The sequence below is a fragment of the Gadus chalcogrammus genome, chromosome 4 (assembly GCF_026213295.1).
Source record: "Gadus chalcogrammus isolate NIFS_2021 chromosome 4, NIFS_Gcha_1.0, whole genome shotgun sequence".
NCBI lineage: Eukaryota > Metazoa > Chordata > Actinopteri > Gadiformes > Gadidae > Gadus > Gadus chalcogrammus.
The window spans coordinates 22,782,339-22,926,517 of record NC_079415.1 but is presented as its reverse complement, the minus strand read 5'-3'; the positions used below and the strand labels follow the sequence as shown (position 1 = coordinate 22,926,517).

General features: G+C 44.9%; 2 protein-coding genes across 5 annotated transcripts; one reads left to right on the top strand and one right to left on the bottom strand.

The window, feature by feature from the left end:
• Positions 1–30,590: 30,590 nt before the first annotated feature.
• LOC130380937 (uncharacterized) lies at positions 30,591–32,442 on the top strand. Its single transcript, XM_056588366.1, has 2 exons — positions 30,591–31,220; positions 31,608–32,442. The coding sequence occupies exons 1-2, from the start codon at positions 31,093–31,095 to the stop codon at positions 32,440–32,442; spliced, it is 963 nt and encodes a 320-aa protein (XP_056444341.1). The 5' UTR covers positions 30,591–31,092.
• A 10,250-nt stretch (positions 32,443–42,692) lies between these two features.
• Positions 42,693–121,143, bottom strand: LOC130381333 (metalloreductase STEAP3-like). Of its 4 annotated transcripts, XM_056588859.1 has the most exons (7): positions 119,973–120,059; positions 116,985–117,161; positions 116,675–116,865; positions 106,527–106,793; positions 105,653–106,186; positions 74,742–74,906; positions 42,693–43,654 (listed from the first exon to the last, which is right to left on the bottom strand). In XM_056588859.1, the coding sequence occupies exons 3-7, from the start codon at positions 116,693–116,695 to the stop codon at positions 43,352–43,354; spliced, it is 1,290 nt and encodes a 429-aa protein (XP_056444834.1). In that variant the 5' UTR covers positions 116,696–116,865; positions 116,985–117,161; positions 119,973–120,059; the 3' UTR covers positions 42,693–43,351. The 4 variants fall into 4 exon arrangements, with proteins under 4 accessions (XP_056444834.1, XP_056444831.1, XP_056444830.1 ...); XM_056588856.1 differs by lacking the exons at positions 116,675–116,865; positions 116,985–117,161 and adding an exon at positions 121,034–121,143 and having other exon boundaries at positions 119,973–120,207; XM_056588855.1 differs by lacking the exons at positions 116,675–116,865; positions 116,985–117,161 and adding an exon at positions 120,810–121,026 and having other exon boundaries at positions 119,973–120,207.
• Between the last annotated feature and the right edge of the window lie 23,036 nt (positions 121,144–144,179).

Genomic DNA, 144,179 nt, shown 5'->3' with positions numbered 1-144,179 from the left:
TACACCAGGGCAAAATTCTACGCGCGCTATTCCTGCGGTCTCATAAAAGGCCTCTCCATCCCAAAGTCCCGGGCCAAATTTTTGGGCCAGTCCATCCCTGCTGGAAGCCCATAGACACATGGAAGGGAGACATACCTGTGGCGGAGCAGACCAGAGAGTTCCTGGCGTATTCGATCCACGGCAGGTGAGTGGACCAGGAGACAGGGTGTTCGGCGGCGACGCAACGTAATGCCGACCCGAGGTCCTGGTTAGCTCGCTCTGTCTGGCCGTTAGTCTGTGGGTGGTAGCCGGAGGAGAGACTGGCAGACGCCCCTAACGCCTGACAAAACGCCTTCCAAACCCGGGAGGAGAACTGCGGTCCCCGGTCCGACACAATGTCCTGGGGGATAACGTGGAGCCGGAACACGTGCAGGACCAGCAGGTTCGCCGTCTCCAGAGCTGAGGGGAGTTTTGAGAGCGGAACAAAATGCACAGCCTTGGAGAAACGATCGACAATAGTCAGTATGGCCGTATTACCGTCTGAGGGCGGGAGACCAGTCACGAAGTCCACCGCTATGTGCGACCACGGCCGGTGTGGAACAGGTAGAGGACGCAGAAGACCAGCCAGAGCACGGTGTGATAATTTGCCGCGGGCACAGACGGAACAGGCAGCCACGAAATCCTTGGTGTCGGCAGCCATGGAGGACCACCAAAACCGCTGTCGGAGAAGAGAGAGACAGCGGAGAAACCCTGGATGGCAGGCAACTCTGGACTCGTGCCCCCACTGGAGAACGGGCGTGCGGGCCGCCGGCGGAACAAACATCCGACCCGGAGGGCAACCCTCGGGGGTAGGTAGTCCTTGCTGGGCATCCAGCACCACCCGCTCAATCTCCCATCTGGCTGCCCCGATGACACAGGCGGGAGAGAGAATCCTTTCCTCCACCGACTGCAACACCGGGGAGTCGTACTGGCGAGAGAGAGCGTCGGCCTTGCCGTTCTTGGAACCAGGACGGTAGGTGAGGGTAAAATGAAACCGACCCAGGAAGAGAGCCCAAAGTGCCTGGCGGGAGTTCAGCCTACGGGCGGTCTGGATGTAGGCCAGGTTCCGATGGTCCGTCCACACGATAAATGGATGCGCCGCTCCCTCCAACCAGTGCCTCCACTCCTGCAATGCCAGCACCACTGCTAGCAGCTCCCTGTTACCAACGTCATAGTTAGTCTCAGCCGAGCTAAGACGACGGGAGAAAAAGGAACAGGGATGTAATTTGTTGTCCAGCGCCGAGCGCTGGGACAACACTGCTCCCACCCCAGAGTTGGAGGCATCCACCTCCACCACGAACTGGACAGCTGGATCGGGATGACACAGTACTGGAGCCGAGGAGAACAATTTCTTAAGCCGCAGAAACGCGGACTGAGCCGTCTGCGGCCAACCGAAAGGAACCTTAGTGGAGGTTAATTGGGTTAGGGGAGCAGCCACCCGACTATAATCCCTTATGAACCTCCTATAAAAGTTGGCAAATCCCAGGAACCTCTGTAGCTGTTTCCGAGTGGTAGGAACCGGCCACTCAGAAACCGCCCTCACCTTCTCAGGATCCGCCTGCAGTTGACCCCTCTGTACCACGAAGCCCAGGAAACTGACCGAGTCGGTGTGGAAGGAACATTTCTTCGCCTTGACGAACAGCTTGTTCTCCCATAACCGCCGTAACACCAACCGAACCTGCTGCTTGTGTTCAGCGAGGTCCCTAGAAAAAATCAAAATGTCATCGAGATAGACTACTACAAATCGGTGTAACATATCCCGGAGAACGTCATTGATTAGAGCCTGGAAAACGGCTGGTGCATTTGTGAGCCCGAAAGGCATAACGAGATATTCGAAGTGACCCAGTGGAGTGTTGAATGCCGTCTTCCATTCGTCCCCCTCCCGGACGCGAACCAGATGGTACGGGTTCCGGAGATCCAGCTTAGTGAAGATGTTGGCCTGGTGAAGAGGAGCAAAGGCAGAGTCAAGAAGCGGAAGAGGGTACTTGTTCTTGACCGTGATGTCGTTTATTCCCCTGTAGTCCACACAGGGGCGCAGGGATTTGTCCTTTTTCTCCACAAAGAAGAACCCTGCTCCCACGGGAGAGGAAGAAGGACGAATGAGACCGTTCGCCAGTGACTCGGATATATAGTTCTCCATGGACTCTCTCTCCGGCTTAGACAAGTTGAACACTTTGCTGGAAGGCAGGGGGGCACCGGGCAACAAGTCAATAGAGCAGTCATAGGGACGGTGAGGGGGCAGGGACAGGGCCCTATCCTTACTAAATACCTCCTTGAGGTCATGGTAAGAGGAGGGAACTCCAGAGAGGTCTATGGGGTCAGGTGAGTGAGGAGGAACGGCACACTTACTAGGGGGCGTGGCCGACCGAAGGCAGTGAGAATGACAAAAAGTGCTCCAGCTGACTAAGGATGAGGTGGACCAGTCAATGTGGGGGTTATGCAATCTCAGCCAGGGATGACCGAGCACAACGGGGGAAATGGGGGAGGGAATAACAAAAAAACTAATTAATTCCTGATGGTTGCCCGAGAGCAGGAGTGAAACAGGAGTGGTCCGGTGAGTGACCCGAGCCAAGAGGCGGCCATCCAAGGCAAAGACCTCCTTGGGCTCAGGGAGTAGGTCCAGTCTCAGCTGGGCCTGAGAACAAAAGTCAAAGTCAATAAAGTTCTCATCAGAACCCGGGTCAATAAAAACAAAAAAAGACTTGAAATGCTGAAGACCAGGTAACTGACCCGGAACTAGGATCCGCTTGGGGGAACCCGGAGGACCGGTTACTCGGCTCACCAGCGGCCCCCTGGAAGCTGGTGAGCCTGCGGGCATGCGTCAAGAGAATGACCCCCCTCCCCACAGTAAAGACAGAGATTGTTCCTAGTACGACGGCGACGTTCTGCAGAGGGCAACCGCATTCTCCCCACCTGCATGGGCTCGGGCCCGAGTCCTACATCGGTGGAAGAAGCGTTGGGAGCAGAGCGAGACATGGGGTTAGGCCGAGCGACCGACCAACCGGTAGATCCAGAACCAAGAGCGGCGGACGGAGTGTCGGGATGATTGCGTCTCTCCCTCTGTCTCTCTCTTCGTCGATTGTCCAAGCAGGAGGCTAAGGCAATGAGTTCGTCTAAAGAGTTGGTCTCGTCCCTAACCGCGAGCTCGTCTCTAACACGGTCGGTTAGTCCCCTCAAAAAAACGCTCTGTAAAGCCGTCTCATCCCACCCACTCTCCGCCGCGGGAATACGGAAACTTAATGCAAACTGAGCGACAGAGTCCGAGCCCTGACGCAGGGAGAGAAGTCGGCTGCTGGCCTCCTTTCCCCGAACCGGGTGGTCAAATACCCTCCGCATTTCGTTAACAAAATCGGCATAGGAAAGCGCGAGAGAGGGTCTATTAATAGAGTTCGCTACCGCCCAATCGGCGGCCTGGTCTGATAACAGACTTATCATAAAAGCAGTCTTAGTCCTGTCGCTGGCGTAAGACAACGGCTGCTGTTCGAAGACTAGGGTGCACTGGTGTAGAAATTGCCTACAACGGCCTAACTCCCCCGCATACCTGACCGGAGTAGGAATAAACGGTTCGCGGAGCTGGCTGGGTGAGGAAACGTGCGTCGCAGCATGGAAGTCCGACGCGGAGGAGACTGCCGGTCCATGGATCGAGCCGGGAGCGGCTAAGGAGGAGACCTGGGAGCCAATCTGCTCCATACGGGCTCCCAGCTCCGTCATGCCGACGGAGAAACCTCGAAGAACCTCAGAAAACTCCTGTAATGCGGCGTCGTGTTGACCGATCCTCGTGCCCTGCGAGGATAGCGCCTGCCGAACCTTGTCTGACTCCGCGGGGTCCATGTTGGCCGGATTATTCTGTTACGGTTGGCGAAAAGGTTGGTTAGGACCCAGGATGCAGAGACAGAGTCAGTACGGACAATCCACGGTTTATTGTCAGTAAAGAATAACTCAAGAGATAACCAGCGTGCAGGGCGAAGACAGGAGCGGGTGGGCGTAGCTGGCGGAGGCACCGGAGAGTGTTGCAGTCCGGGGATCATCCACTGGCGAGGAACTGGCGAAAGGATAACACGACGTTAGGAATCAAAGTATTAGGTTAGGGAATCAATGTATACACGTCAGCCAAAATACCGAATGAGACGGAATAATCTGGCGCCGACGAGAAGTCCCCGCCAGGCTTAAGAAGGCGTGTGATTAGTTGATGAGGTCCAGGTGTCCCACGTTGCGGTGCCCCACTCCGCTCGCCACGCCCCTCACCTGTCTAAGAACCAATGTCTGGGGAGCAAATCATAGAGCAATCGCGACAAGAAGATCAGAGAGATATGGGGGGGCCATATGGTGGAGAGCTTTGTAGGTGAGGACCAGGAGTTTGTAGTGGATCCGATGTGAGATGGGGAGCCAGTGGAGATTCTTGAGGACTGGGGTGATGTGGTGCCACGCTTTAGTATGAGTGAGGAGACGGGCTGCTGCATTCTGGACCAGTTGTAGTCTGTTGATGGAGGTGGTGGAGATGCCGGCGAGGAGTGAATTGCAATAATCAAGGCGGGAGGAGATGAAGGCATGGGTGAGTCTTTCTGCAGCGTGAGGTGTGAGGGAGGATCTGATCTTTGCAATATTACGGAGGTGATAGAAGGAGGTTCTGACAGTGTGGCGGATGTGGGGTTCAAGGGAGAGGGTGGAATCAAAGATTACGCCAAGGTTGCGGGCCTGGGGGGAGGGGGAGACCGTGGTGCCGTCGATAGTGAGTGTGGGGGGGTTTGCGAGTTTACTGAGGGTGGATTTGGAGCCAATGAGGAGGAGTTCAGTTTTGTTGCTGTTAAGTTTCAGGAAGTTATTTTGCATCCAGAGAGTGAGTGAAGACAGGCAGGATTCAATGTGGGAGAAGGGGTTTCTGTGCTGTGGAGGGGGCGGAAGCCAGATTGGAGGGATTCAAAAAGGTTATTGGCGTGGAGATGGGATTGGAGTTGTGTGGTGACGATGCGTTCAAGGGTTTTGGAGAGGAAGGAGAGGTTGGAGATTGGGCGGAGGGGTCGAGACCAGGTTTCTTGAGGGTGGGGGTGACAGCAGCAGATTTGAAGGCAGAGAGGACCGTTCCATGGGACAGTGAGGAGTTGAAGAGCTTAGTGAGGTAAGGGCAGAGAACGGGGAGGCAGGACTTGAGCAGGGGAGTGGGGAGGGGATCGAGGGAGCAGGTAGTAGGTTTGGAGGAGCCTATAAGTTTGGAGAGTGCAGGAGGGGTAATCAGGTCAAAGTGGGTGAGACGGCAATGGGGAGGAGGTGTTGGGAGGTCCAGAGAGATGGGTAGGGGAGAGGCCATTGAGTGTGCAGGGGGGTTATGTACAGGGAATAGTGAATGGTTGATTGCAGTGATTTTGTCGGCGAAGAACTGGAGGAATGAGTTGCAGAGATCTGGGGTGGAGGTGGAGAGGGTGCTGGTCCGTGGTTTGAGGAGGTTGCTCACTGTGGAGAAGAGGGTTCTGGGGTTTTGACAGGGGTCAGAAAAGATGGCGGAGAGGTATGCAGACTTGGCGGCGGCGTCTTTGTAGGCAGTGAGGTGGAGTTTGTAGGCTTGATGGTGGACTGTGAGTGAGGTTTTTTTGGAGAGTCGTTCGAGTTGGCGGCCGGTTTGTTTCAATTTGCGGAGTGCAGGTGTGAACCAGGGTGAGGAGGTATTAAAGGAGACAGTTTTGGTTTTGAGGGGGGCCAGGGTGTTGAGGGAGGAAGACAGGGTAGCATTAAGGTGGTTTGTGAGCTCATCAGGTGAGATGAGGGTTGAGTCCAGGGGGAGGGTGGAGGAGAGCAGGTCAGAGAAATGGTGGGGGTCAATGGATTTTAGGTTACGGAAGGTGATTTCTCTAAGGGGGCGGGGGCGGGAGATGGGGGAGAGGATGGAGAACCGTAAAAGGTTGTGATCAGAGAGGGGAAAGGGGCATGGCCGGAGGTCAAGTACAGGGAGATTAATGGAGCAGACAAGGTCAAGGATGTGTCCTTTGTCATGGGTGGGGAAGGTGACATGTTGGGCGAGAGAGAAATTTTCCAATAAAGTGGTGAATTCAAATGAGAGCTTGCAAGTGGGGGAGTCCATGTGGATATTAAAATCACCAAGTAACAGCAGACGTGGAGAGAGAGTTGATGCTAGTGTGAGGAGTTCAGTGAGGTCAGAGAGGAATGAGGGATTGGATTTGGGTGGCCGGTAGATGAGGATAACTGTTGTGGCGGAGGGGGCTTTAAAAGCAATGAATTCAAAGGATGATATTACTAAAGGGAGGGTGAGTTCTTTAATCAAATAGGTCTCTTTATGTATGATGGCGAGACCACCTCCACGGCGAGAGGGGCGAGGTTTGGCGATGTAGCTGAAACCAGGGGGAGATGCTTGGTTGAGGGAGAAAAATTCATTGGGTTGTTGCCAGGTTTCAGTAAGTAGAAGGAGGTCGAGGTTATTATCAAGGATGAGTTCATGTATGATGGGGGCTTTATTGATGAGTGAACGAGTGTTGAGGAGGGCAAAGTTGACACAGCCAGAGGGGGGTGGGATCGGGGCAGGTTGGAGAGGTCTGAGGTTAGTCAGGATAGCTGTGCGGGAGGACAGAGGGGAGCTCACCTGCCTGGTGAGCTGCTGCCTAACGGCAGCGTTGAAAGGTCCGGAAGCAGCTGAGTCCTGATGACGTGGTAGGGGCGTGACGGAGCGTGCAGTTGACCGGGTGAATGGGACGCAGAGACCGTGCTGGGACAAAACAAATCTACGGCGGGAGCTCCTGTGGATGTAACGGCGACGACGTAGGAGTCCAAGTTGTTTGATGACTGAGATGGATGATGGGAGGGAGTAGTGGAACATACCAAACAGCTGTGCAGGCGAATAGGTGAGCATGATGCTGCCGGGCGAAGGGAGCAACAGCTCAGCGATAGCGGCTAGCCGCGGGCCCGGTGCACAGAGATGGATGACAGCAGTGTAGACCAGGATTACCCACGGCAAGACAGGAGGAGATGGACCAGGGAAAAGACTGACTGTGGGGAGACCATACAAAGTGAGGAGGATCGATGTGATCAGGTCTGACCGACGGAGCAGCCTAGCGTCAGCCGCCACTCGATAGATTAGAGAGGGGGGACCCACTAGCAGGGATCGGGAGGCGAGTGGCTGAAAGTTGTCCGGCAAGGCGATGTAGCGATTCATTCATGTGTGGCCCATGAACCCCCAGTGGTTTTCCTTTTCGGCCCACTTGTTAAGGAGGTTGAATAGCCCTGCCTTAGTTAATCGCTATCGTGTCTATGTGTGTGTGTGCGTGTGTGCGTGTGTGCGTGTATGCGTGTGTGTGTGTGTGTGTGTGTCTTGTTTATTATGGAAAATATCCGCTCAACGGGAGCATTTGTGCCAGGCAGACCCACGGAAAACTGACAAATCAGAAATATTTTTTTGTGTGGTATTGTGGTAGAAATTAACCTTACATTCTATGTTAAACTATGATTAATATTAGGCCTACATATCATATATATACTTTAATAGTGGAAAAGAGCTGATCACCTTTAACCTAGATGTTATGTGCCGTGTGACACCAGTGAGTGGGTCCAGGGCATTCTCACCTGATGGGCCATGTGGCACATCAGTCAGAGAGTCCAGTCTACTCCCATTTTGATGTACTCTCTGAAGACAATGCTTACATTCACACGTGTGCATCATCTCTGTTTGTATAAAGATAATATATGTTCCAAGGTCACATTGGTAGCCAGAAAACATGAGAATATACTGACATCCACACAGTGTGACCCAGAAAAACATTCTATGCACATCAATATTTGATGAAAGTCCAACTTTGTATTGTGTAAAGGATTGGGGATATAAGGAGCTGTCCGGGATTCATTCGGTAGTGTGTATTCGCGAATACCATTCGGCTTTGTTGACTCTCGTTTGCGGGTGGCAATAAACTCTCCATCTATACTTGACCTGGACTCTCCGATTCCTCTTTGCTTATAGCTAGTTTAAGTGAATTAGAGAAGTTGTTATTATTAATGCCACCACAGTATCTCCCTGCTTCTGAATTGCGCGCACATCTCCACCCACCACTCTTCCACTGGTTTCCATCAGCATTCCACTGTGCGACCATCCCTTTTGCGTAATGCGGATTGCGTATGCCCTCATACATTGTTGAAATCATATGCTGGATGCTTTATTCATTCTATGTGTTTTTTAGTTAATGATCGGGCTATAATAAGACCACGTTGGGTATGTAATCGCGGACATAAACGATGCCCTGCAATAGCTGCAATTATTCTCTCGCACCATGATCAAGGAACAAATGCGTGGTAGGAACTAGGAACTAACGTTCTCGCATATGTTTACTGGGACCCAATGCGGCGAGAGACATCTACATTCCGATTGGCTGGCGGTCATTTACAGCCGAACCGCTACTAGCTCATTTGCATAGAGTGGAGCTGTTTTCAACTCTCATTTACAGCTTTACAGCTTTAAAGCTATCGCTCAAGCGTTTTATTGCTCCTATCGCTTTATCGCTCATGTCTAATAGAAAGTGAATGGGCGTTTATCGCTCAAAACGCTTTACAGCTTTTGGTGTGTGAACGCACAGTTATTCCTTTGTTCCCACTTGTTTTTGGTTCCACGACAAACCTCAGCCTGATATATGTTGGGAGGATTTTTTTCTAAACAGTCAGCATCTCAAACACTGGGTCCAGCTTTACATGGTGCATCCCGCATCCTCCTTTGCATCGTGCAGATGTTAGGCAGTGGAATCTGCATTTGCTGGAGGGTTTTATAACCAGCGGTCCATTTTACTTTTTTTTCTCCTTTCCTCACCGTATTCCTCTCTTGTTAACACTTATATCTACTTATATATTGTTGTCTCATCCATTGTTTAATAAAAAAAAATACTATTTAATTCATCTAACATTCATTTGTTATTCTTTAATAGATGTGATACTTTGTGTATGACTTAGTCTTAAAAGTATCATGGTTGTGTGGTCAGCTCCTGCCTCATCAGAAGAAGTTGCCTGGAAACTAAAATGCTAAATGGACTGTTGCTACTCTGCTTTCCCATTGAAGTACACGGCAGCGCGGCGTGTTCTGGAACTATACGATGGTCTTTGAGTGTGGGTGATCATAAGCCGTAGGTTAACGAGGCTACGACATGACTAGAAAAAATAAAATAAAAATTGTAATTCATGCAAAATGCATGCACACTTAATAAACTCAATTTACTTCGCAATACTGTCACTCTTTTACATGCCATAAGTCTATATGCAGTTGTTAGATTGCATATAACATGTTTGCATTTTTGGCAACCTCTGCGCAACATAACCCAACCACCCCCCCCACCTTTTTAAGAGGGCAGGGAAAATAATGTGGGCCCAGCCCCCCATCCTCCTTAAAGGAGCTCTAGCTCTGCTCTCACTCAGGTCCTCATGCTCTCCTCGGTTCCACAACGCCCCCCGGTGGACCCTGACGTGAAGCGACCGGGCTCATGTCAAGCTCAACTCTATTACCCTTTACAATCTTTGACTGCAGAATCCCCAAATATGGCTACTTTTGTTATCGTTATGATTATTATTTACAGAGGTGGTCTTCTTAAAAAAAGTGTGAAGCGTCAAAAAACGTTGACGGTGTACGTTTCCATGAACACTGGATACGTAGCATTTCAACGTAAAATAGCGTGTTATAACTACAGTATCCACGCGTGCCGCTGTGGAGGCGGGTTTAGGGGTTTGGGTTTCACGGGTTTCGCGGCAAATTGTGGACACGATTGTTGAGGGGGGGGGGGACACGTTAGTTGAGGGGTGGGGGGGGGGGGCGGAGACACGTTTGTTGAGGGGGGGGGGGGACACATTTGCAGGGGGGGGGGACACGTTTGTCGAGGGGGGGGGACACGTTTGTTGAGGGGGGAGACACGCTCGACAACGAGAGTTGTTTTTTATTGTACGCTCGACAACGAGAGTTGGTTTTTATTGAACGATACTTCAACACGGAACACCTGCACGAAACGATGGTCACGTCACTCTCGGTGACGGTGTCGACAACAATGAACACACGAACAATGAACATGTTAATAGTGTGGCAACCCGTCTCTGGCACAGCGCCCCTGGAGGCCAAGGGGGCAGGTTGTGGAGGCGGTGTACCACCGATTCTCCACAGATGGCGCCAGTAAGAACATTGGGGCCAATTAATGAAATGCGGAACACCTGAGGAGCAGGTGTGGAAGCATGCTTTAAAAAGCATGCTTCCACACTCATTCAGGGCACTCCTGGTTTGCGTGTGCGGAGAGACCAGTCTCATGGGTGATGGGATTCCACCCGGAGGAAAAAGACTGTTGATTCCTCCAAAGCTGAGTTTTATGTTTGGTTTGATAGATTTATAATTTACTATTGAATAAAAGTGCCATTTTGGCTCCAAGTTATCTCCAGTTCGTGTGCTTATTGGAAGGAGGCGGCTCACTCACCAAGCCGGGTTGCCACATATGGTGGAGAATGCGGGCAGCTCGACCAATCTACGGACCATCTTTAAAGTAAACGCCGACTTCCAATGGAGGCAATCCGACCACGCAACTGTTTTTCCTTTTCAATGGATGAACGAACCCCAACGCAGAGCCTCGAACGAGCCACAGGTTTTTCAGTGGACGCCAGAACCCCGATGCAGAGCCCCAACAGAGCTGCAGCTGCCACCCAGAGAGAAAATGAACTCCAACTCCTCCGAGATGCAGTCCAACGGCTCGAGCAGGGGCCCACGTTCAACAAGCAGATCCAGGAAAGGCCCGAGGAGAAGTGCACCCTGAACAGGGAGATCCAGGAGCTCAAGGACATGCTGGAGGTTAAGGAGCGGAGGGTCAATGACCTACAGAACGGGATTGAGAACCTGCAGTTACAGCTGAGGGACAAGGAGAAGCAGATGGGCAGCCTGAAAGGGAGGATCAAGTCGCTGCAGGCGGACACCTCCAACAAAGACAGCGCCCTCACCAGGTTGGTGGAATCCGTCGCTGAGAAGGAGCATATCATCCGGCGGCTGAATGAACAAAGGTTCCAGGATGACCAGGAGAAAGGTGAGGAGCTGGTGGCCAGCAAGACTATGCAGGAGAAGATGAAGGTGGGGCCCAAGATGGCCCTGGAGGAGACTGCCGCCGGACACGAGGCCCAAAGCATGGACTGGTTCCGGGAGAGGGAGGCACTGAAGGCCCAGCTGTTTGATGAAGGAGCTGGAAGAGAATCGGCAGGTCGCCCAACAGCTGAGCTTCAATGTCAGTCCCCAGCCCCAGCCAATTGAGACTCGTCCGGACAGACGGGGAACAGCGCCACCTGGACGGGCAGCCCAGCCGAGGCGACGCGTCCGAGAGGTGGAGAGGCGGGATCGCATCCGTCAGTTCCAAGAGAGGGAGGACCGGGAGCACCTGATCCGCAAGAGGAACTGGCTGGAGGTGGAGAAGCGGCGTCTGGACGCCGAATGCATGGAGATGCAGTTCCTGGAGCGTGAGCGGCAGCGCATCCGGTTTGAGCGCCGGCGTGAGCGGTACGGGATCCAGCGGGAGCGGGTCAAGCTGCGCCGGCAGCAGGAGCAGCTACGCTTCGGGCAGGACTACCGCTCCGGCAAGCGGTCCTACAGGGGGGACACTGGCCAACACCCTATCCAGCCTCGACGCGGGTTGCTGGTCAGTCAGAGGTGCCCCGGGCCTTCATCAAAGGGTGGAGGAGTGTGGCACAGCGCCCCTGGAGGCCAAGGGGGCAGGTTGTGGAGGCGGTGTACCACCGATTCTCCACAGATGGCGCCAGTAAGAACATTGGGTAACCCTTCCTTTTAGTTAGTTAGTTAGTTAGGCCTTTAAGTTCCCAAAGGAACATAGGCCATCGACAAAACCCCTCCATCCTCTCCTGTCTTGGGCCCTCCGCTCCAGTTGAGGCCAGGACAGCCCTTCTTTCTTCATTTCCTGTTCTGTGGTTCTTCTCCAGGTGGTTCTCGGTCTGCCTCTCCTCCTCTTGCCCTGTGGGTTCCAGGTTAGGGCTTGCTTAGTGATTGACTTCTGTCTTCTGAGTGTATGGCCTATCCACTTCCATTTCCTCCTCCGGATTTGGTTTTCTATTGTTTCTTGTTTGGTGAGTTCCCACAGGTTGGCGTTTGAGATGGTGTTGGGCCAGTAGATTCCCAGGAGGCGTCTGAGGCACCGGTTGGTGAAAGTCTGCAGCTTATTGAGTATGTTAGTGGTGGTCTTCCAGGTTTCAGAGCCATATAGAAGGGTGGACTTGACGTTTGAGTTGAAGATTTGTAGTTTGGTCTTGAGTGACAGGTTTTTCATCTTCCAGATATTGTTGAGCATGTTGAATGTTGCCCTTGCCTTTCCAATTCTGGCTCGGACGTCCTCCTCTGTACCACCATCCACAGAAATGATAGTCCCCAGGTATGTGAAGCTGGCTACTTCCTCTAGCTGGTTTTGGTTCATGGTTATGGGAGTGTTGTTGTTGCTGTTAATTCTCATTACTTTGGTTTTTGATGAGTTAGTTTTGAGCCCGAGCAGAGCAGCGGTATCCTCTAGCTTGCCTGATTTTTCCTGCATCTGTTGATGTGTGTGAGCCAGTAGTGCCAGGTCATCAGCAAAATCCAGATCTTCTAGCTGCTCTGTCAGGCTCCACTGTATGCCAGTTCGGCTATTGCAGGTTACTTGTATCATGATCCAGTCTACGCAGAGGAGGAACAGAAGGGGAGAGAGCAAGCACCCTTGCCGTACACCAGTCAGGACCTCAAAAGGCTCAGATATGCATCCTTCATGGAGGACTTGGCATCGCATCCCTTGGTAGGTGCTCCTAATGATGTTGGTTATTTTTACTGGGATCCCGTAGTGGGCCATCAGTTTCCACAGCATCTCCCTATCCACACTGTCGAAGGCTTTTTCAAAATCTATGAAATTTACATAGACAGAAGTGTTCCATTCGATGGACTGCTCAATGATAATCCTGAGGGTGGCGGTTTGGTCTCCACAGGATCTGTTTTCCCTGAAGCCGGCCTGGTTTTCCCTCAGTTTCTCATCCAACCCCTTCTGAAGCCTCTCCAGCAGGATCCGGTTGAGCACCTTCCCTGGAGTTGATAGGAGCATAATTCCGCGGTAGTTCTTGCAGTCCCTGAGGTCTCCTTTCTTTGGGATTTTCACAATGTGTCCATCTTTCCAGTCTGATGGGACACATTCTTCCTCCCAGATGGTTTTCAGTAGGTGGTGGAGCATGTTGGTAGAGGTTTCGATGTCGGCTTTCAAGGCTTCTGCTGGAATACCGTCGGGTCCCTCTGCTTTCCCTCCTCTCAATGTCTTAATGGCTTTTTTGATTTCTGGCTTGGTGGGGGGATTGCAGTTTATCTTCACCAAGTTTGGTGATGGTGGGATTTCTGCTGTCAGATGTGGGGCCTGCCTATTGAGCAGTGCTCTAAAGTGTTCTGTCCATCTCTTCACTTGGTCTTCCTTGGTTGTGAGGAGTACACCCTGTGCATTTTTAATGTGTGCCTGTGTGTGTCTGAATCTGCCTGTGAGCTTTTTAGTGGTTAGGTATAGGTCCTTCAGGTTGTTCTTTCCTGCTGCTTCTTCTGCCTGTTGTGCTAGATCCTCAATGTATTTCTTCTTGTCTCTCCTTACACTTTTCTTCACTTCCTTGTTTGCTGCTGCATAGTCTCTCTGTGCTGCCATCTTGGTTGCTCTGGTTTTGCTTCTGTTTAATGCCTCCTTTTTCCCCCTCCTCTCGCTCACTTTTCTGGTGGTGTCCGTGGAAAGCCAGGGTTTGTTGTCTGTCTTTCGTCTCCCTACTACTTCCTCACATGTGTCTTTCCACATGTTTTTCAGACCTTTCCATATCTCATCCACTTCCCTGGGGGTTTCTATTTCTATTTCCAGTGCTTGATACCGGTTGTGCAGTGCGATTTTGTAGAGTTCTGTTGTACCTATATCCTGAAATTGTTGTATGTTAAATTTGACCCTTCCTTCTCCGTGTTTCATGGCTTTTAATTTCAGCTGAATCTTTGCTGTGAGGAGGTGATGGTCAGACCCTGCGTCTGCTGCTCTTCTGGCTCTAACGTCCAGCAGTGAGTGCCTAAACTTCTGGCTGATGCAGATGTGGTCAATTTGATTTTCTGTGATGTGGTCAGCAGACACCCATGTTATTTTATGGATGTTCTTGTGTTGGAACACTGACCCACCGATGACCAAGTTGTTGTCTGCACAGGCTTCTGCAAATCTCTCTCCATTCTCATTCATGGTGCCTAGTCCTTCTTTTCCCATTATTAGCTCGTAGCCGTTGTTGTTTCCACCTATCTTTGCATTCATGTCTCCCATCAAGATCATGATGTCCTTTTCTTTCCTGGACTGTAGAATGTGATGTAGTTGGTTGTAAAATTGGTCCTTGGTTTCATCATCAGTGTCGTTGGTGGGGGCATAACATTGTACCACTTGGAGGTTTATTTTCTTGTGTGTGGTTTGGAATTTGGCTGTAATGATCCTTGAATTGATGGGTTCCCAGCTGATCAGGGCCCTCTGTGCTTCTTTGGACAACATGAATGCTACTCCCTGAGTGTGTGGTGCAGAGTCATCTGGATGTCCAGAGTAGAGGATGGTCTCTCCACTCGCCAGCTTGACCTGCCCTGACTGGAGCCACCTGGTTTCTCCCAGACCAAGGAGAGATATTTTATATCTCCTCATTTCCTCCGCTATCATTGCTGCCTTTCCCCCAGCGTACATGGTCCTCACGTTCCATGTTGCTATGTTTGTGGGTCGCCTTGAGGTCAGAAGCAGTTTCGGACGTGCTGTCTCCTTTCGGTTTTCCAGGCACGTCGTCATCATCTCTTTAGCTTGAGGTGCTGTAGAGGCTTCTTTCCCAAGGGGTAAGGATTTCTTGGGTTTCGTCGATGTTTTGGTAGCTATTCTGTTTTTACGGGGTGGGATCGCTGGCCCCACGCCCAACCCCCATCTAAGGGGGAGTGTTTTGGAGTTGACTTGTTAGTCTTCTTCCCTCGCCTATTGTCTTCCAGGTAATAGATTAAAGTCTCATACCACGTGAGGCCAGACAGGCTTTAGGTCGTGTACAAGCTGTCTCGGCACGTCAAGCCCAACCAACTCCTGCTACTGTGTAATGAAAGCTGCCCACGGGCAGCAAACCCTACCAGCAGCGCCCTAGTTACTAGGTATTTACCCGGTACATACATGGTAAATCATAGTGTATTACTGGGTAATTACCACTGGTAATAAGAAGGTAAATGCAGAGGTAGTTACCCGGCAAATACATGGTAAATCATAGTGTATTACTGGGTAATTACCACTGGTAATAAGAAGGTAAATACAGAGGAATTATCCAGTAAATTATAGTGTATTACTGCGTAATTACCACTGGTAATAAGAAGGTAAATACAGAGGAATTACAGCTGAAGTACTAAGTAAAACCTCCACTATTACCCATCAACTCAACTAAGTAGCGTGTAGTTGTAACTGTTTTAGGTTGGTAATAACTCGATATTGTGTACTTCCTAGGAAATTAGGCAACCAATTCTTAGAAACACTTATTATCCAAGGTTTATGTACTTAAGAGCCGAAGTTTAATGATGTACAATCTAGAAATTAGCATAGTACTTTCCAATAAAATACTTTTCCTTAGTTATTATTCGTAGCTACACCCATTTAGAAAGGGTTTATTCGATTTACCACTATGGAATTACTTACCTGGTAACAACCTCTGCAGGAAGTTTTCCTCTAGTGTTATGGTACATCTTCTTAAATACTGGGTACAAAGCCGTTTGTTTCCATAGTATTACCAGGTTCTTACCATATAATTTATAATAGATACATTCCATTATCCATGCAGTCAACACAAACTTGTACCATGTACGTTCTGCGACGTTACCAAGTAAAACACGACAATTTACCCAGTAATTAAGCTGAAACTGTACTGTAAAAGGAAGCCTCGTTTGTTTCCATGGTATTACCAGGTTCTTACCATATAATTTGTAATACATTATTCCCTTTTCCATGCAGTCAACACAAACTTGTACCATGTACGTTCTGCGACGTTACCAAGTAAAACAAGACAATATACCCAGTAATTAAGCTGAAACTGTACTGTAAAAGGAAGCCTTGTTTGTTTCCATGGTATTACCAGGTTCTTACCATATAATTTGTAATACATTATTCCCTTTTCCATGCAGTCAACACAAACTTGTACCACGTACGTTCTGCGACGTTACCAAGTAAAACACGACAATTTACCCAGTAATTAAGCTGAAACTGTACTGTAAAAGGAAGCCTTGTTTGTTTCCTTGGTATTACCAGGTTCTTACCATATAATTTGTAATACATTATTCCCTTTTCCATGCAGTCAACACAAACTTGTACCATGTACGTTCTGCGACGTTACCAAGTAAAACACGACAATTTACCCAGTAATTAAGCTGAAACTGTACTGTAAAAGGAAGCCTTGTTTGTTTCCATGGTATTACCAGGTTCTTACCATATAATTTGTAATACATTATTCCCTTTTCCATGCAGTCAACACAAACTTGTACCATGTACGTTCTGCGACGTTACCAAGTAAAACACGACAATTTACCCAGTAATTAAGCTGAAACTGTACTGTAAAAGGAAGCCTCGTTTGTTTCCATGGTATTACCAGGTTCTTACCATATAATTTATAATAGATACATTCCATTATCCATGCAGTCAACACAAACTTGTACCATGTACGTTCTGCGACGTTACCAAGTAAAACACGACAATTTACCCAGTAAGTAAGCTGAAACTGTACTGTAAAAGGAAGCCTTGTTTGTTTCCATGGTATTACCAGGCTCTTACCATATAAGTTGTAACTGGTTATTCCCTTTTCCATGCAATCAACACAAACCATATATGTTCTGCAACATCGTTCACCAGTAGTTAAGCACTTTAATTGTTGTTATAAAACCCCAAACCACTGTTGATGAAAGACATATTAAAATTAAACAAAATCAAAGGCTTATCTTTCAAACAATGCATCTCTCACAAAAAGGCACTGAACACTGAAGAAATCTGACAAAAAAAAGAGCCGTCCACATCAACTCAATTTAAATGTTACTGATGGTGTTTTCATAAAACACATGACAGTGTTATGGCAAGTGACCACAAGGAAGACTGCTTCAACCTCTACAATTTGAATAAGTGGTGAATGCCATGCAGCAATCTGCCTATGGGAGCATCTTTGTGGTCATTCGCAAACCAATGAGTCCACTCGATGAATGAGAGAAGACTCTTTAGTGTCTTCTCTGTGAGGTATCCCTGCAGTCTCCACATCTGGGATTTGAAGGCTGACCAAGACCTGACCAGGTACCTCCAAATCTCCCCTTCCAAGAATCAGAAGACAAGAAAATAAACATTAGGACTGTCAATTAATGAACATTTCTAGAACATGTAGAACTCAAAGATTATTTTGTTTATCAGTTAAGAAAGGATGCTGGTCCTCTGGCCATTGTGTTTGGTCATATTGAAAAGAGAAAAAGGCATAGCCATAAATACAGTTAATAGGACGGGAGGGGACAGGCTGTTAGCTCCGGTTAGCCCTTTAGCATCGAGCTAGCGGAGCTTCTGTCATTGAAATAACTCGGACATGTTGTTCAAAACCTATAACACCCAATTTATTAAAATATCCGGATTTAATTGGGCTCTCTCCCATAAGTACAGTTAATAGGACGGGAAGAGACAGGCTCTCTTAGCCCCGGTTAGCGCGATGCTAAAGAGCAGCTCTACTGGAGCATGACACCTCAACAGGTGCAAGTTAGCCTCCGGTTTGATATCTGCCGGATATTCGGTTTACCACCCAATCGGATTCATCAACATAAGTGCAATACATTACGGGCTTAGTATGTTGAGGACGGTTTAGGACACCGTATCGCGTAAAAATCACAAACACATGTTGTCGCCATCAATGTCTGTGCAACAACGTCATTTACGTTCTGGCTGCTACCTATTTTAGGGACCGTCAACAAATTACACGCACCGACTGTTGGCAGAGACGTTACCATGGAATAGGGGATTATCACGCTGATACGTAGTACTTCCGCATTCGGTGTTCATTGTGCACTGTGACATCCGGTGAATCACTCATCACTCTGGCGAACTGATGATGGAGGACCGGCAGTTCACTTTCACGACATCCCAGGTAAATGTACCCAAAGTCACGTTTTCTGAAGTTCACAGACTTACCGAACAACACTCCATAACAGCCCGCTCCAAACTGGACCAGGGATTGTTTATTTTTCGAGAAATATATCGACTACGAATGCGAGTGTCTGCTAGCTAGCTTACGCTAGGTAGGTTGGCTTATGCTAACGTCGGTTTGGCGTCAGCTCTGTCTGGAGGGATGAAATGATAAGAGATGAAAAATAAGGTAGACTTGTACTTCTTTGGTACATATATGAATGTGTATCTTCAGCAGAAAGTGAAATTAATGTGAAATGAACTGAATGAATAAAGGAACTGAAAGAATAAAAGGATTTAATTCATTCCCTTTTTCTGAGGACATCATTTACTACATTATATATTAACATTATTTTGAATACTTTCAGGATGGACTGACTGGACTTTAAAATTGATTATAGATTAAAGACTTCTTCATACATGTCATTCAATATATACAATGTTTTCAGTGTACAAAATTACAGCTCCGGAAAAAATGAAGGGACCACTCCAAATGTTCAGTGCCTCTCGTTTTAATATTTATATATTATATTTAATATTTATAGGTACATGTTTGAGTAGAAACACAGTGATGTAGCCTTTTAAATCAAGTGGTCCCTGGAAGTTGGTCATCACACAGCAGACGGTCCACAGCTGATTGACTGTCGCAGACAAGGTGAAAGGACAGCGTGTTCCCAGATGCGGTATTCCTTGACTCTGCCTATTGCTCTTTCTACGAGGATTCGAAGTCGAGCGATTGCTTGTGTTTTCAGAGCATCCTCTTCAGTGAACTGCGCAGTGGTTAGAGATAAATTAATTAGTAATATTATTGTGAGTGCTTCTGTCCATCTTAAACATTTGTCTGCATATCTTAATGGTCACATTTGGGTCAAAGTTTTAATTTGAAATGTTCATTCCTTTCATGCTTACCTGTCATCTTGAAGGGTGGTATAATCAGCGTTGCCCCACGATCAGCTAGTGGCTTCTCGATGGTGAAACCCTTGTCTGCCATGCAGCCATCTCCTGGCTCCAGTAAATCCAGCAGTCCACCTTGTTCAGTCAGCTCTGGGTCGGAGATGGAGCCGGTGAAGAGACTTGACACAAAAGTCACAGCACTACAAGGGGCAATCCCAATCAAGGCCTTAAAGGTTGTTGTGTTCTTGTAAGATGATGTTCGGGTAATCATCGACTGCACCTCGGTGCAGTCGATGATTACCCGAACATCTGGACTGTACTGCACAAATTAGCTTGGCATGGTGTTCTTGACTTGCTGTTTACTCATCCAGATGGGGAGGGAGCCAAGGAGCAGGTAACGGTAGTTGGCCCACGGTATAACAACATGGGAGACAGTGGACACACTGACCTGAAACATGTCAGCCAGCACCTTCTCTTGCAGGCCTGCAGCAACCCGGCAGCAGAAGAGAAAAAACTCAACCAGTTGCAGTCTACACGTTGGACTGGGAGAAATGGGTTCAAATGTTTGTTTCTTTTTCTGAGCTTTCGACCAATAAACCAACATGGAGGCAGATGGTTGAATAACCTCCCAGAAGTCACAAAAAACATCTCTTGACGTGAATCTGGTGTAAAAAAGGATGTCCGCGTCTGAGACACAGAATCTGTGAAAAGGCACTTGAACCACTTTCAGCTGTGACAGCTCTCATCAGCTCCTTGACTGTTTCTTCCAATTGCTGTATGTGTACAGCAGCAGCATCCAGTGCACCTGTATGAGATGAGGAAAAAAAATTAAAACATCTAACCCAGATTTTGGCTGTGACTTGCATATTGGAAGCAGTTTGGACCTCTAAAGAAATTGCTTTTTGTAGCTCAATATTGCTTTTAAATTTAGCTTTTTATAGCTCAATATTCACCTTTACAATTAAGTAAGATATAAAATGCAACATTTGTACTTGTGATGAAGCTTTTCACATTGTGGTTTGGTCAAATGCTGGGACATTAATAAGACTAAACATTTTGTGCCCGAGTTCTGAAAAGTTGACCTACCTCCTCGGTATAACCTACTAAGAGCCCATTCTGTGATTAAACCATAGGTAGTACATCCTGTCAGGTAGGTGGTTTAAGAACAGTATGGGGTAATAGTAAGCCAATATTTCAGAACACTAACAAACACTGACAAACCTGGTTTAGGAGCAGAACCGAAATCATGTTCTGAACCGCTTGAATCCACTTCTTCCTTAGACTCATTTCAGTCGGGAATCCATGAAAACTTAAGTAGGGTTGGTGTTGTTTGTTAGATGTACAAAGTGGAACAGAGCAGTGACATCTAGCCTTTGTTTCAGCCATGGTGGAAGTGCGCCGGAAGTTTTCATGCACAACGAAGACAAATCCCGCCACCGGAACCAGGAAGCGTGATAATCCCCTATTGTTTCAGGAAATTAATCACACAAATATATTGCAATCTAGTTAATCATAATGCAGTTAATAGTTTAATATTCGACAAAAATCTACCAAACTATATTTGAAATTATTAATTGCATCCCGTTTAACAATAATGCAATATATTAGCAAAGTTACTTGCAGTAAGTAACAGCCCACCATTGGCAACTACTACTACAATCAGGTGACAAAATGTATTTTTTAGTGATTTTTATGTTATTTTATATGATTTATTTCCAGAAACAATTCCATGGTAACGTCTCTGCCACCAGTCGGTGAGTGTAACTTGTTGACGGTCCCTAAAACAGGTAGCAGCCATGGCAGAGAACGTAAATGACGTTGTTGCAGACATCGATGGCGACAACATGTGTTTGTGATTTTTTGCGATACGGTGTCCTAAACCGTCCTCAACATACTTAGCCCGTGATGTATTGCACTTATGTTGATGAATCCGATTGGGTGGTAAACCGAATATCCAGCGAATATCAAACCGGAGGCTAACTTGCACCTGTTGAGGTGGCATTCTCCGGTAGAGCTGCTCTTCAGCATCGCGCTAACCGGGGCTAACAGAGCCTGTCTCTTCCCGTCCTATTAACTGTACTTATGGGAGAGAGCCCGATTAAATCTGGATATTTTAATAAATTGGGTGTTATAGGTTTTGAACAACATGTCCGAGTTATTTGAATGACAGAAGCTCCGCTAGCTTGATGCTAAAGGGCTAACCGGAGCTAACTGCCTGTCCCCTCCCGTCCTATTAACTGTATTTATGGCTATGCCTTTTTCTCTTTTCAATATGACCAAACACAATGGCCAGAGTTCCAGCATCCTTTCTTAACTTATGAACAAAATAATCCTTGAGTTCTACATGTTCTAGAAATGTTCATTAATTGACAGTCCTAATGTTTATTTTCTTGTCTTCTGATTCTTGAAGGGGAGATTTGGAGGTACCTGGTCAGGTCTTGGCCAGCCTTCAAATCCCAGATGTGGAGACTGCAGGGATACCTCACAGAGAAGACACTAAAGAGTCATCTCTCATCCATCGAGTGGACTCATTGGTTTGCGAATGACCACAAAGATGCTCCCATAGGCAGATTGCTGCATGGCATTCACCACTTATTCAAATTGTAGCGGTTGAAGCAGTCTTCCTTGTGGTCACTTGCCATAACACTGTCATGTGTTTTATGAAAACACCATCAGTAACATTTAAATTGAGTTGATGTGGACGGCTCTTTTTTTTGTCAGATTTCTTCAGTGTTCAGTGCCTGTTTGTGAGATATGCATTGTTTGAAAGATAAGCCTTTGATTTTGTTTAATTTTAATATGTCTTTCATCAACAGTGGTTTGGGGTTTTATAACAACAATTAAAGTGCTTAACTACTGGTGAACGATGTTGCAGAACATATATGGTTTGTGTTGATTGCATGGAAAAGGGAATAACCAGTTACAACTTATATGGTAAGAGCCTGGTAATACCATGGAAACAAACAAGGCTTCCTTTTACAGTACAGTTTCAGCTTACTTACTGGGTAAATTGTCGTGTTTTACTTGGTAACGTCGCAGAACGTACATGGTACAAGTTTGTGTTGACTGCATGGATAATGGAATGTATCTATTATAAATTATATGGTAAGAACCTGGTAATACCATGGAAACAAACGAGGCTTCCTTTTACAGTACAGTTTCAGCTTAATTACTGGGTAAATTGTCGTGTTTTACTTGGTAACGTTGCAGAACGTACATGGTACAAGTTTGTGTTGACTGCATGGAAAAGGGAATAATAATAATCTCTGTCTGTCTGCCTGCCTGTCTAAAGGTAGACCCTTCCTCACCCCCTCATGAAGACACCTTCCCATCTGCGTTACCCCCCCTAACTAACCCCCACAGAATAGCTTTGTCTTTAATGCCCTACTTTGGCGTCGTTTTGAGTACTCGTCGTTAACGATTGTTCATGGTTATGGGTGAGAGGTAAGGTCCTCCACTATCGGTCTCTGTGAAGATCGAGCCACAATAGAACATTAACGAGAGTTCCAATCATTATTATCTTTCACTTCTCCCATTCTTCTGAACTTTCCCGAGGCCGGCACGGTCTGTGTTCCTAAGCAGTAGCTCCATAGCGGACATTCAGAGTAAATACCATCCTATCTGATGATCCGCTAATGCCATCCAAGACTGCATGCTTACATTTTACATTCAAGTCTGTTGGTATTTTGTTATTAAAGATGATGAATTATTAATCTACGAGTCCCTCCTAACCCTTTACACTCGTAAAAGTCCCCACCACCCCCCTCCAGGCCCAGTCTAACACCCCGTCCCCTCACTGGCCTTCCATCTCTCTCTCTCTCCAACCCCGTCTCTCTCCGCTTCTCCTCCTCCACTGTCATAATGAACCCCCCACCACCAATCTTCCTCCAGCAAAACCTCCTCGTAAAGACCAACCCCCAGCCTCTCCCACGACACATCTCTCTCTCTCTGACGCTATTTTTAACAACGATAACTTCTATTTGTAGTTCCCCTTATCATCCAAGGATCTCATAGGGCTATCTGTGTACATATAAATGTACACACAGCGCAGAGACATAGTGTATTGAGAACACAAATTGCGGTTAAGTGGTAGCCTTATGCTATAAGGTACCACCGTTTTCAGCCGGACAGATAGAACTCAGAGAAGTTTCTGTAGTCGGCTGATACGTATGTAGTTTGCCCCGCCGCCATATTTGTAGTTCTTGGTAGTGAATCCAACCCCCCCTCTCCCCTCCCTCCGATCCCCCTTCGTGGATCTCCTCCTCGTCTCTTCCTCCCGCCTGAACCTCCTCGTAAAGACCAACCCCCACCCATCCCACGACACCTCTCTCTCTCTCTCTCTCTCTCTCTCTCTCTCTCTGTGGCTGTTTAAAACTAACGATAACTTCTGTTTGTAGTTCCCCTTTTCATCCGAGGATCTCATAGGACTATCTGTGTACATATAAATGTACACACAGTGCGGAGAAAGAGTGTACTGAGAGCGCAAAATGCGGTTAAGTGGTAGCCTTATGCCATAAGGTACCCCAGATATCAGCCGGACAGATAGAACTCAGAAAGTTTCTTATATCGGCTGATACGTATTAGGGCCCTGCCGATTTAATCGGCCGATTATAGCCTTTTTGAAAATAATCGGCATCGGCCAAAAAGACGCCGATTACAACCGTTTTTTTTTTTTTTTTTTTTTTAATAAATGTTATTGCGCTTAGTATCCTGCAGATTGCGCTCCTACTCACCTTGCTAACTAACAACTTTAGCTGGAGTAAAAAAGAGGAGATTGAATTTTACCGTACAACATGAAAGCACGCTCGCTCAGGCAGCTGCGCGCTCACCTCACCAATGTACACAAGACGCGTTGTTTGAGCATGTTGTGCCTGTTTTTCTTTAGGTCCCAGGCCATGTTAATTTGTTATACTGTAGACCAGGGGTGTCAAACTCATTTTAGCCTAGGGGCCACATGGAGGAAAATCTATTCCCAAGTGGGCCGGACCGGTAAAAATATGGCATAATTTTGTAAAATTAAACATGCTGTGAGCACACCAAACACAGGTTTCCCATTTACTTCCGTGAATAAAAAGTACGATGACCATTTTTCTTGTAAAACTCTGCACTGTGTCCACTTTTCGTCTTTTTGACAGAGACATTTTGGGGCAATGAGAGTGCCAAAGCGCATAATGTTGGAAGTATAAAGGTACGGCCACACCAACCGCGTTGCTCGCGGTAGGGGCGTTGAAAATCGGCATTTTTGCATAGGGAACCATTGGTCTAGGCACGGTACACGCGTTGAAGCGTTGCGTTGGGGGCTTTAGGCGCGGAAGTTGCACGTAATTACGCACGTAAACGCAGCCTGGCGGACTATTTCTCTGCTGATCAACACTACGAATGCTGGAAACACACCAGACACACCATGTGAAGTTATTTAACCCGATTAGTGTTATTTATATCAGAGATTATTTAATCTAACCCGATCTAAACTCTATCATGCACCCAAACGCGGCGTTTGGGTTTCCTACCTCGGACTCCAGCGCAGCCACGGCCGACATCTTTCTTTATTCTGGGTGGAAATAGTTATAGTTACGCCATTAAATGCGTTTATGGAAACATTTTTAGCGAGAAATGTGCATTTTAATTTCATAATTTTTGCTCAGTGAATGTGAAGGATGTTTGGTTTGATAGTTATGACGAAGAGGGAACGCTCCGTTCACTTGCATGGACATGGACTCATCTAGCTGCGGTGGCGCGGTGACGCGGTGGAAGCGTTGAACCACCACACACCGATCAAGCGTCAGGTTAGGCGCGGTACTCGCGGTATCCACTGCGAGCAACGCGGTTGGTGTGGCCGTAGCATAAGGCAGAGCGACAAGGTAGCTCCGGGCTAGCTGCACTACCTGTTTATACTTGCTCCCTGCTCAGCCCCGGTATAAAGTTTGCTTGCTTAACATAATTGCTATTGCGATTTCTAGTGGACACATTAAGAACAGCAGTTTCTTTCATTGAAAAATAGCAGATCATTTTACGTTACATTCCAAAGCGACTTCCAGTTACACACAATTGTCCAGTAGTTCAATGTACAACAAATTAGTCAGTGCCAGTCAATGCAATTCATGTAATGCTAGGAAGGATTTTTATAAAAAAAAAAATTTTTTTTTTTTTTTTACAATACTGTACTTCACAAAATCATCTCGCGGGCCGGATTAAACCCGTTCGCGGGCCTGATCCGGCCCGCGGGCCGTACGTTTGACACCCCTGCTGTAGACTCTAACGGTGAGACCATACTGCTCAGCACGCACGTGTTAGTCACTGCTCACGAGCGCAGCACATTGGGAGTTAGTTATTTATTTTACATTTTACATTACACTCATTTTTTACTGTAAATGTATTCTAAAACACTCAAAGGTTCTGCATTCAATTCACATATTCGTCAAAAGTGTTTAAAGTATATTTAAGGTATCAAAAACTACGTTTTATATGCTTTTTTTTTTTTTTTTTTTTTTTAATCGGCCGATTAAATCGTAATCGAAATTTTTCTCTGAAAATAATCAGCATCGGCATCGGCACTCAAAAATCAATATCGGTCGGGCCCTAATACGTATGTAGTTTGCCCCTCCGCCATATATTTGAAGTTCTTGGTAGTGCCCCCGACTCGTTAACACGAGATTATTCGCAATTACATCTCAACATCTCCAACTGTACCACAATAATATAACTATTATAAGTCCCAACTGGACAACCCCCTGCTTTCCAAGAAGCCGATCTACTGTTTTCCCCTCATCCAGCTCAAAAATCCCCTTAATTGTCTGCCCCCAACAGACGAGACCAAATTTGCCTTGCAACAATAGGGTAACGCATTAAACAGCCGTTCAAAACCCCTCTTGACTTTAACATTCATACTGAATCAGAGGGCTCTAATACATTTCTATACACCCCCTATGCCACATCAACTTGATAGACAAAGACCTATTGATTTCCCTGCAGATCACACAGCCCTGCAACTTAAAGATGAACACACCTAGGCTGTATCTTCAAAAGCTCTCTACCACACACTCCCTTATTCATATTGCTGAAAGAAGGAGGCTAAACCCCTTCCTATTGTCAGTTAAATTAAAGTCTTATCTTATTGTTCTTTCTCCCTCTTGCCCCCTCCCACCCCTAACACCTAGAAATGTGTTGGAACCAGAATGTAAATTTAGTATATTTGTGGGTCTGTGTGTCTGGGTGCTGAAATATGGAAAGCCAGTCCCTTGTTAATATCGCACACACAAGTATTTGTGTAGGTTGTAATCAATGTTTTTTGATTCACCAACATTAATAGTTTAAACGATCTATAAATGTTTTGCATTTGTACTAAATTTGTTCTCTTTTCTCGTCAGGCCTTTGCAACCCGAGCAGTAATGGATGCCCGACATTCATCATTTTAATTGTTTACATTACTTAAAATATTCTCTTTTCTAATCAGGAAGTGGCAACACAACGATCAGTTGCCCACGATCATCATTTTACTTCTGTGCATTGATCTTAATTCTCTTTTCTCTTCAGGAGGTGGCAACACAAGCATTACAAGTTGCCCAACACTCATCGTTTAACTTCTGTGCATTGATCTTAATTCTTTCTCTCTCCAGGAAATGGCAGTATAAGCAGGAACGAATGCCAAACACTGACAGTAATTTTTTTTTTTTTCCAGGTTGCTGAGCCCTTCTGTCTATTCCACATGCGTTTTGTGTAGCAAGACAGGTAGAGAACCAGGCTGGTTCAAATAGACACGGGGTTCAACTGCTAGAATAATATGTCTAATTAATAAATGGTGCACATGGTTTTAAACGGTGCCCAAGGAGGGGGTTAGCTCAACTGCTGTAGCCACAATTACAATACATTTTTTGCGAATATTAAATCTACATGGGTTAAATTCTGCTATAATCAGCTACTACATACGAATAAACTGAATAACACTGCGTGAGATGTTCAAAGGTCAACTATTGCTTCCATCGGAGCGATTGCAGTAGATATAATATCGTACCACCAATATGCATGCATTATCTTGTATTCAACAATTAGGAAAGCCGGATTCCAGAACCGAAAGAAGTCCTACAAAAGGACACCAACCCAGGGGTCTTACATCAACCAGATCCCTGTACGACAGTTACACGGTGATCTTAAAATAGGAATAATTATCTAGACTCCACATCATGAACGGTTAGCCTTTAAAGTTGTCCATAGCATGCATACCGCTCGTCCACAGAAGTCCGGGGATTATCCAGGCCTGGGGATTCTTATTAGGAGAGTTCTGGGATAACCTGCCTCGTAGGAGAGCAGAAGAGTCCCCCCCAAATAGAGGATTCTGAGGACAAGCGGTAGAAATGCATAGTTCAACAGACCAGACGAGGTCCAGAGTACCAAAATAAGAAAGAATAAAATATATTTCCTTACAAATTATGAAAATAACATTTAAATAAAAGTCTTCACGTAATCTAAGGTTAATAATTGGCAATATTTACAATTAAATTACATAAGTAGAATAAAAAGTAATCCATAATAATTTTGATTAACAATATACGTGTTACGTTTTTCATTACACGACGGGCTATGTGGACAGTGGATACTCGATTATTACAATATATCACAACCAATTTAATGGTCAACCGAATTGCACAGCCATAACATAACCCTGATTGTCCCCGACTGAACCCCGACTGACAACGTTCCGGTAACCACAGAAGTATGATGCCTAATATTGAAATGCAGATTTTTAATATTAAGATATTTTGTTAATGTTCAAATTTAAGTTTTGTATGTTTGTGTTTTCCCATGTGGTCTTGTCACCCTGTTATTCTGCAGGGTCGTTTAAAATGTAATCCTTTAAGGTTAGTGGAAATCAGTTCTCACTCTGTTCCTTTGTTATCCTGTGTGGGTTTGGGCCTGTTATCCTTGATCCCCAGGGAAGTGCAGAGACGCGAGTGATAAGGAACGGCCAACCCCATATTTATGACATCTTAAGGAATGATGACTTAGATGACCATATGGTTAACAAAGGCTTTTGGTTTGTTGTGAGGCAGCTGCCCTCAGCAACACTTCTGAATGTGTAAGAACTCCTGGCCACTCAGTGGACCTATCTGCGGACCCTTTAGAGAATGAAGGGCTCCGCAGGGAGAAATCCCATCTGAGGACTCAGATTGTTGAATAATATGCTTATTTTTAGGTCTGTTGATGCATGTTATGATGCATCTTCGTTCGTGCTTTTCTTACGAATGTGTATATAGAGATAAAAATAAAATGAAAATAAAAATAAGTAAAAATATAAAATGAAAACAAATGGTGGATTCATATACCATGCGTGAATGACCTCTCGTGTGTGTCAGAGCCACCAAGATAATGGAGATTACTCGACTGTTACATACACGAGGGGATATTGAAAGCATACCACATATAAAACTATAAGATAATTAGAAAATGATTCATTATAATTAACTTGCAATAACATTTGGTTCAACCAATAACTTCTGAATTTTTCTTTTAGGTTCAGTTTTTGTTTTGTTTTAGAATATCACCCTATATTTAATACCCAGATGTGCATAATTGTTGTGAGTTCGGATGACTCTTATTCTACCTAGTTTAGACAGTTTTAATTGCCCTGGCTCAAAAATTCCCCCCATAGACTTGGTGTCAGACGTTGGATTGTGGCACTCCTTGGGAGCCTCCAAGCCCACGACGACTGACTGATCGTTCCTGCGGGTTCTGGTGAGGTGACGGTGGAGCTCATGGGGAGGCTCCGGGAGAGTTCACAATCACGGGCTCCTTCGGGGAGAATTCAAGTGGGTCAGGATTAAAAGGTTGAATTAATGTATCGATTTGATGTTGACCAACAAAAAACTAGATAATTATAATAATAAATACTGTTCATGTAATGGTATAGTTTGGTCTGGGACTTGCGTAGCTAAAAAAAACTGTTTTGGAAATAGTAATGGACGTGTCCGGGACATGTATAGCTATAAATAAGTAAAGATAAACTGGGTTTTACTTTACTTCACTTTGCTAAGGCATATGCACATTTGATGTGGTATGCAAAAGGCAGAGAATAAGGCGTATACACGTTTGATGTGGTATGCAATGTACATAAAAGTGAATCAAAGTGTGGACAACATCAAATGCGAACAATACGTAGAATAAATGAAGATTAGGTCATCCAATATACATAGTTAGTGTAGGACAATCGGGTAATATAATGAAGGTAACTGTTAGAACCAGATACGGTTACAAAGAAGTGATATTGAACATACACATTTTAACATTATCGCTATTTCCCTTTTTTCCTCTTTTTGGGTTTGTAGATAAGAAATGGATTAGCGATACATCTGCTCGCCAGGGACAATATAGGCTCAATTTAGATTCAGAAGTAGTGGGTTCACCTTTCAAATGCCACTGCTACTGCTGTAACACTTTGATACAACGTCAGCGTTTCATAGTCTGATATTTGTTACTCTGATAAGTTACGACACACGGGTATACTGAATCATAAAACATTTACGGTTTACTGCATTTAAGAACAGCGTGGTCTCAAGACGGCTGCATAGACCCACCACTATCGACCTTTGGTTTTGTATGTACTGGTCTTCATTTCTCTTCACAATAGATTGGTTTATGTACAGATGATTAAGGAAAGGAGCTTCAACTTGGGTTGCACTACACCGTTGTTAGGATTGGTTAATTTAATGCGCATGGCTGAAGCAATGCGCAAGGAGGGATGTAGTGTGAATATTAAATCAAGGTTGAAGGTTGAAATCAGCTCAGAATAAGGAATCAAAACAAAAATTTAAAACCTGTACAAGCACCAAATAGAATTGGTTAGAGGAAAACTGTTCCTGCAGAGGTTGTTACCAGGTAAGTAATTCCATAGTGGTAAATCGAATAAACGCTTTCTAAATGGGTGTAGCTACGAATAATAACTAAGAAAAAGTATTTTATTGGAAAGTACTATGCTAATTTCTAGATAGTACATCATTAAATTTGGGCTGTTACCAACATAAACCTTGGATAATAGGTGTTTCTAAGAATTGGTTGCCTAATTTCCTAGGAAGTACACAATATCGGAGTTATTACCAACCTAAAACAACTACACACTACTTAGTTGAGTTGATGGTAATAGTGGAGGTTTTACTTGGTACATCAGCTGTAATTCCTCTGTATTTACCTTCTTATTACCAGTGGTAATTACACAGTAATACATTATAATTTACCGGATAATTCCATTGTATTTACCTTCTTATTACCAGTGGTAATTACCCAGTAATACACCATGATTTACCATGTATTTACCGGGTAACTAAGGTAACTGGTAATAAGAAGGTAAATACAGAGTATTTACCTTCTTATTACCAGTGGTAATTACCCAGTAATACACTATAATTTACCATGTATGTACCGGGTAAATACCTACTAATTAGGGGACTGTAAAAGGAAGGGTTACCAATACGTGAAAAGTGGTTCTTCTGAATGAAGGTTAATATCTGTGAGGAACGGTAAGTTAATATTCATGCATCATTTGCACTCATTCATAATGAAAGTTTATGGCACCTAAACTAATGGCACCTTCTGTGTTTCATAGTGTGTTTCATAATAGGCCTATGTCACGGAACAATTGAAGACCGGAAGAAGCTTGCGGAGTAGGGTAACTGCTCTTCCGCTTAGCTTAGCTAAGCTGTTTACCATGGCGGAGGCAGATCGATACAACCTACCTAAATTGTCCTACGACAACGTCCTAAGGATCGTAAATCAGCACTCACGTGTCGAAACATCTAAACTACGCAAAGGATATAAGTTCTTCTGGGAGAAGTACATTTTTAATTACAGAAGTAAGTGTTTCAAATCTGTTGACACTGTGTAGCTTGAATGTGACAGATAGCACTAATGCTGCTATCCATTTTGATGGTACGCTGGTACGAACGACCAGCTTCAGCGAGAACGTGACGTATTTCCCTTGCTCCAGCCTTCCAGATGCCAATTGTGTCTGACGAGTTTGAAAAGAATGGACGCCAAAAGGAGAGCAGTTTTGTCAATCACACTGGACACTTTCCTAGAACAGGAAATCATGGCTGTGATTTTCCTGAAACAGTTCCAGAATCTCGTGGAAGAAGATAGAAGTAAACACAAACGGTATGTCCTCATTTCAGTATGTTTGGCCGTGTATAGACGTTTTTGCAGCGTTATAAAACGCTCGAAGGCTAGCAAACTAGCTGCCGGTGTGCTAAAAACAATAGCGATGTTGACTGTTGTGATACCGAAATGTTGCTCTGTATTTCTATTATCTTCTATCAACTTCAGAATAAATGCATTTTAGAAGCTTAAGATAACGTTTGGCGAACGTGAATGTAACCTGGCATCTACATGACAATACAATGAACACCCATATCTTGACTTTTTCTTTAGTTTATGTGGATTTGCAGTTAATGATGTAATGCAATAGAAACACAAAACTGAACATGATTGTGAATGAATTATTGTTATCTATATTGATAACAGTTGTCTCTCTTCCTCACACAGGGCTGTGGTTGAGGCTCTGTATGTGCTGCGGCCCAGAGTGAACATTATCCTGAAGTCTGGCACAGAGTGGCAGATAATGCTAGACATGGATGATCACAAATTTGCCCGGCATTTCAGAGTATCCAAAACCCGGTTTGACGTCCTTAAAGAGTACCTACAGGAGGGTGGCCTGCAATGTGACCACAGCCATGGGCTGCCCCCCCTGCCTATTCCCAAGAAGGTACTCATGTTCCTGTGGTACATGGGTAACCAGAACTGCTTCCGGGAGATATCAGACAAGTTTAACGTCTCATCTTCATCAGCACACCGCACCATACTCCAAGTGCTAACCATCATGTCCACCCTTGGCTGGGGTTTTGTCTCTTGGCCTAAAGGCTGTGAGAAGAGGGTGTCTGCCACCAGCTTCCAACGCACATGTGGCCATGAGAGGGTCATTGGAGCGATTGATGGCTGCCACATTAGATTACAGTGTCCACGGGTCAGAGGAGTGGACCACATGAACAGGAAGTCCTTCTACTCTGTCCTCCTCCAGGGGATTGTGGATGCTGAAGGCCGATTCATCAATGTCTTCACTGGAATGCCTGGCAAAGTGCATGATGCCCGGCTGCTGCGGTCCTCCTGGTTTTTCCAAGAATGGCAGGAGAGGATGGGGGAGTACCGTCTGCTGGGGGATAGTGCATACATCGGTCAGGATTTTCCCTTCATCATCTCCCCCCGGCGTGACAACGGGGCTCTTACTGATGCAGACCTTCGTCGCAACACCGACATCAGCCGGGGAAGAGTCATCATTGAGCAGGCATTTGGGAGGGATGAAATGCAAGTGGAGGCGCATTAGAGACTTGCAGAACACATGCACTGTCACTATTGCGAAGATCATCTTGGCTGCATGTTATCTTCACAACTTTGCCCAAGGTGCCTCGATAGGATGTGATGAACACCCAGATGGATGTCCAAGAGAGGATGATGCCAACCAGTAGGAAGAGGTGTTCCGGCAATTCTTGGCAAAACAAAAGACTATTTCTGACTTCTATTATGTTCATTATTCATTCCGTTCATTCATCTATTATGTTCACTACTTCCTGTGTTTTGGAAATAAAAGTGTTGAACATAAAAGTTACGCTTCTTCATTTGTAAACCAATTGATATAATGGGGAAATGGAAAGGCTTGGGTAGAATAGTAATCACATTGTAGAACCAGATAAAAACATTTAAGTCAATGTGTGAAATGTCTCGGGTGAATTCAAACACACACAGGCATGGTCGAGTTTAAATTATATTTTGTTTTACTATAGGGTATAAAAAGGCAAGTTGGACAAAACAAAGTTATTACAATAATACAACTCTTGTAATAATCCAAATCTTGGTAATAAAGTGCAAATTGTTTGTATAAAATAAATGCAAATAAATAATAAAGTGAAAAATAGTGCAAAACAAAGGTTAATTTAACTTGAATGAACTTATGAACCTGTTGAACCTGTCCATTAAGTTCAATGCTTGAAGCATTGAACTTAAATGGACAGGATTATCGCCTCACATCTTGTCCACCATCCTTGTAAACTGCGTGAGGAGCTCCCCGCCGATCTTCCCTCATCTCCCGCAGGGTGTCCTTCATGAAGTCCTCCTGCCGCTTCAGAGCATCAGCCCTCTCCTCATCAGACGACTTAGGTAGGCACCAGCTCATCCTGCTTCGTTGGACGCTTCCTTGGCCTCGATGGAGGCCAAGGGGAGATGGAGCTCGTGGACCACACTGGTGAGGGAGCTCTTGTGGGTGGGGTTGAAGATGCTGTGCTGGTGGAAGGCACAGCTGGGGGAGCCCTGTCCTCTGACACTGGTGTGGGGGCACTGTTCGACCGACGCAGTGCGTCCGGTCGACGTACCACCACACCATGTCCATCGCCCCGCAAGGACAGGTGGATCCACATCATGATGCAGCAGCTCTTCCATCTCCTTTAAAAACTGGAAGCGGCCAGGGTCCCCTTCCAGTGGAAGCATTGTGGTCTTTGACCTTTTTGTAGCCCCGCACCAATGTCAACCACTTCCGCGCCACCTTGTCGGGGTGGAAGTCTCCCCAAACTGTTTGGAAAGCTTTGCAGCCATCTCTTCCCACAGCAGTTTTTTTTGTTTCTTCCCCAACCTCATCCTCCGGTTGAGGTCATCAATGGTCTTTGCTGGTCCCTCGCCCTCTACCGCAAGATGAATGCCATCAGGTGGATGAGGAAGAGGGTTTGAGCTCTATCAAACACCCTCGTTCAACCGCCTTGGTGGATTGGATGGATATTGCAGGTATCTGAATCATAAAAAAAAAAAATGAAACATTACAGTACAGTACAGGGAAAAATGACTGTTGAAGTACACTTATGTCTACAGTGTCATGTCTTAATAATTCACCCGTGCAAGTGCAATCCACATCGTGTGTATGGTTGGCAGCCACCATGAGGCCCTCGTCCACATAGTACTGTCCTGGTCTGTGGTCCAGCTGGTACAGATTACCAATAATGGCATGGTCCTGTCTTGTCCAGAAATGCATGCATGCTCTGGTTGAGGAAAACTATTTTGGAAAAAATAAATAATCCAGTGTATAATGGTTGTCAGCTTTTACAGAAACATTAACATTGCAAGCCTTTTACAACCATTACAACCTTCAAGTCACAACTCAAAACTCACCTGTTCAAACTCGCACACAACGCCTAACTGATCACTGTTTTGATTGTTGTTTGTTTTGTTTTGTCTTGTTTTTGTTTTATTAATTTTTTATGTTTTATTAAAAAAATGTCCACAATGTCTTGTTTTTTAAACGATATATGATGACTATATGCTCTGTAAGGTGACCTTGGGTGTCTTGAAAGGCGCCTCTAAATTAATGTATTTATATTATTATTATTATTATTTTACATTGCAATAATATTTTGCCATTTTCGCCAATTTTAATTTCAACAAGTGCTGTCGTGTTTCTCTGTCGAGCCACGAGGGGTAGTAGCGGGCTGTCATCATTGGCAACATAGCCTATTTAGCAAACCAGCTTGAAAACACAACTTTACATTGAATTGCACGCAAAGCAAGACCGTGCAATGCATAAATTGGTCACCGGATTAAAGCCAGCAATTGAAATTAAGTATTTAAGAGGATTTAAAAACGACATTAAAACCACCAACGTGGTACAAATACAAAGAAAATACATCGTAACTTACCATTGACTATGGGCGCAGCCATCTTCTGACGAGTTGTACAGCTCTGCTCGCTCTACTTTGAAAGCGACGAGATGCTACGACCAAAAGGGGGCGTGCCTCAGTGAAATGCCGCAAGAAAGCTGGAAGATTTGCGACTTTACACTTCGTACATCCAAATGGATAGCAGCATTATGTAATACATGACAGTTAAAACGTATCCTTTTTAATTAATCGCAAAATATTATTTACACTGGTAGGAATACATATTTAGTGTCGCTGAAACTTTGCCTGTCGCACCCCAAGATGTTAGGTATAGGTAGGTAGGCACTGCCAGTGCCTACCGTACATGTAAGTGTCGATAGTATGTCAGATTAGCTCCAGGCTACTGTCAGAACATAGTGGCTGGGTGGCTGTCATAGGCTACCAATGCCCATACATTTTGCTGTATGGTGTGTTAATCTTTCCCTCTCTTACTGCAGTGTCAGATTTAGTTAATTTGGAAGTAGCAGTTCGGGCGAACTGCTACTGTTCCCAGAAGAAAAACGATGAGCCTCACACCCTGCAGGTTACAGTGCTAGGAAGTCAGGCCTGAGTCTGAAATCAAACTCTATCTCGCTTTTCATAGTCTTTTGTGAATCAATGGGACTGTTACTTAGGCCTACCTTTCTGACCACTTTAATTAGATTTACATTTTGTGATTCAAACAACAGGCCCACCTCGTAATATGTAGCATAATGGAGCATGGTTTCAGACCTTCACAGATTCAGTTGCATGTTCAGTCTGTGTGTGTTTTTATTATTATTGTTTCTTGTTGCTGTTCAAAAATGCTCTCTCTTTCTCCAGATCTGCTGTTGCAGATGATAATGTTTTGTTTCATGTCTGCTGTTGCAGATTGTCATGTTTTGTTTATATCTGCTCTTCCAGACACATGACTACCACTTCACAGGGGAGAAAAGCGTGCCAACACCTCTGTCGTGCACCAGTGTTCTGCATTCGTGGACCAAGGACACAGGTTTATGTGTATACCTCAGGCCTAGCCAAACCTCCTGTATAGTCTACTCAATAATAGTATTCTTGTATATAGACAGACGCGACTAACACTGACTTAAGTGTTGCTACACTGACAATATGATTTATGTGCTGACATATTTTTTCTTTTTGCTCCAGGGGATTCGCTCCAGGGGATTCGCCCGGAACCCACTGACCAACTTGTGGTCAGGAAACCCAAGGTTTGGGTTAGGTGTTTTATTTTAACACATACATGGACACATACCTCCTGAATGCCAAGTAAATATGGCCGAGGGATACACGCACCCCATTTCATTTATTTATTTCTGTTAAATGTATATATGTAAATATTTTAATCAAAGAATTGGAAACGAACATTCCTGAACATTTGTTTAAGGTAACACACTCTGAGCACCTTTTAAAACAAGCCTGAAGATATTTATGTTTGCATTAGCTTTCGGCTACATCTTAAATACATTGCACTTTCTAAAAAGCTTTTTTAACTTTGCCTTTATTTTCTATTTTAATACTAAAATGCCTTTAACTTTCTATTTTACTCATTTCTCTGCATGTTTTCTTTTACTTATCTATTTTATTGTATGACAATGTTTATATGTGAAGCACTTTGAGTCTGCCTTGTGTATGAAAAGTGCTATATAAATAAAGTTGCCTTGCCTAACACACACAGAACATTTCATTTCTTTCTGTTAAATGTAAATATGTATATATGTAAATTTATATTTTAAAAAAAGAACTGGAAACAAACATTAAATAAACATTTGAATAGGACGGACGGACACAAACACACCATTTTAATTTCTATCTGCTAAATGTAAACAAAGAACATTAATAAACGTTTGAAAATAGTCATGTGACGGCATGTGTGTTTTAATGTGTAACACTGGGACATCACCCTTCACATCTAAAGGACCTTGATAATTAGACATCAAGCAACAATTTACCCACAGCTGATTGACAGAGCCTGAAAGAGTCAGAGGAATGGTCGTGTCCCAGATATGATATTCTTTGACCCTTCTGATGGCCCTCTCCACCAAAGTCGGGCGATACTCTGGGGTTTTTCGGTGTCCTCACTGGTGAACCTGGCGCCTCTTTTAAATGGCGGCATTATGAGGGTGGCCCCAACTTCAGAAAGCATCTTGTCGATGACAAAGCTTTTGTCAGCCATGCATGCATCTGGCTGAAGTAGACTAAGGATTCCTGACTGCTGTGTGATTTCTCTGTCTGTATGGAACCAGTGTACAGCTTAGAAATGAAGGTGATAACTCCACATGGAGCAATGCCAATCAGACCTTTGAAGGTGTTGGTATTCTTGTAGTGGGAGAATGTTTCAGACTGGAGGGTGAGTGATGAGGGTGCCTCACACCTGATTTCTGTGCAGTCTAGAATCACTCGCACGTTAGGACAGTAATGGGCAAAAAATAATCTCAACCAAGATTTATTTTGTCCTTCGGGAAAGCGTGGAAGCTGAGGTATGGCTGTATACGTCCTGATGTAGAGCAACACGGTACACTACAAGAACAACTGCGAACGGGAGCTGCCATTGTTGTTGCTGCTAGACGCGACTGGAAGTTGGATTACCCTACTACGCGTTCCGGAAGAAGGAAGTGTGACATAGGCCTATTACCAATGCTTTGGGTTTAACTAATTAAAGTATAATGCTACACAGATCACTTTTGTATCATGTCTTCTGATTAAACTCTTTAATAATAACAATAAGTAATTAAAATGTTAGTCTGCAAGGTTACAAAAACGTATTTTATTTTTTTCAACAGAAACTTCCACCTATTGACGAGCTGCTGCTCTTCCTGATGCATCTGTCAGCGGGTTTACTTCTCAGGAGTCAGGGACCTTGCAGAGAGGTTCAGTATCCACCGCAGCACTGCCAGTCGGATTGTGTCCACTTGGACACACTTCCTGTACTTTCTGCTGGGAAGCCAGCGTCTGTGGATCCCACCTGAAGTTGTCAGGGCTCACCTACCACCTGAGTTTCTGCATTTTGCTGACACACGGGTGGTGCTTGATTGCACGGAGATCTCCTGCCAAACGCCCTCTTCTCTTCTCCTGCAGAGTGAAGTGTTTTCAAGCTACAAGTCACATTCAATTCAAGGCAATGATTGGCATGGCTCCCCATGGTGCCATTACGTTTGTGTCAGGGCTGTATGCGGGATCCATGAGTGATCGGGAATTCTTCAAACGTTCTGGAATTGCGAAGCTGCTGCAGCCAGACATGGCAATCATGGTGGACAAAGGCTTCTTGGTTGACAACCTTGCTGGGTGTAAGGTGTACCGACCTGCCTTTCTCTCTCACAAAAGCAAATGAGTAGAGAGGATGTCAGGCAGACGCAGTCAATTGCACGTCTAAGAGTGCATGTGGAGAGGTGCATAAGGAGGATTAAATAAAACAACTCTTGATAAGGAAATACCTCTCTCTGTATGTGGGAACATTGAGGAGTTGTTCAGTGTGGCCTGCTTCCTGGTCAATTACCAGAATGGACCGCTAGTAAAGGCGTGGGCAAGTCAACAGTAAATTAAAGATGTGTCTTGACCCTTAAAAAAATTTCATTGTGGTCTTTACACTACATTTTGTGTTTTACTGACTTAAAACATAAATTAAAACACACTGGAAATGACATAAGACAATTTATAATTTAATAAGGAAATAATGCAGGTGAGAAATAAACAAACACACACAATCATTGACATCTCGTATCACCCACGAGCACATAAAGATTAGATTAGAACAGTAATGGATGAGAAAGATTTGGTCGATTATATGGAGGATAAAAAATTCCAAGCAACAAAGATATACATGGAGAAGGCAAAATTTAATCAAGCAAATATAACATTGAAATATTGACAACATTCTGGGGAAACAAGATGTTGCCCAGGATATACTAGACAAACAACAAAAACCAAGAGTATGAACAACTAATATATGAGAGAACTGACATTTTATACATAAATCGAAAAGCAAAGTGGATGGAAAAAAGGGGAAAGAGTGTTTTTACCAAGATAAAAGTGAAAAAAGAAATAATCCCCCTTCTCCCTTATAACCCCTGCCACCGCAGCATCCCTGTAGATACGCTGCACAAGAATGTCCTCCTCAGCCAGAACAATAAAAGCACACCATTGCATCCGAGTGAGTAATAACTGCCCCTGGACTTGCCAGTAGTAGCTGTGGCTGGGCTTTAATTTTAATGTGCCTACTCTACATCTTCAGGTACTTGCAGTCCACATAGCTTTTGGAATTAGGGCATTTGATTTCTATCAGTCCAAATGGTGGGCTCTCAGTTGGATCAAATACAAGACCATCTGGAGAGGATCCTAGCCAAGGAGCATCTGGGTGTATTACAAAGCCACATGGCCAGTAGTTGACTTTTTTTTTCTGCTGTATTCTTGGATGGCCACAGGCTCCAATGCCAGCACCCTTTTCATTAGCGCTGTCTGAACCCCACCTTTCCATATTCTCTCTGCTAGGTTCTGAGAAGAATTGTCCCCTCTCACATGGCACACCTCCCTAAATCGAGAAGAAGTGAGCCTTGGCTTCCTGACTTGGTGCCACTCCACAATGTTGCTCTGGTCCCTTGTAGCCATCTCTATCTTCCTTGCCATATCCAAGGTAATGGCAAGTGACATTAACTGGAGATGCTGTTCATAAGTGCACACAAAATACAGGTGGAGGGATCCAGCCTATAGCCTTCTAATGGCAGAGGTGGGCTGTCTGGGTGGCAGACTATTACCCGACTAATTGGTACTGGATGCTGATAAGAGATGGGGCTACCTTCCTGGACAGGTCGAAATGCTGACTCAACAAGGGGAACATCCTCGGTTATTGCCAGGTGGTTATCAGTGGAGCAATGTCTGCTGTGAAGTCTTGGTAAGCCTCAGCAACTTTCAGGACATCTGGGTCCGGCAAGTCCACCCGCACTGCTTTGTAGCGCTTAATCCTTAGAAAGAAAAAGAAAGGGTAACATCATAATTAGGAGTTGGGAAAAAGGTGAAGGAAGAATAATACACTCAAGCAAAACTAAAAGAAGAAAGATAGGTAGATATTACCTTACACCATCAGCAACTGTGTACTGCTAGGTTTTAAGCTTTGTAGAAATGACGACCACTCTACCTGGTTTCACACCCTATAAAAGTACACAAAGAACCATAACAACAATAGGATTAATATAAATAATATTATCACCTGGTATTAAGTGTTTACCATAGTCCGTGGCTTATGCCATCTCTGCTCTGTTTCTGTGCAGCTAAGGACGGGGGGAACTGCCTTCAGTATCAGGGTTGAGTAATGTGCCGTTTGAAAAAGAAGTCCAACATTGTGATTGCACAGGACTTTTCCAGCAACACATGTGCATTCAGCAGCAGCAATTGTAACAGGCGAGCTGTTTTCAAAAGTTATCTATAAAAGAAAACACAATTACTTACATGTCACGTTGAAGTCATTATGTCACTACTATAAAAGAACACCAGATATGAGAAAGGTCACAGCAGGCTTATGGTTCAAGCAATAGTGGACATGGAAAAAGTGCAACAATTCTGGTTTATTAAACTAACTGAACTGAGAGAGAGGGAATAAACATCTAGTTCTGCTCCGTTTCAACTACTTGACATCCACACAAATAAGCCGGTGTCACTTATCTCTTAATTGGTTTTCAGGTACATAGAAGTGTAACAATGTAAGAACAACATTGAACAAGAACAAGCCTAGATTCAGGGCACTATCACTATCAGCTCTTACATCACACTGACTCATGTACCTGACCATGGATAGGCTTAAACAGGGATGGCCAAACTGTTTGTGCTTGCAGGTCCCATACAGAAAAATACACACTGTCCAGGACCATTACAAGACCAGTTAAAAGTGTAACAGTAGTTGTGAAAAAACCCTGTTCTCTATGGTACTCAAGAGTTATCTAATGAATGTGCATGGATTAATATAAGAGCAAGTTTGGCCACCCCTGGGCTTAAACGTATAACACCTACACGTATGCTACACCTACCTCTTAAATGAAGTTCAGGAATCATAATAGAGTAAGAGCAGTGTAAGTTGAACGTTGAACAGGTAAGACTATCCAAGATTCCGGGCATACATTCAGCACTTACCTAACACTGACTTATGTACCCGACCATGATATTGGATATGCTTAAACGTATATACTTATACTCTAATGCCGCTTTTCCACTGCATGGTACCAGCTCGACACGACTCGACTCAGCTCGCATTTTTTGCGTTTCCACCGCGAAAACATGGTATCTGGTACCTGAAGTGGCTGCTTTTTCTAGTACCCGCCTCGCTCTAGGTTCCAAGCGGCTGAGCCGATGCTAAAAGGTGACGTCGGCAGACATGGCAACCATGCTGTTAACAGCCATAGCAGCGCCGCAGCCAACATATTCCACTTCTTCAACTTCTTCAACATGCCAGCTAATAATAGTAATGTTATCGATGTCCTCCATTGTTGTTATGTGGGTTCTGTCCATGTGTGGGTTGCGTAGGTGTTGTTTTCGTCGCGTACAAAAATACGTCACGGCCCTTTCGCGCAGCCGACGCGCCCACGTCCAGGAGGTACTATTTGCGGTGGAAAACGACCCGTGCTGCTACCGTGTCGAGTCGTGTCGAGTCGAGTCGAGTCGAGTCGAGTCGAGTCGAGTCGAGCTACACGTGCGGTGGAAAAGCGGCATAAGGAACAGGAACAGTTTCTGGGGTGTCAATGAAAGCTATGTTAGGTTTATGTCAGCAAACTAGACTTATTTTCTATTCTGCATCCACATCACCAGCTCGAGACACATTAACAACCCAAAACTTGAACCATTATGTTATACATGTTTTGTTTCTCCCTACTCTGAGGTTGTGTGGCTTTTCACTCATCCTGTAGGACCTATGACAGATTGCCCTCACACTGACTCTCCCTGCTGGATCTCTGTTTGAAACTGTAGGAATTCGACATAATTCATGTTATTAGACATAATTTATGTTACTAAACAGTAATCGTACACATTTCAAACACTGTACAGACGAATGAGGACCCTGCTAAATGGTAAATAACTACAGCTAGCTAGTCGATATAGCTTGGCTACCGTAGTGTTGTTGTTTAAACTTACCTTCATAATTGTCTATGTAACTTGAAAGATATATCTTAAATCCCTTCTGCCTCTTGCTTCTGGGGGCAGAGCTCCCCGTCTGGACCAGTCGATGAACGTCACTTATCGATATTGAAGGCAAATCCTGCAAGCATCTTGAATAAAATAAAGCCATAGTGTAGCTGCTTTCTCAGGGCTAGGGCTCGGTGGGCTCGCTGGATCTGGAGGTTGGTCCCCTCCGGGAGCTCGAGTTCGGCTTTTAGAAGCTGCTCCAGGTATATGGCTGCCGAGCTCCCCTCCGTGTCTTCTGGTAGCCCAAGATTCTGATGTTGTTTCTTCTTGATCTTCCCTCGAGATCAGTTATTTTCTCTTGCATTCGGCGCGTCTGCCCCATCATCTCCGACAGCGCGGTACTGGCCTCCATTTTCCACTCTTCGACTTCTGCTATGCGCCCCTGAGCCTCGCTGATGCTCACCTGTTGTGCCTTTAGGTCGTTGTTGTTCTCCTTTAGCTGACGGCCTATTTCTTGCCGGAGTTTGGTGATTTCCTCCTTCATCTCTCTCTTCAGCTCGTCTTTAAATGTGATCAGCTCATGGCGTAGTTCTTGTTTAAGTTCGTTGATGTCCTTGCTGATAGTAGCAAGCCCGACTCTTAGCGTCTCCGCGCTGTCCATGTTCTCTTGTCTCTTCTTCGTGTTCGCTAACCTCGTGTTCGCTAGCCTCGTATTCTGAGATTTCTTCCGTTACGGGTTGCTCTGCTGCTTTGTTTTGCTTTTTGTTGATTTCTGATTTCTTTTCTTTTTGTCCCACTCATACTCTAGTTTTGTTTGTCGAGTTATGTCTGAATAGTGGGAATATTTTACCGACTCTGGAGAGCTAGTTAACTATGCGTTTACTCTCTCCGCCATCTTCCCGGAAGTCCAAACTCTACATTTTAAAGTTTGGTTTCAGCAGAAGAAGAACAGCTGGGATAGATTCACATTGTTGCTCCTCGTTGAACCAAAAACACAGAATTCTTGAATGTACCACAGATTAAAATATTAACACCGGGGTACAATTGATTTTCTTTTACATTTAACAATTGAAATATTTCTCTCTCTCATCGACCAGTGTGATTCTGAACATCCCAAATATGGGCAGATGTCCTGTTTTATGGGAAAAAGGAACGACATTCTCAAACAAATCAGAAATGTTTAATTTTTTCTAAATTATCACAAACTAAATAAATACATACTTATTTGATTGCATAGTACAGGTATTTGGTTTTATCGCCAATTCATTAATAACTAGTTTTTAATAAACTTTTTAAGAATTTAATAATATATTGTTTTTTTTACTAAAACTACACCAGGTTAGTCTCCCTGTATCAGTGTGGGTTTTTGCACAACAGTAAACACAAGCGCACGTACACACACATCAAACACCAAGACACACAAAAACACACACCCATGGTCAACATACATAGCTATACGTCGCTGATGTCCTCCAGTGAGCGTCCATTCCCCACGGCCCCGCCCTCCTCTACGGGCAGGGAGAAGCGGAGGTGCCGGCTCCTCTCCCAGCCGCGGCGGATGCGTGCGAGCGGCGCCGCCAGGCAGGGCAGGCTGAGGGCCAGCCGGCTGCACAGCACGGCCAGGGGCAGGGCCAGCGCCACCATGAAGGTGGGCGGCAGGCAGAGGCGATACTGCCCCGGGTCGAAGGCCCGGTCCCAGCCGAAGAGCAGCGTGTGGAGGGTGGCCATTGTCAGAGCCGCCAGGCCGATCCAAGACTGGGGAGGAGAGGAGAGGAGGTATCAGAATCAGAGTTACTTTCATTACATCTTATTGTACAACTACACAAGAGTTCAATTCTTAGGCTTGGTTCCTCAACAGCCACATAGGAGCAACAATACAAGATAAGTAAATCAGTAAACAAATAAGTAGCAGAAGTGGTAGTGGTACCAGCCAAAGATGATTGTAGTGCAAAAATGTTCTGCAAATTACAGAAATATATTTAAATAATCTGTTTTTGTTGTGTGTGTGGGGTTGGTTTGGGGGTAGGGTGGAGAGAGGCGAGGAGAGAGAGGAGGTAGGGTGGAAAGAGAACAGGAGGGAGAGAGGAGAGGGTAGGGAGAGGAGAGGACGTAGGGTGGAGAGAGGAGAGAGAGGTGCGGGAGGAAGTAGAGGGCAGAGAGGTGAGGGAGACGATCGAGGGGAGAGTGGAGGGCGAGAAGATGAGATGGAGACTGAGAGGAAAAAATTAATGAGGAAGGCAAGGAAATCCGAGAGAGGAAGAGGAGCAGCAGGCGAGAAGGAAATGAGGTGGGAGGAAGAGGAGATGTCAGGACGAGCAGAGAGAAGATGTGTTGGAGGAAGAGTAGTTGGGAGTGGAAAAGGTGACAGAAGAGGGGCAGAGGGGACGGAGAGAGGAGTGTCTGCAAGGAAAATAAATGTATGCAGGTCTCCATCCAATACTGTTATTAGAATTTAGTATTAGCATTAGTATTTGGTTCATCACCATTAAACAACTGTAAATTAAATAGAAGGCTCAACGAGATGACAAATTTAAAAGAGCACCAGTCCAACCTCAAAGAAGGAAGTTATAGATAAATTGCCTCTATATTTTGTATAGCATTCGGTTTAGTTTTCCTTGATTGGAAGACACGTCAGTTTTAAAAGGTGTTCTCCATTAGAAGTGTCTTTACTTTATGCACCCAGCAAAGAGGTATTCATCAATCTATGCACATTTCTCAGAAGAAGGTGAAACAACAAGATATCGCTGTCGCTACAGTAAGGATGTTCATAGAACCAAGTGCCAAGCACTAACAATCGCTAGCTTAACCCATTCCCTGTATATACAACAAAGATAGCTAGGATAAGATGCTACAAAACTAAGTTCTATAGCAAAGTACGACGTACAATAAGTGCGTACATTTAGTGCTAGGACGTACAACATACCGTAAGTGCGTACATTAAGTGCCAACATGTACATCATACAATAAGTAATATGGTGTGGGAGGGGTTGGCTAAGTATGCAGGTGAACTCTGAACAGGTGAGTCTTGAGTCTTTTGAGGAAGCTGGTGAAAGACTCTCTGACGTCGGCCGGGAGTTCATTCCTCCACTGCAAAACAGAGTTGTGACTTTGATGATCAATGCTTGCTTTGCTCAATTTTCGTTGTTTTCTGTCTTTTTGTTCTGGGTCCAAATGCAGCGGTGCTAGGAGTTCATGGGTTTGAATTAACCGGCTATTAACAAAGTTTGTACAGCAGAACAACAAAGTTTGTTCTAGCTGTACAGCAATAAAGCTAGAACCGCTTTCCTCCAGAATTGTACTGAATGTACCCGTTGTTGATAAAGTGACATGACATGACTAAGCTACCAACATAAACAAAGAGGAGCTAGGAAAGGAAATTAACTAAGTGTTCAAGTTCAGAAGGGGCAAACGTGTGGCTACACACAGCACTACAAATCATCAGGATTGAAAAACAAAAAATATTTGTTGCACAGCTGAACGCTGTATCACCTCATGATCTGGCTGTTCTCAATTCACAACACGCATTCCATCCAATCTACATCAGGCATTCTGACCCAAACTCATGCACTCCCCACCATAATTATTACAGAATTCAAGCAAAGCAAGATTGACCAAAAGTCACTTAGTGTCAACAAGAGATTGACTCCACTCTAGTCATCTCCACTATAGTCAACACTGTGCGACGCAAATCGTGCAGAGGGGAACCCTCAGGGCCTTCTACGCCTTCAGAGAAGGCCTTAAAGAGTATTAAATAATATCTGTATTTATTAAAAAAAATCTAACTAATTTAATTTAATAACAATACATCAAATTCCCGCAATGATTTATTTTCTCAGCCATTAGGGCTGAGATGAAGGCCCGGCTGTAGTGCTCCAAGTAGTCACCAAGTAGTCTAAATTAGACTACATGGTGGCTATGGCTAACATCAATTGCAACAGCCGACCACTTGAGTGCAGAAAACACAAAAGACTTTGCCACAGCACCAGCAAATCTGAAGCAATAAAATATCGCGTCTTGCCTTTATTTATGTGCTAGTAAAATAATAATAATTAATTAGATTCATTGAATTTATATAGCACATTATTTTTCTGGAAACTCAAAGCGCTTACAGTGAAGGGGAGGGAACCTCACTAACCACCACCAGTGTGTAGCACCCACTTGGGTGATGCACGGCAGCAAATCAGCGCCAGAACGCTCACCACAAACCAGCTTGAGTTGGATCGTGAGGGAATTAATGAATAAGCCAATTGTACAGGGGGATGATTAGGGGGCCAGATTGAATGAGCCTGGTTGGGCAATTTTAGCCAGGACACCGGGGAATCCCCTACTCTTTGCGATACGTTTTCTTTTATGACCTCAGTGAGGCAGGACCTCAGTTTTATGTCGCCTCCGAAGGACGGCACCTTCCATAGTAATCATTGCATTTCGTTGTACTTTGTACAATGACAATAAAGCTTTCTATTCTATTTTATTCAGTGTCCCCGTCACTGCACTGGGGCATCGGGGATTGATGTTTTTGGCCAGAGGGAAGAGTGCCACCTACTGGCCAACACCTGGCAGTGGTCTGCAGATGCATCCCGATGTAGCCTACCACATCCATTGAGTTCAACAGGTTATCGCTCTGATACTGTCCATGGTATTAGCAACCTGCTCTTGTGCTTTTTACCTATGTATTCAGGCTATAATGACTTGATTGGCTGATGCCTCATCATTGCATCCCAGCCCAAGAGTATTGGTTTTATTAATGCCACATTCATTGTCCAAGCCTTGCTGGCAGCTCATACAAAAATAAGTAAGCAAGTCATTATTGAAAATAAGCCCCTTCAGGGCGAAGCAAGACCCCTCCGCTTCGCGTCAGTGTCCTGTTCGTCCTGTCTTGGCTTATTTTCCCGATAATGACCGGTGTTCTACACATTATCTCGCTTATTACATGGCTAATTACCAAAACTAAAAAATAACCTCCAAGACACACCTAACCGTGTGTCGTTTCACAATTTATTTGTTACCATTCGTGGTGTTGATCAGCAGAGAAATAGTTTGCCAAAGACGTTGACGTCGCTTATGGCGCGTTTCCACTGGAGGGTGCGGGTCGGGTCGGTTAGCAACCAACGACGCTGGGGTTGATAAGTTACCGGACTACTTGCGGAGTGATACGGAAGACATGAATCAGAGGCAAAAAAATCCACTTTCCTTGACAGTGGTCAAATATGCTGAGCAACGGTCAGTAATACAAAAATAATTGACAGCTGAACGTTGGGAAAGCCCATGCAACTGAATGTAGCAGTCTACAACATTGAGAAGACTCGTGTAATTATCCATAATCAAATCAAGGTTTTTTAAGTGATGGGTACAAAATTAATCTTGACGAAAACTGGTAGGTACTCGTCCCCAGGGTCCCCGGCGAAATTGACGCCTATGCTGCGAGGCGTGGTATTCAGGCCAACTGGTAAAAGAGTGTGTAACAGCTTTCAAACATATAAACCATAAAGCCTATGGACGCCTCGGGACCAGGGCTCCAGAGTGCGACCTATTAGGTTGCATATGCAACCTAATTTCTTAAGGTGCGAGTTCAAATTGAATGAGGTCGCTCCGGTGCTACTTGCAGGAGGACGATTGAAAAAAATTAAATCGTTTTTTTTTTTCTTTCTCTCCCCACTCCCGCGGTTGTGGTTGATAATAAAATCTTACTTTCTGGCTCATTCCTGCGAGTCCACTACTCTCTCTCGCTCCCTGTCTCTGCCTGCCTGTCTGTCTGCACCATTTACATTCTATGGTCTGCACACTACACGTGCACAGTCTTGCTGCGCACGCAGCACGCACGAAAAAGTAAACAAAGCAGATACAATATGAAGCGGTCGATAGTCGATTCTTTTAAGAAAAAAAATGTGCCAGAGGAAACGAATGAGGCTGTTGTTTCGTGGTGCAACGGTTCACGGGTTTCCCGTGATCCGTATGCATCAACCCTCACGGTTCGGGATGCAAGTGATCCACGGATCGGCTGATAATAAAAAAAAGGTTGTTTTTTATCCGGGAACCGGAACCGGAACCGGGCATATGTATGTTTGTTTGTAGTATTTTCGCTCTGTTCTCCGAATCAACCGTAGGGCTAGAACCAAGCAAAATTACTCTTGCAATGAGCAATGAGTCTTCCAACCGAAATCAATGGATTTACAAAATGCCAAATAAAACACGACAGAAACTGTATTTCGCTACCATACTTTATGAAAAAAAGAAGATGAGGATGTCAGCATTGTCTTGGGAGAGTATAGTCTCTAAACTCTCCCCAGGCAATGCAGACATCCTGAATTTAAAGTTGTAAATCCAGGGTTAGGGATTAACATTTCAACAAATTTCATCTTGCTCTTTTGTTAGCACTACAGCACCTTGAGGTCTATGTTGGGTCTACCTCTCTGCCTGTTGTAGTGTTCACTGATCATAATCCCCTTGTTTTTTCTGTCCCGCATGTTTAGTCACAACCAGCGACTCATGCGGTGGGCTCTGTTGGTACAAGACTTCAACCTCGATATCCAACATAAAAAGGGGTCTGAAAATGTGGACGCTGATGCTTTGTCTAGGCGCTAGAGCTATGTGTGTTAGCTATGTTTTATGCATGAAACCTTAACGCCAATGTTAACAAATGTTATTTACTATCCATGTTAAAAAGTAAGTAAGTAAGTAAGCTTTATTTGTACAGCGCCTTTCACAGACCAGGGTCACAAAGCGCTTCACAGTTAAAACAAAAACAATAACAATACACAGTTAAGAAGTACATGCAAATTTAAGTTTAAAAGGCCAAGACAGCTAAGCAAAAGCATGAGCAAACAAATAGGTCTTTAGTTGCTTTTTGAAGCAGTCAACAGACTCCATTGAACGCAGAGAGAGCGGAAGATCGTTCCAGAGCCTGGGAGCAACAGCCTGGAAGGATCTGTCTCCTCTGGTCCGGAAACGAGTGCGTGGCAACATCAGCAGATTCTGATCCACAGACCTCAGAGCCCGAGTTGGGGTGTAAGGCTGGATCAGATCACTGATGTAAGGCGGAGCCTAGCCATGCAAAGCTCTGAACGTTAAAACCAAAATTTTAAAATAATCCTGGACGAAACTGGCAGCCATGAAGAGCTTTAAGAATAGGGGTTATACGAGTCCTCCTATTGGTGCGAGTTAGAACTCTCGCTGCAGTTTTGCACTAACTGCAGGCGAGACAGCTCCTTTTTGTTTAGACAAGAAAACAAACTATTACAATAGTCTAAACGCGAAGACACAAATGCATGAGTGATCAGCTCCAAGTCATTTTGTGACACCATTTTCCTGAGTTTCGAAATGTTCCTCAGATGAAAAAAGCAATTTTTGGTCAGCTGTTTACAGTGCTGCACTAATGACATGTCTTTGTCAAACACAACACCCAGGTTTCTTAGGCTCGGTTTGACAGACTGGCCCAAGTCACCCAGGTACTGGTTAATCCCTGGAATGGAATAATCAGGGGCAATAACCAGTGTTTCTAATTTGTCCACATTAAGCTGCAGGGTGTTATCACTCAGCCAATGTTTTATCTCCACCAAGCACTGAACTAAGGAACTTAGCCTCTGGAGCTCAGTTGGCTTGAAGGAACAGTAAAGCTGGATATCATCAGCAAACATGTGGTAAGAAACATCAGGAAATCCCTGGATGATTTTTCCCAAGGGGATCAAATACAGCAAAAATAACACGGGGTCCAAAACGGAGACTTGGGGGACTCCACACAACAGATCTGCTGACTCAGACCTTATTTGGTTAACAGTGACACTAAAGCTACGCCCAGAGAGGTATGACGAGAACCAGTGTAAAACTGACCCTGACAGTCCTACTTCATCCCTCAGTCTTCTCAGCAGGATCTGGTGGTCAACTGTGTCAAGGCTGAGGACAGATCTAAGAGAACTAGAACAGTGCTCTTTCCCGAATCAGCAGACATCATAATGTCACTGGACACTTTCAGTAAGGCCGTCTCTGTAGAGTGAAGTTTGCGGAAACCAGACTGAAAGGTCTCATGGATGTTACCCTGATCCAGAAATAATGACAGCGGTTCACAGACCAACTTCTCTAGGATCTTGGACAAGAGTGGCAGCTTTGAAATAGGCCTGAGGTTACTGAGGACAGTCGGGTCTAAGCCTGTTTTTTTAAGTAAAGGCTCCACTATGGCATGCTTAAATGTACTGGGAAACACACCTGTAGACAGAGAGAGGTCTACCATTTTGGTGACCCCGGGGCCAATTACATCAAACACTTTCACCAAGAGCCTACATGGAAGGACGTCAGATGAGCAAGAGGAGGGTTTCATCTTGGTCACCAGTGCAGAGATATCAGCAAGAGTCGCAGACTTAAATGAAGACCACAAGCTGGAGACAGGCTCAATGACAGCAGGGGTTCCTAACCTTGAGTCTGTGCACCTCAAGGTTAGTGGCTTTCCACAGACGCTCAGTCTTTCGACATAGTCTCTTTAGACTCAAGGTATCTTCATTTGTCCAAGGGCACACTTTTTTCTGTATTGACAAGTTTGATTTAACAGGTGCCACCTGGTCCAGAATTTTAACACACTGCTTGGTAAAACAGTGCATAAAATTGTCCACATCGAGGCAAACCATGAATAAAGAGGGTCAAACATAGCAGAAAAACTGTCTGCAGTATTAGCAGAGATAACACGCCTCTGAGACCTAACTTCTAAGGGCTTAGGCTCAGGGCTGAAGTGCAGATCAAACAAAACAAAACAATGATCACTCAGATGGACGTCCTGTACAGACACATTTGAAATGTCCAGGCCAAGAGTAAAAACTAAATCTAAAATGTGGCCTTTCTGGTGTGTAGGCTCAGAAACATGTTGCTCAAAATTAAAAGCTTCAGTCAATGTTAAGAGTTCCTTTGCGGAGCAAGATGAGCTGTCATCAACATGAAGGTTAAAGTCTCCAAGGATTAGAACAGATTCCAACTTTATTATGGAGGATAAAAAGTCACTAAAATCCTTCAAGAACACAGCAGCAGGGCCAGGAGGACGGTAGATTGACACACAGTAGAATGGATTTGAAGAACCCACCCTGACCATCTGAGACTCAAATGAAGTGAATTCTTGGGTCTGAGTCACTTTGCATGTGCAACTGTCCCTGTATACAACAGCCAGACCCCCCCCACGACGACAGGGGCGGGGCTTCCCGACGGCAGAGCTACCAGCTGGACAGAGTTCATTTAGATGAATAAACTCTTCCTCTCTCTGCCATGTCTCCGAAAGACACATTAAATCCAGTTTTCTCTTGTGAAAAGATCGTTCAGAGAGAAGGATTTATTTGCAATAGACTGGGCATTTAACAGGCCGATATGCAACGTTGATGACGTCACGGAGGCAGTGTCCGCGGAGCGCAGCGGGATTGGTCGCAGGCATCGGTCACGTGGGCTCCAGCTGGACCGTGCCGGAACCGGTGTAAATACGGAAGAGCGTGGAGGCGATGAAAGCCGCTGACCACTACTCCAGCGCTGTTTAGGCTCCAAGACTGTCATAGTGGTCCAAGCAGATGGCAGCGTGGATGTGCTGTCACACATTGAGGAGAGGGATCCGGCACAGACACCTTACGCGTTCTCCGTGGCCGAAGATGGCAGAGCCCAGGCGTGCTGCAGCACGTCTTCGCTTGACCTGGACTCCGGAACGCGAGCCTCTTCTCCTCGATTTCCTGCGGACTTTGCAGGTACTCAGGTGAGTCGGGGTCGATGATGAAAGGAGGAGGGAACGCTTGTTTGTACCTGCCCCGTGTATCAAACAGGCCCTCCATCGACTCTTTGATACGAACCAGAGAGTCCCGATCATAGATCCGTAAAGCTGAGACACATCCATTTGAAATACGGGCTGATATGATCACATATGTTGTACAGATGACCATTAAAAAGCTATACAGCAGGAGACGAGCCGTGGCACTGCCAGTCACAGGCGCCATCTTGTTCGGTCACGATCTCTATAAGGTCCTCAATGAGTCTAGTCCCCAAAAGAAGAAGGAATAATGCCTCAGATTGCAATTTTTTAAAACATTGACTATGCTTAAAGGAAGCATGATTATTACCAAATTTTTCACTATATTTTGTTTTTACACATTTGAAGATTTCATTTAAAGTCAAATTTGTCTCGTTATCTTTTTTGCTGTTGTTGATCCGAAAATGATCCGACCCCTGCTCAAAAACCGTGACACGATCCGAGCCGTGAGTTTTGTGATCCGTAGCCGAGGAAGCGACAAGAATCTCAGATTCTTCTTCTGAAGACGACAGTGACAGGTTGGCAAAAAAGGCGGGGGGCAGTGGGGAGAAAAAGTACAGTTTTCAACAACAATGGCTGGTGCAGTTCCCGTGGTTAAGATATGAGGGACAAGCCATGGTGTGTGTGTACTGCAGGACATGTGGCCTGTCCGTTGCAGGCAGGACACATTTTGTAAATGGATCTACACAATTCAAAGTTCAGTCATTCAAATTACCCAACGAAAGCCAAAAGCACAAGACGTGCAGGGAGCGCTGCATCACACAAAGCTCCCAGCCCCTCCCCTCCTCATTTACTAGGATAGATGAGAGCAATCGCTCGGCGGAGAATGAAGAAATGATCATCAAGTTTAACGCCGCCTACAACATCGCTAAAGAGGAAGTCCCGTTCTCAAAAAAAAAAAATATGGTGCTACCTAATTTGTTTTGGTGCTACTAAATGAAAAGTTAGATGGCACCAGTGTTACCTGTGAAAAAGTTAGTCTGGAGCCCTGCTCGGGACGGACTTGTCAACGCGCTGCGGCATCACTTACTTAATGTTGTTCTGATTGAAAATGGCAGGTTGTATTGGGTGAATGAATGAACGTGTGTGTGTGTGTGTGTGTGTGAGTTGCGAGCGTATGTGATTTCAAAGTAAAAAACAAACAAACTCAACTCCGATGCATGCATCCAAAAATATAGGTACAAAACCAAATAAACAAATCAAAAACAGTCGCTTTTTCGCTTCAAATACTTTATTTTCTTCTCAAAACTTGGGAAGTAATACAGCGCAGTACCGAGCGTTTGAAAACAATGTTGGCGTCTCCTGTGGCTGCCTTGCGCACCTGCGTTATATTAATAAATATGACTTTGGCAGTAATGTTTTAAACCCCACCGTGCACGCAAGTGTAAACGTGAGCAGAATAGTTGGGTGCCTGCCTGCTTTCAGCGTTTAATTATTATTTGTAATTATTATTATAATTACAAATAATTATAATAATAACTTCTGAATCCGAATAACACGCCCTCTATGTTGGAGGCAGAGCTCGAGGTTGATGGTATTTCATCGTCAATTTCCCTGGTGGAGGTCACTGAGGTAGTCAAACATCTCCGCAGTGGCAAAGCCCCAGGGATTGATGAGATCCAGCCAGAAATGCTAAAGGCTCTGGGTGTTGAGGGGCTGTCATGGTTGACACGCCTATTCAACATTGCGTGGGAGTCGGGTACAGTGCCAAAGGAGTGGCAAACCGGGGTGGTGGTTCCCCTGTTCAAAAAGGGGGACCAGAGAGTGTGTGCCAATTACCGGGGTATCACACTTCTTAGCCTCCCTGGTAAAGTCTACTCCAAGGTGCTGGAAAGGAGGGTTCGGCCGATCGTCGAACCTCAGATTGAAGAGGAACAATGCGGTTTTAGCCCCGGATGTGGAACTACGGACCAGCTCTTCACTCTCGCAAGGATCCTGGAGGGGGCCTGGGAGTATGCCCATCCGGTCTACATGTGTTTTGTGGATCTGGAGAAGGCGTATGACCGGGTCCCCCGGGAGACACTGTGGGAGGTGCTGCGGGAGTATGGGGTAAGGGGGTCTCTCCTCAGGGCCATCCAATCTCTGTACTCCCAAAGCGAGAGCTGTGTTCGTGTCCTTGGCAGCCAGTCAGTTTCAGTGGGTGCTGGTCTCCGCCAGGGCTGCGCCTTGTCACCAATCCTGTTTGTGATATACATGGACAGGATATCGAGGCGTAGTCGTGGTGGGGAGGGGTTGCAGTTCGGTGGTCTGAGGATCTCGTCATTGCTTTTTGCAGATGATGTGGTCCTCATTGGATCATCGGCCTGTGACCTTCAGCACTCACTGGATCGGCTGGCGGCCGAATGTGAAGTGGCTGGGTGCTGAGGATCAGCACTGCCAAATCTGAGGCCATGACTCTTAGCAGGAAACCGATGGATTGCTTACTCCGGGTAGGAAATGAGTCCTTAGCCCAAGTGAAGGAGTTCAAGTACCTCGGGGTCTTGTTCGCGAGTGAGGGTACTATGGAGCGTGAGATTGGCCGGAGAATCGGAGCAGCGGGGGCGGTATTGCGTTCGCTTTAACGCACCGTTGTTACGAAAAGAGAGCTGAGCTGCAAGGCAAACCTCTCGATCTACCGGTCGATCTTCGTTCCTATCCTCACCTATGGTCATGAGGGTTGGGTGATGACCGAAAGGACGAGATCGCGGGTACAAGCGGCCGAGATGAGTTTTCTCAGAAGGGTGGCTGGCGTCTCCCTTAGGGATAGGGTGAGAAGCTCAGCCATCCGTGAGGAACTCGGATTAGAGCCGCTGCTCCTTTACTTAGAAAGGAGTCAGCTGAGGTGGTTCGGGCATCTGGCAAGGATGCCCACTGGGCGCCTCCCTTGGGAGGTGTTTCAGGCACATCCAGTGGGGAGTAGACCTCGGGGAAGACCCAGGACTAGGTGGAGAGATTATATCTCAACACTGGCCTGGGAACGCCTCGGGATCCCCCCGTCAGAGCTGGTCAATGTGGCCCGGGAAAGGGAAGTCTGGGGCCCCCTGCTTGAGCTGCTCCCCCCGCGACCCGACCCCGGATAAGCGGATGACGATGAGGAGGATTATTATAAAAAAAAATGTAAACAATAATTTATCAGTCACAGCACTCACAGCAGCCTTTCCTCTTCGGGTAATTCGAGTAATTTAATGGCAACAGCAAATTTTGCATATCAAGTAGGCTAGCAAACACCATTGCCATTCAACAGCGTGTGTGACAACAATGTGTGCTATGTTCTAAACTTCAACTCGTGTCCGCTGACTTTCTGCTTAATGTGCATGTATGCAAGGGTGTGCGGTTTCGTTTTTTTAAGTACTGGTTCGACAACCGTTTTAGCACCGGAACCGTTTAAAAAGTACCAAGTAGGCACTGGTATCGGATAAAACCCAAACGATAACCAACCCTAACTACTACTACTGTTTAGTTCTTTGGAGATGTGTTCATCCAGAGCGTCTTGCAGTCCATTTCCTTTAAAGGTCATTACGGTGTTTAGGGCCATCCTGCTCAAGGATGCCTACAGGTGAGACATCTGGAATCAATCCAAGAACCTCTGAGCTGAGAGTCAAATACCTTAGCCACTACCTTACCCCCTCCCCCACTATACTCTTATACACATACAAAGCGTAGAACAAACAAGAAAAAACTGTTGTTTTTTTTGTTTTTTACAAATTACAAATATGTATAATTAAATCATTTACTATGAAGGTATTAATATAGCATAAGTCTTTAGCATGCGTACACTAAAGTCACAAATGTGTAACAGCAAATTTGAAGTTGTGAATATTTTTCCTTCCATTGTAAACACAAAACAGGGGCCACGAGTTCCCAAGTCCTTTGTTACAGGTGCAAAAATCCTATTCTGTGCATCGCAACTTCAAAGAGTCATGCGCTTGACACTTTTGCTACAATCATTGCAGCGCAGTTGATGCAAAACACATTCACAAACCCGTGTTTCATAATCTGAGAACATGCACAAAATTTGTGCATTCCTAAACCCAAATGTGAACTAATGCATCAGAAGTTCCAAATCTGTGAAATATTTCCTAACAAATGAAATGATATAGACCAGGGGTTTTCAAAGTGTGAGAGAGTGAGCCCCCCCTCAGAGAACAAAATTCAGCTGAGCCCCCCCCCCCCAAATTTTTTTTTTTTCTAAATACCTGTGTTTTGAAAGCTATTTTAATAATTTTACACATTTTAAACATCTCTGATCATCATTTTAAAACATTTGAAACATATTTTTGAAACATTGGAAACATATTTTTTAAACATATTTTTAAAACATTTTAAACATATTTCTGAAATATTATAACATCTTTGTGCGTTTTTAAACACATTTATAAACACAAACACAATTAAACAACTTAACTGTTAAACACAATTTAACAACTTTATATACTTTTAAACTTTAACTTTTAAACATTAAATACATTTGAACATCTTAATCGTAAACTGCCAGTTTAGTCTCCTTTTAAGCTTAGTGGGAGCAATGAGTTTGCGTCTTTGACGCGCACAGGCGGCTGATGCGGGGCTGCACTGTAGAGAGGAATAAACGAAGGTCATCCTCTACCCGCAGCCTTGACCGGGTACTTGTTTTTAATCGTGGTTAACGCGGAAAAACCGCACTCACACAGGTATGTGGATGTGAAGGGGAGGAGAACCTGCATCGCTTTTTTGGAGAGGTGTGGGAACTCAGTCTTCACAGACAGCCAAAAGTGTGCAAGTGACACTTCAGTCATCTTTTGTTTCAAGTCCATATTAGAGTTGAGCTCAACAAGGGCTTCTTCCTCTTGCATGGTCAGTCTATCACAGGGTGACACTGGGAAAGAGAATGGATTTCTCACCCACTGATTTGCTAAGATCTCTTCTCCAAAATACTCTCCAAACTGCTCACGCAGCCCCTCCAAATGCGCAATGACCACCTGTTGTACAGTTCCCAGTTGGAGCTCTGCCTTCTCCACGACATCTTCCAAGGTCGGGAACATTTCCACCGAGCCCCGTTTAACACGAGCGCACCACAGGTCCAACTTTTTCCTGAATCCAGAGACTCGATCGTGTGCCAAAAATACATTGCATTCTTTGCCCTGCAGAGAGGTGTTCAGTGCGTTTATCCGTTCAAAGATATCAGAAAGATATGCTAACTTTGCAACCCAGTTCATGTCCTCCATATGCTGCAGCAGTGGAGAGCTGATTTCTGAAAGAAATAGGCGCACTTCCTCGCGCAAATCACACAAGCGGGTGAGGACCTTTCCCCGAGACAGCCAACGGACCTCGGAGTGGAACAGCAGCTGTTGGAAGTGAGCGCCCATTTCATTGCAGAGGACGGAGAAAAGACGAGAATTCATGGCGCGTGATTTAATTAGGTTGACAATTTTTACTGCCTCATCCAGGACTGCGCGCAGCTCTTTTGGCATCTTCTTGGTCGCCAAGGCCTGGCGATGGATAATACAGTGCTTCCAAACAGCGGCCGGGGCAACCGCTTGCACTTTCTTCCACACAACAGATCTGCTGACTCAGACCTTATTTGGTTAACAGTGACACTAAAGCTACGCCCAGAGAGGTATGACGAGAACCAGTGTAAAACTGACCCTGACAGTCCTACTTCATCCCTCAGTCTTCTCAGCAGGATCTGGTGGTCAACTGTGTCAAAGGCTGAGGACAGATCTAAGAGAACTAGAACAGTGCTCTTTCCCGAATCAGCAGACATCATAATGTCACTGGACACTTTCAGTAAGGCCGTCTCCGTAGAGTGAAGTTTGCGGAAACCAGACTGAAAGGTCTCATGGATGTTACCCTGATCCAGAAATAATGACAGCGGTTCAGAGACCAACTTCTCTAGGATCTTGGACAAGAGTGGCAGCTTTGAAATAGGCCTGAGGTTACTGAGGACAGTCGGGTCTAAGCCTGTTTTTTTAAGTAAAGGCTCCACTATGGCATGCTTAAATGTACTGGGAAACACACCTGTAGACTCAGCAGCTGTTGGAAGTGAGCGCCCATTTCATTGCAGAGGACGGAGAAAAGACGAGAATTCATGGCGCGTGATTTAATTAGGTTGACAATTTTTACTGCCTCATCCAGGACTGCGCGCAGCTCTTTTGGCATCTTCTTGGTCGCCAAGGCCTGGCGATGGATAATACAGTGCTTCCAAACAGCGGCCGGGGCAACCGCTTGCACTTTCTTCACCAGGCCGCTGTGTCGGCCTGTCATTGCCCTTGCCCCATCCGTACATATTCCAGAACAACGGCTCCAATCAATACGACTCTCCTGCATGAATTCATTCAAAGCCTTGAATATTTCTTCTGCTGTAGTGCGAGTTGGCAGAGGATGACAAAACAAAAACTCATCCTGGACACTGAGCTCTTCAACATAGCGCACATACACCATTAATTGCGCACAGTTAGCCACGTCGGTAGATTCATCAAGCTGAATCGAGAAGAACGGGCTCTCACGAACACCGTTCAGCACCTGTTCTTTCACGTCAGATGCCATGTCTGAGATGCGGCGCTGGACGGTGTTGTCAGATAGCGGGATGGCATTTAGCTTGGCGGCAGCAGCCTCTCCCAGCATCATGGAACACATATCTTTGGCAGCAGGTAAGATTAATGTTTCTCCGATGTTGTGGGGTTTACCTGCCTTAGCTATGCGTAACGCCACATGATATGACGCTTCAGTTGCCTTGTCATTTACATTGCTAAATGTCTGGATTACTTTCTTCTGTGACCGCAGTTCATTTAGCTTCCTATCAAAAAACTCTCGGGGCTTGGTCACCAGACTTGGGTGCTTGGTCTCAATATGACGCCGGAGTCGACATGGTCTCATACCGTCATTAGCTAGCACCTCTTTGCAAACCACACACTGTGGCAGTGGAGCATCTTCAGCTCCAGTCCATGAAAATCCCAAGTTTAAATATTCATTGTCATACTTCCTTCTTTTTTTGCTTGACCCACACTCTGTCTCCTTACTCACTGTAGCTTTAGGTACTAAAAACCGATCCATTTAACTAAAGTTAGCCAGCAATATTATTTTCCGACTCTGAACTTTCTGAGTCGAATCAGATCTGCCTTTTCAGTCCAGAGATTCGACTATTCGGCGGGGTTTGTTTACTGGCGCTGCTATGGTGACAACGATGCCGGTTTGAAACTAAAACTGTGATTCTGAAAAAAGTATAAATGCTATCAAAATTTCGTTTAGATAGAATTAAAGATACAAGTGTGTAGATTTGTTTAATAGTTTGAACGATGGTAAACGGTTGAAAAATGAATGAGTAACGATGTCTAGAAGTAGGTGTATCAGAATGGGCAAACGTCTTCAATGAAAACAGCTGAAAACGAAGCGGTATGAAACTAAAACTGTGATTCTGAAGAAATTTTAAATTATATCGAAATTCTGTTTAGGTATTATTGAAGATACAAGTGTGTAGATTTGTTAAATGGTTTGCACGAAGATAAACGGTTGTAAATTGATTTAGTTATGTGTTACTTCTACAGTTGAAGTACGACTTTCGGGTTTTTCTTCGTTTTTTTTTTTCTCACGTCACGCCCCCCCTGAAGAACTCTGGCGCCCCCCAGGGGGGGCGCGCCCCACAGTTTGAAAACCACTGATATAGACCACTATGTTCAATGAGCATTTTAATGAGCAAGCACAAGTCCATCGATACAACTGCTCGAATCTGCTGCTACGAGTCTCATCTGTTGTTTTTCTTGCGGATACTTTTGCAACACGTCTATGTGTTGCAAAAATGATTTGTATCCTATCTTTTGCTACAAGTACAGCAAAAGTTATTTGTATCTGTATGACGCAGAGCGTCCGTAGGCGGGACAAAATTGCTTCTTCTTCTTTCGTGTAACATCAGAGGTCCAACTCAGTGTCTTGTAGCCATGCCCTTGTCTCTGGTCCCACGTCAAAGAGGCCGGCTTCCGAGGGTGGTCTGTATAGGGGGCAGGTGGTCATAATATGCTCGACATTCTGTTCAGGGGCACCACACTCGCATGCAGCGCTGTCTGTCAGGCCCCACTTCTTCATTGAAGATTTGAACCGACCGACCCCAGTACGTAGACGGTTCAGCAGAGTCCATTGCCGGCGTGGAAGATCGTCTCCTGTGGCGCCATCTCCTGGATCCAAGATGTAGTGGTGGATTTGGGTTGGCCCAATTGCATCATTAACCAATGAAAGTCGCTGGCAGGGGTTGCATTTTTCAAACTACACTGGGACCATCCAAGCAAACTCTTACTTTCTGCAGACAAGAGGGAATACTACACAACGGAGTTGGGTAAGATTCAAGATTAAAGATGCTTTATTTATCCCGAGGGAAATTACTGTGCAACAGTTACAATACAAAGGTGGGAAAGTAATAGTGTTGGAGTCAAAATAGATAGAAATAAAATAAAATAAGTACAAACTAAATAAGTGAAAACGAGCGATTGGATAAAAGTTCTGGGCATAGTCAGGACCTTTTGAATGCTTTTAAAAGGAAACAAAAAAAAGTGATTTGATATACTAACAATGTTACCTGGACGGCGCTTGCCCTTCTGACTTAGCTATTTGAGGCTGAATTCAATGAAATATACCTTCAGGCAGGCATATGTAACTTCATAAAAGCGATTAGTGGTAAAAGTGGTAAAGTGATAAATATTATAGCAGCAATTGTTGGCAGCATAAATTGACCAAAGTGATGAAGTGAAAATTTAAAATTTAAGATTGGGTAAAAATAAATAAATATATAAATAAATAAATTGGGTAAAAATAAATAAATAAATAAAGTGACATTGGACTCAGGGCATAGTGTCTCCACGGTCCCTTCTGCAGCCGAAGGTAGATGCGTTAAACAGTCTGATGGCCACAGGAAGAAAAGACTACCTCTGGCGTTCTGTGTTACACCGGGGGAGGATGAGTCTATTGCTGAAGGTGCTTCTGCTCGAGGTCAGCACCTGGTGGAGAGGGTGAGCATTGTTGACCAGGATATTGTGTAGTATACACAGCATCCTCCTCTCAGACACCACCACCAAAGAGTCCAGCTGGACCCCCAGGATGGAGCTAGCCTTCCTGATGATCCTACTGATCTTCCTGGCATCTGCTGCCCTCAGCCTGCTGCCCCAGCACACAACCTCAAAAAAGATGGCACTGGCTATCATCGACTGGTAGAACATCCTCAGCATGATGTTACATACTTTGAATGACCGGAGCTTCCTCAAGAAATAGAGTTGACTCTGGCCCTTCTTGTAAACAGCCTCGGTGTTCTTGGCCCAGTCCAGTTTGTTATCCAGGTATACTCCAAGGTATTTGTAATCCTGGACAACATCCACAGTCACACCGTTGATGGAGATGGGTGTAGGGGCAGATTTCCTCCTGCGGAAATCCACCACCAGCTCCTTAGTCTTGGTGGGGTTGATAAGCAGATGATTAGTTCACACCACTCGATGAAGGAGTCAACAACGCTCCTGTACTCCTCCTCCTTCCCTGTCCGAGGTGTACAGGGAGAACAGAAAGGGGGAAAGAACAGTTCCCTGAGGAGCCCCAGTGCTGCTGACCACAGTATCAGACACACCGTCCTGCAGTCTGACATACTGCGGTCGACCTGTCAAATAGTCTGTAATCCAGGAAATCAGGTGAGGGTCCACCTGCATCGCCGTCAGCTTACTCCCCAGCAGAGCAGGCCGGATGGTGTCGAACGCACTGGAGAAGTCCAAGAACAGGATTCTCACAGGGCTTCCCGGACTGTCCAGGTGGGCGCAGGCACGGTGGAGCAGGAAGATGATGGCGTCCTCCACTCCTAGTCTCGGCTGGTAAGCAAACTGAAGAGGGTCCAATGATGAGCTGGCCAAGGGCAGAAGAAGTGACAGGACCAGCCTCTCCAGGGACTTAATCAGGTGAGACGTCAGTGCCACCGGTATGTAGTCGTTGAGGATGCTGGGACGCGCCTTCTTCGGTACAGGTACCAGGCAGGATGTCTTCCACAGTACAGGGACCCTCTCCAGACTCAGGCTCAGGTTGAAGATGTGCTGCAGAACTCCACTCAGCTGGGTTGCACATGTTTTGAGGACCCTTGGGCTGACACCGTAGGGTCCTGCTGCCTTGCCTGGGCGGAGTCTGCACAGCTCCTTCCTCACCTGCTCTGCAGTGAAGGTCTGTCTGCCGTGTGTGTTGAAGGGGGTGGGGAGAGTTGATGGTGGGGGGGAGAGAACAGCTAGGGTGTAGTCAGGAAGGAATGGAGGTGGGCAGCAGGGCTGGAGGTTTGGAGGTGGATGGTTGTAGAGGAGCTGGGGGAGGGGTATTCCGGAGCCCTCTCATCAAACCTATTGAAAAACAGGTTCAACACGTTGGCTCGTTTAGTACCACCTCCTATTGTTTGGCTGCCCGATGGTTTGTGGCCAGTGATGCTCCTCATGCCGCTCCACACGTCCTTCAGGTTGTTCTGCTGGAGTTTGCGCTCCAACTTCCTCCTGTAGCTGTCCTTACCCTGTTGGATCCTCTCCTTAAGCTTCCTCTGTACCCGCCTCATCTGCTCTCTTCTTCTCATTCAGCAGGACCTTGATGTCTCTGGTGACCCACGGCTTGTTATTGGGGAAACAGCGTACAGTCACTGTAGGAACAACACTGTCCACACAGAAGTTGATGTACCCAGTTATGCAGTCCGTGAGATCATCAAGGTCCTCTCCATGTGAATCACAGAGCAACTCCCAGTCTGTTAGTTCAAAGCAGCCTTTCAAAGCTTCATCGGTCTCCTGTGACCATCTCCTCACAGTCCTGGTGGTCACAGGTAGCCGCTGGACTTGGGGCTTACACAGGGGCTGCCGGTGGATGAGGTAATGGTCCGATTTTCCAAGAGGGGGAAGGGCAGTGGAGCTGTAAGCATCCTTAACATTTGCATACAGAAGGCCCAGTGTTTCTTGTTTTCCCTGGTAGGACAGTCAACAAACTGCTTGAAAGTGGGCAGTGTTGCAGCCAGAGTGATGTGATTGAAGTCCCCAGATATCGCAAAGAATGCGTCAGGGTGCCGTGTCTGGAGTCCCGCGACGACGGTGTGGATGACGTCACTCGCGTGCACCGCGTTTGCAGTCGGAGGAATGTAAACAACCAGGAATATCACGTGTGAGAACTCCCTCGGCAGATAATATGGCCGCAGACTCACGGCAAGCAGTTCAATGTCCGGGCTGCACACCCGCTCCTTCACCATGACGGGACCATGATGACACCACTTGTTGTTAATAAGAATAGCAAGTCCACCACCTTTCCTCTTGCCACTCTCTCTGTGATTCTTGTTCGCCCGAACAGTCTGAAAGCCGTCCACAGTAGGGCTGAACGATTTCAGGAAAAGATTGAATTGCGATTTTTCTGGCAGATATTGCGATTTCGATTTTCTTCACGATTTTCTTCAAATCAAGCTTCAGTGCAATATTCACAATGTACAGTAATATTTACAAACATGACATCATACCATTAAAACATTACATGCTATTACTCTAACTAAAGTTAAAAAATAATTTTAAATGTATTTATTAAAGGTTGCATAGGTGATTTGCTTTTTTGGCCATTTTTGCAAAATTACTTGAAATCCTTATCATAACCCGCTTACAGCCACTGAGTTAGAAGTACTGACATGAAAATTAAACTTGTCAATCATCTGTGGAACGTGCAGGGCTCGAAAAACTCCAGCCAATCATATCCATTGCCACCGAGTTTCATTGGACAGTAAGTACGTCAATCAAACGGTCGTACTGCACTCCCCCTCCCCCCCTCCCCCGCGCCCCGCGCGCGACCCCTTCGTGCAGTACTCGTGACCCAGAGCTCCTGTTTGTTGTTATCCTGCGGTATCTACTGGAACTAGTTAATCCACATTTGGACCTAGCAGTAGAAGACAATTTCCATGGCAGACAAGACGCCACAATCCCCACCACCACCACCACCACCAGCAAAGAGAAGGAAAACTCTTTTTCAGAGAGTAATTGATAATAAAAACGCTGAAAGAGAAAAACTGAAATCAAGAATAATCCTAGGCGCTGCTTTTGAACGTTGGCGGCAACTGAAGGACGAGAAGGGTCTAAAAACCGATGCTTGTGTGGCGGTTGACCTAGTTTCAAAGTTTATACCGTTTATACTCGGTAATACCGGTGTTGAGACGAGTGTAGCCTATTACTCGGTGTGAAAATGTCCACACCGCGGCAACCCTAGTGAAAACCAGGACTTCCAATACAATTATATGAAACAAACATACATTTTCTAAAAATAGTATTGATTTATGTGACCGTTTAATGTTTATAACATCTGGTGCAACCATAGCCGCGAGAACGTATTCTCAGCAGGGGGTGCTGTGAAAAAAAACCCCGGCCTGCACTAGACTCGCAACTCGCCACATTGATAAAAAAGATATATAGCAGCGCAGCTCAATTACACCAGTGCATGCGCGCACAGTTGAAAATCGATCGTTGTGTTCACTTCCTTCACACCATGGTTCACATCCAGCTGCTCACAGAACAAGTTTAGCGCACCACCGCTACCCTCACACTTTTTCATATAACCTTTTTTCAGCACTAGGACATATGAGCATTAAATAAATGCTGCGTCTCAACATGCCTTGGACAGCAGCGAGGATGACTCGCTTTGCCACGGGCCGAAACAGTTCGGAGCGACCACAGCCAGAGCGAACACAGCGGGGCAGAGGAGTGTCAGGAAGTCTTTGGTGTACACATCACTACGGCCTATTTGCACTACTGTTTAGTGGCAATGCAGTGTTTTATTCTATGCCTTTTTATTTTCGTATATTATTTCAATTAATACAATTTATTTATTCATGAAATCAAGATCTGGGCTTCAAATCTTTTTTCCAAATATAGGTCGTATTACAATGGGGTTTGTGTTTATATTCGGACCAATACGGTACAGCGGATGCTCACATGACGTTAAGCATTTCCTGGTGCATAATGTGACGCTTCAGAACCTAAAATCCCGTTTCTCCCCGTTGATACGACAACACATAACCGGCGTTTTCAGAAATCTCCACTTTGGTTTTTAGAAATGATCGTTTTCTGTGATAAGACAGGGCCTCGGACAGGGGGTGTTGCAGCACCCCCAAAACCCCTACTTCCCGCGGTACTGGGTGCAATTTACAGCTGAATGTAGTGCCATGTTGTTAAACGAAAACCTACGCTAGCCTGGCTCGCTCTCGCGCATCTCTGTTCGCGCTCGTGCATGATTGCGCGTCCAAGTACTTCGAATGGGTGGAGTCAGAGTCAGCGTTGAAGGGGAGGGGGTAGGACCATTTGAGTTGTGTATTTTCAAAATCTGCTGGCGTTTCGCAAATCGCGTACCCAACCTTTAAGAAACATGCATGTAAACTAAAGTCCTTGACCAACTGCAGTTGTTACAAATGAACTAAAAGAGCCATCTTTGACTGTCTTAACTTAGAAAAGTACTACTACTTTTTAGCTGTTTTTTTAAGACAGTCAAAGATGGCTCTTTTAGTTAATTCGTGCATCAGAGTATAACAACAAAGGGAGAGACTTCGGAGAACCCAACGCAGTCTATTCATAATATTGTAATGACCACGGAAGAGGCAGTGAATGAAGTATTGAATAGACAGAGATTTATTAGCTCGGCCTACCTAATAAACCATTGGAACACACAAGACCGGAAACATAGCAACGCCGGTAAACAAACCCCGAGAAGCCCAATCCCTATGACAGCTACGGCCATCCGGAGGCGCACAAAGTTTTTGTCCGTGATATTATAGATAGAAATATTATATTACATACTATTATATTATATATAGAGCTCCGGGAGTCGCAAACGGAAACATTCACTTTCTCCTCCATGCTGCAGTTCACCCCGGACTGAACTGCACTGAGTTTGACGGTTGAACGCTGATTGGCTGTTACGTTACACATGTGACTCAGTGGCCACGCTGTTGAACGCATGTTAACGCTGTTAACCATAGCAACGCCGGTAAACAAACGCCGGTAAACAAACCCCTCGAAGAGAGCTCCCAGCCCTACGGCCATCCGGAGGCTCACACAGCTTTTGGCCGTGATATTATATATACAATTAGATTATATTAATTCGCCCGAATCGCGTCTCTACTTGACGCGTGAACGCACAGTAAGACTGAAAAAAACGTGTCTTTGGCAATCCCGAGATCGCGTTGTCTGAAATCGTGATTTCGATCAGAAAACGATAAATCGTTCAGCCCTAGTCCACAGTAACATTAACGTCCGGAATGTCCTCATGGAGCCACGTCTCCGTGAAACACAGCACACTGCTCTCACGATACACCCGCAGAGTCCTCACCAAGCCTGCCAGCTCGTCCGTCTTATTAGCCGCTTCTTTTCTCAGTGTTTACGTCCAGCCTTACATCCCCTGAACTTCCTCCTCAGTTCTCTGGGGATTTCAGGTCTCTCCCGCATCAGTGCCGATGGTTGTAGCGACAACAGCTGATCTCGGGTGTAAACAATAGATACGCCGCATTGTTGCGCCCCAACGGAGACGCGGTCGGGAAAAATTGTCCCAAGAATGAGACACACGGACAAAAAACACGAAAAAAATGTTCCTAAACATAGTTGGCTGAGGTTAGTACAACAACTTACTAAAGAAAAAAAACGGTAATAGAAAACAATAAATATGAAACAAATAGCTAAAAGGGAAGAAAAGAGAGAGAGCAACTGTTGCTGGCTGCCGCTCGATGGTTAGGATACGCCATTATAACTTCGAGGCATTGATAACTTCGTAAGTGCACAGATTGTTTATGGTTAGGATACGCCATTATAACTTCGAGGCATTGATAACTTCGTAAGTGCACAGATTGTTTATTAATAAGGACATTATATACACACAATACCAGCAGTAGTTCACCCGTCTACGCCATCTTGTCTTTAAGATTCGATAAGTAGATTGAAGGACACAGAGACTGTGCCATCCGTCAACAACACGCAAGCGTTGTGTTCACCAATCTACTTATCGAGTCTTAAAAACAAGATGTCCTTTTAATAAACAATCTGTACACTTACAAAGTTATCAATGCCTCGTTTTATATGTTAAGACCCTTATTATACTACCAAAGAAGTGTCAGGCTACTTCTAGCCTGTTCAGTGGTTTAAAATAACGATTTCATTTTACCATAACACATGCCCCCATCGTTCCAAGTTTATAGCGTTTTGGTAGAATTGGCTAAAAACAGCCAACTTAAAAATGCGTCTATACGCGCTTTTTTGCTCCCAAACAAACATTCAAACTCGTTATCATACTAAACATATCCAAGATCCATTTTACACCGGATTTCTACTTTAACATGCCGCAAGTGTCCTTCAATGTATTTTAATGTTCTGCTTGGATGGTCCCAGTGTAGAAAAATGAGCCCCCTGCCGGCTAGCCTGGCTCCGCCCGCCTAAGTACTTCCGCTCAATTTGAATTTCCCTTCAGTACTAGGTCTGGACCTGCTGTATGTAATTTGGTTTTCTGGGGCCGCCACAGCGGCGCCAAATCAGCGAACAGAGGGCGTGTCTGAGAACAATGACGATGGCGTGTTGTCAACGATTAGACCCAGCTTCGATCAATAAATCATATGCATCTTTATTTTTCAATGTAAAAAATTCAAAATCAAATTTTCAACGTTAAAAATTAAACGAAAAAATAATGGAAACTACCCCAAATTCCACATGCCAAATTCAGCTGCAAAATCCAATGTCTAAAAATTCAGTGTTAACATCCGGCGACCCAAGTCAAGCAAGGAGAGCGGGAATAAGAGCGTCACTCGCTGGTTCTTTCTTTCTTGATACAAACGTTAATTCTAAGCAGCATTTTACAGAGTAGCCTATAAAAGGAAATGCTCAAAGGTAAATCAACGTCATTAAACACTGACTGTTGCTTTTTATGGGGAGAGAAGCCACGAACAGTGTGACCCTAGGGGGCGCTGTTGCACATTTTCTGCAACATGCAAGAGTTTGAAGCGTAGACAGGCATGAAGTCGTTCACGTGCGGAACTTGCCCAAGCTTAAAACTTAAAGTGTAATTCCGGCACAAATTGAACCCAGGATCTTTGTTTTGGCATGAAAACCCATCAAATAAGCCTTCCAGATACCTTTTTAATTGAAAATCAAGTATTATAATTTGCCGGGCGCAATGTTTGGCGTCCATGTTGTTGGCTTGGGGCATTGAGTTTCGCTTCTAAATCTGCATTTTTTAACCACTAATATTGTTAAAAATAGCACCAAACCTCTGCAGTAGCATGACTAGGGTCCCTACACATAAAGAGAAGCACAAACAACTTAGTTTGCTTTTATTTAAAAAGACAGTTTAACAAGCATTACCGGTAGGTCCGTGTTTACAGTCGAATGCCGAATGCGCCGGAGTTCAGTTCAAGGAGGAAAGTGTTGTAATTTATAATTTATATAATTTATATTCATAAATAATATATAGCAAGTGTTGACACGTAAATGAAAGGAATTGCATATGTAAGTTACAGTTACAAAATAATTGTTTGCTATAATCAAGCATGGCACGTTGTTGACGAAAGACGCACACGCGATTTCGTGACTCCCCCACACCAATTGTGAACAATCATATACAACACGAAAAATAAGCTAACAACTTTACCTCAAGTCTATCCGTAGCCACTTGCTGCACTCGAGGGATTGCATTCCTCATCAATGAAACTCCTTTTGGGTTCTTTGGGTCAGCAGCTCTTTTGGGAATGATGAAGTCGTCCTTATCAAAATGAGCACATTCAGAACAATAAGCCACTGGTCTACCAGAGATCGGTCATTGTACCGCAATGGCAGTCTATGGAAAGTTTCTGGAGTGTAACTTTTCATTTTTTTTTCGCAGCCGGGGACCCTAACCATAAAACACAAACATGAACCATCTCTCTCTTGACCTTCAAGCTGTAGATGGGTAGTCTTCTCCGGTGATTGAGCTGTCCATCACTCTATGAGTCAATCACGTGTGCTGTGCTTCTTCCGTCAACAATGTGCCATGCTTGATTGTAGCAAACAATTATTTTGTAACTGTAGTTACTTATGCAATTCCTTTGATTGACGCGTCAACACTTGCAATATATTTTTTATAAATATATATTACATAAATTATAAATTCCAAAACTTTCCTCCTTGAACAGAACTCCGGGCGCATTCGGCAATCGACTTGTGTGGACTTCGGGTTTGCAAACTAAGTTATTTGTGCTTCTTTTTATGTGCAGGGACCCTAGTCATGCTACTGCAGGGGTTTGGTGCTATTTTTAACAATATTAGTGGTTCAAAAATGCAGATTTAGAAGCGAAACTCAATGCCCCAAGCCAACAACATGGACGCCAAACATTGCGCCCGGCAAACTATAATACTGTATTTTCAATTAAAAAGGTATCTGGAAGGCTTATTTGATGGGTTTTCATGCCAAAACAAAGATCCTGGGTTCAATTTGCGCCGGAATTTAACTTTAACTTTAACTTTACACTTTAACGTTTGTATCGTCATCGAGCACACGGATTGGGGGTATTCTTTTAGTGACACTGGATGCACGTTAAGTGGCTGGAGCAGTTGATATGCCTCTGTGGTGGCATAACAAGAGCGCAACGAGCGCGCAGAGCCAAAATTATTCTGCACTGAGTGACACAATACAGATATGAGTATGACAAATAAAAAGCAGGTTGCTGTCGGGCGCCTCTTCCCGAGGCATGCCGTGCTTCCACTGGAACTACAGGCTGCTGCCGCTTCAGTGGCGCAATACTGTCGGCTCTGCGCTCTCGTTCCAGAGTGGACGGCGGGCTTCAGCATCACATCACAGATCGCCCCAGCATCACACCAGACGTAGGCAAAGTGACGCCGGTGGATGGCCCCAAATTCGTGCCCTAATAAATTGGGCTCCTTGACCCACAACAATTACTATTACGTTGCATGTAAATCCAGCCAATTCACTGCAATCACACACACACTTCACATACAGGCATTAGTTCATCGTTTACTTCATACTGCAGTAAAAAAAACAAAAATGCTCTTATTCCCGCTCTCCTTGTGTAACAGCGATCTAGCATTTAGGATCGATTGCTCTTCCTTGGGTCCCCGGCTGTTAACACTGAATTTTCTGACATGGAAATTTGTAGCTGAATTTGGCATGTTGAGTTGGGAGACGTTGAAAATATTTACGTTGAATTTTTTAACGTTGAATATTTGATTTTGAATTTTTAACATTGAACATTTGCTACACTTGTACCACATAGACGTATTGCAACAAAAACAACAGCTGAGACTCGTAGCAGCAGATTTGGGCAGTTGCATCGATGGACTTGTGCTCGCTCATTAAAATGCTCATTGAACACAGCGATCTATATAATTTAATCTGTGAGGAAAAATTTCACAGATGTGCAACTTCTGATGCATTAGTTCACATTTGGGTTTACGAATGCACAATTTTTGTGCATGTTCTCAGATTATGAAACACGGGTGTGTGAATGTGTTTTGCACCAACTCTGCTGGAATGATTGTAGCAAAAGTGTCAAGTGCATGACTCTTTGAAGTTGCGATGCACAGAATAGGATTTGTGCACCTGTAACAAAGGACTTGTGAACTCGTAGCCCCTATTTTGTGTCGGTGTGAACCGGTATACCGACCAGCAATTAACGCAAGTTGACGCAGCAACACCATTGGGGCGGGGCAGGGGGCGTTAAAAAAAAGTTATCAGATTATCCGATCTCGTTACTACCATTTACGTCGGAACCGGTGCCCAATTGGAACAGAGTGTCGGTGCTCAACCCTACTAATCAGTGGTGGTGAGGGGCCAGACCATCCATGGCCAAATATGGGCATGGACCTCTGCAGTGACGTCAGGGTTCGATCTTGAAATGTCCACAGCCAAACTACAGCTTGGCTGTGGACATTGCTTCCTTGAGCAAATGAAGCCCCGCCTACATACTTAACGACATCCGAATTGACCACTGCGGGACCAAAAGCCTGCTGATCGATTGATAGACCTGATCTCCAAACCCATCAGGAACGTGTCCTGCTCCGTGCCTAGACGCTTAAAAGAGATCCCAGAGTTAAAAAGTTGTTTGTAACAGCAGCAGTAGACAGTGTCAAGCGGCATTGGTGCTAATTGCTAATTTTGGACGGTGTTAATGAGCGTGTTGATGTGGTTGTCAGCAGGGCTGAACAGATGGACCACGATGCAGTAAGGCAGACCGTATGGTGGCCGCGCGGCGTAGGCCTATATTTTGTACCATACCGAACCGGTGACATCAGTGTCAAAATTGTTGGTTATGGTTATGATGATATTGTTGAATGTTCATTATGTGAAAAGAAATGGGATACTACCTGCAGTCTACCCAATGTTTTTATCCAATGCTCATGTGTGGCCAATAGACTGTATACTGAGATCATCATTACACTCATGCCTTCACACAGTCACTGTATTCTGTCCACTGTCCGGCTCTCCTCTGTCTGTTTCTTATCTTCCTGTATCTCCTCTCTTTGCTCTGTATCTCCTTTAACTCTTCTCTCTGTTCCTCCTCTCTCCTTTTCTCCAATCTCCTAATCTACCCCTTGCTAAACGACCTAGAAAAGCATGTCTGAATGTCTAATCAAGTGCTACTACACGTTCACACACGTTTCTGTTATTAGAGAAGCATCTTAAAAAGGGCAAAGGGGAGGGAGAGCTTTCTGAGAAAACTTTCTGCCAGAGTAAGCGTGTTCTTTATTTCCCTACGAAGTGATGACATGAACCAACATCATCCATGCCTGTTTGTTGTGTCTTTATACCCGAGATTGCATTGTAAGAGAAAAATACGCTTTGTAACACGCAGTACAGCAACTCAATAAACATAACTCAGTAGCGAAGAGCTGTGTACAATTAGTGGTAATATTATCGTCACTGATTGAATGCATAGGGTTTTGGTCTTTGGACTTACTTTGTAATAGAGTCTTGTGTTTATATCTTTGGGAGGAGAGACGCTCCATGGACGCCCTGGTCGTAAGATTGAACTGTACTGATGTTTTGTAGTCAGTACCGGAATACATCACCAGTGTTTTATGAAGGGCTGTGTGTGTGTGTGTGTGTGTGTGTGTGTGTGTGTGTGTGTGTGTGTTTCCTTCTATGTCAAAACAAATCCATCATGACTATTAGTCGACCCAGTCGTCATAAACCGTGAAGGAAATTTCAGACACAAGTTTCACAAATCTTTAAGTTTTGGTCTGTTTCTACTTTTAATTCTTGTTTTATTTGTTATACACTGTGCAAACCTCAATGATTATGCTTACTTTTAGTTCTGTGATAGTTTCCACCAATTGACACACATGTCAGATTTAGCATGTACTTTTTGCGTTGTGTTAAACCCACACCAGAGCAATATTTCTATCTGCTTTTAACACTTCTAAATTACAACTTTGTGTTATAGCCATTCAGCTATAACACATATAGTATATCAACATTTTGAAACCTGAGACGTGTTTAGTTTAAAGAGCCCATGCCATTAAAATCACATTTTTCCTGTTGTTTGTTAAATAACATAGGTCTGAATAAGTTTGTGAGCTGTGGTAAGTTTGAAATCTATGCAGTTTGTCTGCTGAATGCAATAGGCAATGAAAGGAAAAAGGCAGAAGAAATGAGCCAATCTGGATAAGGTGACACTGTGACGTAGCGTTGTCAAACTATTATTCATGGCCCTGCCCACTTGGTTGGTTCGTAACCACCCACAAGAATTCTGAAGGAGTCGTGATTGAGCTAGTGCTAAATGCTAATACGTGTATGGTAGTTGCTTAGTTCGTGTAACAGGCTAGTTACAGAATTTTGAATGCAATGGCAGAACGACATCGAAGTACATGAACTGCGACATGCTGCCTTCCGCCGGTTGCCGCGGCGCGAGGCACCACCGCCGCGAAGCACCACCGCCCGGCAGCGGGCAGCCGGGCGGTGGTGCCTTGCGCCGGCAGCAGGCAGCGCGCGGTTCTGTCTACTACAGATTGATGTGGAAGTGGAAGAACCAGAGACGTCGGAGAACCCGACGAAGTCCTTTGTGATTCATTATATCGTCTGGACGTGCACACAGCTTTTGGCCGTGATAATATGTATTATTTGATATAGATATCTATGTATTATATGATATTATTTAGATATAGAGCTCCAGGACTGTAACGCAAGTGTTGTACACTTCCTTGTTATTTGGATAACCGTTCTGCTGTTGGTGTTATGGCATAACACGTCGGACTCTCGTCTATGGTATTTCTACAACTAGACCCGTAGTGGGGGTTATCTCAGCCATGGTTGAGAATGAATTGGGGGAAAGGAACTTTGGCTTTGACTCCCTGAAGTCATGAACCACGACATGGAGGAGAAAGGGATTGTTGACCGCGGTCGTCTCCCGCCGGAGCCTGGCTGCCGATGGACCACCGCCTCGGCTTCAGGATGCGGTGATTAGCGCAGACCGCTGCCGAGGCGGCGGGAAGCAGGGCTCAAGCGGGATACATTTGCGGCCAACAATCCCTTTCTCCTCCATGTCGTGGTTCATGTAGCCTACTTCAGGGAGTCAAAGCCAAAGTTCCTTTCCCCCAATTCATTCTCAACCATGGCTGATATAACCCCCACTACGAGTCTCGTTGTAGAAATACCAGAGACGAGAGTCCGACGAGTTATGCCATAACACCAACAGCAGAACGGTTATCCAAATAACAAGGAAGTGTACAACACTTGCGTTACAGACCTGGAGCTCTGCTCTATATCTAAATAATATCATATAATACATAGATATCTATATCAAATAATACATCACGGCCAAAAGCTGTGTGCGCGTCCAGACGATATAATGAATCACAAAGGACTTCGTCGGGTTCTCCGACGTCTCTGGTTCTTCCACTTCCACATCAATCTGAAGTAGACGCGGTCGTTTGAGATTCATAATGGCCTATCGTCTGGAGGCTCACACAGCTTTTGGCCGTGATAATATATATTATATGATATAGATATCTATGCATAATATGGGTTTCTAAGAGCCATTGCGATACATCCACCGTAAACAGAGCGCATGGTACCGTGGCTACAAGCTGCTCAGGGCCAGGTGATAATATTGTATATTATATGATACAGATATCTATGTATAATATGGGTTTCTACGAGCCATTGCGATACATCCACCGTAAACAGAGCGCATGGTACTGTCAGTGGCTACAAGCTGCTCAGGGCCACACCCCCACCCCCCTCCATGACCTGCCTTGACACGCCCACCGTATACAGAGCGCATGGTAGTGGCTACAAGCTGTTCAGGGCCACACCCCCACCCCCCTCCTTGACGTGCCTTGACACGCCCACCGAAACAGCGCGTTTGGGGGAAGCTCAATGTGCGACTGTTTCGGAGTGACTGTAACTCTGCACCACAGCTGAATTTCGGGGACGTCTTTGAATACTGTGTTTGTGGCCCACTAATACCTTTATTAAAGCATCATAAAATAGAATGGCATGGGATCTTTAATATTGTTTAGTAAGGCTATTGTTTAAGAGAAGGCTATTTTGTAATTGGCCTATTTTGTAGATTAAAAAAAGTATACAAGCTGCTCTTGAAATGTTTGATCCTTAAATACACAACCGCAGAGCAGTGCTATGCTGCTTCAGCTTTGATATCGGGGTTCCTACTGGGCGGTCATTACTCTGCGGGGGAAATCAGAAATAGAATCTTGTTTCTATAATGCAGCTCTTTGCTTATTTGATGCATTGTATGTACTCATCTCTCCCAGTACCGTTAAGATTAAAATAAAAAACTCATGGTTGCTTCATGGTTGCTTCATGGTTGAATGCACTTATTGTATGTCGCTTTGAACCAAAGCGGGAGCTAAATTAATGTAATGTATTGCAACTCCACCTATCTGGGCCAGCCAGTAAACGTTGGGGAATTAACCTATCTAGTTTCAACAACAATAAAGACTATAAAACTACAATATATACATTTATATATAAACTATAATAACAATAGAAGCCTGGGCTTATCATCACAAAAAATGTGATTCCTCGACACAAACCGACGCTGAATAAGTAGAGTAATTCTGGATTTCTCACGCCACTTTCGAGCCGACCGATCTCCTGTGTGTGTGCATTTGACCTTACCTGCACAAAGGTGAATTCACGCCAGTTCAGGGCGTCGGCCACCGAGGGCAGGGAGGCGATGGCCAGCAGGGAGAGCAGACAGAGAGCCATGATGCCCGTGGAGAGGTACAGCTCCATCCTCCACACCTCATCCTCCTGCCAGGAGTCCGCCACCCCCTCCTTCACCTGGGGAGGAGAGAGGGATGGAAGAGCAAGAGAGGAGAGAAAGAGGAGAGAGGAGAGGGAGAAGAAAAAAATAGGAAAAGCGAGAGGGAGAACTCAAATGTCATTAAATAAATTAGATGCATTTTTTGTACTTACAATCTACGTAAAGCATTCAACTGTTCCTCTTTCTATTCAATATATCTTTCTTCCAAACTAGCCAGTGGACACACACCCAGAGCCATAACAACAATGAGGAGAATCAGGAAAACTATTTCTTGATTACCTCATAGTTTGTCATTTCCTTCTGGGTTTTTCCTATTCCTTCTGTTTTGTTTCTCTCTCAAAACAGTGAATCAAAAAAAGGAGACGGACCAGAGGAAGAGACACATGAATCACATTTTGAAGTGGAAACCTGACACACACGGTCATGCAGACAAACCAATGTCTTGTTCTTTTTATTCAAGACCATAGACTTTCAATAAGGCTATTTGCGTCCATTGTGTATTTACAACATTTACAAGTTGTAAAGACATTAATAGCCTTATTAGCCTTATTATTAGTACTTGTTCCCTTTGAAATCCTTTTGAAACAACACTGCGGTCACTCAGAGTTGCATATGCATGCTGTCCTTGAAAATTTCTTCTACCTCCATTGCCTGCATTAGCAAATTAAAGAAAATCAATGCATAAACGATTTATATCAGAAAAGCCTTACTAACTGACGTCATTTGGTAAATTAATATTCATGGCCTCGCCCATCTTGGCTTGCGACGGCCCACGGGAAGACACTATTGATTTTGCGGCCAGGTGAAACAGACCCCATCTCGGCAGGTAGGAGGTAACGCAAACATGCAAACATTTCGGAACAAGTTCCTGCCTGTGCTATTTGTGGCGACAACAAATCAACGTTGCATCTCTTGGCCAAGAAAGAAGAGTTGAGGAAGAAATGGTTGAATGTGACATTACCACTATTTCAACATTTAGTTTTGCGCATATTGAAGAGGCTAAAATACTGGCACCACTTCTTTCTGTATTCAATCAACCCCCAAGGAGCCCAGTGGTGTTGTTGTGGCTCAACCAGTGTTTTGTTATGAGTAAGAAGTTTAATGCTACAGGTAAAGAATACATGCTTTACATTTAGTCAGCATTACAGAATTATGTGTTCCAGGAATGTGCATTTCCTATGCGTTTCTATTCAGGACGTGTTCACTTTAAGACGGTTGGTTCCAATCGGCCTATCGCATGGCTCCAGGAAGTAAACACTCAGTGGCGTCTAGCTGGTTCAGCGTTTCATTCAAATCTGTTAAATCCATAACAATTTAATTGCATCTGTGCATCCATTAAACCTGTGGAAGTGAGAATTACGTTTGCATGGTCTTGGTGTTTTTGGGAAAGAGTTTAGCTGGCCATCAGGGTATTAGCAGACATACCGAGGACGGCACAACCAGAAACCCCCAAAGGAGCCCAGGGCCCAGTTTCCCGATAACGATGGATCTTCGCTCGTACGATCATTCTCACGATGGATCTTGTGAACCATCGTTCATTTCTTTGGAGCGTTTCTCGAAACTCCTCTTAAGGCAAGGCAAGGCAACTTTATTTATATAGCACTTTTCATACACAAGGCAGACTCAAAGTGCTTCACATATAAACATTGTCATACAATAAAATAAAATAATAGATAAGTAAAAGAAAAACATATGCAAAGAAATGGGTAAAATAGAAAAAGGCATTTTAGTATTAAAATAGAAAATAAAGGCAAAGTTAAAAAAGCTTTTTAGAAAGTGCAATGTATTTAAGATTTTAGCAGAAAGCTATAGCAAACATAAAAGTCTTCAGTCTTGTTTTAAAGGTGCTCAGAGTTGGGGCAAGTCTTAAATCCTCTGGGAGTTTATTCCAGCTATTTGTTACTAAAAAAATAGGATTTAGTAACTAAATCCTGCTTTCCCATGTTTTGTGTTTACTCTGGGGATAATTAACAGATTGGTCTCAGAGGATCTTAGTGTAGGGCTGTCACGGTTGAGGAATTTTCACCGCGGTGAAGACAGGGGGCGCAATATCGCGGTATGCGATAATATTGCAAAAAAAAAATCCCCGCAAAGCACGGCCTCTTGGGGCTTATTGCTTAATTTAAAAAAGGTTATTAAAAAAAAGACGAGGCAATTTTATAACACTTCTTATTTATTGAATGCAGATCAAAGGGCGGTAACGGCACAGATGCAAGTTGTTTCTCCTGATTGAACTTAAAAACTAAATTCAGGAGAAGGCTGAACGTTTAAATGCATAAAATAAAATAAATAATAAATAAATAAAATAATTGCCCGTTTTGTTTTTTAAAAATTAAGTAGCCTATACAAAATAAGAGAAACCAGGCACTACAATTTCACACACACACACACACACACACACACACACACACACACACACACACACACACACACACACACACACACACACACACACACACACACACACACACACACACACACACACGCACACGCGATGATTTATAACTCGGTCATGTCCTTGTTACGAGCAAGGAAAACCAGCATGTTAACCTTATGCGGTTTGAGACAGGATCTGAGAGGGGTGACAACATTTCCAGCGACACTGAAAACCCTCTCGGATGGTGTGCTTGTTGCGCAAATACACATGTACTTGCGTGTCACTTTGGAGAGCAAGGGAAATCTCTCCTGGTTGTTGCACCACCATGCCAGGGGGTTGTCATTAGAGTCGATGGGTTCCTCCTGCAGGTAGCGAGTGAGCTCCAGGTCGGCTCTGGCTCTCTTCGGGACGGTTGCAGACGTGCTTGTCCGTGACTTCAGCAGGTCTCCGAGCGTTCTTTTTTTGGTGGGTGGTGGCACCGCTGTCTGCACCAAGGACTCTGGCTGGTCAGCAGCTGACGCACTGGCACCGCTCTCTCTGTCTTCCGTGTCCAACATTTCATTGATCAGCGCGCACTTTGTCTCCTCTTCCGCATACTCATCGAAATTGTTGCCCCGATATCTTGGGTCCAGCAAGCAGGACTTTGCCAAAGTTGCTTGTAGAGCAGCTGGTCTGTACTTCTCCTCGAGAACACTGCACATCTTCCGCTTGATGTCTGAGGTCAGAGTGGTGTCCTCGTCTGATGGTTTTAAGACATCTTCCGTGAGGAGTTTCAGGACAGGTTTAATTGATGAGACCGTGACGTAGTTCTCGCCAGACAGCAGATCCGTAAAATCAGCCGCTGGCTTTAACGCCGCGTTCACCGACTCCAAAACGGCAATGTCCTGCCAGCTGGGGATGAGATGCTGATGCCGCCGATCATCCAAAACTCGTTTTATGGCGGGGATTTGCTCCAAGACTCGGTCCACCATTTTTTGTTTGGAGCCCCATCTTGTTGGACAGTCCTGCATGGACGGATTAATATAATTTTTGAACTGAAATAACACCAGCTTATTATTATTTCTAAATAAAAGTCAACATTTACCATTATATTTCGTTTCAGTGTATTTTTTTCTAAACGAAAAATATTTTTTAAGCATCTCAAAAAGCAAATAATCACAGCAAGACGGGAAAATAGCCTGTCGGCTGCAAGTGCGTTTCAACTAGGTGTTTATTTTGACGAATCATAATATGGAGGCTCAATGATAGGCCAATTGTGTTATTAAGTGGACTTACAGTGGGTTACAATTAAAAATAACTTCTGAAAGCTAGCTTACCATTATGAGTACGTGCTGCGGGGTTTGAAGCTCCGCTTGCGCTTTCGCCAGATCCCTCCTCTTCAGCCAGCTCTGGGAGAACGCACCCACTAAGGTATGGCACTGGCCCATTGCTCGCGATGTGCGATCTTTAACGCTTGCCATTGCGTTTGTCACTGCCAAGTGTAGATTGTGTCCGAAGCAGTTCAGCCACGTCCAGCCCAATTGTCTCACTGCTGCCACGATGTTTGCCCCGTTATCTGTCGTTACGCACGCCAGCTTCTTCTCATCCAGGGACCACTCATCAAATGCGCTGCGTAGAGCCTCTGCGATGTTGTCAGATGTGTGATTCAGGGGCATAAACACTGTTTCGAGGCAGCGTGATTTTAGAGTCCAGTCTGTGGTCAGGTAATGAACAGTAAGACTCATGTAAGGAGTCATGTTCACACTTGACCACATGTCAGTGGTGGCAGAGAAAAAGTCCACACTTCTGAGCTCACTCTGAACTGATGCTCTTACTGAATTGTACATTTTAGGCACAGCAGTTTCTGAGAAGTAGGTTTTTCCTGGCAACTCATATTGCTTATCAAATTTCTCGAGCAGTGACTTGAAAGAAGGTTTCTGTACAGTGGAAAACGGCACCATCTCCTCAACTAGATACCTTGTAACAGCGCCTGTTAGGCGTTTATGTCTGTCACTGTCTCTGCTGTATTTGCCGACTCGAGAAAAGGCTTCGGCGACTCCAAGCTGTCGGCTAGCACCGACATGAGCTGCTCCGCTACCCTGTGTGGCAATCCGCGCCGCAATAGATGGATGGTAGCTTGATAGGTGAGCCCTTAAATTTGTTGTATTTCCACGTTTAACTTGAACCGATTTGCGGCAGATTTTACAGATGGCCACATCTAAATTGGCTGGTTCCCCCTTTTCATTTGGCTGAAAGCCGAAATGCTCCCAAAGGGACGAGGTACAATTTTTTTTTGATACGAGTGCTGCCATTCTTTCATTCATTCACTTTTTTTTAGACGTTTGCTTTGGCGGGAGCAGGTTACTACTAACTAAATGAAGTAAGGAATAATCACAGAGGCCGGGCAATCGTCTCGGGCGGTAACCTTCCGCGAGCCGGGCATATCAAACTGTTTATTGCCCTGCCTTGAGGTGATTATTCCGTTTATTCTACTTCGCGCCGGCCAACATAATAAAACAATTCATATACTTTAATAATTAGCCTTTTTCTTATTCGTATTGCATGCTTATTAAATGTATGCTCTGTTTAAGTTCATCTCCCTCGAAAAGTAGTTCCCTTTAGAACTACGGTGAATAACGTTAGCTCAACTGTAGGTAACGCGTTTCTATAGCAACCACACAAGGTTGTGCTCAGTCAGCAGCAAGTAGAACCGACAAGTCAGCGGGCAATATGCCGGATTAATGCACCCCTCCCAGCCAATCAGAATCGAGCATTCTTAAATGAAGTAGAGTAATGAACGTTAATGAATGGGTATCATGGCAACGCACGTTTCATTCTAGAATTCCACGGTCAGTTTCATGAACGCGCAACCCGCACCAGGTCATATGCGGTGATCGCGGTGGCCCATTATCTACCGCGGTGTGCTCTAAATATCGCGATATTTCATTTTTGCGATTATTGCGACAGCCCTATCTTAGTGGTCTAGAAGGCTGATGTAGTGGAAGCATATCAGTTAAATATTTTGGGCCTAAATCATGTAGGGATTTATAGATTAGCAACATGATTTTAAAATAAATTCTCTGACCTACAGGAAGCCAATGTAACGATTTCAGAATTGGAGTAATATGATCACATTTTTTGGTCTTTGTTAGAACTCTAGCAGCAGCATTCTGAACAAGCTGAAGCTTCCTCAGAGTTTGTTTTGGGAGACCTGCGAGGAGACCATTGCAGTAATCAAGCTTACTAGTGATAAAGGCATGTACAAGTTTTTGTAAGTCTTCGGTGGACATGAGCCCTCTAAGTCTTGCTCCATTTTTAAGGTGATAATATGCCGATTTTGTAACTGATTTGATGTGACTGTCAAAATGTAAATCTGAATCCATGATAACCCCTAGATTTCTGGCTTTGATTGAGGTTTTCAGGGACAGAGAGTGAAGGTGTTGGGTTACTTTAAGCCTTTCCGTTTTAGAACCAAATACAATTATCTCTGTTTTGTCCTCATTCAAGTGAAGGAAATTTCGGCACATCCATTCCTTCACTTGCTCAATGCACTGGCACAGCAGATCTATGGGCCGATAGTCATTTGGTGATAGCGATACATAGATTTGCGTGTCATCAGCATAGCAATGATGGTCAATATAGTTATTTTGCATGATTTGCCCTAGTGGGAGCATGTAGATGTTGAATAAAGAGGGTCCTAAGATCGAACCTTGTGGGACTCCACATGTCACGTTGGTTGATTCTGATACAAAGTCGCCAATGGAAACAAAGTAGTTCCTATTTTGTAGGTAGGACCTGAACCAATTTAAGACAGTGCCTGAATGCCCCACCCAGTTTTCTAACCTTTCCAGAAGTAATGTATGGTCTACAGTGTCGAATGCAGCACTGAGGTCAAGTAGCATTAGTATTGAGGTTTTGCCAGAGTCTGTGTTAAGACGGATGTCGTTTACAACTTTAATAAGGGCGGTCTCAGTGCTGTGCAGGGGTCGAAATCCTGATTGGATGGTGTCATAGCAACCAGTTGATGCCAGGAAGTGATTTAGTTGCTGGAGGACAACTTTCTCAATGATTTTACTTATGAAGGGTAGATTTGATATTGGTCTGTAGTTGTTAATAATAGAGGCATCTAGGCTCCGCTTTTTTAAAAGGGGTTTAATAACTGCAGTTTTCAAAGCTTTTGGGAACTTGCCTGACTGGAGAGAGTTGTTAACTATCTGCAATATGTCTACTGCTAGGCAGTCGAAAACATTCTTAAAGAGGTAGGTAGGTATAGTATCAAGGCAACAGGTGGATGGCTTTAGTTGTGTCACAGTTTCCACAAGATTTTGAGAGTCTATAACATTAAAGCATGCCATCCTTGCCACGCAATTTTTGCCTGAACAGGGTGGTAGTCCAACATTTTTGTTTGACGTGGAGATATTGATGGCGCGTCTGATACCTTCAATTTTATCAATATAAAAAGCTGCAAACTCATTGCATTTCTGCGTGGAATGGAGATCAGGTGGAATTTCTGTTGGGGGGTTGGTCAGTCTGTCAACAGTTGCAAATAGGGTTTTTGCATTATTAGTGTTGGTTTTAATGATATTGGAGAAAAATGTTTCTCTAGCATTTTTTAAGTCTAAATTGTAGGCACGGAGGCTTTCTTTATAGATATCATGGTGAATATGAAGTTTTGTTTTACGCCAGATGCGTTCAACCTTCCTGCATTCCTTTTTCTGTGCTGTTACAGAAGCAGCTTTTCTCCAGGGTGCCTTTTGCTTTCCAGAAATCGTTTTAACCTTATAAGGTGCAATGACATCTATGACTTTCAAAATTTTCAAATTAAAGTTTTCTACAAGATCATCAGCAGAACATGGGTTTAGAGGTGGTATCAAGGAGATGGCCTTTTTAAAAAATACATTAGAATCTTCATTGATATACCATTTTTTGACAGTGTTTGATTTTGTCTGTATGTCGGGAATAAAAGATATGTTAAAGAAAACACAAAAGTGGTCAGACAAGGAAGGATCAGTCACAGAGAGATCAGAAACATTGAGGCCCTTTGTGATAACCAGGTCTAGAGTGTGCCCCTTACAATAAGTAGCCTCTTTCACATGTTGAGACAGTTCAAATGTGTCCAAAATGGTAAAAAGTTTTTTTGCACACTTGTCATTCAAATCATCAGTATGAAAATTGAAGTCACCAGTTATAACTAGGCAGTCAAATTCTGTGGAGATGCTAGACAATAATTCTGTGAATTCATCAAAAAAATGTGCAGAATATGTGGGTGGCCTGTAAATAATTAATAGGAGAACTCTGGGGGAGCATTTCAATACAGCACTAAGGTATTCGAACGATGGAAAATCACCAAATAACATCAGTTTCCCCTGAAATACATTTTTAAATATAGCAGCAACCCCTCCACCTCTTTTTCCAGATCTACATGCATCAAAAAAGTTATAGTCGGGAGGGGCTGTCTCTATCAGAACGGTTGCACTGTTATTTTGTTCCAGCCATGTTTCAGTTAAAAACATAAAATCCAGTTTGGAAGTGTTAATAAAATCATTAACTAAAAATGATTTGTTATTAAGAGACCTCACATTAAGTAGAGCCATCCTGATGGTGCTGTTGATAGGCTTTAAGGTTGTTTTTGGTTTGGAGGCAATAGATATGAGATTTGTGAGGTTAGCAGTGTGTCTAAGTTTCCCTTTGTTTACTCTCTTAGTGGTTACAGCATGAATGCGAAAGTTGCCCTGCTTTGACGTAGGCAACCTTGGGTTCAGCAGATTATGAGAAACTTCCTTTATACTGTGTCTACGGCTGAACCCTTTTTTGTCTCAGTAATACTCAGGACTACTATCAGTACGGGGGCGGGGGTGGGGCGCCATCCTCCTGGGTGTTAGCAGTGTTAGCAGCCTGCGGCCATGACGTGGCGATGCTATCATTGACACAGATGCAAGTTTGATGCCAGCATGTTCCAGTTTCTTAAATTCGGCTGGAAAATCGCAAAGGGAGACATCGGAGCTGGAGTTGTTGTTGTGGCTATGGGAGAGATGAGGCTGGAGGTCATCATCGATAGGGGAATGCAGAGGAGGGGGGTGGCCGTTCCTCGCCAAGCCAGCATCAGCGATGGGGGAGGGCACAGTGTTGATGGCGTCGGGCGGGCTGTTGTCTCTCTTCAAGGTCTGTGGGCTGTCTGCTATCTGTGTGTCAGATAGTGGCAGAGTAGTTGTGTGGGGGAGGCTGTAGTCTCGCTTCTTCTCAACCTGTGCTCTGATTGTGGCCTGTGCGTCAGACCATGGCAAGATTGTGGCCTGTGCGTAAAGCGAGAAGAGAAGATTGTCCCTCAACAGTTTTGAGCCTAACCAGTTTGGGTGTAGGCCATCTGCTCTGAAAAGATTTTTGCGCCCCCAGAATAAGTTGAAATTGTCAATAAAGTCCCTTCCTCTTTCATTGCAGACTCTGGAAAGCCATGTATTCAGTGCAAGTAGACGACTGAATCTGTTTATTCCCCTGTCAACTGTTGGTATGGGTCCACTGATGGAAGACTTGATGTGTATTTTGTCCAGTGTATCCAATAGATCAGTGTAATCCCTCTTCAGAAGTTCTGACTGTTCTCTTTGAATATCATTAAATCCTGCATGCACAATAATCTGTGAGATTTTGGGGTTTTCCAATATGATTTTGGCTAGATTATGGTTGATATCACTAACCATTCCACATGGGAAGATGCATGTTTTGATCTTCTTACCGGTTATATCCTTGATAGTTGAGTCTCCTATAATCAGAGTGTCTGGTTCATCTGCTTTCTCTGAGATGGGCCCTTGTTGGACGGTGGCAGACACATGCGCAGCCCGCCTCCGTGGCGACTGGTTCTTGCTCTGTCCGCACTGTCCGTCCGGACGCATCTCGGGGCTCAGGGGTGCATCGGTGGCAGGCGCGTTCGTGGACTCTTGAAGTGGCAGGAACCGGTTCTTCAGTGGCAGGGTTGATTTGAGTGACGGGCTAATCCGGCTGATAACTTTAGCTTTGGGTAGCTTAGCATTTGGTGTTGAGTGAACTTGTTGATTCACTTTGGTATGTTGCTTTGGCTTAGCGCCGACTCTGTTCCAGTGAGACGCAGCTGGAACTGTCTCTCTCTTGTCCAGCTTCGGGAAGGATACAGTGTAGCTTTGATCATCTTGCTGTATCTGAGTGAGCTCAGCAAACTCACCCATCAGCACTGTATCCTGTGATAGTCCTTTGCATTTTTCTACTGCTGCTAGTCTCGTTTCAATTAAAGCCAATGTCTGTTTCAGTTTGGCGCAGTCTGTGCATTTCCCAGTCTCCGTGCCTGGGATATCCGAATACAGAGGCATGTTGGCGATAGGAAAGTCCAATGCTTTTTCTGCGGTCTGATCCGGGAGTAAAAAGTGCCAAAATGTATTGTTGAATCGAGCGATTGAGGACGACGGAAACAAACTATATACTGTTAGGTAAATAAAATAAGATAAAGTAGATCTGAACGATGAATTAAGTAGTTCTTTCCAATGCCTAGCGGAGCTTCGGGAAACATGACCTCTGCTGCACTCACAACGTTCGTAGGATTGCACCTGTCCACTGACATGGTGCTGAAACGGGCTATGACGCAGGGGGAGACGCAGGAATGTCGCAGGAAAATGGGGTTGAAAAGGGTTAAAATATCTCCCCATCAAGGCCAACCGCAGAGTAGCCTACGAAAAGGTAGTGCAATAATATGAATGCTAAAGATATTAAAACACAATTGATTAGGCCTAGGCCGACATATATATCAGTCCTAATCCTGAACGCACTGTGCATACATTTATTCATGGCATTTCCCCCCCCTGAAATAATTCCATATTACAAAAATCCAAAATAGCTTGTGTGACAACTACATTTATCTGAATGTGCTGATTTCTGAAACATACTGTAGCGACCCTGGGACATTTAAATAGTTTGTGTGCTATGTGTTGCATTGTATTTCGTTGTCCGTTATTCCAGTTGTTCTATGTGCATGTATTGCAATGTTCTTCTCGTCAATCAGTGTGGGGGCGAATCATTAGGTCAGCTGGGGGAGGGCCTTGGAAGAACAGGAGGGTGGGGGCTTGCACGTGAGAGAGACCGTGTTGGGGGTTGCCGGGGTACCCGGTGTTTGTTTGGTGTGGGATTTTTGCCGTTGATTACGCGTTTCAGTGACCTAGTTTTGTCACATTAAAAAGTTCCTTCAAATACCTATGACTGGACATCATTATGTCACCGGCGAGTTCATTACATTGGTGTCAGAAGTGAAAGTTTTCTTTTTTTTCTCGGTCTGCTCGGCGGGTCGGCTGAAGTTGCTATTGCCGTTAGCTCTGTTTTTGTTGTACAACAATAATGCTCCCTGTGGACTGTCGGGTGAAGATAGAGATGGACGAGTACGGCGAGGGGGCGTGTGGAGTAGCTTCGGAGTCTCTGGTGAGGGGTAGAACCCAACGGGAACCGGCTGCCATTGAAGAAGATGATTTTTCCCGCATAGTTCGCAGCGCAGACTGCCCGTGGCCGCCACAAGACGGTGACAGACATGGCGGCGCCTTTCTCACATCGAGCCCGGTGTTCATCAAGACGCCTAGATACACCGGTAAGGCTGACTGGGAAGCTTTCCACGCGCAATTTGAACTTTTGGCCGATGCTGCCGGATGGTCAGTGAAGGTCAAAGCCTGCAGCTTGCGATGTGTCTGGCGGACGACGCATTGTCTTGTTTGTTGCTGCTTAGCCAGGACAGGGGGGACTATGTTGCCCTAGTGGGGACAGGTGGGACTATGTTGCCCTAGTGGGGGCACTAAGGACGCATTTTAGACTTTGTGTTAAGCCGGGGCTAATGCACTCAGAACTCTGTAATAGGCGCAGGAAGCCGGGGGAGATGCTGCGGGCCCTTGCCAACGATATCGAGAGCCTGTCTCGGCGAGCATACGCTCACATGCCGCCAGCCGTGCAGAGCGAACTCGCTCGGGATCAGTTTCTCCAGGCCCTTTCCCCTACAGAACTACACATGCAGACCCAGCTAGCCCACCCGCAGACTTTGCAAGAGGCCTTGGAGATGGCCATAGAGAGGGACCTGGTGTGGGCTGGAGCAATCAACGGTCATCCTGCTCGTCAGCCGATGGTGAGATCGGCAAGGGAGAGGAGTGAGGACTCACAGAAGCCAGCCTGGGTGGACTCACTGAACTCGTCCGTGCTGTCTCTATGCAGGCGGACTGCCGCTCCCCGTCTCGTCGAGAGCAGAGGGTCTGCTGGGGCTGCGGGCAGCCTGGCCACCTTGTCAGAGAGTGCCCTAAAATTTTGAGAGCCTAGGGAAACGGGTCAGGGTCCGCGTAATTGGGGAGACGCGAGGCCCTGCCCCCTTACCCCCGTCGTCGTTGGGAGGAGCCCATCATCGCAGCCGGGGGGACGGGGCTCCACCCCCCCCAGAAGCAGACGACAGCATCCTGGAGCCTGTTGTCTTTTGGGGGCGGACCTGGGCGGGGGACTTTTGTCATGTTCCTGTCACTGTTGAGGGGTTGGCCTGTTTGGCTTTAGTCGATACAGGGTCTACAGTGACCCTGGTGAGGCCGGACATTTTGCCATCCTGACGGTACTCAAACCTACAACTGTGCAGCTCTGCACAGTCACGGGGGAGAGGGCTCCCATGAAAGGGAAGGGGTTGTTGTCCATCTGCGTAGGGGGAAAGACTGTCCTCCACACAGTGTGGGTAGCAGCTGTGCAGGACCCCTGTATCTTAGGGCTGGACTTCCTGTGGTGCACAGGAAGGCCCACAGTCACGACGGTTCACGATGGAGGGCCCACAGTCTATATGGCCCCGCCAAACACCTCCTACATCCGGCCCCCACCGACAACAGCTCAGATGGACCAGTCACACGTCCCCGGCCCCCTTCAACCCCTTGCAAAGACCTTCCAACCACCCTGTCTTCCCGATCCCTGTCCATTGTCTCAGTTCTCCTCCCGGAACCCTTCCCCCTTTCCCACCCCCTTGTGTCAATGTTTCGGCCCCTACAGACTACTCCCTTGCCACCCCAGCACCCCACTGCATGAGCCTTGGCCCCTTCCCCTGCCCTGCCCAGCTTCCCCAGACAGGTGAGGAGACTGTGCTGTCTACTCTGCGGGCAATTTGGCAGGGGCACTGTGAAGCACTAGACCCTCAACATCAGGAGCAGCTGTGGCTACTACTGGCAGAGTTTAAGGACAGCTTTGCCTTGAATGAGAGCGATGTGGGTCAGACGCACCTGGTGCAGCATGAGATCGATGCCAGGCCCATCAGAATGCGCCCGCGTCGCCTACCCTTGGCCTGCCAGGAGGCTGCGGACCAGGCACTGTGGGAGAAGCAGCAGGCGGGCCTCATAGAGCCCTCAGATAGTCCCTGGGCAGCAGCCGTGGTGATGGTGCCTAAGGAGGGTGCCTTAGATGTCGTAGCTGGGTCGTCCTGGTTCTCCTCACTCGATCTCCGCTCTGGCTACTTCCAGTGCCGTCTCGCCCCAGATGCCAGACCCAAGACTGCATTCTGCACTAGCAGAGGATTGGTGCAGTTTCGGGTCCTCCCTTTCGGCCTCTGCAATGCACCTGCGACCTTCGAGAGGCTGATGGACAGAGTGCTCGCCGGCATCCCCCGGCAGCAGTGTATCGTCTACCTCAAGACAGCACTTGCCTCGCTGCGTCAGATTCTGGAGAGAGTAGCTGTGGCGGGCTTGAAGCTCCATCCTGATAAGTGCCATTTCCTGAGGAGATAGGTAACTTTCCTTGGGCACAGGGTGGGGGGAGAAGGCATTAGCACCATGGAGGACAAAGTGCAAGCTGTCCAGGACTGGCCCACCCCCACTGACACCAGACAGCTGAAAATCTTCCTCGGACTGGCGTCTTACTACAGACGCTTTGTGAGGGGCTTCTCGGTGCTCTCCCCTCCTGACCCTGCCCTGCTCTTCATCCTGGACACGGACGCTAGTAACGTTGGCAACGGCGCCGTGCTGACACAGGAGGGGCCGGAATGGGAGCGGGTAGTGGCGTATTACAGCAGGACATTTAACAAAGCTGAACGCCGCTACTGCTTCACTCGTCGCGAGCTGCTGCCCATCGTTAGAGCTGTACGCCACTTCAAATATTACCTCTGTGGCCTGCACTTCACTGTAAGGACTGACCACTCCGCGCTCCAGTGGCTCAGGTCTTTCAAGGAGCCAGAAGGACAGGTCACACGGTGGATCGAAGAGCTGCAGTCTTACAGCTTCAGTGTGGTGCACAGGGCAGGGGCACGCCATGCTAATGCAGACGCCCTCTCCCGACGCCCCTGCAGTCAGGATGGCTGCCACTACTGTGAAAGGAGGGAGAGCCGTGAGAAGGAGCTGTGCAGCCAGGAGGAGGGATGTTCTGCGGTGGAGGTGGCGTCCACAGTCTGCTGTGAGCTCCGGGAGGTCGACACAGCAGGATGGAGAAGGCAGCAGGAGGAGGACGCAGACCTTCGACCAGTGCTCCAGTGGTTGGACCTACAGCGGCGGCCCCCATGGGAAGAAGTGGCCGTTCTCTCCCTGGTCACCAAGGGACTGTGGGCTAAGTTCGAGGGGATGGCGTGCTTCAGCGGGCCTGGAAGGAACCCGCCACCGGAGAGGTGAGGTGGCAGGTGGTGGTACCTCACTCTCTGAGTGGGGAAGTGATTCAAGCGGTCCATGGTACTGTGGGCTCAGGGCACTTTGGGTTGACAAAGACCCTGCGTCGCCTCCGCCTTGGCTTCTACTGGGGGCAGCACAAGAGGGACGTCGAGGTCTTCTGTCTCCGCTGTGATGGCTGCACAGCCCGCAAAGGCCCCACTGAAAGGTCCCATGCCCAGTTACAGCAGTTCCCTGTGGGGTTCCCTATGGAGAGGGTTGGGGTGGATGTGGTGGGCCTGCTACCCTGCACAGAGAGGGGGAACAAGTATGTCCTCACGGCCATGGACTATTTTACCAAGTGGCCGGAGGCGTACGCTCTGCCTGACCAGGGGGCGGAGACCATAGCGGACGCTTTGGTCGGGGGGATGATTAGCCGTTTTGGGGCAGCAGAGTCCATCCATAGTGACCAGGGGAGAAATTTTGAATCCTGTGTCATGCGGCTTTATGTAGCAGGCTGGACATGCAGAAGACCCGTACTAACCCCCTGCAGCCAAAGAGTGACGGCTTGGTGGAGCGAGTTCATCGCTGTATGGAGCAGCAGCTGGCCGTTGTCTCGGCTGAGCATCAGCGGGACTGTGACAATCATCTGCCTCTGGTGCTCATGGCATACAGGTCAGCTGTCCAGGAGTCAACGTCCTGCACGCCTGCTCTGCTGGTGTTGGGCAGGGAGCTTCGCACCCCAGCTGACCTGGCGTTTGGCCGGCCGGCCGCCCGATTCTCACCCTGTTCCTCCCGGCCCAGAGTATGCCAGGAGACTCCAGGACCGCCTGGAGACGGCTCACTCCTTCGCCAGGGGACAGCTGCTGAGCGCAGGGGTCAGGCAGAAAAATAGCTATGATGCGTGTTCTCGTGGCAGGCACTTTGAGGCTGGGGAGCTGGTCTGGTCCTACAGCCCGCTTAGAAAGAAGGGAAGATGCCCAAAGCTCGATAGCGAGTGGATCGGGCCATGCAGGGTCCTTGAGAGAATGGGGGAGGTGGTGTACAGGGTCCAGCTACCAACTCGGGGAAGGAGGGTGGCCCTCCACAGAGACCGGTTGGCCCCTTATCGAGGCACCGCCACCCCTCAACCTGCTCCAGCGAGCCCTGCAGCTCCCCGCACAGGTGCAAATGGGCCTCGGACACGCACACCTCAGTGTTCTGGCCCTGGGTCCCCACCTAAACCTATCCTTGTCTCCCCTCCCTGTCAATCACCACAGTCAGCAACTTGGCCCACAGCCCCGCCCCTCCCTTTCCCCCTGCCTGCCCCCGGACCTGACACTTGTGGGCCCCTCTCGCCCCCAGTCGCTTCTCCCCAGCCCCCCGTGGCCCCAATGCGGCCTCGTAGGGAGGGGAGAGCGCCGGGTCGCTTCCGGGACTTTGTTTGTTCCCTCGAGGACGAGGAACTTTGAAGGGGGGAGGCAATGTAGCGACCCTGGGATATTTAAATAGTTTGTGTGTTATGTGTTGCATTGTATTTCGTTGTCCGTTATGCCAGTTGTTATATGTGCATGTATTGCAATGATCTTCTTATCAATCAGTGTGGGGGCGAATCATTAGGTCAGCTGGGGGAGGGCCTTGAAAGAACAGGAGGGTGGGGGCTTGCACGTGAGATAATAATAATAATAATAAATGAAATTTATATAGCGCTTAATATGGTACTCTAAGACGCTTAGATAGACCGTGTTGGGGGTTGCCGGGGTAACCGGTGTTTGTTTGATGTGGGATTTTTGCCGTTGATCACGTGTTCCAGTGACCTAGTTTTGTTACATTAAAAAGTTCCTTCAAATACCTATGACTGGACATCGTTATGTCACCGGCGAGGTCGTTACAATACTTTTCGCAGCAAGAGAGCCGACTTTATCTGATTCCGCATAAGGTTTCATTGATTGGCTCTCTAGTATCGAATATTCGTAGACAAAAATGGTAAAAATGCAACGTTACATTCATTCATTATCATTCAAAGACGGCTATTGCTGACCCGATTAGGAGAGCTTGGTCTAGATCCTGCCCATATTGTTGGGCAGGATGAAGTAGGCTATAGGCAAGGTTTGAGTTATGTCGGGGAAATATCAATCATAACTATAAATATACAATCATATACAAATTATATTAACCCTGTTTATATAATTATTATGCACATTAGAAGGAACTGTATACATATAACTGTATATACTGTATACACATCCCTTCCTCTCTTTTAACTGAGAGATGTTAAGGTAATTCGGATTTGAGTTCCCACTGGAGCCAGTCAGTCTGGTATTGAGAACAGGCCAATCGACTGACTTCTTTGTTGTGTAAACTTGTTTACAGCCATGACTTACAGACCTGCAGACATGTTCAATTTCCACCTATTGTCTTACAAATTTACTTGGCCTAAGGTCACTCCCACTTCCTACCCACAATGAAAACGTTTCACTATAAGAATCTTGTTCATCTATTGTCTCGTCGAATGTATTCTTGGTAACTTTGCTGCCAGTACTTTTCCCATGATCATGCCTTAAGATTAAATCAAATATTCCGCTGTCCGACGTGTCCGCGAGAGAACTTTCTCTTCATCAAGTTATGATTCCATCTCTGTGGGGGTCTCTTAAAGTTGTTGATGGTGGGGGGAGACCGTACCGGCCTTGCACTGAATTTTGACGGGGGGAGAGGGGGGGATATAGGACGTAAATATGGGCTATGACACGGGACTTCTCAATGCCGTGGCATGCTCCGTTCACTTGCATGGACCCTTCACAACAACGTCAGCTTTTTCGGTTGCTAAGCGTCGTCAACGTCTTTGGCTAACTATTTCTCTGCTGATCAACACTACGTATGGTAACAAATAAATTGTAAGAAGACACCTTGTGAAGTTATTTTTTCGTTTGACCGGCGTTCACAGAAAAAGGAATGCAGGAAGGTTGAACGCATCTGGCGTAAAACAAAACTTCATATTCACCATGATATCTATAAAGAGAGCCTCCGTGCCTACAATTTAGACTTAAAAAATGCCAGAGAAACATTTTTCTCCAATATCATTAAAACCAACACTAATAATGCAAAATCCCTATTTGCAACTGTTGACAGACTGACCAACTCCCCAACAGAAATTCCACCTGATCTCCATTCCACGCAGAAATGCAATGTGTTTACAGCTTTTTATATTGATAAAATTGAAGGTATCAGATGCGCCATCAATATCTCCACGTCAAACAAAAATGTTGGACTACCACCCTGTTCAGGCAAAAATTACGTGGCAAGGATGGCATGTTTTAATGTTATAGACTCTCAAAATCTTGTGGAAACTGTGACACAACTAAAGCCATCCACCTGTTGCCTTGATACTATACCTACCAACCTCTTTAAGAATGTTTTCGACTGCCTAGCAGTAGACATATTGCAGATAGTTAACAACTCTCTCCAGTCAGGCAATTTCCCAAAAGCTTTGCAAACTGCAGTTATTAAACCCCTTTTAAAAAAGCGGAGCCTAGATGCCTCTATTATTAACAACTACAGACCAATATCAAATCTACCCTTCATAAGTAAAATCATTGAGAAAGTTGTCCTCCAGCAACTAAATCACTTCCTGGCATCAACTGGCTGCTATGACACCTTCCAATCAGGATTTCGACCCCCGCACAGCACTGAGACCGCCCTTAATAAAGTTGTAAACGACATCCGTCTTAACACAGACTCTGGCAAAACCTCAATACTAATGCTACTTGACCTCAGTGCTGCATTCGACACTGTAGACCAGGGGTACTCAAGTAGAAATGATGAGGGGCCACAATTTTTTTTTTCAGTGACTCAAGGGGCCGGTCGGTATACGTGTGACTGAGGCCGATATATGCTCTGTTTTAGACGTAACGCGTAAGCACGTAAGATACATAACCCCCCCTTGCGCGGTAAAATATCCCCCCTTACGTGCTTAAGTGCGTCGGCCAAAATTCCTGACTATGCGACTAAAACACTACGGCCCTACGCAGCTCGCAAAGACTGTGATTGGCCAGCTAACCACATCCTTTCAGGAGTCTCACATTTCCGGTTTTACAGCATAATAGCGCCATTTTTAAAAGGCTGTGACAGAAGCGAATGAAGAATTTTGAAGAAGGAGAAGAAGAAAACAAAAGAACGTATTATGATAATTATAAATATAAACAAGCCAGCGATTTCCACTTCCACGCCCACAGATTCGTTCGTTGCTCCCCCTACTGTTCTGGCGGAGAATCCCCTTGCAACACGCGCAATCCTTAAGGAACCTTAAAGGAACCATGAATCAAAACTTGTCTAAAACAAGTCCCTTGTGTAAATTACGTGCTTACGTCTCTGCGTCGAAAACGACCCTAAATCGGCCTTGACTGCTGCTGAGATGGACTGTCTGCCTCGAGTTTGGGAGGGCTGGAGCGGTCCGTGGGCTGGAGTGCTATCTGTTTATCGTTGCAACCCCCAGCCTCGTATTGAGATCGCGGCGCGCGGTTTCAAAATAAGAGCGGCCAGCACGATTTTATTTTTTTATTGTTTTTTTAATAATTAAAGAAACTTTTCAAAACAGCTCGAGGGCCATTAATAGACACCCCGCGGGCCACAAAAGGCCCGCGGGCCGCTACTTGAGTATGACTGCTGTAGACCATACATTACTTCTGGAAGGTTAGAAAACTGGGTGGGGCTTTCAGGCACTGTCTTAAATTGGTTCAGGTCCTACCTACAAAATAGGAACTACTTTGTTTCCATTGGCGACTTTGTATCAGAATCAACCAACGTGACATGTGGAGTCCCACAAGGTTCGATCTTAGGACCCTCTTTATTCAACATCTACATGCTCCCACTAGGGCAAATCATGCAAAATAACTATATTGACCATCATTGCTATGCTGATGACACGCAAATCTATGTATCGCTATCACCAAATGACTATCGGCCCATAGATCTGCTGTCCCAGTGCATTGAGCAAGTGAAGGAATGGATGTGCCGAAATTTCCTTCAACTAAATGAGGACAAAACAGAGATAATGGTATTTGGTTCTAAAACGGAAAGGCTTAAAGTAACCCAAAACCTTCACTCTCTGTCCCTGAAAACCTCAATCAAAGCCAGAAATCTAGGGTTTATCATGGATTCAGATTTACATTTTGACAGTCACATCAAATCAGTTACAAAATCGGCATATTATCACCTTAAAAATGTAGCAAGACTTAGAGGGCTCATGTCCACCGAAGACTTACAAAAACGTGTACATGTCTTTATCACTAGTAAGCTTGATTACTGCAATGGTCTCCTTACAGGTCTCCCAAAACAAACTCTGAGGAAGCTTCAGCTTGTTCAGAATGCTGCTGCTAGAGTTCTAACAAAGACCAAAAAATTTGATCATATTACACCAATTCGGAAATCGTTACATTGGCTTCCTGTAGGTCAGAGAATTGATTTTAAAATCATGTTGCTAACCTATAAATCCCTACATGGTTTAGGCCCAAAATATTTAACTGATATGCTTCCACTACATCAGCCTTCTAGACCACTAAGATCCTCTGAGACCAATCTGTTAATTATCCCCAGAGTAAACACAAAACATGGGAAAGCAGGATTTAGTTACTATGCAAAAAATAGCTGGAATAAACTCCCAGAGGATTTAAGACTTGCCCCAACTCTGAGCACCTTTAAAACAAGACTGAAGACTTTTATGTTTGCTATAGCTTTCTGCTAAATCTTAAATACATTGCACTTTCTAAAAAGCTTTTTTAACTTTGCCTTTATTTTCTATTTTAATACTAAAATGCCTTTTTCTATTCTACCCATTTCTTTGCATATGTTTTTCTTTTACTTATCTATTATTTTATTTTATTGTATGACAATGTTTATATGTGAAGCACTTTGAGTCTGCCTTGTGTATGAAAAGTGCTATATAAATAAAGTTGCCTTGCCTTGCCTTGCCTTGGCAAGTAGCCGCTCATTATTGAAAATAAGCTCCTTCAGGTCGAAGCACCTCCGTTTCGCGTTGTTGTCCGGTTCGCCCTGTCTTGGTCTTATTTTCCCGATAATCACCGGCGTTCTATTACCCCACTTAACGTCAATATTACTCTGCATGTGGAAGGAAAAATAGCTTTATTTGTAATCACAATATTATGCTGCTGTAATTTCAGAGACCCCCACAGATATTTGAATTTGCTGCTTTCTTGGGAGCCAGACCTCTCTCTATTGGGCCTTTCACACCGCCGCAAAATCGGACCCCGTTCCGGGCTAGTTCGGAGCTAGAGCCAGTGTTTTGGTTTCACATCGCCAGAGAACCGGCACCAGCCTGTAAAAATCGGTTCAACTCCAGCCCCAGGATTGAGCTGGGCTAGAACAAGAACTGCCTTTATGCCAGGGGCAGGGGGCGGGGTTATCCTTACCTTCATAAAAAGGAAGACCAACGAAGACCGGCATTTTTAAAAACACTGAAGTAAACAATGGACCTGAAACCGTGTATGGTTCGTTCTTTGAATATTCTGATTTAAAACAAAATCAGAAAAAAAAATTAAGTCGTTTTTTGGTTTTTCTGATTTGGTTTTGAATCGGAAAAAGGGCAAAAGGAACAAACAAATAAACAGCATTTTATTTGTGTTTGTGTGTTTGTTTTTTAAACCCGAAACAGAAAAAAAAAAAAAAAAAAGATACATTTATAGTTATAGGCTACACCAGAAGGCAGAACGCAGCGAAGAAAAAAGAGCCAACCACCTAAACCAGCAATAGACTGTCTAATTATATTTAGCCTTAGTTATGTCCGCAGTTAAACCTTATGGTGATTTTTTTTTATTTGTTTATTCCTTTTTCAGTTTCAAAACCAAATCAGAAAAACCAAAAAACGACTCTGTTAATTGTTTTTTCTGATTTTGTTTTAAATCGGAATATTCAAAGAACGAACCATGCACGGATTGACGTGAAGATGACATTTTTGTTGTTTGGTTTGAAACTGGCGCGAGGGTTCTTCTTCTTATTGTACAGTTCCGGCAAGGCTCGAGGGTTGCTTGGAAAGCGGAGACGTTTGCAGTGACGTCATGACATTGCTCTCGCTGGCTCCATGGCTGGCTCTGGCCGGTGTGAAACCAACTGGTTCATAACTGGGATAAGGCTGGAACCTGTTTTGAACTGGCCCTAGCACCAGCCCGGAACTGGCTCTTGGTTATTTTTGGTGTCAAAGGCCCATATGGGAGCTCAGCTCCCACTGGCTCCCACCTAACTCGAACCCTGGCTATAGGTCTTTTTACACTGCCGAGCCGGTTCGGTCGCAGCTTGGCACGCCCGGCGATTTCACCTTCTTATCTCAAGTTTCCTGTGTAAAACCGAGGGGGGGTCAAATCCCCCGTTCGTCACGGCGCGGGGTTTCTTGGTTCACTGGGGAAGGCGGGGCTGTGCACGGAGACTCTGACCTCTTTAGAATAATTTGTATCATTGCATACTCCCGAATGTTTTCATTTTTTAATGAATGAAGACACCCGCATTCAATAATGAGTTAGAGTGTAGACTACAAACGCGATTACCTATTGTCAGGGATGTTCGTTGCTGTCTAGACAGGGTCCAATAAATAGTTAACTTCATCACAGTCTCACCGAAGCGCCTACAGTGCTTAATGCAAACAATTGCAACAAAAAACGCCTGCAGAAATTCTCCGACACCCGCTGGTCTCAGCATGATGCTAGTAGCCTATGTCTTCTGTCATTGATCAACATGAGGACATTTTTACAACGATGGTTGAATTAAAATCAGAGGGAGACAGCAAGTCCAGCTCGAGAGCGACCTCCCACACGAGAGCAATGGAATCATTTGATTTTATTATACGAGTGTTTTGACGTGGCGTTTGATCTGTACATTTCGGCTACGCATGTATTTTTAATTGCTGCAATAAATTATGTTCTTGTCTTCTAACATGTCTCTATCTTTGCTGTTTGAATCTAACAGTAGTCTTTGAGTAATATATCGGCGGTAACCACTGTTTTTGGTTGCGAAATGGCTCAAGCTGGGCATTCCGTGGTATTGGATGTGTTTTAATAAAACGCATCCAATACTAGGAATGTCCGCTGGTGACGCCACTGAGGCTATAGTAGGCTAATGATGCTCTTAGCGTCCTACGAGTGGGAGTCCTCGTTAGCTACGAGCGTTTTTACGACGTTCGTTACCAACGATGCTTTCGGGAAACGGTGTGAAAACTGTATGATGCTCGTACGACGCACTTCACGATCCACTTAGGCTAACGATGCTTTCAGGAAACTGGGCCCAGGGGTGTTGGTGAGTCTCTCTCTCTCACACATTGACATTTGCATGTCATGACTAAGAGCCAAAATCATGTCGTTCCTCCCCGCCAACCTCCTCCACCACACTAGAACAGCATGAAACAGGAGCACCAGGAGCACCAGAGCATTTTTTTCACTTAAACAGACTCACACGGCATTCATTGCTACTAGTGACCACCGCAAAATAGAATGATTGTAGAATGATGAATGAATACTTAAATATCCACTAAAGACTTGACCCCATGTTCTCTGTGGTCCCTCGTGTCCAAGGAGTTGGGGTCAGAATAGTCAAGTAAAATTGAGAGGTTCTGGGTTTGATCTCCAATGTCTGCATCCTTACCTGGACACCCTAGAGCAATGGTTCCCAACCTTTTTTCTCCAGGGCCCCACTAATTTACTGATGGAATACGCGGTTTTTGGCTGTTTATTTGGTTTCATTCTAATGTAAATGCGACAGCTCTGTGGTTCCGGGGGGGAACCCCGGAACCACTGTCTGCTGCACTGTCTCCACAGAGACAACGGAGCGATATCATCATGAGCATTCTAACTGGAGAGAAAGTGAAACCGCAAGCTGCTGATCATGTGTGAGAAGATGATGCAGTCGCATTAAACAAAGATGTTGAAATATGGTGCGATCTATGAGAGAGACGCAGAGGAACTGTCCTTAGGAGGCTCTTGTCGTGATAATAAAACAAGTGGTCAGCAGAATAAAGAATATGTTGGTGTTTTTGGACATGTAAATAGTTAATCGCGTTTGTTTAAAAGTTTTGAGTATACCCCTCCATAGCGTAATGTAGTAACTTTCGATAGATCCTGTAAGAAATTAAATCCTTTTTTGCCCAAAACCTCTCCAAAACTTGCTTTGATACACGGTCAGCTGACATTTTTCCATATGTTTTTGTTATCGAGTCTGGTTTGTTTGTCCGAGTTCGTCATGGTAACGACAGGGGGCGTGACTTAGCGACAGGTCTATTTTCAATCGCGGGGCCCGTGAGATCTTAAATATTTCTTTCAAGCTCGGATGAGCTGTTATAAAGTCAGGCACGGGCGCACAGCTGCTGAATTTGCTACATTCTGAAATTGCGGCACTGCTCGGACGTCAATTTGCCTCTAGCCATCAGAGGCTTCACGGCCCCCCCTTGGATCTCTCGTGCCCCCAGTGGTCGAGTTGTAAAAAAAAGCCAGGGGGGATGGTGGATTTTAACTTTTAGGGACAGATCATTCGTGCTGATAAAAGCGCATATGGTGGGAGACCAATGGCGTGATAATTATTGGGTGTCAAGCAACAAAGTTGCGAGACAACCTATTGTTTTTGTATGAATTCCTATTATTGGGTGTCAAGCAACTATATTGCGAGACAACCTATTGTTTTTGTACGAATTCCTATTATTGGGTGTCAAGCAACTATGTTGCGAGACAACCTATTGTTTTTGTATGAATTGGGTGTCAAGCAACTATGTTGCGAGACAACCTATTGTTTTTGTACGAATTCCTATTATTGGGTGTCAAGCAACTATGTTGCGAGACAACCTATTGTTTTCGTACGAATTCCTATTATTAGGGGTCCAAGCCAACGGGTTGGAACCCTATTGTTTTTGTAAGAATTTTTTATCTTATCTATAAAAAAAAATCGCAAAACCGCAAAAACCGCTAAACTGTATTTTCGCTACTCCTCCCACATTTCTTGACCGATCAACACCAACCTTTACACACACATCTTCAGACGTACACAAAAAAATATATTCGAACGCTTTTTTTATCCGACCTTCGACGACGAAACGGTAGCGTTTTGAATATTGGTTTATGAGCTAAATTAGACGTGGAAAATCCAAAATCCCAAAAAATCCCAAATTAGAAGTCGGATCGAGTCCAAATTTTACACACATGTTGGTGCTAACCTTAATGTCGTTCGAGAAAAAAATTGGAAAATCTCGCCATTAGGGGGCGCAATAAACGAGGAAATTGTACATCTTCTACAAAATTTCGCCATTAGAGGCCGCCATAAACGAGGGAATTGTTCATCTCATAACTGCCCAAAGGAATGTTCTGAAAACGCGTTTGGGGATATATCTCCCACACCGAACCTCCAACAGTCAAAACCTTTATATCCACAGGTTCACGGTAGCGTTTTGAACACATGCTTCGCGTTGTGCCGGAAAAATGCAAATTTCTTGGACCCCTGCATAACTGCTTGCAGTTCTAGTTAGGGGTCCAAGCCAACAGGTTGGAACCCTATTGTTTTTGTAAGGATTTTTATTATTTACCCCGTAAAAGTGGGACTACAGCCCAAACCGTAAATGGTGCACACGCGCCAATTGCATGACTAGAACCAGGTCTGGCACCGCTACTCAGATAACAAAATCCAGACACGCCGGTCCCTAGGTGGCGCTATACGAAGGAATACGCGTTTTGGGCTATAACTCCCACACCGAACCTCCTGCAGTCCAAAACGTTATACCATTAGATGCACTGGAGTCTGCTGCATCTTTTGGCATAGGCCACGCCCATTTGCGTCGATAAACATTTTCCGCAAAATCGCGAAAACCTTTTTCCCTACTCCTCCCACATTTCTTGACCAATCGACACCAAACTTTGCACACGACATCTTCAGACGCACGCGCAAAGAAATTATTGGACAGTGTTTTGATCCGACCTTCGACGACGAAACAGTAGCGTTTTGAATATTGGTTTATGAGCTAAATTAGACGTGGAAAATCAAAAATCCAAAAGTAGACATCGGATCGAGTCCAAATTTCACACACATGATGGTGCTAACCATAATGTCGTTCGATAAAAAATTCTGAAAATTTCGCCATTAGGGGGCGCAATAAACAAGGAAATTGTATATCTTCTACAAAATTTCGCCGCGAAAACGCTACACTGACTTCTCGCTACTCCTACCACAGTTAAATCCTTTGTATCCACAGGTTCAGGGTAGCGTTTTGAACACATGCTTCGCGTTGTGCCGGCGAAATGCACATTTCTTGTCGCGTTGTGCCGGCGAAATGCACACTTCTTGGACCCCTGCATAACTGCTTGCAGTTCTAGTTATTATTTTACCTACGTGGAAGTCAATGGCAGCCAGTGGAGGCTTCTCCATTGAGGAGAGGGAGGAAGATCCTCCCTAACATTGTTGAGAATAAAAAATGTAGATTGCCCAGACTATTGTAATGAATTAATGCCCTTAAATATGACTACTTTATTGCCTTTGAATATATAATGTCCGTTTCCCTGGGTAAAGGGACATTAGCACCCCCTATCGCCTATTGACAATTACTTCAGGGAGGAACGTCCTCCCTTTGCCACCGTTCACTCCCATTCATTTTCCCGAAAGTACTGGCGGCCGGTGGATAACATGGGTTTCAATGGGAGAGAGGAGGAAAATCCTCCTCTGAGTGGGTGGGACCTTAAGGGGTCTGATTCGCGCAAAAATCTATCCGTCTGCGCTATGAACCAATAAGCAGGATCCCTGGATGTTGAGCAGTGTTGCCAGATTGGTCCGATTTCCCACCCAATTGGGCTACTTTTAACCATGTTAGGCTGGAAAGATCATCATTGGGCGGGAAATCTGCCCAATCTGGCAACTCTGTCGATAGCAAACCCGGTCTGCATTGCCGCGGTGTTCAGTCTGAGAGACGCAGAGCAAGTGAAATCTGCGATAGCGAGATCCTAAATGCACAATGGAAACATTGGAAACGGAGGACATTGTTAACGTCTTATTACAAAAAGCATTCCATTCATTCAGTTACAGTGATAAGTTAGCGACCAAAGAAAGAGGTAGACCACTTCCCAAAATCAAGGTCACCAGAAGTAATGGCAAAATCGTCAGTGTTGTGAGTGCTACATGGTTTGCTAGGTACGCATGACTTACTGGTAGCATTACAAGCAATTGTAACTGAAAATAAACATAGCTAAATAACTTCAGTCAGTGAGGGCAAAAATAGGCCCAATGATAGGCCCAGATTTTTTGCTTTACTTTTACAAATCAATAGTAGGCCTGATTTGACTAATATGCTTTGCATCCTTTCCTTCTCAAATTACAGTGATGCCACTGGTGGCTTTGTATACATTTTGTTCACATAACTCCCTCCCTGCTATTTTGTAGTTCACCAAAACACCCTGAAACAACTTGAGTCTCACATTCTTATGCCACCATACACCAACAGTGCAAGCAGGCCAATGGCAACCAAGCGCGCAGTCCTTCCTCCCTCACTTTAAAAACCACCAGCCGCCACTGATGGCAGCCCATAGAACCGCTTGGCGAAAAGTTGTGAAATTTGGCACACTGGTTCAAGACAGCCCCATTAGCCCATTAAGCCAATGTCAGGTCGCTAGCCCAACAGCTCTAGCGCCACCAACAGGTCAAAGTTGCACATGCATTCATATTTATAACTTTTGACCCATTCATCCAATATTCACAAACCAGGTATCATTGGAATCCTTGGTCCGAGCGAAGTTCAACACACCCTATGACGTCATTTTGCGCCATGATGGATTTTCCGCCATCTTGGTTTATGTCAAAAACCTTCAAAATGCTACTTCTATCACAAATCTTGTACAATCATCTTGAAAATTGGCAGATATGATCTTCCGGCCATGCTTGATACAAAACATCGAATAGACTTTTCAAATTCACAACCGTTTGCCCACTAAAGCCAATCAAATTTGACCGCCAAGTCGCCAAACAGGAAGTAAGCCCATATCTCAGCAGCCCTTTGACATATCATAACCAACCTTGGTACATAGACCCATGACCTGATAAAGGTGACATTGAATGAATTTGGTGACCTTTGACCTCTAGGGGGCGCTGTTATTAATGTCGATGTGTTTTGACTCTTCTCTCTTCACATGAGTATATTTAAAACTTATTTTCAATGTCTGGTGATACTATCAGACCTCCCCGTATATTATTTCTTGCAGAAATATCCGCGACAGCCAATGATATTCGACCGCGAAGCCGCCAGACCGGAAACACGCCAATATCTCAGCAGCCCTTTGACATGTCATAACCAAACTTGACACATAGACCCATAACATCATCTTGGGGACACTGAATGAATTTGGTGACCATTGACCTCTAGGAGGCGCTATAATTAATGAAAACGTGTTTTAACTCCTTTCTCTTCACATGAGTACATTTCAAACTTATTTTCAATGTCTGAGGATACTGCCAGACCTCTCCATATAGCTTATAAATTATTTCTCATTGCAACATCAGAACTTGGCCGCCATGTTGAAAGTTGTCAAAATCAGTTGTACATTTCCACAGGCCACAAATTATGTCCAATCTTCATGAAACTTGGCATATATGATCTTTAGACCAAGCTGAACAAATGTACAGCTTTCTCAAATTCAAAACCGTTTGGCCGTGACAGCCAATCAAACTTGAGGGCGCTCATTAATGGGTAGACACTGCACTCGTGTGGCGACAAGCGGTACTTTATGTATAATGCAACAATGACTATGTTTACTAGTGATGCGCGGGTTACCCAATTACCCGCGGGCACCCGCGGGCCGGGTGGGTTGGGTAGCAGTTTTCGCGGGTTCGGGTGGGGCGGGTCAAAAAAGTCAAAACCCGCAACCACGCATTTGTTAACAGTTCTTCAATAAATAATTGCATAAAGCTGTCGTTGTTGTTGTTGTTTGATGTAGACCTGCCGTTGAAGTTTCACAATAATGCGAATTTAGCGCAAATCCTTCTCATTTAGTTACGTGTTAAATTAGGCATAAGCCTCAGCCCCAGGCTTTTTATTTTATTTGTTGTTATTATTTTGCGAGTCAAATTGGGAGGGTCGGGCGGGCCGCTTCAGAATTCCCCACGGGTCGGGCGGGGCGGTTTGGAAAATGTCTTGGGTCGGGTTGGGGCGGGTGTTAAAAAAACGCCCTCTCGCGCATCACTAATGTTTACCATTCCGCCCACTTACAATATAAACTGCAATTCCCACTGGATTAGATGCTTCACAAACCACCTCCTGAACGGATGCTTGTTTACATTGTGTCTCTTTTAGGGATATTGTTCCGAATACCCCTATGTATTTGTGACATTTGTTCTGTCAGGCAGACTGTATTGCGCCCTTACCACTAGGTGGGGTCCTTTTCCCATTTGGTAAACATTGACGCATAATGCTCATCCCACCGGCTGTCGGTATTGCCGATTACCGAGACGGTCTTCATGTAGCCCCCTGGCCGATTACGTCCATCCGGCAGAATTAGCCTACCGAGTCCCATTATGCTTGACACCCACATTGCTGCTCGCAGCTATATTTATTATTGGGTTATAAAACCTATTGTTTTTGTATGTTTTCCTATTATTATTATTCTGTGTATATCAAATAATACATATTATCACGGCCAAAAGCTGTGTGCACGTCCAGACGATATGATGAATCACAAAGGACTTCGTCGGGTTCTCCGACGTCTGTGGTTCTTCCACTTCCACATCAATCTGTAGTAGACAGAACCGTGCGCTGCCTGCTGCCCGCTGCCGGGCGGTGGTGCTTCGCGGCGGTGGTGCCTCGCGGCAACCGGCGGCAGACAGCATGTCGCAGTTCATGTAGTTCGATGTCGTTCTGCCATTGCATTCAAAATTCTGTAACTAGCCTGTTACTACGAACCAAGCAACTACCGTACACGTATTAGCATTTAGCACTAGCTCAATCAAGACTCCTTCAGAATTCTTGTGGGTGGTTACGAACCAACCAAGTGGGCAGGGCCATGAATAATAATTTGACAACGCTACGTCACAGTGTCACCTTATCCAGATCGGCTCATTTCTTCTGCCTTTTTCCTTTCATTGCCTATTGCATTCAGCAGACAAACTGCATAGATTTCAAACTTACCACAGCTCACAAACTTATTCAGACCTATGTTATTTAACAAACAATAGGAAAAATGTGATTTTAATGGCATGGGCTCTTTAACATATCATATTTTACATATCAAGCCAAACTTGCTACATAGACTCATGACATCTTTCTGGGGACAGCCAAACAATTTGGTGACCTTTGACCTCAGGGGGACGTCAAACAACAATGACTTTATTTACCATTCCGCCCACTTACAATATAAACTGCAATTCTTAATGGATTAGATGCTTCATGAATCACCTCCAGAACGGATGCTTGTTAACATTTTGTCTCTGTTAGCGATATTGTTCTGAATACCCCAATGTATTTGTGTCATTTTTTCTGTCGGGCAGAAGATAATGCGCCCTTAGGTAGGGTCATTTTTCCGTTTGGTAAACATTGGCATTCGCATAATTCTGTAGTTCATTCCACCAGACGTCGTTATTAACGATTACCGAGATGGTCGTCATGTAGCCACCCATTCCACCAGCCGTCGTGATTACGATAACCGAGACGGTCGTCATGTAGCCACCTAGCCGATTACGTCCGTCCAATTACCGATATGGTCATCGTGTAGCCACCCAGCCGATTACGTCCGTCCGGCAGAATTAGGTCACCGATTACCGAGACGGTCGTAATGCGCCCTTACCACTAGGTAGGCTCATTTTTCCATTTTGTCTTCATTTACGATTATTCGCATAATGCTGTACTTCATCCCACCTGCCGTCATCATTACCGATTACCGAGACGGTCCTAATGTTGCCACCTAGCCGATTACCTCCGTGGGGCATAATTAGTTTACAGATTACCAAGAAGGTTGTCATGTAGCCAACCAGCCGATTACGTCCGTCCGGCAGAGTTAGTTTACCAATTACTGAGACGGTCGTCATGTAGCCACCCAGCCGATTCCGTCCGTCCGGCAGAATTAGCTTATCGAGTCCCATTATGCTTATTTATTATTATTATTATTATTATTATTATTATATATTTTTGGGGATAAAATAAGAGTGATGACTATTGTCATGTCATTGCTCTTATTTTATCCCCAAAAACGCAGCTGATCGGACGCATCACACGATTCGGAGGCATGCATCACATTTAAGGATTTTAAAAACTGATTCTTATTCTTTTTTTTCAAAAATGCATTCGGCAGAGAAGAGAGACTAGCGCTGCTCACGGGTTGGAATGAAAGGGAGAAAAGGGGACAGAGTTGCCTGCCGAAGCGATGTCTGAGATGCAGAGACAGCTTCACGCTACCAGTGTGTCTCGTACGGTGTGGAATGAGAGCTTGTGAAGGCACTATTGCACAAGTACGCCTGCTTGCTTGCGCAATAGCATACTGCTCGAGAATGCAGTATCGCTGTCAAATCTGTCCCTAGGAAAAGTAACGTTGCGCCGAATTGAATAAGGAAACGCTATAATGAAATAGCGGTAATGTTTCCACATTAATTGATAAAATAACAGGGCATAGGAATGGGGGATGGCTGTTTCAGAAGGGGGATGATTTTGATCATTTTAATTCCAAAGGGGGATGCCATCCCCCCTCAACTCGAGTCCTGCGCGCCCCCCCAGGGGAAACGCGCCCCCTAGGATGGGAACCACTGCCCTAGAGCATTGATGCCTAACCCCTACCTGAAACCATCATAGCTCAAACCCTAACTCAGCCCACAGCGCTCACCCACACACGGTGCTCACCTGCTTAAAGGCGTCGTTGAGCATCTTGTATCGCGCCGAGCGCCTCATGGGCAGACACAGGCTGTAGACGGCATGTATGGCAGCGCAGGCGAAGCTGCACAGCCCCAACTGCTTTCTGCGACCCATCCAGCGGTCCAGCCAGCTGGGGAAGCGGGCGTACTTGGTGCCCCGGGACAGCTGCAGGCCCGCGGCGAGCGAGCCAGGGGCGTACACTGAGGCCAGCGTGACCAGGGCCACCGCCGGCAGCGTGGCATTCACCGTCTCCACGGGCAGCTTGTAGAAGGCGGGGGCGCGGCCCAACGCCACGAAGGGGTGCAGCACGTCGCGCAGGAAGTTGTACAGGTAGAAGACCACGAAGAGGCCGAGCGTGGAGAGGACCGGGACGCGCCACGATGGGAAGAGCCTCAGTGGGAGGTTCTCCAAATCCAGGGCCTGGGCCGCCAGGAGGCCTGTGTCCACCGGGGCGAAGCCCAGTGCGCGGCACAGCCCGCCCACCACTGCCTTGGCCTCCGCGCTGTCACCGCACAGCATGACCTGGAGGACGGGGAGGAGAGGAGCACCGTGAGGTTACACCCCGGGGGGGAAGAGGACCACCGTGAGCTAACATGAGGTCACACCCAGGGGGAAGCTCAGGGTGATAGAGCAGAAGAGGAGTGGACAGAAAAAGTGAGGATCACAGACCGAATTTATTTTCACTATTTTATTATCACTCTGCATGGAGCATGTGGGAAGCAGTTCTCAATTAGGCCGTTCTCGGGCATCAATTCAAATTGGAACCAAACTAAATGTCTGCGTCAAACACAATTGATACAGCGTGCAACTGAAAACATCCTCCGAATCCCGGACACGCCCGGACCTCAGACCGGGACCTCACCTGTCGGTTCCCGTCCCGCGGGCCGGTCTGGAGCGCCCAAGCTGACACGGTGTTGAACCCTTTCACCACGTGGCTCTCCGGGAACATGTCTGCCAGCTGCTCGGCATGGGATGTCCTGCAGAGGTTGACCTGGACGGCATTGCTGACATCCACCAGCACTTTGCCCGCCAGGACCTGCCTGAGGCCTGCCAGCGTGGAGTAGTGCTCGGGGAACAGCGCTACGAACACAACACCCGCCTGGCTGGCTGCCTCCTTCTGGGACGTCACCTGAGGGGACAGCGGGGCGAGACAGTGAGGATATGGGATTGCACAAGTCTTTACTGTAAACGTATTATATATTATAAATGTATTTCTCATAAACGTACTTATCATAAACGTACTACTTATTGTATGTCGTACGTCCTGGCACTTAATGTACACACTTATACGTCATACTTAGTTACAGTACTTAGTCGTGTAGCATCTTATCCCTGCAATCTCTATTGTATACAGGGAATGGGTAACCTAGCGATTGCTAGTGCTTGGCACTTGGTTCTATGAACATCCTTACTGTGCCGACAGTTAAAAATTGTTGTTTCTCTTTCTTCTGACAAATGTTCTTATCGGAAGTCGCTTTGGATTAAAGCGCACTAAATCCCCTAAATGTAAATGTATACTTGTTTCACTCTTTTTTGAGTGACATCAATTATTGTGCAATTTAAAAAAAGTTTGTGTTGTCCAGGGACCCCTATTGCTTTGCCGTTCCCTGTGGGGGCATTGGATCAATGGACCGCCGTTTTTAGTTGATGGAATCTGGGATGTTGGATTTGATACCGGAGGGAGGACACTAGCCTGTAGAACAGTCAAGTCAGGAGATTTTAGGCCTTACTACGGGATTTTAGATCTTTGAGTGAGTGAGTATACCAGTTAGTAAGTAAGTGAGTGAATCCATGAACAAGTGAGTGAATCAGCGAATGCCGGGGGTGAATGCTGTAGGGGAAGAGAGTGACGCAGCTACTGAGTCAGTGAGTGAAAAAAGCAGTCAATTTGCAAGTTCATCAGCTTTAGAGTTAGTAAATAATGCAAGTGAGTAAATGGATGAATAAGTCAATGGATGAATGAGTCAACGGACCCTTTTCACAGATCATCAACAATGGTGTCACTTCCTGTTTCTGTGATTGAAAATTAGGCTGTCAATTAAGTCCATCGCAGGACTTCCTGCCTCTGTGATTAAACCTTTGCAGCGCATCCAGAATGCGGCAGCGCGCCTCGTGTTCAACCTACCGAAGTTCTCCCATGTGACCCCCCACTTCCGGGACCTCTGTCATGCCAAATTTGTACCGGCTGCCAAATTTGTACCGGGCGCGTCATCCATACGTAATCCACTCCAAATCTGCCTGGCAACGGACGATCGCGTCGAATGACGTGAACATTCGCGAACCTTCTATCTAGCGATCCGTTATCTGTATTGTGCTATTTCGTCCTTGACCTGCTTTAAACACTCAGTTTACTTGCTAAATTTGATTAAACAATTAAATATAATACAAATATAAAGTAAAAACAAGTGTTATCTGTAATGATATCAACATCAGTTATTAGACCGTCACACGGAGCATGCGCAGTTGGATTGGCGCGCTGCATGTTGATGTCTGTTCCAAGATACATCGTGTGTATTAAGGAACCCAACAAAACATTACATTATCTAGCGATCCGTTAACTGTATTATGTTATTTCGTCTTTGGCAACATGTGCGCGAATGTTTTTTGAAACCTTCCCGGCAACGGACGACACGATCATCTGCTGCCATGCAGGTTTGCAATGGATTACGTATGGATGACGCGCCCGGTACAAATTTGGCATCCGGTACAAATTTGGCATGACACCTCCACTGGCTCCCTGTAGTAGCTTGCATCAAATTTAAGACGATGGTACTGTCTGGCATACAAGGCAGTCGATGGAACTGCCCCTGCCTACCTCCAAGCATTGCTAAAGCCACACACCCCAGCTCAATCCCTCCGCTCAATTACCTCAGCTGGACGTCTGGAACCGCCATCGCTAAGAGCTAGCAAAGGCCGTTCAGCAAAGTCACAACTTTTCTCGGTTTTGGGACCTCAGTGGTGGAACGAGCTCCCTGCCGCTCTCAGGACCGCAGAGTCGCTCACTATCTTCCGAAAAAGACTCAAGACTCACCTGTTCAGAGTCCACCTCAAAACTGCATAGCCACCCTCCCCCTTCTGGCCACCATTGTACACTGTATTGTATTGTATTGCATTGTATTGTATTATTATTATTATTAGTACTTAACTGTGTATCAACTGCAGTAGCTGCTATCATGGCTGTAACACAGGGAATTGATTAGCCTAGCGATTGTGGTACTTGCACTTGGTTCTATGAACGTCCATTCTGTAACGACAACGATATATTGATGCACTTCTTCTGACAAATGTACTTATTGTCAGTCGCTTTGGATAAAAGCGTCTGCTAAATGCCCTAAATGTAAATGTAAATGACTAGCATGGTCAACGTATATATGAAGTTACTAGCTATATCTACTAATACTGGCTCACTGCCACTCTTACAGTGAACAAAACCATCATTGTTATGAGCAGCATATTACGCTCGCTAATAGACCCTTTTCAAAGTAGGAAAGAAACTGTTGTGGCAACAGTGTTTGTCTTACTTTCAAAAGGGTCTATTAGCGAGTGATTCTGACTGTGAGGGACTGAATGGTTCTTGCACCATTTTTAAAGTCAAATTTAAGACTTTTTAAGACCTTTTTAAGACCAACACATACATAAATTAAGACCCAAAAAAATTCTGAAAAATTATTTCATAGAAAAAGGAATTTATTGAGTCACTTATACACATCAACCGTAGCCGTAGTACTAGCAGTAGTAGTACTCTTGCAAAGTTATCTCAGAAGTGCGCGGACACGACGATACGCGAACACATGAACCCACCCGTGTCACCCATAATCACCCATGTCCCGTTGATTAGCAACCGGACACGCTGGGGTTGATATGTTACCGGACTACTGTAACTACTACGGAGTGATAACAAAGACATGAATCAGGCAATAAATCCACCGTCCTTGACAGCGGTCAAGTTTGGTGTGCGGAGTGGACCAAATGCGAACTACTGCAGCTGCTCTAAGTTAAACCCCAAACTAATCGGAATAAGTGTATGCATGTTGATTATAGCAGACTACACCACCTCTTCTGTTGCCGAATAGAATTATATTCCGAACAGATAATTGTATTCCGATTGAGGCGTGTATATGATCCTTTTCTATTCCGATTGAGCTGTTCTTCCACATCTATGCGGATCAGATGTGTCCATGTAAACACGGCTGACAGTGAACACACACACACACACACACACACACACACACACACACACACACACACACACACACACACACACACACACACACACACACACACACACACACACACACACACACACACACAGGCTTTGACGCCGAACTTCCTCATTCGAATATAATTCGAATATCAAAAAATAAATCATAATTCAAACGAATATTAGGCAGCCCTTAATATTCAAATCTGTTATGGCAGACTAACCCGACGCAGTCTACTCATAATATTGTAATGACCACGGAAGAGGCAGTGAATGAAGTATTGATTAGACAGCGATTTATTGGATAGGCCTAATAAACCGTAAGAACACGCAGGACCGGTAACCATAGCAACGCCGGTAAACAAATCTCGCGAAGCCCAATCCAGGGGCCCGTTTCAGAAAGCAGGTTCAACAAACTCTAAGTTAAATCCTTAACTCTAGGTTGACCAACTCTGAGCTGTAAAACTCTGAATTTTCGGTTTCAGAACAGGTGATAACGCTTAGTTCAATCAACTCTGAGTCAAGGTAACTGAGTGAAGCTCGTGCATGAGGATATAAAAAGCCCTCATCAATGGAACACAGATAACATGATTCACCATGGCAACAAGTACTAACAAGCCTCGATCCTCCTACTTCTCCCCAGCGGAGTTGCAAATCTTAATGACTGCATATGCAGAAAGCGAGCATATCTTTTTACTAAAAAGCAATACTATGGCAGCAGCCAAAAAGCGGGAGCTCGCGTGGAAAAATATAGCTGACCGAGTCTGAGTATTTGAGAAAAAGAAAATGTTTTCTCTTGAATGTTCCACTTATTCAACAATTATATTCCATGTGTGTTTGTGCGCACAGGTGCAACCCAACAGGCCCCAAACGGACTTGGCTGCAACTAAAAATGAAATATAAAAATGTAGTTCAAACAGATAAGGTATAATTTAAGTACAAGCAATTGTGATGTTGTTTAGCCTGCCCTCATTAAACAGCATTTAGTGGCTGCATTCAACATGTGATGGATATATTTAAGTAATTAGGGAAATCTGCTAAACAAAGAAAAATCCCAACACTGCCAGTATTTAATATTGTCTATATGAAAGCAACACCTAAATGCCTTTTATACATACAAGTCTCCAAATTTGTGTTTTCTGGTTATCTTAAAATTTGACCTCCATTATAGCCAACAGAAAAAAGGCAGTCAGTTAGAAATGATTGAAGCATATCATGTCTCTAACAGCTCTTCCATCTCGTGCATCAGCAGGGGGGTCAGGATATAATGTCTATAATGTCTATAATGACTATAATGTCACAAGCCTTTTCCGGGGTGACCCTGAGCCTACGAAGGCACTGGAACCGGGCCTTGAGTATGCCGATGGTCATCTCCACTCTGGCTCGTGTCCTGCAGTGAGCCAAGTTGTAGTGTTGCTGTGGGCAAGGGTCAGGGTAAGGGGTCAGCAGATAGCGCTGGCAGGGGTACCCTCTGTCTCCGAGTAGATAACCATCAAACTCTCCTATGATAATACAAGATACACTTTATTGTTTCAGTTGTAATAGGAGGAAACAAAATATTGATCATAGGATATAACTATATACTGGATATATAAACTATATATATAACTCACCACGGGCAAATCTGGCACTCAGTGTAGACTCACGAAACATTCGTGAGTCATACACAGACCCAGGCCACTTCGCTTCCAAATTATTTATCATGTGGGCTGCGTCACATATGATCTTCACAGTGGAGAACAGTAATTAGCTGTATAGTGAAGCATATTTCATTTGGAATGTTAAAGGCTATTATTTAGGCCTACCTGTACATTAATGCTGTGGACAGATTTCCTATTCACATAATCTCCTTCATTTATTGAAGGAGCTATGATAGGAATGTGAGTGCCATCTATGCAGCCAATCACACCTGGAAACCCTAAAATATATCAAATTGACTGATTAGTGCTTCAAGTCTCAAAGCTTTATGACATAAATGAATTACTGCTTAGATTGATAAATGCAATTCTGTGGAAGATTGTTTATATAATTTATTGATGATGCAGAGAAATGGAAACGCTCAAACAGGTAGCTACTCATCAGGGAATGATAAAACATCCAAGTATCTGCGCCTCGACATCAACTGGCTCTTCAATAAAAGGACACGCCATGTCTGCCACTGCCTTCAGTCTGCAGGCTGCAACTTAAGAGCAGGAGAAACTCGGGGTTAGTTGAAGAAAACCTGCCAGCAAGCAGGTTAGGTTCACGGAGTATGTTGCCAGGGTAACTGACTCAGAGTAAAGCTGAACTGGCTTTGTGAAACTGAAAAACCAGAGTTTCCCTCATCTCAGGGTTAACTAACTCAGTTTTCACTAAACCTGCTTTCTGAAACGGGCCCCAGAGGGGTGTTCCACGAACGGAGGTTAAAGGCCCACTATGCAACTTTTTTAGCCAAAATTACATTAAGTATGCAGGTTGAGAGTTATGATGATGGTTCTGCATCCATTTCTGGGTCGATTGGTGGGTGTGTCTTGGACATTTCCCCATGTCGCCTCTACAGTGAAAAAGCGCATATGCAACTTGATGTGTTCGGGACGAGCGCACCCGGATGTGGCGCGGTCAGGTCTTGGTTCATCATGTACTCCAAGAATTAGGTGAGAACCTGAATGTACTGACTGAGGTTGTTCCAGCTATTGAAATTGTATTCAATAATGAACATGCATATTCCGAGATGCCTGTTTTGGGCATAAAACATAATTTCCAGACCTGGCCAACTGCAAACCCCACCCCCCACTATTTTACTTTACTCTACTATGTGACTGTCGGTGTATGTATTGGAAAGCATAGCTGTTTTTTCTGCTAACGGTGTTATTCTTATCTATTTCCCACCAAACCCCATAGGACCACATATGACCTGGAGAGTTTCCAGAACCACGTCCTGATGTACGCAGCAAAGCGCATGGGATACACACCCTTTGTGTACAAGACATAAACCCTTCTAGCGGCTATTGATTATAACAAGCACAACCAACGTCAGGCAGCACGCAACAGGGAAGGGCACAAGATGTAAGTTGTTAGAATTTTACTAACTAATGTCAAGAGAACTTTATTATGGTTCATAAGCGTTGGGCTAAATAATGAATCTATCTCATCCTTTGACACCAGGTACAAACGGTCGTACAACAAGAAGTCAAAGAACTGGACAGTCAGCACGATTAAGGAAACAAAAGAGTACAGCTATATATGGGAGATACAGACAGCCATCCTGTCCCGTAGGATAGCAAGTGGAACTGGCCTGCCCCGAATCGTGACGATGAGGGCTGGTGACCCAAGGCGGCTCGGCCTGCTTGCCCCAGTTCAGCCACCGCCCACATCCAAGCTAGTGAGGGTGCAACTAGCACGAGGAAACATCTTTCCAGAAAACCCAACAGAGGATGCCACCCAATAGCCACGCCACTCATTCCGTGCTCTTTTTTTCAATAACAAAATAAATATTTTTCTAAACAAGTGTCTTTCATTGAACAAACTAAAGATACATATAACAAATGTAATAATTCTTTGTAATTTAGAGAAAAAAATAGGTGTTGCGCACATCCAAAGGTAATCTGAGGTGGTAGACAATTGTATTAGGTTCGTTATTTTCAGCTACAGATGTAAATTGATTTACTTTATAAAGTAACATTGAGGTGTATAAACTGCAGTCGTATAAAAAAAGGCGGAAACTTAAAATATATACAACGATTTTTATTTACAATGGCTAAACATCTAATCGTCTAACTCTGAAGCCCGTGTACTGGCCCCTGGTGTCAGGAAAAGTGTTCCTCACTTTCCACACACAGCAGCTGGGTATGACGACCCGTCTGCCCACTCCGAGGCGGCCATGCTGCCACAGGACAAACTGTCTGTATGCAGCATGGCGAAATTGTCTCTGCTCCACTCCTGGCTCTTGGCTGTCCTCGAGAGCAAAAACGTCGTTCCAAGCAGCCCTCGCCAGCCGCAACACCCCCTCATCCAATACATAAAATGCCATGTATGCCATGTTGTAGGGCTGCAGGATATATCGGCTATGTACGATATATCGATATAATTTCCAAGGGGATACAAGATTTGACAATATCGTTTATATCGTTATATGCGTTAAAATGTTCCGTTTCGCCTCAAGCGTCTGTGTTTGCCTTGGGAGACTGTGAGCGCGACCGCGACCCCTCCCACTCTGTCGTTCCGAACGTGCCGTGTGCAAAGACGCGTCTTTCCCGCAAAGCATCTTCTGCGGCTGCCCCAAAACAATGTCTATTGCAAGAATCCTTCACTCGTGGTGAGCCATATGACAGGAAAACCGCAAAGTGGCGTGAGATCACTAAAGCGGTAGCCTACCACATTGCAAAAGACATGGTCCCGGTCGCAACGGTCGCCCAGGATGGTTTCAAAAAGTTGCTCCCGAACAATGGACCCAAGGTACAATTTGCCAAATCGAAACTATTTCTCTGAAGAAGTGCTGCCAGAGATGTACACCACTCTCAGGCAAAAGCTGACAGCCCGGCTCGCAACAGTAAAATATTTTGCGGTCACTACCGACATGTGGTCCAGTAGGACCTGCGAGCCGTATATGTCATTGACAGTTCATTTTATCGAGGACTGGAGAATGGAGTCGGCGTGCCTCCAAACCAGCTACTTTCCTCAAGATCACACCGGAGAGCACATCGCTGAAGCCCTGCAGGATGCGCTCTCAAACTGGAAGCTGGAGGAAAAGCGGCTGGTGGCCATAACCACCGACAACGGGAGCAACGTTGTTAAAGCGGCCCAACTTCTAAAATGGCTGAGGATGCAATGCTTTGGTCACCGACTTCATTTGGCCATTGGTGAGTACAATCGCAAAGTAATAGTTACAGGGAAGAGAAAATGTGTGCATGCTTTAAAACGGTTGTTTGCCATAACAACTTTTTCACACAGTTAAATGGTGTTTGAATTTGACATAAAATCTAAATCACACACCTCCCTCTTAAACACAGGTGATCTTCCTTATTTAGATAATAAAAATCTAAGAAGAATTACATTTTTTAAATACTTTTATTTTAAATGTTTTCTTTTAAAGAACATGAACACACAATTGAAAAAGTGAATACAAAAACAAAATAAAATAACACTGCGTACTCTACTTAACAGGTTTCTAAGACATTGTTTAAATTAAAAGGTTAAATGAAAAAGTAAATGATTTAAAATATTTAACAATTTTATTTCAGGACATGGCATGGATGATCACCGCATCACAAGGTGCATTGCGCTGTGCAAGAAAATGGTCAGCAGCTTTTCCTATAGCTGGAAACGGAGGAGAGAATTGGCTGGGTGCAGATTCAGCTGGGTCTACCGACTCACCAGCTCATCACAGAGTCAGCCACACGTTGGGGATCGAGACAGCAGATGATCAGCAGGGTCCTGGAGCAAGAGGCAGACCTCTCCAAAGTCCTGTTTGCTGACAAGAAGTCGAGACATCTTGTCCTTAACTGGCAGGACGTAGAGGTCCTGCAGGCAGTCCAGAAAGTCCTGAAGCCCCTTCATGACTTCACAGACGCTCTCTCCGGTGAGGAGTATGTCACCCTCTCCTACGTCAGGCCTGTGCTACACCTCTTCAACTCAAGTCTCCTAATACGGGAAGAGGATGATAGTGAGCTGTGTAGGTCGATCAAGACCAGAATCTTGGATTACCTTAATGCCAAGTATGCTGACCCAGACACAAGTGACCTTTTGGATATGGCATCACTTGCGGATCCACGTTTCAGGGTCCAATACATCCCAGGTGAAAGAGTTGAGGCACTGAAACACAGAGCTGTGTTGGAGGTGGAGGCCTTGCAGGCTGATTTGGGCGGCGGTAAGCCGGACCCGGCTGGCCCTGTGCCAGAGGAACCAGGAATGCCACCACCATCCACAAAGAAGAAGTCACTGGCCAGCTTCTTCAAGCAGAGCACAGCCACCAACACCAGGCTGACACAGAGGGAGGCGATTGAAAGTGAGCTTACAAGCTACTTACAGTCAGCTGTCATCGACCACGACACAGATCCTCTCCAATGGTGGAAGATGCATGCCGATATTTTTCCAGCACTGAGCCTCCTGGCAAAAAAGTATCTTTGCGCACCAGCAACCAGTTCCCCTTCTGAAAGGGTTTTCAGTTGCAGCGGCAACATTGTCAACTGTCACAGGGCATCCCTGAAGCCTGAGGCGGTTGATAGACTAGTTTTCCTTGCACAAAACCTGTAAAATATAGGAGCACTGCTAATGAGAAACGTTTTTTTGGTCTGTTCTGTTGGTAATTTTGTTCTGTTTACATTCTTGTTCTTTGCACATCTGTAGAAGAAGAAAAATCTTAACCCTTTTCATTCAATTAAAACTATTTAATATATTTGTTATTTCACACAATGTTAGATGTTGGCACCACATAATTTGTCAAAGAGATTTAAAGATTTTATTTATTTTGTTAAGAAGCATAAAAACTGTTCTGTTCATGTGTTCATGTGTTCATTCAATGTACCTTTCTTGCACTTGGCACATGTGCCAGCCAGAGTTCCATGTTCCATTCTGGTGAAAATGACTATACAAAATCACATGTTGATATATGTTGCAGTCATACTGATCTGTGTTTTATTAAAAGTGCTTGCAACGTCTCACATGTGGCTTTTGACTTAAAAAAAACCTTCGAACCCACTCTATAGAAAATATCGAGATATATATCGTATATCGCCATTCAGCCAAAAAATATCGGGATATCATATTTTGCCCATATCGTGCAGCCCTACCATGTTGCCGATGCAATTGAGTGGCAATTGGCGACAGCATACTTTCTCTAGGTCAGTGTCCATCTCCCTGCAGTGTCCACAGGTACACCAAGTGGGGGAGAGCTCCGTCGGGTTCAGGGTGCAGGGGTTTCCTCCAACAGTGACATGACGTCAAACATCATGCCTGGAGACCTGTTCAGGATTTTTTCCAAAATCGTGTCCTTCTGACCAGGCTCCAGACAGTCTAGTTTTTCCTTCAAGAAAAAAAGAACCATTCATATTACATCACTGGGGGAGGCATAAAATCAAATGTATGTGATATCTTGTTGGGTTGTGAACATTGTAATTGTAAACATTGCGGTTGTATACAAACCTTTGTCTCTGCTGTGCGGCGCCTCTGCAGATCTTCGAGTCTATTTTGAGTCTCAGCATCAAGGTCCCTTGACCCCTTCCCTCCTCGTTTGTTTCTACCCCCCCGTGGAGTTCGTTGCTTTCTCCTCGAGCCCATCGGCACAGGAGTGAAGTCTGACGACGCGGTAGAAGTTGAGGTCTGCAAAAGCATACAATGATCTGATGTAAATAATAAGCATACCATTTTTGATAGAATAAATTACAACATAGATTACTACACCTACTTGAGAAGATACATAAATGTAGACTACGGTTGCTGTGCAAATTGTTCATGCTATCGTCATGTATTATGTTGACCGACACTAAGTAGGCCTGACACTGATCGGTCAGAAAATATACAACTAATTAAATCTAGGATAAAACATCTCCCCGTCAACGAAACAAAAACGATGGGTTTTTATTTAGTGTAACAACACAAGAATACAGTACTTTAATATCAAAGACATTGTCTACTCTTCATGAATAGATAGAATACACACGTACCTCAGACATCCTTCAGACGCTTTGCCGGCTCCTTTGAAAACAAGCGCACACGGGAGAAGTGGGTGGGGGCGGTGCGTTGTCAATTAGTTTTTACGACGGTGTTGTATTCCGAAGCTGCAGGGGGAGCTGTGTACTGAATAATGCGCGCATAAAAACGGCGAAAACCCAGAAACAGCGAAGAAAAAACCAAAGTTGCATAGTGGGCCTTTAAACAAACACTGAGTTAACGCTGAACTCTAGGTTGATTGACCCTGTGCCGACCAACCCAGAGTTTTCGGTTCCACAGCAGCGGTTATGCATTAGTTCAATCAACTCGGGGTTGGTTAACACAGGGTTGTGCGCGTCCATGCCAAACTTAAAAAGACGTGATGTATGGATCATGGAAACCCTGATCGATATGGCGAAACGGGCCGCTTATTTCAATGAAATGGAACTCCAGGTATTCCTGGAGAGCTTTGACGAGGAGAAGGACATTATCACAAGAAAAGGGAACGCTAAAACCTCTGGAACCCGGAGAACCAAAGCCTGGCAGCGGATCGCTGACCGCGTAAATGCGTTAGTTACACGTCAAAAGCACGTCAAAAGATCCTTAATATTTGAGCCATGAATATATAAATATCCCATTAAGCATTCTTAAAGATCCTACCACATAACCCCCTTTCTTCTAAAACAATATGTACTCCGATTGCTTCCAAGCGGTCAGAGGATCAAGTATAAAAAATGAAGTATAAAAAACATACACTGGTAAGCTTTTCCCACCATCAGTATTGGTATCAAGTTTAAAATAAGCCATTTTTTTAAGCCACTCGGGAAAAGGCCGACAGTCGCAGTACTGATCTGGCCCTCAAATTGTCTTGAACCCCGGTGGAGGGAGCTGTTATAAACATAAATTCAGGGCCGCCTGGCATGGAGGGGGTACCTGGAGGTATCCTACCACCTCCGAGAGTCATGGGCCATACCGCCACACTGGTTTGAATGTAGGTTTTGTGTTGTCTTTGTATTTTAGATTTTTTTTGCCGTTCGAAAGTAACCACTGCAAACCGTGTGCTTGCCACAGCGCATACTATTCCAAATGTTTCTTTTTTGGTAACTGGGTAGAAAACATAAAAGTGACAATTCATCAACTTCACAGATCAAGATGGATCAGTGCTTGTAATGAAGCCGCCGGCTACGATCGAACATTCTCCAGTGGATGCAAGTCCGTTAGGACTATTTTATACTTTATGTTGTAAATGCCTCTCGGCATAGTAGGTCAGACAATATTGCTCTTTGTATGATAGGAGGCCGATACAAATCTTGGATGGGTCATCTGAAACGACTTTGATGTGCTCAGCATCTCCAGCATTATAGCCTAGATAAAACTACCATTTGAAAAAAACGGTGGGCTACGCAAATAGTCTGGAGTGAACTGAGGCCAGGTCCTCGATTGGTAGTGTTGGCTATGTAAGGCTATTTAAATATATTAAAGATTTGCGCGAGAATCTATGTCTCTCCACTCCAGCAAAAAGTCATCCAATATGCCAAGATGTTGAGCCGTGGTCTTATCAATCGCTCCCGGTGGATTGCACGTATAATTTGCGCTCTGATATCAGCAGTTCTCTCATCAAAAGGGCATGCCATTGTGACCACATGAAATCTGTGGTGAACGCCGGTTGAAATACCCAAAACCGGGTTATGTTTCAAACTTAACCTGCGCAAAACCTGGTCCGACCAGGTTTGATTCAGAGCATATGTTGCTATAGCAACTAACATACCGTGATCCTTTTGGAACGGAAAACCTAGGGTTACAGCAAACCCTGGGTTAACTTACCCGGTTATGTGATAAAACCGGCTTTGTGGAACACCCCACAGGTCTTACTGAAGGAATTTAATGGTCAAAATATTATGAATAAATATTCGAATATATTTGAATATTAATATTAATAAACAAACAAACTTCCAATATGGTTTTTGGGCAAAAGTCAAAGCCCTAGGAATACTTACATTAAAATGATCCAGCATGAACTGTGATCCATAGTACCGCGAAATGACATGGCTGTCGGTGTCGTCCGTGGGCCAGTACCTCACATGGATATCCATCCGTTTGCTTTTAGTGGTTTTGTTTTCTCTCATCGAACATGAGGACGTACTGTTTATCGCTTATGCAGCGTGACAGCTCTCTTTTTATGAAAAATGCAATGCCGTATTTGGCGGATATATTTCTGCGACCTCATGTGACTGATGTCAACGTTAACGTAACGTAAAACTCCTGAAAATGCCGTAATTAAAAGACGCACTATGTGATTTTTTGTGTGCGACAATTTCCCCTAGTCCTAAAAAACCCTCTGCAAAATTTAATACCTAGAGCAAATTTACAGTAAATGTAAGAAAATGTATGGCCTTAATTTCACACAAAAAAAAGTAAGACTTTTTAAGACTTTTTAAGGACCCGCGGGAACCATAAAGAGCGAGGGAGGGTCACGCTCACCTCTGCCTCCTCAGGAAACAGCACCCGGGAGCGTTTAGGGCTGCGGCTGCCAACCACCACCTGATACCCGGACGCCACTAGTCGCCCGCTCAACGAGCGGGAGAAGTCGCCCGTACCCAGGACACCCACCACGGGCGTGGCGGGGTCGGAGATCAACGCCTCCAGCGGTCTGGAGCCCACCCCTCTGCCTCGGATCAAAGGCCTCTTCATCTCCTCACGAGGCATCACATCAGGTCTACATCAGAACAAACCAATCAATACTGCTTTACTGATACAACACTACAATACAGACGCCCTTGCACTTTTCGTTCTTACATAACCAGAATTAAAATATATAGAAATGTGAATCAAGACAGTGGATGATATTGAGTCAACGATCTAGAAATTAAATTGATCAACACGTAGTTATATCAACAATAATACAGACTTGATCAGGTGTCATTTATTAAAGGTAATGACCATGTTGTAGTACTGTTGGGTAACGCAATAGTCATTGTTGCATTTCCCAAGTGTTTATTTGCGGTTCAATGTTGGCACATCCTCGTAATAATGATGGTGAAGTTTCTAGTAACAAACATCTTTGCAAACCATAATAATACAGAAAAGTACTGTCAATAAACTTGAGACTTATCAACAACTGGCAGGTCTACCGGACGGATCCCAACAGGGAGGTTCTCAGTTTTTCCCGACGAAAGGCTGTTTTCATTTCAAACCAATAGAGGTTTGGTGTCGAGTGTCTCCATGAACACGTCCTACACCGATCAAAGCATTGTATTACCCGATCGTCTCCTTATTAACTACCTGGTTTTATATAACGACGATAAACATATTCCTTACATTTTCCTACATATAACTTGAATCGCTCTCATGTCTCCTTTACAACACTTTGCTCTGTCCTTGGCTTATCTAAACTTTACCCGTTATTGCGCCTTTTCAGCTAAAGTGCATTGGAGTCGAAATCAAAAGACAATTAGGTAAAGATTCGAGGAGCATGGCTTTAACGACCCCAACAACATCGTTGAACATAAGAACAAACCCGTTTAGATTAGTTTCCCACTCACCTTCTTTTTTTTACAACTCTCTCTGCTTCCTTCCATGTGACTGTGCGTCTACCGCGGAGGCCCCGCCCAAACTGCGGAGGCCCCGCCAGAGCCCGTCTACGAAGTATGGAAAGCCAAGAAGGCCACTAACTGGCCCTAGAATGGCGCGGTAAAAGTGCAAAACCTTTGGCAGGAAATCCGTACGGTTTTTTAATGACTGATAGCCGCGGCTATTAGTTATTCACTCCGGCTATTAGTTATTCACTCCGGCTATTAGGTATGCAGGCGGCGGCACGTCGGTTTAGGTTTCGATTCGTCATTGGCTCGCTGCGCCTTCTCATTGGTTGAATCTAGAGACATGTGACCGTTTGTCCTCTTCCACACTACGCAGCTAACTGTTTCGGCAGAGACGGTTGACTAGAGAGGATCGAATCAATATCGCCAAGGAATTGCTCCGGTGAGCGAAGACATTTTTGAACTTCATGGGAATGTAAACAGGTAAGAAAAGTACCAAGTGAATAATGCACAGGGTTTCTATGTTTCATAGTTAGTTGTGCGTATGTCCTTCATATAGGTCAGAAATTGTATTCATAATGGGTCTTAAGAAGGTATTAGAGGCTTAAATTTAACTTGTTCAAACCTGCAGAAACCCTGAATGCAGAATATTCAGCATTTCTTCGTCTTTTAGATCTGATAACCAACTTATAAATGCTAACGATTTTAGCTAACGTCAAACTTAATGGCCAATGCTAATGAGGCACATGTCTTCAATTTAGCTAACGCCTCGTTAACATTTTTAGCTAATGCTAACGAGGCACGTGGCTTTAATTTAGTGGGAGCGTGTCTATGTTCCCCGGGTCCTATGTTCCCCGGGTCCTATGTTCCCCGGGTCCTATGTTCCCCTCTTTGTATGAGACTGGGGAACATATGACCCTTTTTTTTTTTTTAAAAGGGTCCTATGATAAAAACCTGTTTCAGGGTGTCCGCGGACACCCTGGCCTTTAAAAGTCTTGAATTCGTCAAAAATGGCATATGCTGGTCTTAAATTTATAACTCGGAGGTCTTAAATTTGTCGGGGCAGGGTTATTTAAATTTTTTTTTTTCTCGCGGGACTTTTCGGGAAGGAGATGTACGAGGGGCTACTTTCTTGCTAGCTGCATATATAAACGGATGTCGGCGCGCTTGCTAGCTAGTCTGCAACAATGGGTAAATGCAAGTTCAACGTCAGTTGGCTGGAAGACGTCCGTTTCCGAGGTTGGCTAGCGTCCGTTGCCAACCCAGAACAGGCCAGATGCATTCCGTGCAAAAGTAGCCTACATTCAAGCTCGGCACCATGGGGATTAAGGCTGTCGTCAACCATATGCAGAGCCAAAAACATAAAACCTCTGCCAGGAGCCACACACAGACCCCAGCCATTTCTACGTTTTGCATCTCTGCTGCGGCGGTGGCGCCGCAGACGGTCCGCGCTGCTAGCACAGACCTGAGGGTAGCATTTGGTGCGACACCAACACTGAAAGCGGAGGTGTTGTGGATTCTAAACACAGTGGTCAAGCACCAGTCCTACAACTCAAATGGGGATAGGAGATCTCTTCGGTTTGATGTTCCCTGACTCTCAAATCGCGAGCACCTTTACTGCTGGAAGGGACAAAACGGCGTATATAACTCGCTTCGGACCAGCGCCTTTCATCCGAAACGAGCGAATCTGCAGCGTCAACAAGGCCAACAAGCACGCCACCCTAGCCATATTATGGGCAACCGTGTTCCCCTTGGCTGTGATTTGAACTTTGAATTCCTCGTAGGAGTTCATAATAATACATTGCTCGCCTTGGATGAAATACACCGCTCTTGCGCGATTTATTTTGCATAAGGGTGAGTCAAATGACGCGAGAAACGCCCCTTTTATGTGAACGCGCATTGAACCTAAAGCGGAAAACCTGGTTCAACTAATTGAATCTAAAGTGAGCGTCGTGGTACCATTTAACTGTGATTGAGAGTTGCGGCTCTGTCGAGCCAGGTTTTCCCAAGAAAGCCTGGGTATGTTCAACGAGGTTCGTGGTATACCCCCAGGTCTTACTGAAGGCATTTATTTAATACCATGAATACGTGCTGGTGCACCCAAATTAAAAATTTAGGCGCACCAGTGCACCCAAGGAAAAAGTTAGTCTGGAGCCCAGGAGTATCACTTTATGTTCAATAAACAGACAGAAAGTAAACTTGAATGAGTCTCATTGAGTGACGCACATGCTATGCTTGGGTTGTAATACAGCGGGATCCCCCCCATCATCGCGGGTTTAAGGTCTTAAATTTCATTCAAGGTGGTATTAAAAAGGTCTTAAAAAGTCTTAAATTTGACTTGCTGAAACCTGCAGATACCCTGTGTTTGTATTTGGCCACCTTTTTAGATGCTGACTATTTATTGACAATAACTTTTTGAACCTTTTATGTTGTGTCATGTGCTTTCATCAGGTGTATTTCATGCTCAAAGTATGTGCTCTCCCTTTTCAGGTTGGGATAGTGACATGGCCTCACTTCTCCTGCTGGTCTACCTCCTGCCACCACCTCCAAGTGGAAACAAGGGAGCTGTCAAAATCAGTATCCAGGAAGCTGTGGATCGTGTAGTGAAGTTTCACAGGGTAATTGTATCCTGATAATTTTTATTTTATTTTTAAAGGTCCCATGGCATGCCGCCAGAGCTTGTGTGTTGCTGATGGATGTCACAATCTCTGTGTTGGCCAATCTACTTATCGAGTCTTGAAAACAAAATGGTGTCGACGGGTGATCTACTGATGGTATTGTGTGTATAAAATGTACTTTTTAATAAACAATCTGTACACTTACAAAGTTCTCAATGCCTCGTTTTATATGTTAATACCCTTTTTGAACTACCAAAGAAGTGTCGGGCTACTTCTAGCCTTTTAAATGGTTTAAAATAGCGATTTAGTTTTTACCATAACCACTGCCCCATTGTTCCAAGTTTATAGCGTTTTGATAGAATCGGCTAAAAACAGCCAACTGAAGAAAGCGTCTATATGCGTTTTTTGTGCTCCAAAACGAACGTTTCAACTCATTATCATACAAAACATATCCCAAATCCGATTTACACCGGAATTCCCTTTAATTGGTTGACGGGTACACATTTATTTATTTATTTTCAAGTTGTTTGTTACATCATATAAATGTAAAACTAAATATGGTTCTTGATAAAAAATTATTAAAGTTAACTATAATGTTAACTATATATATATGTATGCACTGTAACAACAACAGCAGCAAGAATAATGTGTAGACTATTCATTCATGAAGTGTTGATAATTCACCTCAAAGGTGTTGGTTGTACACCAGTCAGAGTACATTCTCACTCTAGAAGTATTAAATAATCAGCTCTGCGAAGTGCTACAAGCACTGACTTGGAGTACATTTCTCTCTCTGGGGTTCTAGGTTTACACTGCAGGTGTAAGGAAGCACTGAATGAGTGCCCAAAAGTACCACTAATAGAGTACATTTGCACTCTCAAAGTGTTCAAATGTAACTCTAAATTTGGAGTACATATTTTGCTCTTCTAACAGTGTTCAGCGAACACTGAACTCTTGGACCTATATATACCCCGAAGTGAGTGTTAAATGTACACCCATAGAGTACAATGTACACTGTGGTTTTTGCTGTGAGCCCGTGTTCTAATAAAGACAATCTACTTTTTATGAGGATTTCTTTATTTCCTGAAAGCACAAAAAAAGTCATTCATATTGGGTATGTTTTTAGAGCAGGGAACAGTATCCCAGCCTCACCCACCTTTAACTTATGTTCCAAAATGTGGATCTCCAAAGCATCCTTTGCATCTTTTGCCTAAGGTGGTCCATTTCCAAGTCTGCTTTGTGTATTTGCTTTTCTAGATAGATTTTATATAAGTCTTTGACTGGAAGCTATAGGAATGCAAAAGATGAGATTGGATTTCACAGTGCCAAGTAGAGCGTTTCATTATAATTCCAGGGAGAATCTTACAGAGGTAAGCTGTGATTTAGAAGTGGATGGCCTCTCATTGGATTCGATTTCATCCTGTTTGAGAGAAAGAAGATGTCAGTTTTAAATTGTACAACGCTATCATCAACTTTTAGAGGTTATTTTTAAAAGGTGTTAACCTCAATAGGCCTTTCTCTTCCCTTTCGAATGCCGCAGACAATGTTTCTCCATCATCTTCCTGTAATGACATTAACGGTTGTGTTCAGCAATTACCAAGACATTATTAATAATCTGTGGAAGGTGAAGAATTGTTACAATTGCATGGAGGTTGGTGAGGGCATCTGGTTCAAGTGGGGCGATGACGCCATGCAACCCAGTCGCCAAGAAAAAACGTTGACGTGTACGTTTCCATGAACACTGGATACGTAGCATTTCAACGGAAAAAATAGCGTGTTATACCTACAGTATCCACGCGTGCCGCTGTGGAGGCGGGTTTCGGAGTTTGGGGTCACGGGTTTCGAGGCAAATTGTGGACACGATTGTTGAGGGGGACTCTCTAAATCGACGCCACTTCGACCTGGGCGGGACTTTACGTCCTACGTCACTCTCTGGGTGTGCATGTGTGCACATAGCCGTCACTCGCGATGGGTGTGCATGTGAGAAAGGTTTTGGCTTTAGTGTCTATGGGTTGGTAATAACGGTTCTGATGATTTTTCTGATGGAAAAGTGGTCTTTATTTCCATAATCTTTGTGTCAGTGAACGCATAAACCCGTTTGTTAGTTAGCAGTTAAACAAAATGCGATCTCTTTGTTTACAGTTACCAACGACCAACTGATGAGGGGGTTCGATTCCCTAGTGAGCAAGTTCTTTTTCGTTCATTTTGGACTGCACACAGCCATCGCGGAGTGACGGATACTCGCACAATGACACACAGCACTGTCTTTACAATTATAGGCACCGAAGTTTAAAGATTGTCAAGTGGTTAACTCGTGAATCGCATGTACTAAGACCTGATGGGTTAGTGGTCAGAGAACAACTCATTAATGCGGGGATAAGGGGTTTGATTCCTTAATGAAGCTAGCTTTTTTCTTTCATATTGGACTGGATGTTTGTATGCCATTTTGCGTAACTTGTAGTTTATGATGAAGAAATGTTACTGGGGTTAAGGTTAGGGTAACGGGTAAGACACAAAGTGTTTTTGCAACACAATATTTCTTACAATAACAAAGTAGTCCAAAGTTTTGATGACTCCAGTAGGAAACTTAAGATACCTAGAGAAATGCGTGAGTGCTCACAAAACATCAACAAGTCAGCAGTGTGGTACAGGGTGATCATTTCTGATATACAGTACAAAAGCTGAAACTAGGCCTATTAGCCAGGAGTGGGAAAGATGCAGACGCAGACGCAGACGCAGACGTGGGAAGCAATAAGACGCACCAACACACAGTTGCCTGTTGCCTGCCTATAGTCTAATGTTAGCTTAGTTCGTGTTGTTTCGTCATGTTAATCGCTAGTAATATTAAGTCATTTGTAGAAATATAGCCTATCATTACAGCCTGTAGGAATGTCACCCACCCTCCATCGCGTACGACACTGACGCTCGTAATCTGTAGTGCAAGGGAGTTCGTGCACAGATCCCTGAGACAAACGGCTACGCGCACACATGCAAACCCATAGCGAGTGACGTAGGACGTAAAGTCCCGCCCAGGTCGAAGTGGCGTCGATTTAGAGAGTCCCATTGTTGAGGGGGGGGGGGGGGAGGTAGACTGTTGTTGACCGGGGAGGGGGGGGGGGGGGGGGGGGCACGCTCGACAACGAGGGTTGGTTTTTAGGAACAGCTGCCCGAAGCGATGGTCACGTCACTCTCGGTGATGGTGTCGACAACAATGAACACACGAACAATGTTAATAGAACAACACACAACCACATAACATCCCGAACCCATTAACCCCACTTAATCCTAACAACAAAACAAGTTAACAAAAGCCCCTTTTGTCAACTGACAACCCCAATTCCCAGAATCCCCCGCGGCTCCGGAACACTATATTAATCTTTATTATCTGAATGGTAAATGCAATATTTTAGGACAGATACACCATTAAACGCGTTTCTAATGACATTTCTAGCGAGAAATGTACATTTTCCTTACATAACCTTCAGTCAGTGAATGTGTATGATCTTTATTAATCTTTATTATCTGAATGGGAAATGCAATATTTAGGACCGATTCACCGTTTAAAGTGTTTCTAATAACATTTCTAGCGAGAAATACTTTTTACTTGCATAATCTTCAGTCAGTGATTCTGTCAGATCTTTAGTTTTATAGTTATTAGGATTTGATCGGCTCGCTCGCATGTTTCAACGACGTCAGGTTGTTAGGGACGCTGCTTTCGCTAAACTAGCAGCTACGTGTTTCCTGCGTTTGTGTTATTAAAACTGTTACTTTATGTAACTTTTAATGATATCATCTTGTTAGAAACACGTATATCTGAGAGCCAACCCAGTCGCCAAAAATACATACGTTGACAGTGTACGTTTCGTGAACACTGGATTACGTCGCATTTCAACATAAAATAGCGTGTTATACACACACACACACGCACGCACACGCACGCACACACACGCACAGACACACAGACAAAGACACACATACACACGCACACGGTGCATTTCGCTACTAAAACAACAACAACAAAATATTCCCTCAAATATTATTACATTCAAAACGTTGGCCAAAATGGCCAATAATTTCATTTTTATTTGGGATGCTTCTAGGACATTTTGGGTGGATTTTGAACGGTATGTGGGCAGCACGTTTTTTGCAGGACCTGGCAACCCTGCGCTGTTGCCTGAGATCTGGATCCACCACCCCCCACCCCCCCCACCCCTAAATAAATACTATGGCAGAATAAAGAATAAATTCATGCATTATCATTAAACTTGAACATTTGTTTTTACAGTAGATTGGTGGAGGGATGACGTATGTTGGCCAAACCGGAAGTTAGCATCGCCCTGGGTTCCCTTGACAAAAAGCCAACGGGTTTTTCCATTGGATTTTGGATTATTGCAGAAAAATTAGCATCTTTGAAGCACCTCCTCAAAAACTGAAAATAAATAAATAAATAAAAAGAACCGTTTTCCAAAGAACGAAATGTAAACCGATGCATTCTGAATGGGAGTGTTTCTCCGATTTTTCCATGCTACACAGAACGAAATGTAAACCCATGCAAATAAAGACTTCATGGTCATAATAATTTAAATATCATTAATCTCCCGAGTGGTTGGGTGGTATTCTATTTTTTTCAACGGGGCTGCATCCAGTCACTTGACCGTCATGGTTGCTATGGTGGTTGCTATCGACCGCCCCCTCTAATCCTTACATGGCTCTAAAAACCACGCGGCACAGGAGCTGCCGTCAATTGTGTTGTTTTAGTCGTAAACTGGGGTCCGACGGTTAAAAAAATAGACAGATATTCCGAGGTATCCTTAAAAGGCAGCTTGGATGTTTTTATTTTCTGCAGTTTAGACTTCAACTATAACCTATTTTTGAAAGCAAAACACCAAGTTCATTGATTTAACTAGGCAGGGTTATTTGAAACAATTTATTAAATAAATATTTATGAGAGGTCATTCCTTCTCCTGAGTTTGCTTCCTATTTATGTCTAGTGTACACCCCTACTGTCAAAAGCATCCCCCCCCCCCCCCATATGGATTTGGAGGAGTTGTTGCCACGTCCCAGTGGCGGAAGTATCATATAATATGAAAGAGGGCATTCAATTATACAATGATCAATTAGGAGGCCGAAGCCCTAAAGGAAGTGATGCAATAGTTGACTGAGGCGAGAAAATTTAAGTAATCTGTACCTTGGGGTCTCTTATATATCAAAGGGGGTTTAAAAGGATGCATACGCTTCAACCTGTGGCTCCTGCCCTACAGGAAATGACTCAGCAAGTGCTCCATCTCGTTGCACCTGCACCCAGCAGCTCGCTTGCAAGATTTTGGCCTGAAGTTCTTCCCAGACCTACACCCTAGCCATCCAACCTGCATATCTGAGAATCAGGCCTCTCTTCAATAATGACAAAATTTTATGAGAGAAATACACATTGGGCCCTATTTTAACGGTCTGAAACGCAAGTGGGAAGCGCAAAGCGCAAGTAGCTTTGTGGGCGGTTCTACGGCGCTATCGCTATTTTACAGGCGGATAAATGACGCTTGCGCCATGGCGCAAGTGTCAAAAGGGTTGTCTGAAGCAGCCTAATTACCCGTAGGTGTGGTTTGGGCGTAACGTGCAACAAACCAATGAGAGTGCCAGCTCCCATCCCCTTTAAGAGCCATGAGCGCATTAGAATCGGACGAGTTGATATTTTGACAGCGCGTCTGCAGTCTCCGATGAGACAGATGCACATGAATTTCAAACTGCAAATGGCTTAGTTTATTGCCAAATAATATGGCTAATTCACACATGGAATAAGGGGTTTTCTTCCACAACTTCAGAAATACTGAGTCCTCAAATAAATTTCGGCAAAGAAAACGTATGATAGGCTATAACATGATATGCGGTAACTGTGGTTCTATTTAATGATATACGCAATACATTATAAACATTGTTTTATCAGTATTGTATGCTATCCTAATATGCATGTGTCCCCGCGGTAATAGACATTGCCATTGATTGTATTATGCGTACGTGTTTAGTTTGCCCAAGTGAAGGAGTTCAAGTACCTCGGGGTCTTGTTCGCGAGTGAGGGAACTATGGAGCGTGAGATTGGCCGGAGAATCGGAGCAGCGGGGGCGGTATTGCGTTCGCTTTACCGCACCGTTGTTACGAAAAGAGAGCTGAGCCGCAAGGCAAAGCTCTCGATCTACCGGTCGATCTTCGTTCCTATCCTCACCTATGGTCATGAGGGTTGGGTGATGACCGAAAGGACGAGATTGCGGGTACAAGCGGCCGAGATGAGTTTCTCAGAAGGGTGGCTGGCGTCTCTTAGGGATAGGGTGAGAAGCTCAGCAATCCGTGAGGTACTCGGATTAGAGCCGCTGCTCCTTTACTTAGAAAGGAGTCAGCTGAGGTGGTTCGGCATCTGGTAACGATGCCCACTGGGCGCCTTCCTTGGGAGGTGTTTCAGGCACGACCATGGGAGGATCGGGGAAGACCCAGGACTAGGTGGAGAGATTAATCTCAACACTGGCCTGGGAACGCTCGGGATCCCCCGTCAGAGCTGGTCAATGTGGCCCGGGAAAGGGAAGGGTCGTTGGGGGCCCCCTGCTTGAGCTGCTCCCCCCCCGCGACCTGCGACCCGGATAAGCGACGAAGATGGGATGATGATGAGCGTGTTTAGTTTGCGTGTGTTTAACAGAGCACACATGCGCGCGCATTCATCATCTTTTAACACTCACTCGCGGATTAAAACAATTTTTCACGATCAAAATAGGATATCATCAATCCTAAAGTATGGGCATGTAGGTCTACAGGATGTCTCTGTCAAGAAAAATTTGTGTTTGCTGTACGGTGTTTGCACTGATGCATTGATTTAAAAGTACAACTTATTACCGCTGCATCAGCTGTTCTTTCCCAAATAATTACCAAGAAGTGCGGCTAGGTAGATGAGAGAAGCACAGCGCGTATGCGCGAGGTGCACAAGCAATCCGTATGCATCGAATATGCGCATGTATGCATGCGCCCTTAAAATAGCATCTGAACAACGCGCCACTGACTTTAAACCAGGTATTTCCTGGTCAGTAGCGCAATGGTATTCAGAGACGCAAAATACCGTTTGCGCCAGAACACGCCTCCTCCTTCCGCCGAACCGCCCCTTGGGGCGCATGATCAATCCCTAATTTACCGGCAAGTGGCGCTGGTGGGAAAAGAACGCTCTGCGCCAGTTGTAAACTAGCAACGACACATGCGCCAGTGACTAAGTCACTTGCGCCGGATGCAAGATAGGGCCCATTAACTTTTTGTTATCTCATAAGCGGCGTGGTGCCGGCTCCTTTTGACCTTTTGACCCCAGACTTCAAAGACGTGGCCACAGGCCAGCTGTGTCTACACACATTAAGCCACAAATGTACACCTCCATCCCGCAAAAAATGGGGCCTAGAAACTAACCTCTGTCTTATGTTATTGACTGTACTGTTGGAGGTCACGCCCCTTTTCCGGCCTTTTCGAGATAGCTAGGGATGCTAAAATGTTTACACACATTTCCCGGGGCCCCGAGAACGACATATCCAAGATTTGTAGTTCTAGCCCATAGAGAAAAAAGGTTTTCCCAAATGGACTGTCATTTGGACAAAGCCCCTCAGAAGTGTTGCCTGCGAGACCTAATGGTTCAGAATGTGGTGGAAAAACTGTTTTTGAGATAGGAAGGTCCTACCGCCCTGAAATTTGAATACCATATTCTAGGGCCTAACTGGGACCCCCGCATCGAAACTTGGCCCGGTCTGACCCCGAGTGCAGGAAGGGGGGGCCTGGACTTTCATAATCTTCGCTCTGTGAATGTAAAGCAGTCATACTCAAGTAGCGGCCCGCGGGCCACAAAAGGCCCGCGGGGTGTCTATTAATGGCCCTCGAGCTGTTTTGAAAAGTTTCTTTAATTATTAAAAAAACAATAAAAAAATAAAATCGTGCTGGGCGCTCTTATTTTGAAACCGCGCGCCGCGATCTCAATACGAGGCTGGGGGTTACAACGATAAACAGATAGCACTCCAGCCCACGGACCGCTCCAGCCCTCCCAAACTCGAGGCAGACAGTCCATCTCAGCAGCAGTTAAGGCCGATTTAGGGTCGTTTTCGACGCAGAGACGTAAGCACGTAATTTACACAAGGGACTTGTTTTAGACAATTTTTGATTTACGGTTCCTTTAAGGTTCCTTAAGGATTGCGCGTGTTGCAAGGGGATTCTCCGCCAGAACAGTAGGGGGAGCAACGAACGAATCTGTGGGCGTGGAAGTGGAAATCGCTGGCTTGTATATTTATAATTATCATAATACGTTCTTGTGTTTTCTTCTTCTCCTTCTTCAAAATTCTTCATTCGCTTCTGTCACAGCCTTTTAAAAATGCCGCTATTATGCTGTAAAACCGGAAATGTGAGACTCCTGAAAGGATGTGGTTAGCTGGCCAATCACAGTCTTTGCGAGCTGCGTAGGGCCGTAGTGTTTTAGTCGCATAGTCAGGAATTTTGGCCGACGCACTTAAGCACGTAAGGGGGGATATTTTACCGCGCAAGGGGGGGTTATGTATCTTACGTGCTTACGCGTTACGTCTAAAACAGAGCATATATCGGCCTCAGTCACACGTATACCGACCGGCCCCTTGAGTCACTGAAAAAAAAAATTGTGGCCCCTCATCATTTCTACTTGAGTACCCCTGATGTAAAGGATATTTGGTCGGTTGTTATGACGAAGAATCATAATGTGTATAGGAATATTCTATAAATGTCTTGATATCATCTTTCATCTCAACATTTCTGCTGCAGCCACTTAAAGTCTCACTCCGAGAACCTTAAAATATGAATCAATCCATTAGAAGTATGAAAATATCTTCCCGGTGGCGTAACAGGGCAAACAAGGTGTCCTTTTCTACGTTTCGAGGCGATTGCAACAGTGCCACACATGATCATATTTGAATATGTTTCGAGGTAGTAATTAGCTGTCGATTTGGAGGCCTTTATTTTTTCAATAATGACCAGCTATAGATTTGCTTCCCGATGGAGATTTTTGACAAATTACATGTTAATTAGCATCTACACGTTAAGCTGAGTCCAATGAGATCAAGCTCGCCCTCTTGCTACACCGAGATCATGTCCTAGACCTAGGTGTACCGTGTAAAATACATGTTACCATTAGCTAGAGTGTCATGCTTGGTGTCATTGGACTCAGCTCAACGTGTAGATGCTAAATAACATGTCATTTGTCACAAATTTCTATCGGGAAGCAAATCAATAGCTGCTCATTATTGATTAAGGCCTCCAATTTCGACAGCTAATTACTACCATTAAACATGTTCGAATATGCTCATGTGTGGCACCGTTGCAATCGCCTGGAAGTAGATGTTGAAGGACACCTTGTTCGCCCTCTTACACCACCGGGAAGATATTTACATGCTTCTGATTGACTAATGAATTGATTCAGCTATTCCCCCAGAAGTCTGGGGTCAAAAAGTCAAAAGGAGACGGCACCACGCCGCTTATGAGACAAAAGTTAATGTGTATTTCTCTCATAACTTTTTGTTATTATTAAAGAGAGGCCTGATTCTCAGATATGCAGGTTGGATGGCTAGGGTGTAGGTCTGGGAAGAACTTCAGGCCAAAATCTTGCAAGCGAGCCGCTGGGTTCAGGTGCAACGAGATGGAGCACTTGCTGAGTCATTTCCTGTAGGGCTGGAGCCACAGGTTGAAGCGTATGCGTCCTTTGAAACCCCCTTTGATATATAAGAGACCCCAAGGTACAGTTTACTTAAATGTTCTCGCCTCAGTCACTTATTGCATCACTTCCTTTAGGGCTTCGGCCTCCTAATTGATCATTGTAGTATAATTGAATGCCCTCTTTCATATATATGATACTTCCACCACTGGGACGTGGCAACAACTCTCCAAATCCATATGGGGAGGGGGGGGGGGATGCTTTTGGACAGTAGGGGTGTACACTAGACATAAATAGGAAGCAAACTCAGGAGAAGGAATGACCTCTCACAAATATTTATTTCATAAATTGTTTCAAATAACCCTGCCTCGTTAAATCAATGCACTTGGTGTTTTGCTTTAAAAAATAGGTTATAGAAGAAGTCTAAACTGCAGAAAATAAAAACATCCAAGCTGCCTTTTAAGGATACCTCGGAATATCTGTCTATTTTTTTAACCGTCGGACCCCAGTTTTTGACTAAAACAACACAATTGACGGCAACTCCTTTGCCGCATGGTTTTTAGAGCCATGTAAGGATTAGAGGGGGCGGTCGATAGCAACCACCATAGCAACCATGACGGTCAAGTGACGGGATGCAGCCCTGTTGAAAAAAATAGAATACCACCCAACACACTCAGGAGATTATTGATATTTAAATTATTATGACCATGAAGTCTTTATTTGCATGGGTTTACATTTCGTTCTGTGTAGCATGGAAAAATCGGAGAAACACTCCCATTCAGAATGCATTGGTTTACATTTCGTTCTTTGGAAAACGGTTCTTTTTATTTATTTATTTATTTTCAGTTTTTGAGGAGGTGCTTCAAAGATGATCCGTACGGTTGGCAAGAATTCCGTACGGAATCCGTACGGTTTCCGTACGGTTTTGAATGACTAATGGCCGCGGCTATTAGTCATTCACTCCGGCTATTAGTCATTCACTCCGGCAATTAGTTATTCACTCCGGCTATTAGGTATGCAGAACGAGCCCCTCCCTCTTCTTTGCTTGACCACTAAGTTTGAAGGTTGTCTAACCAATCAGAGCTGCAGTGCCTCCATGTTTCGCTGTAACATAAAAGCTGTGTTGTCTTTACTAGTTTCACTACAATGTAATGACCACCATTAGCTAGTGGAAAATACATTTGTGTCTAGTACAGTGATATATTTGTATATGTTAGGCTATATATTGAGATGGCAGTGTGCGAAATACCCGACAATATTCGGGGATGTCCTCATCCCCAGATTGTTCTCGATATGCAGTAGCCAGCTAGGCCATAACATTACATAACATGAACATGAACTGAATAAATGCCAGGTATATAGCATATCGGAGACGGGCACACAATCAGTGCATTTGCAAATGAGAGCATGCAGTATGACCGATCTTGTGACATGAGGTCGGAGAGAGTCGTGTGTGTGTGTGTGTGTAGAGCAAGTTGTTGAAGGAAGTGTTTCTACTTGACGTTACAATATTTCATGGATGCAAACAAGCCAAGACAATCAATCTATATCTATAGCCTAAATGACAACACACACGCACACGCAAACTTTTAATGATATTGTAATAACCACAGGCGAGGTATTGAGCGAAGTAAGCTTGATAGCAGGTTTATTGGATTCCACAATCGGACAGGCAGGCACAGCTCCACCGGAAAACTACAACAACCAAAACTCCCGCCCGGAAGGAAACCCCCGGAACCCCCTCTCAGAAGGCCCCCCCCTTTCTCCCAAACCCTGTGACGTGAAACACGTTTATCTGAGAGCCAACCCAGTCGCCAAAAGCATACGTTGACAGTGTACGTTTTGGGACTCTCTAAATCGACGCCACTTCGACCTGGGCGGGACTTTACGTCCTACGTCACTCGCTATGGGTGTGCATGTGTGCGCGTAGCCGTTTGTCTCAGGGATCTTTGCACGAACTCCCTTGCACTACAGGATTACGAGCGTCAGTGTCGTACGCGATGGAGGGTGGGTGACATTCCTACAGTCTGTGATATTTCTACAAATGACATGACGAAACAACACGAACTAAGCTAACATTAGGCTATAGCCATACCAGATAACGCCATACCAGCTAACCCTAACTATTTCTATTAAACTCTGAACCACTTTGCAACAGGCAACTGTGTGTTGTTGTGTCTTATTGCTTCCAACGTCTGCGTCTGCATCTTTCCCACTCCTGGCTAATAGTTTCAGCTTTTGTACTGTATATCAGAAATGATCACCCTGTACCACACTGCTGACTTGTTGATGTTTTGTGAGCACTCAGGCATTTCTCTTGGTATCTTAAGTTTCCTACTGTAGTCATCAAAACTTTGAACTTTGTTTTTGAAGTCTGGGGTCAAAAGGTCAAAAGGAGCCGGCACCACGCCGCTTATGAGACAAAAGTTAATGTGTATTTCTCTCATAACTTTTTGTCATTATTAAAGAGAGGCCTGATTCTCAGATATGCAGGTTGGATGGCTAGGGTGTAGGTCTGGGAAGAATTTCAGGCCAAAATCTTGCAAGCGGGCCGCTGGGTGCAGGTGCAACGAGATGGAGCACTTGCTGAGTCATTTCCTGTAGGGCTGGAGCCACAGGTTGAAGCGTATGCGTCCTTTGAGACCCCCTTTGATATATAAGAGACCTCAAAGTGCAGTTTACTTAAATTTTGTCGACCCAGTCACCTATTGCATCACTTCTTTTAGGGCTTCGGCCTCCTAATTGATCATTGTAGCATAATTGAATGCCCTCTTTCATATATATGATACCTCCACCACTGGGACGTGGCAACAATTCTCCAAATCCATATGGGGAGGGGGGGGTGATGCTTGTGGACAGTAGGGTTGTACACTAGACATAAATAGGAAGCAAACTCAGGAGAAGGAATGACCTCTCACAAATATATTTAATAAATTGTTTCAAATAACCCTGCCTCGTTAAATCATTGAGCTTGGTGTTTTGCTTTCAAAAATAGGTTATAGAAGAAGTCTAAACTGCAGAAAATAAAAACATCCAAGCTGCCTTTTAAGGATACCTTGGAATATCTGTCTATTTTTTAACCATCGGACCCTAGTTTACGACAAAAACAACACAATGGACGGCAGCTCCTTTGCCGCGTGGTTTTTGGAACAGCACTCACATCTGAAAAATGAACGTAGTAGACAGTGCGGATAGTATACTTCCTTTAAGTATACTCATGGAAGTACGGGTATGGTCTCACGAAAATACCTGACACTGTCACGTTATTTAATCTATTGAAACGTGATCAGGGACACGTAGGCCTATTTTCTAAATTTTGTATTTCAATTGGAAGTTGGAAGGCTATTTGTCGTGTCACTAAGCATGACTTCCAAACTAAGGTTCTGTCCGGTAGCGTTCTCCCAAATGTCCCTTATGGAGCGCCGTACAGATCATTCATTGTTGAAAATTGTCTGTGATAACTAACAAATGACAGCTTTTGGCCACCCGTTTCTATTTAAAATTGTCTGTGATAACTAACAATACGACAGCTTTTGGCCACCCGTTTCTACTTTCACCTTTGATACTGAGAAATTTTGACAATACACAGATATATTAAATGCAGGTGCGCTGCTCTGTAGGCAAACCGCGAAGGAAAAAAGGGTAGCTGCTTCATCTGTTCTTTTTAGAATTGTATGTCTTGATGTTTATTTTATCTAGCCATATTCTCTTGTTTTTGGCTATGTGAATGAACGCCCGCGTCGATGCCTCGATCGCAAGTCCAGTGTCGCGAGCGGACGTTGCCATGACATCTAGAAATCATACCGTATTTAATGGGTTGTAGTGAGTGTAACATAATTCACCTAAAGTATTTTGTTATGTGTTGTTCTTTCAATTGTGTTGTCGTTTACTATCTTGGTGGTTCAGGGATCGCTGTCCCTTTTAAGGATTACGAGCGTCTCATGACGTCAGAGCCCATGAGGGATTTGTTTACTTCAGCAGGATTTTGATTTCCTGTTTCTCTCTTACTAATAAAACGAGTCACACAACTGTGTGCTCAACGTGCGAATTGTATCTCTCACTTATTGCAATTTCCACAGGGTTGTCATTAATATTGATGTGTAGGGGTTGTTTATAACTCGTGAATAATATTGTTTAGACCACGGTCTGAGGGAATACTCTGATTCTGATTGGCTGCAGTGCGTGCATTAACTCCTGATATAGCCCTACAGACACCTGCTAAGTAGTTCCAGTCAGTGTTTAGATTCTCTGCCCGAGCCCGAGCCCGACCCGGCCCGGGCCGATATTTCCCACCACTATACTCGGGCCGGGCCTTAGATCGAGCGTTTTCTTTTTTATTTTACCATTGGTTTATTGGCCTAATCTGAGGAGAAATCTATGCCATAAACAGAAATATTATAGGCCTTTATTACACGGGTCTTCTCAATGCCGTGGAACGCTCCGTTCATGGGTAGTAGTCCGGTGACTTGTCTATCCCAGCGTCTTCCGTTGCTAAGCGACGTCACCGTCTTTGCGGACAAATTATTTCTCTGCTGATCAACACTACGAATGGCCAAAAGACTTGTATCCCCCCCCCCTTAAATAAATACTATGGCAGAATTATTATTATTCCATTTGGGTAAACTTTTTTTCTCTAAGGGCTAGAACTCCAAATCTCGGATATGTCGTTCTCGGGGCCCCGCGAAATGTGTGTAAACATTTAAGTATCCCTGGCTATCTCGAAAAGGCCGGAAAAGGGGCGTGACCTCCAACAGTACAGTAAATGTAGATAAGACAGAGGTTAGTTTCTAGTCCCCATTTTTGTGGGATGGAGGTGTACATTTGTGGCTTAAGGTGTGTAGACACAGCTGGCCTGTGGCCACGTTTTTGAAGTCTGGGGTCAAAAGGTCAAAAGGAGCCGGCACCACGCCGTTTATGAGATAACAAAAGTTCATGTGTATTTCTCTCATAACTTTTTGTCATTATTAAAGAGAGGCCTGATTCTCAGATATGCATGTTGGATGGCTAGGGTGTAGGTCTGGGAAGAACTTCAGGCCAAAATCTTGCAAGCGAGCCGCTGGGTGCAGGTGCAACGAGATGGAGCACTTGCTGAGTCATTTCCTGTAGGGCTGGAGCCACAGGTTGAAGCGTATGAGTCCTTTGACCCCCTTTGATAAAAGGGGTTCTCAAATGTTGACCCTCAGTCACCTATTGCATCATTTCCTTTAGGGCTTCGGCCTCCTAATTGATCATTATAGTATAATTGAATGCCCTCTTTCATATATATGATACCTCGACCACGGGGACGTGGCAACAGTTCTCCAAATCCATATGGGGAGGGGGGAGGGATGCTTGTGGACAGTAGGGGTGTATCCTCAACATAAATAGGAAGCAAACTCAGGAGAATTAATGACATCTCACAAATATTTATTTAATAAATTGTTTCAAATGACCCTGCCTCGTTAAATCAATGAGCTTGGTGTTTTACTTTCCAAAATAGGTTATAGTAGAAGTCTAAACTGCAGAAAATAAAAACATCCAAGCTGCCTTTTAAGGATACCTTGGAATATCTGCCTATTTTCTAACCATCGGACCCTAGTTTACGACAAAAACAACACAATGGACGGCAGCTCCTTTGCCGCGTGGTTTTTAGAGCCATGTAAGGATTAGAGGGGGCGGTCGATAGCAACCACCATAGCAACCATAACGGTCAAGTGACTGGATGCAGCCCCGTTGAAAGAAATTGAATACCACCTTACACACTCAGGATAATGATATTTAAATTATTATGACCATGAAGTCTTTATTTGCATGGGTTTACATTTCGTTCTGTGTAGCATGGAAAAATCAGAGAAACACTCCCATTCAGAATGCATTGGTTTACATTTCGTTCTTTGGAGCACGGTTATTTTTATATATTTATTTATTTTCAGTTTTTGAGGAGGTGCTTCAAAGATGCAAATGTTTCAGCAATAATCCAAAATCCAATGGCAAAACCCGTTGGCTTTTTGTCGAGGGAATCCAGGGCGACGCTCACTTCCGGGTTGGCCAACATACGTCATCCCTCCACCACTCTACTGTAAAAACAAATGTTCAAGTTGAATGAGAATAATAATAATAATAATAATAATAATAATTCTGCCATAGTATTTATTTAAGGGGGGGGGATACAAGTCTTTTGGCCATTCGTAGTGTTGATCAGCAGAGAAATAATTTGTCCGCAAAGACAGTGATGTCGCTTAGCAACGGAAGACGCTGGGATAGACAAGTCACCGGACTACTACCCATGAACGGAGCGTTCCACGGCATTGAGAATACCCGTGTAATAAAGGCCTATAATATTTCTGTTTATGGCATAGATTTCTCCTCAGATTAGGCCAATAAACCAATGGTAAAATAAAAATAAAAACGCTCGATCAAAGGCCCGACCCGAGTATAGTGGTGGGAAATATCGGCCCGGGCCGGCTCGGGCTCGGGCAGAGAATCTAAACACTGACTGGAACTACTTAGCAGTGCCCTATACCACGAACCTCGCTGAACATACCCAGGCTTTCTTGGGAAAACCTGGCTCGACAGAGCCGCAACTCGCAATCAGAGTTAAATGGTACCAAGAAGCTCACTTTAGATTCAATTAGTTGAACCAGGTTTTCCGCTTTAGGTTCAGTGCGCGTTCACGTGAAAGGGGCGTTTTTTGCGTCATTTTTCTCACCTTTACGATAGATCAAGCAGTCTATATGAGTATAAGTGAAAAGATTCTGCATATTGTCTGTAAAATAACTATGCCAAATGCAGAATTGTTCGCCATTAATCCAAATAGAATGATGATGATTTAAAAATGCATAAGCAACGTCCATCCTGCCTTATTCTATCATTTAGGGAATTCACTTTAAATACACCCTATTTAAGAAATGTATCGCATGTTTTCGACCGCTGAGAGGTAGCGGCTGTAGCGTAGTGGATTAGCATAAGACCCGAACGCCAGCGACCGGGGTTCAAATTCGGCGGTCTATCATCATGCATTTTACCCCCATAGATGTGGTGCCAGCACGGCCTTGAAAATATGGGTTCAAGTTCGAAATAAGCAGTGGCGATTTTGGTTTGGAAACTATGGTGGGGCCCATGCAGGAAAATATTATAACGCAATCCAGAAATACCACATATTACTACCATCACAAAAAAAACAGTAGCAAGTGACAGAGGGGACCAAAATTGCAGCTGAATAATGCCATCATTCAAACGCGAATCTGACAACATATATTAGGCTATTATAGCAATAGCACCACCAAATGGCAGCGTTCAAGATCTCACAATATCAAAACTCAAGAAAACAACAACGTGGCACACACCCTTTACACAGCAATCAATATACAAAGCCACCACTCACAATATACCAAAAAAAGAAGAAGTATGGTTTAAGTTGCATTAAGTTTGCAGGCCACCATACTGTACAATTAACAATGAATCTAGCCTGATAGAGTGGTTGCCTATTCAGACCTGGATAATCCTGGTTGGAAATTTAAGTAAGTTTGGGCTAAGATGGTAATTACCTGTGCTTTAAGGACAGTGCTGTCTGGTCTCCTTTGTGTGGCTGAGGTGAAACACAAGCATTTTTTTCCGCTTGAACAACTCCTGGTTGAACGATCTAGGTCCTTTCCCTCTTGAATAATGATTAAATCCGTCGGGCGATGTGGTCCCAAACGTTTTATCTCCAACTTCTGTTCAAGTGCTAAATCTCACATGAGACAGATACTCAACACGATTCATCATTTAATGAATGAAACGTCCATTTGTTGTTATTTACTGTAACAGTAACTGTAACAGTAACTACGTTAGCCAGCTAGCAAGATCTGATCGGCTCCCGCCGTAAACCCCGCCCTTTCTACAAATCAGCCAATGAGAAGAGCTTTGGGGCACTAAACTTCTGGCCCCACCGCCGAAACAGAAGCGGGCGCTGCGCACGCGCTTGCTCGCGCAACAGCACCAGTTTTCTACACTGCAGCAGACGGGTCCATCTCGGCTGTGCCCCACCGAGCGGAAATGACGAGACGGAGCAACGAACTATTTCACACACAACTACTACACTACAACAATTGCGTTCATCAAATTAAAACTGCGGACATGTAATTAATTATTAACAATTAATGTATTATTAACTTATGCTCAATGACATTTTTGAAAAAAAAAATGAAAAGTATAATCGTGCCCTGCACGGCAGCGTTCTCTGGTGGGGCCGTGCCCCACTGGCCCCTAATGCAAAGACGCCACTGGAAATAAGCACAAAAATATAATTCCATAAGCTTTAGTGAATAAGTATTCCATATGCATGAGAATTAGGACTTTTTAAGCTTCACATAAATTCGCTTCCACTTGGAGTCTGAACCCCCGCGCAATAATTCAAGGCTGACGCGGCTACCTCCACTCTAGCACTCTGTCCACTGATACACAATGCGCAACAGTAAATCATGGTCTACATAAGGTCCAAAGGACGATCAAATACGAACACCTCTGATGAGAATCTGTATCTCTCATGAAGAACCCCAATTTTTCCGTTGTTTGCACAATGACAATAAAGTCTGAAATCTTAATATCGTCAGACAATGCCAAGGGATCGGTTCTGTCCCGTAAAAACCCTTGTCTCCGGAGAAGTGCGCCGGGGTCCACGGGAACACCCACAAATGGTGACATCCATTGTCAGAGGAGGGCTAGGAGCTGCGCACGCCGATTAAGTAGCCGATCTCCGGCTAGACTAAGCCGAAAAACTGCTCCTGACCAGTTTGGTTCAGCATAAGTCCCATGGGTGATACAAAGCGACGCTAAAGAGATCGACTTTCGTGGTACAGAACTACCCAGGCTTGGAGCTCAACATACCTCGCTAACCCTCTAAGCGAGCTTCGTGGTACAGGGCCCAGGTGTCTGTAGGGCTATATCAGGAGTTAATGCACTGCAGCCAATCAGAATCAGAGTATTCCCTCAGACCGTGGTCTAAACAATATTATTCACGAGTTATAAAAAACCCCTACACATCAATATTAATTTCAACCCTGTGGAAATTGCCATAAGTGACAGATACAATTTCGCACGTTGAGCACACAGTTGGGTGACTCGTTTATTTAGTAAGAGAGAAACAGGAAATCAAAACGTGCTAAAGGTAAACAAATCCCGCATGGGCTCTGACGTCATGAGACTGAATCTCTGACGTCATGAGACAATATGTTATATGATATAGATATCTATGTATTATATGATATTATTTAGATATAGAGCTCCAGGGCCCCGTTTCCCGAAAGCGTCGTTAGCCTAAGTGGATCGTGAAGTGCGTCGAAAGGGCATCGTAGAGTTTTCACCGCGTTTCCCGAAAGCATCGTTGGTCACGAACGTCTTGAAAACGCTCGTAGCTAACGAGTACTCCAGGGGTGCTCGTAGGTACTCGTAGGACGCTAAGAGCATCGTCAGCTATAGCCTCAGTGGCGTCACCATCGGACATTCCGTATATTGGATGCGTTTTATTAAAACGCATTGCGCCTTTATGTTCTTAGTTTGGTAATTAATAAAGATTATTAATTAATTTATTAATAAAGATGTTAAATGTGTGAGAGAAGTGGGGGGATTTGTGCAGACTGACATAGGCTACTCATAAAACGTAGCATAAAATAATGTACAAAAAAAATTAAATTAAACAAATTAAAAAGAATAAAAAATAAAGAAATAAAAATAAATATAAAAAACAAGCAAAGAAGCAGGCAAAAGGCTGGGATATGGTGGGGATTGGTCACGTTGACGGGAATGTTTAGTGACATGAGGGAGGGTGGAGGGGGTTAAAAAAAGTCTCAATCACTATTCGACGCGCATGAAAACCAGCCGCGTAGTTATGATGGAGGCCGTCCTCACACCGATCTTCCTCATCGTCATCGTCCTCAACGTCCTCCGGTTCAAGCAATGCCACCCCAGCCTTAGCTGCAATGTTGTGCAACATAGCCGTCACACATATCACGGCGCATGACTTGGCCGGCGAAAACTGGAGCCCTCCGCCTGACTTGTGAAGGCATCTAAAGTGCAACTTCCACCTCCCGATCGTGCGCTCAACGATGCACCGGGCCAGACGGTGGGCTTCGTTGTATTCCTCATCATGGACGTCTCCCGGGTTATTCACAGGTGTGAAGAGGAATTATTTCAGGGGGGAAAATGCCGTGAAACGCACAGTGCATTCAGGATTAGGACTGATATATGTCGGTTTAAGCCTAATCAATTGTGTTTTAATGTCTTTAGCATTCATATAATTGCAGTCTATTTTTTTTGTAGGCTACTCTGCTGTTGTCCTTGATGGGGATATATTTTAACCATTTTTTACACAATTTTCCTGCGACATTCCTGCGTCTCCCCCTCCTACGGAGCCCTTTCAGCACCGTGTCAGTAGACAGTTACAATCCTACGACGTCGTGAGTGCAGCGAATGCGCGTTCACGTTAAGAGGAGTTTCGGGAAACGCTCCAAAGAAATTGACGATGGATCGCAAGATCCATCGGGAGAATGATCGTACGAGCGAAGATCCATCGTTATCGGGAAACGGGGCCCAGGACTGTAACGCAAGTGTTGTACACTTCCTTGTTATTTGGATAACCGTTCTGCTGTTGGTGTGATGGCGCATAACACGTCGGACTCTCGTCTCTGGTATTTCTACAACGAGACTCGTATTGGGGGTTATCTCAGCCAAGGTTGAGAATTGGGGGGAAGGAACTTTGGCTTTGACTCCCTCAAGACCATGAACCACACGACAAGGAAGGAGAAAGGGATCTGTGCCGGGCACGCTTATTCAGCCAGCCGCCTCCGGCGGTGTCCCAGCGGGGCTCAGCGGGAGACATTCGCCGCAACAAGTC

Bases quoted from the DNA above. Each gene is read 5' to 3' on its own strand.
- LOC130380937 (XM_056588366.1), top strand. From the start codon at position 31,093: ATGGACGCCAAAAGGAGAGCAGTTTTGTCAATCACACTGGACACTTTC. The intron at 31,221-31,607 runs GTATGTCCTCAT...TTCCTCACACAG, and splicing joins GATAGAAGTAAACACAAACG to GGCTGTGGTTGAGGCTCTGT.
- LOC130381333 (XM_056588855.1), bottom strand. From the start codon at position 120,841: ATGAGAGCGATTCAAGTTATATGTAGGAAAAT. The intron at 106,794-119,972 runs GTGAGCGTGACC...CTGTCCCCTCAG, and splicing joins TGTTTCCTGAGGAGGCAGAG to GTGACGTCCCAGAAGGAGGC. The intron at 74,907-105,652 runs GTGAGCACCGTG...TCTCCTCCCCAG, and splicing joins TCAACGACGCCTTTAAGCAG to GTGAAGGAGGGGGTGGCGGA.